The following is a 122,320-nucleotide window of genomic DNA, read 5'->3' as shown; positions in this document are numbered from 1 at the left end:
AAATGTTTGGGCCCCTGCTACCCATGTGGGAGAACTAAAAGAAGCTCCTGGCTTCAGCCTTGTCCGGCCTTGGCTGTTGCAGCCATTTGGGGCATGACCCAGCAGATGGAAGATCTTTGTTTCCCCTCTCTCTGTGTGTAACTCTGGTTTTCAAATAAATAAATCTTTAAAAAAATTTTAAGAACATTAAGTATAGGTGAGCAAGATATATTATAACATTATTTAATATAGTACCCCATAACATAACCAGTCTAGTACATTTTCTCCGCAGTAACTGGCGTTTCACTAGGGAAATGAATTTATTATACTTAAATTTGCTTGTTAGTTCAGGTTACTGTATTCTCAATAAACATAGCATATTAAGGCCCACATAATTTCATAAGAATGATTTTATTATAATCTTTAAATGGGAAGTGGTTAACATCAGGAGAACAGTTTATGAAAAGGTGAGTTTGAACCCTAGCTCTAATGTGAATAAAGTTACTTGGTGTTATAGATTAACCAGTACTTGGCTCCCCAGACGCATGCAAATAGTAAAGCTCTGAAGTCCCACATTAAGGGTTGATGGATTAAGGCTGGAGACTTGATCTCGTTATGGCATCCGAGAGGTGGGCCAGGTGGGAGGTCTTTAGGTCACCGCAGGCTTGCCCTTGGCTATATGCCAAGTGAGTGTGCTCACTGCAGGTCTTTTCCTCCGCTTCCAGACTCACCATGCGCTTGTTCCTGTGCACACGTTCTGCCATGGCCGGCCTGCACCGAAGTTCAGGCTAACGGGACTGCCCGATCCTGAACTGTGACCCTCCAAACTGTAAGCCAAAGGAAATCTTTTCCTTGCTAAGTAGATCCTCTTGGGCATTTTAGTTAAAGTTACAAAAATCTGACTAATTAATATGGAATTTTGGACTAATCTCTCCTTGCTTCATTTGTGATATAGGAATTATATTTCTTTTTACAGCTATGAAAATTAAATGGGTTAATACATGAATATGTTAAGAACTTAAGTCTACTTTCCCATGTTTATAGCCCTTGTCTATACTCCTGAGGAATAGTGTTTTTTCTACTGACTACATGTTGAAATCTTTATTTAATGGAAGGTTAAACTTGTGATTATAAACTAAACAAAGTACGTCATTGTAAAAATTAAAAGAAAGGGAGGGAGGGAAGATAGTATAGGCTGGGAAGTATCATTATGCTGTTAAATCAGAAATCGTAAAATCATGAAATGTGTTCACCTTAAATAAAATTTTAAATAAAATTTTTAAAAAACTAATATCTAAAAAAGCTGAATAAATGCTATCTGTAATCATAATTGTTATATCCACATGGATGTCTCACAGGAAATTGACTGCCAGCTGCTATGATTTGAGCATAGTTTGTCCCTTCTGAAACTCATGTGAAATTTAACATATTGGGAGAGATTAGGAGAGTAACACTTAATCCAACTAGAGAATTTAGAGGCAGGGCCTTTTAGAACTGATGAGGATTAGATAAAAATCATCATAGTGGAGCTCCCATGGTTACATTTTGGTAGCTTTCTACTATGAGAGACTAGAGGACAGAGAGTCCCTTTCTCCTGACATGAGATGCTCTGTGCCATTTCAGTACTCTGCCAGCAACAAGGCCATCACCAGATGTGACCTCCACAACCTGGGACCAGAACTGTGAAACACAATAAAACTCTTCTCTTTATAACTTCTCCAGTCTCTGGTAGAATGTCATTAGAAACACGAAATGGACTGGCGCCGCGGCTCAATAGGCTAATCATCCACCTAGCGGCACTGGCACACCAGGTTCTAGTCTCAGTTGGGGCACCGGATTCTGTCCCGGTTGCCCCTCTTCCAGGCCAGCTCTCTGCTGTGGCCAGGGAGTGAAGAGGAGGATGGCTGAAGTCCTTGGGCCCTGCACCCCATGGGAGACCAGGAGAAGCGCCTGGCTCCTGCCTTCAGATCAGTGCAGTGAGCCGGCCACAGCACGCCAGCCGTGGTGGCCATTGGAGGGTGAACCAACGGCAAAGGAAAACCTTTCTCTCTGTCTCTCTCTCTCACTATCCACTCTGCCTGTCAAAAAAAAAAAAAAAAAAAAGAAAAGAAAAGAAAAGAAAAAAGAAACACAAAATGGACTGAGACACCAATTTAGGGGAAAATAAGCATCACCGTTTCCCTCTGAAGCTTGCTTCTCCTGTAGCATTGTTTCTTGCCCCACTCTCAATTACTTAAACCAAAAACATGGGAATCACCTAGGGTTCTTTCTGTGCCTGGACCTTCCACATGCAATCAGGCATTGTGTCTGTGAATTCTACTTTCTAAATTACGCCCCTTCTCTTCATCCCCACTTGGAGTTATGATTATAACTGAGCCGTCATTATTTCTTGATTTTCACAATTACTTTGCCACTGATTATCTTGAGACATGGATCGCTCCTCTTGTAGTTAGCAGCTGAGATTGCCCCAAATGATTAATATCTCCTTGGTGCGTGTTCTTGTCAAGAATTCTCCTACACTGCATCAGAGTGGTTATTTGTTATTGTTTGGACTGATGAATATGCTGAAAGTGACAGTGTGTGACTTCTAAGGTGAGGATATAAAAGATATTACAGCTTTCTCTTCAGTACTTTGGCTAATAGTCATGCTGCCGTGAGGCCTCACATAATACCATGGAAAGGCCTACCTAAATAGAAACTGAGGGCGCACTGGCCAACAGCTGAAAGAACTTGCCAGTCATGGGAGTCAGTTTGGAAGTGTATCTTCTAGTCCCAATCAAACCTTAAGGTGGATTCACCCCCAGTCAACATTCTGACTGCAAGCACATGAGGACCGCTAAGTCAGGCCATTGAGTCCAGCTCCTCTAGAATTCCTGGCTTACTGTGAGAGAAAATAAGCCATTATTGGTTTGTCAAGCTGCTGTGTTTTGTAGAGATTTACTATACAATATCTCTCTGGGGCAACTCAACCAACAGACTAATATGAGGACAAATATTAAGTCATGTCGCATTTGGGTTAAAACTTTCAAGGAGCTCTATTTGCTTACCAAATTAAAGTCAAAACTCTGAGTCATCATGAGATCTTAAATGGCCCCTTCCTGCACATTTGTTGTCTCTGATCTCCGTAGAATTTACATGGCACACACCCTTGCAGGCATACACACCCATACACATATCACTGCATCTTCATGCTTTTGAATATGATCATTTTTTTCCTTTTGAAATCTCCATGTGAACTTACTCCAACAGAGTACTTCTCAGCAATTTCTCCTCCACAGCCTTTCTGGATTTATCTTGGCAGATGTCTTTTAAGCTATTGTTATACCCTATGTATATTTCCTAGTAGAGGAATTATCATATTTTTGGATAATTTGTGTCTGTCCATCCATTATACCCTTCCTCCATTAAATTGTGAAATCATTTAGACCAATACCTAATACTCTATAAGCATGAATAGTTACTTTATGGTTGGATTTTTAAATAAGTTCCTTCTAGTAAAAAAGTTTCACTGAAGGAATTCATCTATCTCCCCAATTTCTTCCTGGGGTGTCGCTCCCCCATTCGCGGAGGAACGACACCAGAACCTGCACTGTTCTTTTGTCTGCTCGGCCCTTCCTGGGTTTGCTGCCGGTCCCTCACTCGTGGAGGAACGACGCCGTCCCGGGTTAGCTGCCGGCCCCTCCACCTCCGTGGAGGGGGCGGCACCCCCCACCGCTTTCCCCACTTCCACAGAGGAGCGGCACACCGCCGGCCAGCTCTCTCGGGTGCTGCTCAGATGTTCCTCAGGTGTTCCCTCAGATGTTCCTGGTGCATGTTGTTTCTCTCCTCCTTTATAGTCTTCTTCCACCAATCCCAACTCTGCTACCCACACGCCGAGCACGCTGCTCTCCTCCAATCAGGAGCAGGATCAGCTCCTGCAGCTTATCAGTCAAGTTGGCGAGAGGCAGCTGCATAGAAGTTTACTCCTCCCCAGCGCCATATTGTGGGAGAGCAGATGCATAGAATTAGTCCTAATTCCAGTAACTTTGTCTAGCCTCAGTTGCTCCCCACAGTTCCCCCTTTCTTTTTATTTTTTGGCGTTGATATGCGCCTGTCTTTGGAGCCCCGCAGCACACACTCTGCTCTGCTTGCTGGAGTTGCCTGCAGGTGCTTACAGCCCTACCAATCAGGCAAACCGAATCCGGGTCCTCTCTTCGCCATGTTGTGGGGAGGCTTTTAGGCACTAATGCGTGCCTGTGTTCGGTGCCCTGCAGTGCATGGTCTGCTCTGCTCTGCTAGAGCTGCCCGCAGGTGCTTACCGCCTTACTAATCAGGCAGACTAACTCTGAGCCCTCTCATTGCCGTGTTGTGGGGAGACTTATTAGTGTTGATAACGTGCCTGTCTTCGGTGACCTGCGGCGGGTACTCTGCTAGCCGCCCGCAGGTGCTTACCACCTTACTAATCAGGCAGACCAAGTCCGAGCCTTCTCATCGCCGTGTTGTGGGGAGGCCTTATTTTTCTCTATTTCTCTATCTCTGGGCATTCCTATTTCTCTTATTTTACTTCTATCTGCCAGCATTCCTATTTCTCTCATTTTACTTCTATACTTCTGTTTCTCTTATCCCCACGGCTTCCTGGCGCCCATCCCGAGGTGGCTTCTCGATGCCTCGCCCCGCGGCGGCTTCCCGGCTCTGCGCAGCTTCAGCCCGCGCTTCTCTCCTCTGTGCAGCTTCCGGGCTTCGCGCACGCTCCATGGTCTCCACGCCAGCCCCGCGCTCTCCTATCTACTCGCGCCCCGTGCGCTCTCTCCGCTTGTGCCCCGCGAGCTCTCTCTGCGCTCGGCGGCTTCCGTGAATCACAGCCTAGCTCACGTTTCCGCTACTGGTTTAGTTTTCAGTCTAAGTTCCCCAGGCTAACCTGACGAATTCCAACCTAGCTTACGTCTCCGCTTCCGGTTTGGCTTCCCGTCTTTTGCTCCCCGGGCTGACTTGACGAATCCCAACCTAGCTTACGTCTCCACTTCGGCCTACCCCCGCAGCTTCATTTTCCCTAGCTTATATTTTTCTCTACCCAGTACTTTTCCCAACTTTCTTCCAACAATATTTCTCTCTCATTTCTCCTAGCTTCTCCCCACAGCCCGTATCCAAGTCTAAGTTTTTTCTAGCTTTCACTTTCACTTTCAACCTTAGATTTCTCCTAGCTTCTCCCCGCAGTCCGTATCCGAGTCTATGCCTAGGCTTTCGATAGCTTCTTCTGGCACCTTTTCCGTCTGGCTTTCCCTAGGCTCTTCCCTAGTCTCTCCAGTATTTTCCCGCTTTTTCCCTCCTAGGTTTCATATCCGAGTCACAGCACCATTATGTCGCTCCCCCATTCGCGGAGGAACGACACCAGAACCTGCACTGTTCTTTTGTCTGCTCGGCCCTTCCTGGGTTTGCTGCCGGTCCCTCACTCGTGGAGGAACGATGCTGTCCCGGGTTAGCTGCCGGCCCCTCCACCTCCGTGGAGGGGGCGGCACCCCCCACCACTTTCCCCACTTCCACGGAGGAGCGGCACACCGCCGGCCGGCTCTCTCGGGGGCTGCTCAGATGTTCCTCAGGTGTTCCCTCAGATGTTCCTGGTGCATGTTGTTTCTCTCCTCCTTTATAGTCTTCTTCCACCAATCCCAACTCTGCTACCCACACGCTGAGCACGCTGCTCTCCTCCAATCAGGAGCAGGATCAGCTCCTGCAGCTTATCAGTCAAGTTGGCGAGAGGCAGCTGCATAGAAGTTTACTCCTCCCCAGCGCCATATTGTGGGAGAGCAGATGCATAGAATTAGTCCTAATTCCAGTAACTTTGTCTAGTCTCGGTTGCTCCCCACACTGGGGCATGTTACCTGCTTCCTTGAATTACTCTTCACTTTAAAGAATATACCAGAGTACTTCAAAAAGTTCACAGAAAATGGAATAAAAGTTTTATTTTGATGCAAAAAAAATTGAATTCTGTGTATCACTTCCTATAATACAAATTTTTTATGAACATTTGGAAGGTCACTTGAATGTCTTCACAGGAGTCAACAATTATCTATGTGTTTTCAATTATGCTGAACAAAGACCTTGACAAAGACTTCATTAATTCAAGTTCTAGCAAATTTTCATTGACCACAATTATATACAAAGTTATGATAATATTACAGCTTCATTTGCTTCCTTTATAATATTGCCATGGTTTGAAATTCTCCAAAGTTCTATATTTGATTGTACCTATGGAACTTATTTTGATTTTGGCAGCATATTTATAAGTTTGAAAAAGGGAATATTAGCCAGAATTTGAATCTCCTTAGTTTTATTGCATATTGCCATCTTAAATCTTATGTATATGTGTCACAAAAATTATGAACATTATAAAAACTTAAGGAAAGTTAACATGAGAAGAAAATATAAGAAAATGGACAATTATACTAATGTAAAAAAGCTTATTAGAAAACGTTGTTTTTAAATTTCATTAACATGATAATAAGTGAATTGTCAGTGTATATATTCTATATTAGCTGAAAAATGACAGTTTGTATCAGGATATTAAAACATTCACAAATCTCATTTAAAGACCTTGAACTACATAAAAATTAACTTTTTAACTTTTTGCTTAAAAATATGTGAATTAAACTATTGTTTGAGTCAAAATGGTTTTCAGTTGGGCAAATAATATTATACTGTTTTTCAGCAGATATGAGCAATATGTTTATCCAGTCAGAAAAATAGAAATATCTAGGGGCAAAATGGTTCTTTATCTGTTATAGTACAAATAGTTTTCTTCAGAACACTCAGCTATTGGAAGAAATGTTTTATGAGCTCTAAGAACACTCAAATCTAGTCAATAACCACTATATATATATATATATATATATGCACACACACAAAAACATCACACAGTACCACATAAATATGTACAATTTTATGTGAGTTAAGATTTTTTGAAATTATTAAAATCTATTCAATAAAGTATTGACAGAAAATATCTACAAATGCCATTTAAAATTTTTCCTTCAGATTTTTTTTCAAAGATTTATTTGATTTATTTGAAGGAGCTATGGAGAAAGGTAGAGTCTGAGAAATCTTCTATCTGTTCATTCACTCCCCAAATGGCCACAATGGCCAGAGCTGAGCCGATCCAAAGCCTGGAGCCAAAAACTTCCTCCAGATCTCCTATGTGGGTGCAGAGGCCCAAGGATTTGGGCCATCCTATGCTGCCTTCCCAGGTGCACCAGCAGGGAGCTGGATCGGAAGTGGAGCAGCTGGTCTCAAAGGAGCACCCACATGGGGTGCTGGGGCTTTAGCCTACTGTGCCACAGCACGGACCCCCTGAGATGTTCTCTTATGACTGTTTGCTTTTTTTTAAATTAATTGTTATTTATTTATTTAATTTGGGAGACATACCAAGAAAAAGGAAAATCTCTCATTGGCTGGTTCATTACTCAAATGGCCACAACAGCCAGAGCTGGTCCAGGCTGAAGCCAGGAGCTAGGAACACAAGCAGGGTCTCCCATTTGGGTGGCAGGGACCCAAGTACCTTAGCCATGAAGCCATCACCTGCTGCCTCCCAGGGTGTACATTAGCAGGAAGCTAGAATTTGGAGCAGAGCCAGGACTCAAAACCAGGCACTCCTATATGAGATACCTGGGTTCCAAGCAGTGTCATAACTGCTACACCAAACACATGCCCCATTTGCTTATTTTTATTTGTGAAACACAGCCAGACTAATCAGTTCAGTACTCAGTATTTCAAAATGTGTGGGTGAAAGTCCAGGATTCATGAAAACCATTGATGTGAAGCTTACATATATATGAGCATGGTCATGTTTCTAACATGTAAAGAAAATTATGGAAATAATTAAATAGTTCTAAATTAGCCATTTCCAGGGTTCTGGAAAAGTGATAGGGCAGGACTTAGAGTACCACAAAACAAAATTATTTTCACAATTCTTTCACATTTTAATACATTTAACAATTTAGTTCCCTTATCAAGTCAGATAGAATAATAAACATTGAGCCAAGTACATCTGTTACTAAAACATTTTATTAATCTGTATTCAGAGCACTTATCAAATAGAAAGTTGAAATAACATCAGTGTTAACAAACGTGCTTCATTTAATTGTTTTTTTTTTTTTTTTCCTGTACTTGCGGCTATTGTAGATGCTTATAGCTTGCCAGAAGTCAACCTCTGGCTATAAACTTTAGAATCACATACTAAATACAAATGTATTATGCGATTATCTATTGTTCTACCTTGATTATTCATATAGAGATACTCAAGGATAATTGTCTTTGTCCATTTTTACTGCTGTAGCAGAATACTTGAGACTAGGTAATTATAATGAACAGAAATGTATTGGCTTAGAAGTCTGGTGAAGGCCTTCTTGCTGTGTCATTCCAAGGCACAAAGCAAAAGAGCAAGAGAAAGCCAACATGCAGAAGGCAGTTTTTACTGGCATTAAATCTACCCTTAAGGGTGGGGCCCTCCTGACCTAACCACCTCTTAAAGGCCCCACCTCTTAATCCTGTTAGAACAGCAGTTAAATTTCAACATGAGTTTGGGAGATGACAGGCATTCAAACCATAGTGGCTATAATGAGGAACAGAAGTTTAGCCAGCTAATGTGTGATTAAAAACAGGATTAGTTGTAAAAATGTGAAGTGAAGCCATTTGCTGATAATTCATTTACTTTCAGACTATTGGAAAAATATGTAGAATACCATGAGAGAAATAGCTCTCCTGTGTTCACTTATATACTGCAAAGGCCCACAATGGTACCTGGTACACGTTTGGTGCCTGATAACTATTTGTTGAATTACTTGAATGAGAAAATGCACAGGTAATTAGTGAGACCTAACTTGGTTTCTTTATAGTCACTGAAGGATTATGTCGTAATTGGTTAAATGACAATCTTGACCATGAGGCGCATGTTAAAAGGGCAAATACATATTCTAATGTTAGGCAAGAACATTTTCAATTAAATTGATTTAGACAACAATAATGATTGTATGTTTACCGTGTCCCAGGCAAACCACTAAAGTACAATTTTTAGAAAATATGGTCCATGTTTATATCATGTTAATATCTTAGAGAACATCTACAACTGAAGACATGATAGTCTTTATTGGTTGGGCATATTCAAAATTATAATTAATTAGGAGTTAGCTCTTCTTTATTCAAATGTACCTACATCTTCATTGCAGCATATTTTCCTAAGAATCATGAATTAGCTGTTTTGCAAATCTGGTAGCTGTATGTACTTTGTACTCTGTGAGGATACACATTATACAAATGGATGAGATAGCTAAATTCAGACACTGTTGAGAGCAAATGCCAAAATCTAACTGCAAAATGTTCTGAATGCTTTTAGGAAAGTCACCTTGGGAAGTTCATCCTAAGCCAAATAATAGCCTAAAAACCTGTTCTCTTCCTCAATTAATAGCAAAAAATGAACAAAGCCATGCAGAGTTATGGTGGCTTAATAGTTCATAGAATTCTTCTAACCATTGGACACTTTCTATGTTGCACCTGGTCAGTTCAGTCTGGCCATATCTTCCAACTAAAAGGTCTTGAGAAAGTGTCACTCAAAGTTATATGCAAAAGATAGAAACAAATAAATAAAGATACCTACAAAGGTTGACTTGAGTCCCTTTAATGTACCAGGAGCATGGAAGAGACCCCTATTTACAAAATATCACTTAATCCCACCTTTCAAGTTTCTTGGATCATATCCAAAGGACTTAACCTGGCCAATCATCTGTCTTCTTGGGAATTACTTCAATGGAGATGATCATATCAAGCATTTTTGTTGGCTTTTTTTTTTCATCAAAAGGGCTGACTGACTTTCCTGCAACAACCCTAGGTACGAATAATAATTATTGTGTAAAATAGATAATGTTGGGGTCCATCAAATCTTAGAGTAAAACCCTTAAACTCCTAACTCAGTTTAATGTTCTAAAAGACACAGTGGCATCATACTGGTCTATACTGATGAATCACACAATTCTTACCACCTTCTAATTATCAGCTCCAGATAGATGCATAGACAGTCTCAACTCCAAAACTGCTCTTTCCTTCTGGCTTTACTTGACAATAGTTGGTGGCACTTCATTCTTGACATTCGCTTAAGCTAGATATTGTGGCCAAAACCTTAATCTTCAACCTAGACTGTCTTCACTACAAGTCTATTCTATCATCATCCTCATCAGTATTTATTCTCTTGACTGGCCTTGCTCTTTTCTAAGAAACTAGCATTACTCCATACATTGTTCTCAGTGAAGACAGCATTTGTTGAATATTTCAAATTAACATAATATTCATAGAGGAGCGTGAACCAGCTAAAATATTTCCACTGTTTATTTACAAACAAAATTCTATGATTGTGTACTTTAGACAGAAATTTAAGAAAAAGGAGATGTTGGAGTGAACTGTTACCTGAAATGTGTGTAAACAAATGTTTGTGTTTATACTCACAAGGATAGTTATGTATTTGGGGAAGTTTTAAAATCTACTGTATAACAGGGGCCGGCGCCGTGGCACAGTAGGTTAATCCTCCGCCTGTGGCACTGGCATCCCACATGGGTGCCAGTTCTAGTCCCAGCTGCTCCTCTTCCAATCCAGCTCTCTGCTGTGGCCTGGGAATGCAGTAGAAGATGGCCCAAGTCCTTGGGCCCCTGCACACACATGGGAGACTAGGAAGAAGCACCCAGCTCCTGGCTTCAGATCGGCATAGCTCTGGCCATTGCGACCATTTGGGGAGTGAAGCAACAGAAGGAAGACCTTTCTCTCTCTCTCTCTCCCTCTCATTATCTGTAACTCTATCTCTCAAATAAATAAACAAAATATTTTTTAAAATCTATAGTATAACAAATTATACTAATGATCTTTCGGGTGATTACTTCATATTTATAGATGGATATCTTCTTGATCTGATTTTTTAAAATAAAGGCATTAAAAGATTTGTGAAAATAGACTTTAAAATCTTATCAATTATCAGAGTTCATCAAAGTGTTGTTCCAAACTCAAATTATCAAGGAATCATAAATATTTATATTTCTACTAACCTTAGTAGAAAAGTACCCAGGACTTTACCTATATGTGCAAAGATTTTGGAATATTGCTGCATTCAAAACATGAATGGGCTCCTCCATTGAAGATAATATGTTTTAGCATTTGTTTTAGGAATGGGAAATCTCACTTGATGATATTTAGTGTGCACATAATTAGCAGGCTGAAATGTGCACATAGTATTTCTGTAAAGGAAAGTCAAACCCAGACCTTCATATCTTCTTTAATAATAATTTTATGCAAGATTCTCCACCCTCCTCCTTTCTCACTTGAACCAATAATGGACCCTCGAAGAGTCTGTTAGCTAGGCTCATTCTTTGGCATCTTGACCATACATATTCTTTGTTGGCCAGTTTCATTTAACTCACTTCAGCAGTTTGGTAGCTGATTTATTTCTAAAAAAATTTTTAAAAGCTCTTCCTTTATGAATAATTCAAACCTTCACTGGTTATAAAAATTGCATCTTTGGCTCTCTCCACAGCCAACTGCTTCTTTCAAGTAGCAGTTTCCAATCCATGAGTTTCTATCACAGGCCTGACATCTGGGGGAAAAATAAAACCCAAGATTTGTTTTAAACAAACTTTCATTTTCTCTACACAGGTGCCAGGATTAGTTTATTTTTATTGTTGTTCACCAGAAAACAAAGTAGTTAATATCATCTCCAGATTCTGTGTTCTGGGATTCTTTTTGTGTGCTGACGTTTAAAGAGGAACAAAACAGGAACATAGAGCTGTAAATAAATTACTTAAGATTGAGCACATCTGCAAAATTTGGATGTTAAGAATATATTTTTGTCCTCTGTAGAGAAAGAGCTTCTAATTTTCACAAATAGATTTCTACCATATTTTTGCCATGTATTTGGAAAATTAATTTTGCCTAGATAAAATACATTTATTTTCAAGGCTCAACTTATTTTTAAACATTATTAAAGATACTATTCTGATTAATTCAGCATCAAATTAGGGAAATTTTTCAAAATTCATATTTAAGTGGCCTGAAATTCATTTTACATGTCTAATTAGAATGTACACAGTTGAGTTTTGAAATTACTTTATATGTATAGATTGTTTAGTATTTTTTTTCCTTAAATGGACAAATGAAAAGTCATTCTGTTTAACAAAATATATTATAGTTAAACTTTCATAGGTTTGTTTTAATGTTGATCTGTTGTCTAATCCAGTTGTACTTAATATATTAAAAATTTCTACTTGTATACTTAATACATTCTACTCCTTTACCCCCTTAATACCTATTCATCACATAGACCAAGAGTTATCTCAACCCATGAGGGAGATTAATATTGACTCAGACTTCAATGGAAGTATGAGACAGCATGCTGCGTAATGGTACTGTCATTGTTAAACCTGCTAGGAGTCACTCTGTGTAGAAAAGTATGCATTATCTTAATTTAGCCTCAAAAGTCCCTACATCTGTGTACCACTGAGAATAGGATATAGTCAGTAATGAGGTCTGAGCTAAGCTATGTTTTATGCTGGAATCGATGGTTTCTGATTTATTGTAGCATTTATCTTGTTCCATTCTACCTTTAAAATATAACATATTCCAACTGTGGATGGTGAAAGTAGATTCCAAGTAGCTTTGGTAATTGTGTAAGATTATTAGGGCCAAAAAGATACTTAAATGTTGTTTTCAGTCCCATTTTGGGCAAGGGAGAATAGTTTTGTTTAAAATTTTAGCATTTTGGTAACTATTTAGTCCCCTTTTTCAGGGCTATATGTAGGACAGAACAGATTTACTTCCTCTGGACATAACCCAGATACTCTTCTTTCTGGTATATTGTTCTTGATGAAAGCAAAGTTTTGGTGACATGTGTATAATGGTGCCAAGGAAACCATTCGTGATATAAAAAACTAATCTTATTACTGTCCTTCTTGTGAGCCCCTCTGGATTAGTTTCTAACAAGATTCTACACTGTACTCCTTTGTGGCATACATTGTGTTAAAATGGTACATGGGGCCTCCAAATTATAGATTGGGTTCCCATGTCACATAGTACAAGATCTATTTTCTCCTGTGGAAAATAAAATAAACCAGTGGCAAAGGCCACAGCAAAACAAACACTCACATTTTGGTATGGGAGGTAGAGGCAGGTTTAGGCTAAAATCTGTGTGGTGCTAATTGACATAATGTACTGACAACTCAAGACCATTACTTAGGGAAATAATGACATTTTCATAATAGTAAATCAGCCAATGAGGCAGCATGTTGGGTGAGAAGGTCAGACAGGGATGTGGGTGTCATTTCTATCAGGTAATGAGGGAAGTGGGGTACATTAATTTCTTTCATGTCGGAATTTTTAAAAAGTAGTAAAAATAAGTTTACTTCTGATTTCAAATAAGTGGTACAGTGTTTTGGTTTCTCTTACCATCTCTTCTTTGGACAGTGTTTCCCAATTCTCCCAGTGTCTGTATGGTGAGATCAATGGTGAAAAATAAGGGTTCTGGAGTTAGATTGCTTAGGACTTGTTTGGAAGCAGATGTTGTATGGCATTGGTCAAGGTTCATAAACTCACAAAGCCTCAATTCAAATTACTATTATTTCTAAGAAGGAAAATAGTGGCATTTCTCTTAGGCTTTGTTTTTGTACCGCCAAGAATTAAGTAAAATACGCACAACGTTCCAAACAGTGTTTGGCATAAAGTAAGTGTGCAAGCTGTCAGCTATTATTAGCGACACCTCTTTATAACTTTACATCAATGTTGCAAGACTAAAAGACTTCTTCTCCACTTATACATGTGAACTATTTGTTGCTGGAGGCAAAAAACACTAAAACTGTCACCTGCTGCTAGCAGAGCTTGTTTTTTCTTAAATGTAAACTTCAGTAAATGATAGGAGAGCTTGCACTATTCTGTTTCCTTTGGACATTTGGATATAGTTGAAATTCTCAGTACGCTTTCTTGTTTGATTTGGACTATTAAAGTACTAGTTTGCATTGGAATACAATTTTTCTTAAAATTTATTAATTTGAAAGGCAGAATTGGAGAGCGTGGGAGAGAGGGGAGGGAGAACTTCTATCTACTGGTTCACCCTCTAGATGACTACAACAGCCAGGGCTGAGCCAGGCCAAAGCCAGGAGCATGGAACTCCCTCCAGGTTTCCCATGTGGGTGTCAGGGGCTCAAACTCTTGGGCCATCAGCAGCTGTTTTTTCCAGGCCATTATTAGCAAGGAGCTAGATGGGGTGGAGCAGCTGGTACTGGAAGCAGCACCCATATGGGATGCTGGTGCCACACACGGCAGCTTTATACATCACACCACAACTCTGGCCCCAGAACACAGAACTTGTCTGGAACGATCGAGTTAGGAAAACCTTTTTCTTTTTTCCTAATTGCAGGGCTTACTTTGCATCTAGGGAGACATTGTTAGGGGGAGGTTCTTAATCTCTCTCCTGCCAATAATTAGATGATTGTAAACAAGATAATTAGCATTTGCTTTCTTTTCTACAGCATTGGAAGCAAAATGAATGTGAAAATAGAAAGATGTTTCTGCTTTTGTGCCCTTCACATATTGTTACATTTGTGAGAAATTGGAACAATAATGAATTCAAAAACCAATTCCAAAGAAAATGTAACTTTAGAGTTTGTTGTAAAATTTAAGTCCAGGTCTCTGGACAATTTCAGTCTGAATCCATTGTTTGATAAATACATGTCAACTCTACTCTAATTGTCTAAAATCTAACCAACCTTTACTTGGCCAAATCCCCTCTTTTACATTTATGTCTGATTAAAGAGAAAAGTCAGAAAAGTATTTTTTAAGTTTTCTTTCCAATAATGTAATAATGAGCAAAGTGATCCCTCTTAAAGACCTTCAGCAGTGAGCAGAGATTGTATGGAAAAAATAGACATTTACATTCCATTTTGTTACATGACAAATACATTTACATTCACTCCCTTGTTTCCATTTATAAACACAAATCAACAAATACTTGAATTTTCTGTCTTTATATCTGAAAATTTAATATATATCTTGTTCATTCTCAATTCATTTACTCCAAGTCCAACTAAAGGTGGAGATGCGGAGGGAGAGAAATGATATGATACAAATAGGTAATGGGATTCAAACAGGCAAAACTTCCCATCCTCCTGGACCTTGCCCATCTCTACTAGAAATCAGATTTTGAATGATTGTTTCACAAGAGCACCAGCAAAGATAGAGAGGCAAGCCACAAATGATGAGGCAGAAAGAAATCTAGACTGTTTCATTCAGGTAGGAAGAGTAAGGAGGAAAAATTAATATAGGTAAAATAATTACAACATGATTTATTTTATTTTATTTATTTATTTTTTTGGCAGGCAGAGTGGATAGTGAGAGACAGAAAGGTCTTCCTTTTGCCGTTGGTTCACCCTCCAGTGGCCGCCACGGCTGGCGCACTGCGGCCGGAGCACCACGCTGATCCGATGGCAGGAGCCAGGTGCTTCTCCTGGTCTCCCATGGGGTGCAGGGCCCAAGGACTTGGGCCATCCTCCACTGCACTCCCTGGCCACAGCAGAGAGCTGGCCTGGAAGAGGGGCAACCGGGACAGAATCCGGCGCCCCGACCGGAACTAGAACCCGGTCTGCCGGTGCCGTTAGGTGGAGGATTAGCCTATTGAGCCGTGGCACCGGCCTACAACATGATTATAAAGTGTATACACTATAAAGAAAACAGCTAGGTAAATTGATTAAAATGTAGATTGCTGGGAGATTATGATGCCAAGATAATATGTTGGGGCTGAAGTCCTATTCCTTTGTAATTTTTTTTTTAACTTTTATTTAATGAATGTAAATTTCCAAAGTACAACTGATGGATTACAATGGCTTCCCCCCCATACCGTCCCTCCCACCCACAACCCTCCCCTTTCCCACTCCCTCTCCCCTTCCATTCACATCAAGATTCATTTTCAATTCTCTTAATATACAGAAGATCAGCTTAGTATACATTAAGTAAGGATTTCAACAGTTTGCTCACACACAGAAACATAAAGTGAAAAATAATAGATGATTTTTTTTAAATGATGATGAAATCAGATCAGACCTATTGTCATGTTTAATCCCAGTAAGAGTCAAGTTGGGAATTGATAATTTCTTTCTTTCTTTTTTTTTTTTTTACAGAAGATCGGTTTAGTATGCATTAAGTAAAAATTTCAACAGTTTGCACCCCCATAGAAACACAAAGTGAAATATATTGTTTGAGTACTCGTTATAGCATTAAATCTCAATGTACAGCACATTAAGGACAGAGATCCTACATGAGGAGTAAGTGCACAGTGACTCCTGTTGTTGACTTTACCAATTGACACTCCTGTCTATGGCATCAGTGATCTCCCTATGCTCCAGTCATGAGTTTCCAAGGCTATGGAAGCCCTCTGAGTTCTCTGACTCTTATCTTGTTTAGACAAGGTCATAGTCAAAGTGGAGGTTCTCTCCTCCCTTCAGAGAAAGGTACCTCCTTCTTTGAAGACCTGTTCTTTCCACTCTATTCCTTTGTAATTAATAGCAGCATTAATTTTATTTCAATGTATATTTATTTAATGGCTATTATATATAAGATACTGGGCCAAGCATTGGGAAATATGGGAGCAATAGGATAGCTAGGGCTCTGGCACCTGTGAAGCCTAGAGTATTATTTCTAAATTTTTTTAAGTTGTAATAACTATCACTTAATGAGATATTGCAACATCATTGTGCAGCATATGATTAATTTAATCACAAGAACAGATTGGAGGCTATTTAAGTTTTACTGCATGCACACAGAAACTGCGTGACACAGAATGGCCAATGCCATGCCTGAGACCACATTGCTAACAATTAGCAGTTCTGAGTGTCCTGCTATTCCCGTTAGACATTACCTGCAGCAATTTTCTAATAAAGCTCAATAATTAAACTGAAATTTATGAGTTAGAAATTTTGTGGCATTCATCACTTTAGTGTTATAATAGATTTTAGAGCTGAAGGGAACTTTTAAAAATATCTAAGTCTCTAATTTTCTTCTCATATCTAATGTCCAAGGGTGATAGGAGATTGCTGCTGGTTTGAGCAATAGGGTGTTTTGACTCCACAGGAAAGAACCTTTCCCCCACACTTAACAACTCACACAAACTCAGGCCAGCTCCCATCTCTGAAGATGCACTAACAAGTAAAACACATAGACTTTGTCCTCACAAAGCTTAGTGTCTAGTTGAAGTGAGTGAGATGATTTTTAGGGTCAGCCAATAGTGTTGTGTTTTATCATGAAACCCATTAACCATCATCTTAAATTGTAATTGGGAAAGGTAAGGCAATCCTTAAGATATTGCTATGAATATTGTCCCCTTTAATTGCAAGTCTGCTTTGAGATCACCTTTGTAATGACCTATTCTTTTTGTTCTAGTCCCATTTCTTCTCCTTCCTCTCATCAAAAAACTTTTTTTTTAAATATTTATTTATTTATCTGAGTTACACAGAGAGAAGGAGAGGGGGAGGGGGAGGGAGAGAGAGAGAGGTCCTCTATCTGCTGGTTCACTCTCCAATTCACCACAAAGGCTGGAGCTGTGCTAATCTGAAACCTGGAGCCAGGAACTTCCTCCAAGTTTCCCATGTGGGTACAGGGGCCCAAAAGATTTGAGCCATCTTCCACGGCTTTCCCAGGCCAAAGTAGAGAGCTGGATCAGAAGTGGAGCAGCCAGGTCTTGAACCGGCACCCATATGGGATGTCAGCACTGCAAGCGGTGGGCATTACACACTATGCCAAAGTGCCAGCCCCAAGGTTTTAATTTCAAATGCCATGAAAAACTACCTGGTTCAGTTGCCTAAATGGTACTGCATTATTTTTTGGAAAATGCTGGCTCTCTAGAAATGAAATAGAGAACATACATTAATTTTAAATTGTTCTCATGCTATTACATATAATATTTGTCAAGTGTAGACATTAGATTGAGAAACATTGATATAAAAATTAAGCCTTTTTACCATTACTGTATTTTTATTAAAGATGAGTAAAAGCCTGATAAGTGATTTAAGTATTAAATTTAGCAAAAATCATTTTTTCAGTTTAAATTACTTAAATGTCAAAAGATGGGCATTCTGCAGAGGAAAAAGAGCTAATTGGTGGTTTTCTCTCTACTTTCTCTTACAAGTATTCTTGAGGAAGTAATTTTAGGTCTCAAGAGCAATAGAGAACCAAAGTATCTTGCAGATTTTCTCCAGTCATTGCTGTACCCAGGTATAAGAGGTTCAAGAATTGAAAGATTACCAGTGACATACTGATGACCTCAGTACTCTATAGATAGCACATGTTGAGAGTCAGAATTTGCTATAGAAAGTATGACATGTCACCAAGGAATTATTAAAAGTATATAGTCAAGAATTTCCATCTCAAGGTATCAGATGTCATTTAAACACCTAAATGTAAATAATTCGTATGAAGGTAGCAAAGGGGTAGCTGCCAATGGACAGGCATGCCAAGAGAATAGCAAGTAAGATGCAGAAATTTACAACTTGTTGCAGCAAAACTAAATAGATGAAAAATCTCTAAATCTATTACAATTTAAATTATTTACCAAACAAAACTGTCCAGAGTGAGGTTTTCTGTTGTGTAAGTTTATAAGTGACCAAGTAGCTAACTGTGATGATATTTAACATTTACAGTTAGATATTTAAAAAATTTTTTTCTCTTGTATTATGTGGACCTTTTCCCATTTAAAAAGAAAGTCATCATTGATCATGATTGAATTTTGGAGTAAATATTCTTTTCTTAAAAAATCAGTTGAAAGGCAGAGTTAGAGACAGACAGACAGAAATCAATTGGTCTGCCATCCTTTGGTTTATTCCCCAAATGGCTGCAGTAGCCAGAGCAGCCTGTGCTAGACCAGGCCGAAGCCAGGAGCTTCTTCTAGGTCTCCAACATGGATGCAAGGGCCCAAACACTTAGGTCTGCTGCTGCTTTCCCAGGCTATTAGTATGGGAACTGGATCAGAAGTGGAACAGCGAGAACTCAAACTGGCACCCACATGAGATTACCTGCTACACTGCAGTGCCATCTGCAAACACTCTTTTTTTTTCTTTCTTTATTTTTTTGACAGAGTGGACAGTGAGAGAGAGAGACAGAGAGAAAGGTCTTCCTTTGCCGTTGGTTCACCCTCCAATGGCCGCCGCAACTGGCGCGCTGCGGCTGGCGCACCGCGCCGATCCAATGGCAGGAGCCAGGTGCTTCTCCTGGTCTCCCATGGGGTGCAGGGCCCAAGCACTTGGGCCATCCTCCACTGCACTCCCTGGCCACAGCAGAGAGCTGGCCTGGAAGAGGGGCAACCGGGACAGAATCCAGCGCCCCTACCAGGACTAAAACCCGCAAGGCGGAGGATTAGCCTAGTGAGCCGCGGCGCAGGCCGAACATTCTTTTAATATGGCAAAACACATGCTTAGCTATCAAATTCTACCCCACCATACATATAGACTCACTTATAAGTAAGAATAATGCTTACAGTATTTATAGCATATGGATTATAATAATACACATTATTTTTTCCAATATTGTGTTATTTCCATGATGTTCCCAGCATAGTGCTTTACAAATTGTAACTTGACATTATAAGTTTAGATTGCTTTAAGTCTCTCAGACCTTTTATAAGATATAAATTAGTTATATTTGTGCTGATTTTTTTCTCTGGAGAAGCGTCCTCAGAAACTAGAAAGCAAAGTTCATGTTTTTCAGATTGGTCAATCTGGTCATAAATATTGTTGTGTGTACCTAGAACAGCATAATTCTGAAACATCGGGATTATGAGAAAATGTCACTGTCAAGTTGACAGTCTATCTCCTTTTGCTATGGTGTTAAAGCTATAGAACTTAGCTCAGTGAATACAAACAGAAGACACTAAATACTAATTAAGTCAGTGGATGCACTGCCAATGTCTTTAATCAATTCCATATAATTTCATAGATGTACATGTAATATTTTTATTAAAAAAAAGAAAACATTCACAGAACTCAAGTATTCAGAGATACCACTATCCATATAGAATTCTTAGCCTCTCAGTTTCCTAGTCTATTCTATAGAAATTTCCACCACATGTATCACCCACTCCCTCCCATGGTTCTGCTCTAACACTGTTGCCAGTAACAGGGATCTCTCCATAATCTGAATTGTAAGCATTTTATTCTTCAAAGACCTCTAGCCAGAGTGGCATGGAGGGGGGCTCCCAAGAGAGGAAAAAATCCCTAAGGGCCAGTGGTACTGGGGTTTTTAAGCACAATTTTGGAGAAGAAAAAAACTTGACATTTAGTTAAAAGCTGGAACAAAACCTAAAAGACCTAATAAAACAAAAAGAGCCATCAGAAGGGTGGGATACTTAATTTACTTTACAATAAACTAGGATCTCAGAAAGAATTGCTACTTTTTTGCTATTCTCATAAGATGGGAAGCTTTCAATGAGTGGGCAGGCAGCCTCAATTTCCACTGGGACCACCCTGACTGCCTCTTAACCCATCTGAGTCCTCACAATGGTGACTGCTCAGGTGAGCCCTTAATGCTTCCTTTAATCATACAAATTTCCCCTAGCCTATTCTCACTGTCATCGCAATTGTTTCATCCCTTCCCTATATCCATCACCTCATCCTTTCCTTCCATTACCTCTCTCAATTTATGGTCATTTTATTTTTTTAGAGATTTATTTATTTGAAAGAGCTACAGAGAGAGGACACACGCGCACACACACATGCACACACATACACACACACATGCACCGATCGATCTTGCCTCTGCTGGTTCATTACCCAGATGGCCACAACAGCTAGGGCTGGGCCAGACCAAAGCCAGGAGCTTCTTCTGGGTCTCCTCTGTGGGTGCCAGGGGCCCAGGCACTTGGGTCATTCTCTACTGCTTTCCCAAGCACGTGAGCAGGTAGCTGGATTGGAAGTGGAGTAGCTGGGACTGGAACCCAAGCCCATTTAGGATGCTGACCCTGCAGGCAGTGGCTTTGGCCTGCTATGCCAGAGCACTGGTCCATCGTGTTGGCTCTTAAACTCAATCCAGTCAGTTTTTAACTACTACTCTTCAAAAATCAATTTCATCAGGTCATAAGTATTCTATACACTGTGGAATCTGGTGGTCAGTTTCCCACACTCAGGCTTATAGTTCTTAACATACCAACAGTATTGCAGAATGCTTATTCTCTCCTCCTTGAAGCACTTAAAAAAATTGACGACAGGGAACCACATCTATACTTAATCGCTGTGTCACCTGTCATTGTTGACAGTTCGTTCTCACATCCTCAATCTTTAATATAAGGCTATCCTAAAGCAAAGTCATGAGACCTCTTCTCTTTTCTTTCTAACTGTTTAACCCTGGTGTCATAAACCTCTAAAAAGTCACTTCTGAGTCATCAGTTTCACAATTTATAACTCCATGCCGGACACCTTCTCTGAACTATAGGCTTTCATATCCAGCTGCTTGCTCAGCATCTCCACTTGGATGGTTAAGAGACATTGTGCACTTAATATGAATAAAACTCTTCTGCCTCCTTAAACCTATTCCTCAGTCTTCTTCATGGCACATATTAACAACTCCAGTCTTCCTGTTACTTAAGCTAAAAACTTGGAGCCAATTTTTTTTACTTTTCTGCATATTTTGCCTTTGATTTTTCTTTTTTAATGTAGTAGGAATTATTCAAAGTGTGCAAAGATGATTTAGCATTCAAAAAAAATCGCAAAGAAATGACAAATGAGGCAATGGACATGCCAATTACCCTGATTTTATTATTACACACTGTGTACATGTATAAAAACATCACATTTTACCCCATAAATATGTGCCACATCATCTAGCTATCCCACTTCTCAAAATATATCTGAAGAAAATGAAATCAGCCTATGAAAGAGATAATCACACTCCCATGTTTATTGGAGCCAATTTGGACTCCTTTCTTTTCCCTATGTCCTTCACACAATCTGTTAAGCAACTTTATGGAATTTGACTGAAAATGCATGAAAGATTCACTTTGATTTTCTTCACTTTCATTGTTATGTCCAAGGCATCAGCATTTCTTTTCTTATTTAAAAAGATTTATGTATTTGAAAGGCAGAATTAGAGAGAGGGAGAGACACAGAGATCCTCAGTCACTGGTTCATTCCCCAAATGGCGGCAAAGCCCAAGGTCAGGCCAGCCTGAAGCCAGGAACCTGAGACTCCTCTGCTTCCCAGGCACATTAGCAAGATGCTGGATCAGAAGCAAAGCAGCTGGGACATGAACCGGAGCTCATATTGAATGCCAGTATTGCAAGCAGAGGCTTAACCAGCTGCCCCACAATGCAGGCCTCAACATCAGCATTTCTCACCTTGATCGTTGCAATAGTCTCCTAATTATCCTATTATAGTCTATTCTCAACACAGCATCCAGAGTGACCTTGAAACAGACAATGTCACTTCTCAAGACATCACAGCATCTCTACTAGAGTACAAACTAAAGCCTTTATAAAGGCCAACAAGTTTGGCAAAATTTCCCTTCAAGTCTGGGTCCTCAACCTCTATTGTCTTCACCAAGATCACTCTTTGCTAGGCGCCTCCTTTCCTGCTTATTCCTTGAACTGACTAAACACTGTCTTATCTCTAAGAGACCTTGGCACTTGTGTTTTCCTCTTCCTATATTGTTTTTCTCTACACAGGCACATGCCTCACTACTTCCCTTAACTTTCATTTTCAGACGTAATCACACACTAAATGATGCCTTTATTCCCTACACTTTTCAAAATCATCAAAGCTTTTTTCCTGCCCATTTCTCTTTGGTTTATGTTCCTGCAAAATACTACCACCTGGCAACAGATAATGTTATACCTATTTATTTGGCTTATTGTCCATTTTATCAGACTAAAAATGAAGTTCCATGAGAATACAAAATTAATAATTATTAAAGATTTTGTATCCTTTCATTATTACTATTGTTGTAATATCTGTAACAAGGTGTCACAAAATATGTCCTCAATAACCATTCTTTAAATGAATGGAGTTCATTCCCATAATTTGGAATGCTAGTTTACTTAGGCTTTTTCTTTTGTAACAGTCCCTTTAGATGGATTTGTTTCTCATTGAAACTTGATACGGAAATATAATGAAAAGAATTTAATTCATTGTGGTTTTTTTATGTTAATATAATAAATTATATAGTACTGTTAAAGTAAAAAGTGCCATTAGTTTACAGTAAAAAGCAACAACTTTTTAACACTCAAATATGAACAGCAATTTTCTACCTTTTATTTAACCAAATTAATTTAAAAATAAGATTATAAACTGCAAGTGTGATTCATCACAGAGTAAATCACTGTGTACAATTTTATAAACTTAGAGAAAACTGAATTCAAACTATACTGAAAACACCATCTTACCTTAAGCAGCACAGATTGAACCACTGTGATAATCACATTTACAATTGGCAAATAGAGCACAAGCAAGAATAGTGCACTTTATTTGAAGCATTTCAATAGAGAAAAATTAAACTATGCTTTCAAAGGTAAGCATAAAACATATCAAATGTAAATAAACATAACATTCTCAATCATTAACATTCAGATCTTTAATTCACATAAAATTACAACAGAATATTTTTTCATTAGTTTAATAGAATAATATGTGAGTAAAATGGTATGGTCTTATCTGTGGTACCAACTTGGGCTCTAGCCCTGTCACCATTTTGTACGATAAGCTTCATTCTAAATCCAGCCTGGCTCAGTAGAAGTCAGGTGACCAAATAGCCAAATCACAAACATCAGCTCCACTCTCACCCTGAAGGGATTTGCTGCTCCCACTTCCTTACCTCTGCAAAGCTGTATAAAACCTGTTCTCCCAGTACTGCCTGCTGTGCTCTCCTGCACAGGGAGGCAGCCTGTTGGGTTTCCCCCACCCAACAATAAACTTTCTCCCTTAATCTGATGTTTGGTGTGCTTTGTGGTGATCTTTCATAACAAATATGAAAGAGTAGTCATATATACTTTACATATATATGTGAAAATTCTACTTTCAGAAATGTTTAGAATTGTCAGAATAATTTAGGACTATTCTAAGAAGCAGAGTCAATATTGAGATAGAAATCAATGTCTAGATTATACATTTCTGGCACTGTTTGAAATTAATCTGTGACAACAGGAACACATGGTGAAATAGATCCTCAGTGTTGCTATTTTTTATGGTTGGATATGGGAGAGCTTTTTATTTTAAAAGATTTATTTACTTGAAAGAGAGAGAGAGGTCTTCCATCCACTGGCTCACTCCCCAAATGGCTGCGATGCTGTAAGTGTGCCAGACCTATCTCAGGAGCTTCTTTCCTGGTCTCCCATGTGGGTGCAGGGGCCCAATCACGTGGGCCATCCTCCTTTGCCTTCCCAGCTGCATTAACAGGGAGCTGGATTGGAAACAGAGCAACTGGAACTTAAACCGGTGCCCACATGGGATGCCTGTACCACAAGAGGAGCCTCAACCATCCTTGTCATAGTGCTACACTGGTCCTCAGTCTTCTGGTCTATAAATGTTAAACCAAGGGGTCTCTGAAATCTCATCTAACTATGTGTTAGTGTTATGGGTGAAACAGCAGCAGAGAGAATATTACCTCGGTTCTTTGTCTTACATGTAAGAAAAATTTCCAAGCAAGGCAGAGAGAAAGCATTTAAAAGTATTTAAAAGCAAGATTTATTGGACTTGGAGACCTCTAGCAGAGTGGCCTGGAGGGAGGCTCCAAGAGAGGCAAAACCTGATGGGGATGGTGGTAATGGTGTTTTTTTTTTTTTTTTTTTTTTTTTTTTTTTTGACAGGCAGAGTGGACAGTGAGAGAGAAAGACAGAGAGAAAGGTCTTCCTTTGCCATTGGTTCACCCCCCCATTGGCCGCCGCGGCTGGCGCGCTGCAGCCGGCACACCGCGCTGATCTGAAGCCAGGAGCCAGGTGCTTCTCCTGGTCTCCCATGGGGTGCAGGGCCCAAGCACTTGGGCCATCCTCCACTGCACTCCCGGGCCATAACAGAGAGCTGAACTGGAAGAGGGGCAACCGGGACAGAATCCGGCACCCCGACCGGGACTAGAACCTGGTGTGCCGGCGCCGCAAGGCAGAGGATTAGCCTATTGAGCCATGATGCCAGCCAATGGTGTTTTTGAAGTACAATTTTGGAGGAAAAAATACCTTGATAATCAGGACAAAACCCATCAAAAGATCTGACTTGGGGCTGGTGCTGTGACACATTAATTTAATCTTCCACTGTTAGGGTCGAAACGCATCGGCCACCCGAGAAACGACTCCAAGAGACACTCTCATGCAATCAGGAAGGGGTTTATTTTTCCAGCATGCTGGGGCTCTCTGAACATGCAAGAACAGAGCAGCCCTGAGGAGAAAAGGGTCAGGGTTTTTATACCATTTGAGGAGGGGGCTGGGGTCAGGCACAGGTTATACATTGACAAGAAGATTTACAATTGTTTAATTGACTACAGATTCAGTCTAAGCTGATATTTACCAGGGTTACAAAAGGAGGGTACATTGAGTAAGGTTACATTTGGGTCACTGTGTCACCAAAGATTTACGAGTACTTTAATCATCACAGGTCAGGATAGGGTCGCATGTATACAACCATAGTTTATAGGAACATCAAAATAACATATTACCTGAGTTAACACAGAAGTTCTTTGACTATTGTTAGGTGTACCTGGAAAACATTAAGTTCCCACTATGCAGGAGGGGAGGGCAAGTAAGCAATCATTTTTCTTTCATTCGTAACTATTAACTATTAACAAAGGGGGGTGAACTAAAGGTTACCAGCATACTTCTAGGAAATAGTCTCTGAGTAAGAGAGTCTAATGGGGGGGGGGGGGCTATGGGTCTTTACAATCCTCACGCTATTATTTCACCACCTGTGGTGCTGGGATCCCACATGGGTGCCGGTTCTAGTCCCAGCTATTCCACTTCCAATCCAGATCTCTGCTGTGGCCTGGGAAAGCAGTAGAAGATGGCCCAAGTCCTTGGGCCCCTGCACCTGCGTAGGAGACCTGGAAGAGGCTTCTGGCTTTAGATAGGCCCAGCTCCCGCCATTGTGGCCATTTGGGGAGTGAAGCAGCAGATGGAAGACCTTTCTCTCTGTCTCTCCCTCTCATTATCTATAACTCTACCTGTCAAATAAATAAAATATTTTTTAAAAATACAAGATCTGATTTATAATCATTTTACCCTGTCTGGCTTGCTCATGAAACAACAAGAGCAATCACAAGAGTGGAATATCTGATTTGTTTTACAGTAAACTGGGACCTCAGAAGGGTGGAGTCCCTAGTGCCTTGGTATTCACATGATAAGACTGGAGATTCCTAAGGAAGTAGGGCAGGCACTTTTGATCTTGCTAAAGATAACTTTTGGGGAAGAAAGAATTTTGTACCCTCAATTTCCACTGGGACCATTCTGACAGCCTATTAACCTGTCTGACTCCTCTTATTAGTTTACAAATTTTTCTTCTCTATAAAAAAAATTGTACAGTTTGCAGGTAATCATGTTTTAGAGTCTTAATGACAATCCAAGAGACTAAAATTCCTAATGTTTAATGAGAAACTACTTTCCATTTTTCCCAAAATTCCTATTCATCTAGTTGATTTTTGCTTACCTTTTAGTTATTAGTTTCACTTTTTTTTAGATTTTATTTGAGAGGTGGAGTCACAGACAGAGACAGAGAGAAAGGCCTTCTGTTCACTGATACACTTCCCCAAATGGGCTGATCTGAAGCCAGGAGCCAGTAGCTTCTTCCAGGTCTCCCATGGAGGTTCAGGGGCCCAAGCACTTGGGCCACATTTTACTGCTTTCCCAGGCTATAGCAGAAAGCTGGATTAGAAGAGCAGCCAGGATGTGAACTGGTACCCATAGGGGATGCCAGCACTGCAGGCAGAGGCTTAGCCCCCTATGCCACAGCACTGACCCATAGTTTCCACTTTGTAATGGAAGCTTTCTCTAATCCCACTTTATTGTAGTATTCTACACCAGCACTATGTGTTAGAATTTTTACAATGATGGAAACATTCTATATTGCACTATTCAATATAGTAATGGCCACATGTGTCTATTGAGGACTTGAAATGTAGCTAGTATGAATGAGGAACTGAGTTTTTAACTTTATTCAATTTTATTAAATTTAAATTTAGTCATTCTTATGACTAATGGATATTCTATTGGATAGGATAGTTCTCTCCTCTATTGCATTTGTCATCATTATGACAATGCATTGCTTTGTGTAATTTACTTGACTAAGACCTCACTTCATTAGATTTCATTCATCGCAGTTAAATGGAGCATGTGTATTTTTGTTCATCTTTGGAGCCCTTTACAGTGACTTAATTTGCCAAGCGATAAGCATCTTTTCTTTCCTCTTCTTAGGTTACTTGTAGCATATCTGTTGATTTCAACTTCCTTCTTTTTGACCTTTCTTTCTGACTCAGTCTTCCATCAGCTCCCCCCTCCCCCAGATCTGTCAAGAAAGAGAAAGTTAATAACCAGGTTCCAGGTCAAGAATGAGATTAGATTCACATTCAAGCGAGAGAAGGTGAGTTTTGAATTTTGAAAAGAAACCTTTTAAGGGTCATGTAACTACTCAGGTGTTATCAAAAAATTATTAATGCTGCATATTCCTAATTTTGGAGGCAAGTGCCACAGTGCCACAGGGCAGTGGAAAGTTAGAATGGTGACTTGCAAATGAGTCAGAAAAGCACATACACTGGTGTTCTCCTGCCCCATTTGCTAATGGAAAACGCAACATCAGGAAGCATGCCTTTCATAGAGAATGACATATCTAGGACATTGGCTGGGATTTATAGTCAACCATCTTTCAGCTGCTTCATTGGCTTTTACTATTCATTTCAATTTCCACATAGAGAGAAAAAAGCATGGTGCATAGATTAGCATATATCCCTGTCATGCTTCTTTGGGCTGCTGCTTTTACTTGTGATTAATGTTTAAAAATTAACTAATTTATTTATGTGATAGTTCCTGAGAATCATAACTTGGAAAATAATTTTGCCTCTGTCAAGATGTCTTTATAACAATACTTGTTATATTCTTGTCCTTAGCAATTACTCTGTTCTTCACATTCTACCTTGACTTAAACGCTCACTCTTTTTATTAAAGAGTTCAATTTCAGATTTTTTTTTTATTGCTTAAAGAAAGGGAAAAAAGAGTAAATAAAAAATGACATGCTTCAGGACTAATATGTAAAAAGTCTGAAAATAGCAAATCATTGTAGTGCTTCCTTTACAAGAACATGAATATCTAGGGAAAAGAAAGTTGTATTCAGATTTAATCAGCACCTAAGAGACGTCATCTGAATCTTCTGAGATTTTTGCAACCCTTATACTGACCCAGTTTCTAAATTTTTAAAGTGTTACTGAAGTACATCTTTCAGCCTGTAAATAGGAAATCAGAATCACTAGGGAAAGGTTATCACACATTTTCTACTTGACTGCTAGATTTGAGGATTTTATTTTACTTTCACCTGAAGTGATAATGATGCTGCCAATTATATACCCTGAGACCAAGTAATTATAATGTGAATAGGCTAATTTCACCTACAAAGGGTTTTTACAAAGTTCTATGAACATGTGCTATATAATATCAAATAAACTGTTGAGTTGATTATTATATTTTTAAGTGTAGTGTCATAATACAATTTAAATAACTTTTAAAATGTAATTTGTTAAGTATGATGCCAAATTTCATTCATCATTATGCTGTGTAAGCCACTCACAGAATTTTGTATTTTGGTACTTTTAATGAAAATAATTCTGAAATATTGCCTATTTTTACCTTAGTGTTAGGTTTTAGGATCTTTAGGGTTCAAAGAAGGAGAGGAGGCAGCTAATTACAGTGGAGAAGACTTTATTTTAAGAAGGACAGAGTGGGCCTGCTCTGCACAGAGCAGGGGGCTTGCAACTAGGCTTCATTCTGTTTGAGCAGCAGGCTCTTGAGCTGCTTGCTGGGGAAGGTGCAGAGCGCCACAGGGACCCTGATGAGGTGGGTGGAGGGCGTGCAGAAAGGCTCTTACAGTGCATTGTCTTAGCAGTCTGGGATGTCCCCAAGTGTGGGGCTTTCCAGAGCAATTAACATTCCACTAACCTTTATGCTGTCTACCTATGCCCAGTTTCATCAGGCCTGGGGCTTCAGGCCCACTGTCCTCACATTTAGAAACACAGTTTATGCTCTTTCCAGTTTTTAAATCCACTAAACATCATTTTATCTATTGTAAGGCCACCGCAAAACACACCAAACACCAGAGTAAGGGAAAGGGTTTATTGGTGGAAACCCAACAAACTGGAGGGAAGGGGCAAAGAAGGAGAAAGAGAGTGTGTGTCCGTGAAACAGGTCCTAATCTCTCTTTTCCAGGGGGCAGGTAGGGAGGTAGGAGTAGCGAATCCCATTAGGGTGGGGGTGGAGCTTTACACCGGTGGTTGGACCATGAGGTTTAGACCCAAAGTCTATCATGCAACTGGTGACAGGGGCCAGGGTCTAACATAGCGTCTGGGGTTAGATGGTGCCGTAGGTAAGACAGCACCATTTTATTAACATCTCTAGCATGCTGAATAAACGTTATAAAACCCCTTATTAAACACACTTCTCTTCTAGGGCCCATTCTAAACCTGGAGCCCATTTTGGTTTGCAACAGAAGAGGTTGGGAGTCTTTGAGTATGTGTACATTATCACTCCATAGAAGAACAGAAGTGTTTTTGTCTCCATAGAGTGTGTTCGGCTTTTATCTCAAAATTGTGGTGTTCTTTGCAGGCAGTGGTCGTCAAAGTGCTGAATTTGTTTAAGCAGATTGCTGCCCTACCTCAGAGTTTCTCAGTTGGTAGAATTGGGTGGAAGGCCCTGAGAATCTGCATTGCTAGCAAGTTCCCAGGTGATGAAGATGTCTCTGGACCACAGTGTGAAAGAGATTGATGGAAATAAAATGGTCAAACATGAAGGTAACCTTATCGTGAAGGGATAATGCAAATAGAACAAAGAGGATTTTAGAGAGCCCTGTTTCTGGCTGAAGTTTCTCCCTAAATGATCAAGAAATATTAAAATTACATAACATGAATGTCTTACTTATATGAAACAGCTAGAAATAATGAAAAGGAAAACTTACTCTCAAGAGCGCAGAAAGGAGTAACTGGCAACATATGCTCTTCTGTCTTGCCTGCTCTTATTTCACTTGCTGGGGATGAGTGTGTGTTGCCGGTCAGTGTTTTTCTGTTTTGGTGGGTGTGAATTTCCTGTAATTATTTTCCCCAAGAAAGTTTTCCCTTTCCATGTATTTTAAAGAGAAGTATTCATTAAAAGAAACTAGACTATTTAGCAGTTTTATTTACAATGGCACAGGAAACTGAGTTGGCTTAGTGAATTACTTTGTCAAAGAGGATGTTACAAAAAATGGTATCTTAATAGTTCTGAGCCTAGACTTTAGGTGGCCCTGGACTTTGCTCAGCAACTCTGTGATTAAACCCAGGCTAAATTCTTGGGTGAGAGAATCCAATCACCCCTTTCAAAGAAGAGGTCAGTCAATGCTTAAGTAGCAAAGCATTTTGGTTGTGGGGTGTGGGGTATGTGTGTGTGTGTGTCTCCTCCAGTTGATTTCAGCCTCCCAACTAAGCTCAGATAAATACAGAATTGCCTGGATGGGCAAATAAAGGGTTACTATTTTAAATTTCTAAGTTTTGGAGTTCCTTATTATGCTGCAAAGTAAAGTGACATAATGACCTCTAAAGAGCCAAATATAAGATGCTGAGAATTGTGCATTTGAGACAGAGTTACAAAGTCTTATTTTTTAGTCCACTTACTGCTAATTCCTACAGAATCTACAAATTATTTTTTCCAATTCAAGAAAGGTTTAAGATAATTTAGAATACACAAAGTGAAGTTACTTTCTAACTACTCTTAAAATATTTTTTTACTTCCACTAAAAGAAGAAACATGTTAAAAGAGAATAAAATCAACCTGTGTGAACCTTTAATCTTCAATCATATACCTAAGCTAAGAAAGAATATTAAACCCATATTTGAAATCATAGGCAGAATATATTGTTTTTTGGGTGCTAGTTTCCAGGCTGATATTTTGCTATTACAATAGCTCTGGGTTTGAAATATTTTCTAAGTTATAGATTATGAAACTAGCATTTAGTTTAGTTTAAATAATACTTTCAAGATCTGTATCTAGTTAAGTAGTAGAAGTGGAAGCCATACTGATGTCTGGCCTGCTCCAGTATAGTAGGATTCGTATTCAGAGAGGAGACACCAAGGCACAAATGTTACAGGTGAAGTGGCCATAAAGATGACCTCTGTTCTTTGTCTCAGGTGAAAGAAGAATTTCCAGTGGACAAGGCAGAGAGAAAAGCAATATTTATTTAATAAAATTTAAGTCAGAAGGTTCTTGCTGTAGTGGCCTGGAGGGGAGCTCCAAGAGAGGCACACCCCAGAAGCTGCTGGAACTGGGGTTTTTAAGTACAATTCTGGGGGAAAAACTAATAATCAGCTAGAAGGTGGACACAGAACCCATCAGAAGGCTTGACTTGTTTGCCCTGTCTAGCTTGCTCATGTTAAAGAACCATCAGAAGGTTGAGATAGGTAACTTCTTTCTATTCTCAGGATAAAACTAGAAACTCTGAAGAGTGGGATGGGCACTTTTGTCTTGCTAAAGATAGCTCCTGGGGAGAAGCAAGCGTTTTGTACCCTTTCAAAGAGACTCCCCCTTTTCTCATTCCAACAGGGACCTGACCTAACTGTCTATTAGCCCTAGCCCATCTAACTCGTAGTCCACAGTTCATATATAGAATCATGCTGAATTCTTAATCCAAAGGGAAAATGGAGTAGACTGGCTAGGAGTGTGGGTTTTTGTTGTAGAGGCCTTTGTCCTTGAATTATGCTTGTTTCTAACTGACATGATTAAAGTTGTGGTAGAGGCCTTCCCAAGGTCACAAGAAGAAAATGGAGGAGGAAAACTGTCCTGTGAATGAAATGTGGTTGTTATCTGCTTCCCTGTGAAGTTACTATCTGCTTGGGTTCCTGCTTATTAGCACAGAGGGATGGTGTTACCCCGTACTAGAAAATGTGCAGCTCAGTATATGGGGAAAAAAATCACCAGTAACTATGTAAACATGTGTAGTATTGCATCAATTCCTGTGGCTACCATGTAACATTAGAATACCCAAACATATGCATGTACCCATATAAGGAAGACAAAGAAGCTAAAATCACGGGACTAAAAAGAACAAATTTACCTATCCTACCCTCTAATGGCTTTTTTGTTTTATCAAGAGCAGGCTAAAGAGGATTACAATTCCAGACCCCTGATGGGTTTTGTCCCACCCTCTGATTAATTGTTAGCTGTTAATCTGTTCCTCCCGCAAATTCTGCTTGCCACCTAGATAAGTTTCCTGGCAACTCCTCCCTTGGATCCTACTTCCTGATGCTGTAGCAGGAGACTTCTGACTTAAATAATCTTGCTTTGCTTACTGTCCTGTTGGCGTGGAAATTCTTCTACATGAGACACTAGCAGCTCTATTATAACATTTTTTTTGTATTACTGAAACTAAATTGTCACAGTAGAACTAAAAATAGATAGCTTATCTTATGACTTGCTAACAGTGATCTCCTTTATAGATGTTAGAACAGTGGTAAACTTTTACAAAGAGAAATATTTCAAGAAAAATCAGGGTCTTTCCAAAATATAAGAAATGGAACATGACTTGAGATCAGTGATCAAGGCAGATATGAGGCCATTCCCAACCTTCTAGGAGGGAACCTTCATAAGTTTGGTCCAATAAATATCTGGCTCTATTTCTGTAGGGTTTGTACAAGACAGCCCATCAGTGATTTTCCTTCTCTAGTGCCTTTAGTTATTCCCCAAACACAGATACTTTTCCATAGCTGCACTAGGCTCAAATATCCATAGGCCTGGAAAATTTGCTTGAGCCAATACCAACTTACATAATTTTGCATTAATATAGCGTGTTCTTGAAAATACTTATCTACTCTTGCCATCATTCCTGAGTCTACTGCAGTGAAGGGCCAAAACCTAACACTTTGAATATGCTCCAAAGTCTATTCTGGATAAATCTAACAATATTTTTCAACCTCTACCTTATCATCTCATTTATATCCATGAGGAATTGCATATCTTTGAGCATTGGATTATAAAAGTATTGAATGATGGCACACCGTCTCAGGGCTGATCCGCGGTAGACGTTTGCAGGGCGGCTGACCGGCAGTCTGTGGGCACGCACCGCCTCCTGGGGAAGCCTGTGTCGGCTGTGCAGCTGATTCCTTCGGTCTCGTCGCCATGTCCACCAATGAGAATGCCAACTCACCGGCCGCCCGGCTCCACAGATTCAAGAACAAGGGGAAGGACAGCACCGAAATGAGACGGCGCCGAATAGAAGTGAACGTGGAGCTGAGGAAGGCCAAGAAGGATGACCAGATGCTGAAGAGGAGGAATGTGAGCTCCTTTCCCGACGATGCGACTTCACCGCTGCAGGAAAACCGCAACAACCAGGGCACTGTACATTGGTCTGTTGATGACATTGTCAAAGGCATAACCAGCAACAATTTGGAAAGCCAGCTCCAAGCTACCCAAGCTGCTAGGAAACTGCTTTCCAGGGAAAAACAGCCCCCTATAGACAACATAATCCGGGCTGGTTTGATTCCAAAATTTGTGTCCTTCTTGGGCAGAACTGATTGTAGCCCCATTCAGTTTGAATCTGCCTGGGCGCTCACTAACATTGCTTCTGGGACCTCAGAACAAACTAAGGCGGTGGTGGATGGAGGTGCCATCCCAGCATTCATTTCCCTGTTGGCATCTCCCCATGCTCACATCAGCGAACAAGCTGTATGGGCTCTAGGGAACATTGCAGGTGATGGTTCAGTTTTCCGAGATTTGGTTATCAAGTATGGTGCAATTGACCCACTGTTGGCTCTTCTGGCTGTTCCTGATATGTCCTCTTTGGCATGCGGTTACTTACGTAATCTGACATGGACACTTTCAAACCTTTGTCGCAACAAGAATCCTGCACCCCCATTAGATGCCGTTGAGCAGATTCTTCCTACTTTAGTTCGTCTCCTGCATCACGATGATCCGGAAGTGTTAGCAGATACCTGCTGGGCGATTTCCTATCTCACTGATGGTCCAAATGAGCGGATTGAAATGGTTGTGAAGACAGGAGTTGTGCCGCAACTCGTGAAGCTTCTAGGAGCTAATGATTTGCCAATTGTGACTCCTGCGCTAAGAGCCATAGGGAATATTGTCACAGGGACAGATGAACAGACACAGGTTGTGATAGATGCGGGAGCACTTGCTGTCTTTCCCAGCCTGCTGACTAACCCCAAAACTAACATCCAGAAGGAGGCCACGTGGACAATGTCAAACATCACAGCTGGGCGTCAGGACCAGATACAGCAAGTTGTGAATCACGGATTGGTCCCTTTCCTTGTTGGTGTTCTCTCTAAGGCAGACTTTAAGACACAAAAAGAAGCAGTATGGGCTGTAACCAACTATACAAGTGGTGGAACAGTTGAACAGATTGTGTACCTTGTTCACTGTGGTATAATAGAACCGTTGATTAACCTCTTGACCGCAAAGGATACCAAAATTATTCTGGTTATTCTGGATGCCATTTCAAATATCTTCCAGGCTGCTGAGAAATTAGGTGAAACTGAGAAACTTAGTATAATGATTGAAGAATGTGGAGGCTTGGATAAAATTGAAGCTCTTCAAGACCATGAGAATGAATCCGTGTATAGGGCTTCATTAAACTTGATTGAGAAGTACTTCTCTATAGAGGAAGAGGAAGATCAGAATGTTGCGCCAGAGACCACCTCTGAAGGCTACACCTTCCAAGTGCAGGATGGGGCGCCGGGCACCTTTCACTTCCGATCGCACTGCTGAGGCACCAGTCGTTTTGTTGTTTGTCTTACTGTTTCTCTACTAAGACCTTTTTTTAAATGTGGTTTGTTATTGTAGCACTTTTACAACAAAACTATACTTGAACAGTTCCAAACTGTACATACTGTATGAAGCTTGTCCTCTGAATGGGTTTCTTACTTCTGTGGAATTTCGTATCTTACAGTGTCCTGTAAATAAAGATAAAATTCCACCCCTAAAAAAAAAAAGTATTGAATGATAAAAATGAAATAATTCTAACAAAGTTTTAGGAATATCAAGTGAAAGTTATTTTTTCTATAAGAAGTTGAATTTAGCTTTCTTTAATTGTATGAGTATAGTGACAAAATCTAAGCATCTTTCTTATTCAGAAGTTGTTTATTAAAATCTAACAAAAGAAATAAAAAACAAAAAAGGCAGACTAATTTAGTTTAGATCCAGAATTCAAAATCATGGAACACTGGTATGATCTAGCTTTTTATCAAGATGTCATCTATCTTCCTATGACTTTAATTCTTTCTTGCATAACTTAATAATTCTGGCCATTCAGTGTATTGAAAAGGCAACATCTCTAGAAATTATTTTCAGATTGCTTATCTACTTTTTCCTAAGCCATAATTTAGACTCTGATGTCAATTCAGGGTCTGAAAACACAGTTGATTTTTTTCAAGATTTAATGTTTGATTAATTTGTTTTATTTTTCCCAGCTCCTACTGTGACAACACCCATGCAAGAAAAATTCTTATATAACACCTATATAATCTATTATAATTTATCAACTTTTTTTTTTTTTTGACAGGCAGAGTGGAGAGTGAGAGACAGAGACAGAGAGAAAGGTCTTCCTTTGCCGTTGGTTCACCCTCCAATGGCTGCCGCGGCTGGTGTGCTACAGCCAGTGCATCGCGCTGATCCAAAGCCAGGAGCCAGGTGCTTCTCCTGGTCTCCCATGGGGTGCAGGGCCCAAGCACTTGGGCCATCCTCCACTGCACTCCCTGACCACAGCAGAGAACTGGCCTGGAAGAGGGGCAACTGGGACAGAATCCGGCGCCCCAACTGGGGCTAGAACCCGGTGTGCCGCAAGGCGGAGGATTAGCCTAGTGAGCCGCGGCGCCGGCCTAACTTTTTCTATTTGTCATTTTCCTCTCTTGCTTTGCCCAGCATTACTCTGTTGCGGGTGAAATGGAGGTGGAGAAAATATTACCTCGGTTCTTTGTCGCACATGGAAGAAGAATTTCCAAGCAGACAAGGCAGAGAGAAAGCATTTAAAAACATTTAAGTATTGAAAAGCAAGATTTATTAGTGTCAGAGACTTCTAGCCAGAGAGGCCTGGAGGAGGGCTCTAAGAGGCAAAACCCAAATTGGCTGATGATTATTGGATTTTTAAGCACAATTTTGGAGAAAAAAACCTTGACATCAAGTTGACATTTAGTTACAAGGCAAGGACAAAACTCATCAAAAGATCTGATTTGCAATCTTTTTACCCTTTCTGACCTGCTCTTGATAAGACAAAAGAGCATCACAAGGATGGGATACCTAATTTGTTTACAGTAAACTGGGAGCTCAGAAAGGTGGATTCCCCGCTGCCTTGCTATTCTCCTAAAATTGCAGGTTCCCAAGGAAGTAGGGCAGGCACTTAGATCTTGCTGAAGAAAGCATTTTGTACCTCAATTTCTACTGGGACCACTCTGACTACCTATTAACCTGTCTGACTCCTCACAACTCTGTACTGATTACTCTCTTAAATATGAGACTCCTCTTCAGCAACCTCCTTAAATGCCCCAGTTTCCTATGATATTGCTTAAATAATTCTCAAATTTATTTTCTTTGTCTTCTTAGGCAAGCTTTCTGTGATCAAAATGGAGTATGTAGTAAAATAATTTGAACATGTAATGTGTGTGCACCAATGAATAGCTTCCTTAAACTAGTTAGACTTCTCAATATCAATTTCTTAATCAAAAAAAATTTGAGATGCTATTGGCTTATTTCTTGGGATTGCTGTGAATCCCATGGAAGATACTGAATATCAGAATACTTTGCAAATAATGAAGGTTGATGCAAGTGCTATTCTTACACTGAACTTAAAATCTCCTTGGGTAACCTAGTGTTTTACCACTTTACCTCCAGATTGGCTATCTACCTTTCATATGAAATAGCCTAAGTCATCTTTACCGTAGACACTCCAAGTGAGGAAAACCAAACCAAATCCCAAAACTAAAAAGTGTTACCATGGTGAAAGTGTTACGGATTTGCTTATTAATATATCTGAAATTAATAAGCTGTGCACGTTCTTGCCATGAATTCAGAGAAGAATTCTGAATACTGGCACAAATAAACCAGACAGCATGATAAGTTTTTAAGCTTTTTATTTAGTGAGAAATGCAAGGGAGAGCAAGGGCATTAATCTAATCTAAGGAGAAGGGAAAGTCTAGAAATTAAGTTGGAATCCATACCAAGCAGAAAGCAGGCCAAAAGGCACATGCAGCAAACATTTGGTTTTGAGCACTTATTAGCAATTTATCACAGGCAGTGAAGGCAGAGAGCAATTTTGGGGTGCTCCTTGCCTTGCCTTTTATGTATTTTTCAAAGGGGTGTGGGCTGGCGCCATGGCTCACTTGGCTAATCCTCTGCCTGCGGCGCTGGCACCCTGGGTTCTAATCCCGGTTAAGCCATCGGATTCTGTCCAGGTTGCTCCTCTTCCAGTCCAGCTCTCTGCTGTGACCTGGGAAGGCAGTGGAGGATGGCCCAGGTCCTTGGGCCCTGCACCCACATGGGAGACCAGGAGGAAGCACCTGGCTCCTGGCTTCGGATCAGCGCAGTATGCCGGCCATAGCGGCCATTTGGAGGGTGAACCAACAGCAAAGGAAGACCTTTCTCTCTGTCTCTCTCTCTCACTGTCTAACTTTGCCTGTCAAAAAAAAAAAAAAAAAAAACACACAAAGGGGTGTGGTTACATAGTCTGGTGGGTAGGTGGGTGCCCAGATGTGGTCAGGTGGGGCATAAGATCACACAGGGGACATGGTGAAGGTGTGGTCTTCCAGCTCACAAATCTAATCAATTTTATCCTATCTGCCTGCATACAATGAAAGGACATTGTATAAATCTGGGAACTTCAGTGGAAAGAAAAATATAATTGAAGCTAATAAAAGCTCTTGGAGATGGGGCATTTTGTTCAGTAGTTGAGACACCTGCATCCTACATCAAAGTGTCTGGGTTTGAGTCCAGGCATTGCATTAAACTCCAGTTCCCTGATAATGTGCACCCTGGGAGGCAGCAGGTGATAGCTCAAGTAGTTGGATCCCTACAACATGTGGGAGACCCACATTGAGCTTTTGGCTCCTGGCTTTGACCTGTTCGAGCCCTGTCTGTTATAGGCATTTGGAGAGTAAACCAGCAGCTGAATGTTCTTTGTCTCTTTTTCTCTTAGAAGCAAAATGTAATTAAAAAGAAAAAAGAAAAAGAAAAATTATTACAAAGTAAAAGCCCTTGAACAGAATTGTTACATGCTTAATTTAACTTTAAAAAGATTTAAAGAGAAAAATGCAAAGACAAAAACTGAGTGGAATTTGTCTCCAGGAGTGAAACACTGAAATTTAATCTGTATCAGTGATAGAATATATTGGAAGAAAAGTTGAAAGGAGAAACCTTGCACATTTCAAAGTCTAAGAAGGAGCTCTAAATGTAGAATGACTCAAGTTCTAGGACTGAGTGATGAGAGGATAGTGATTCTGTTAAGGTGGACCCTAATACCACACACAAAATCAACTCCACATAGATAAAAGACAGATATAAGATCCTAAACATGAAAGTCCTAGAAGAAAACACAGAGAAAAAATTCCTCAATGCCAATCTTAGCCATGACTTTCTAAATTACTTCAATAGCGCAGGCAACAAAAGCAACAATGAACAAGTGAGATTACATGGAACTAAAGTTTCTACACAGCAAAGGAAACAAGAAAATGAAAAGGCGACCTATGAAATGGGAGAATGTATGTGCAAACCATTTACCTGATAAGGAGTTACTATACAAAGCTTACTGTACATAATTGTCTCTCAAACTCATTGAGATGTATACATTAAATATGTACAGCTTTTTATATGTCAACCATATCTCAGTTAAGTTTTTTTTTTTTTTTTACTTATTCTTTTGCATAGCAAAAGAGGCAAAAGGAACTGGGCAGATGGGAGAGAGGGAGCACATTCTTAAATACTGCTAGACTGTAAACATTAATAGTTCATAGCAAGGGTCCAAGGGCACACAAGGATAGTAGAGCAGGAAACCTTTATATAGATGCTATGACCATGGCTACTTGGGAATGGGAGTATAGGTTGTTGTTTGATGGACAAGTGTGTGGCATAGAAAGATTTTATTATACCATGGGAAACTGGCGGGAGAGGGGGACGTGACAGTTTGCTTAACAATACCAGGGAGGGTAAAACCATTGCTAATGGCCATTGTGCCTATTTGTAGTTTCAGAGAAAGAAATAACCATTGGTAACTTGCCACTGTGACCACAAACAGTCTCAGAAGTTTTGGGTGGCCAACAAACCTTGAAGTGGTACACAGGTGATGTGAGGGTATCATATCCTAGTCTAGCAGAAAGGGGCAAGCATAATTGCAAATATTCACACTAATTGTCCAAGGGGTATAGTATGGCAGGGGTGCTGATCACCAAGGCCTATATTCTTGGCCTGTTACACAGACAATTATATTTCCCCGATTCCTATGCATTAGGCAAGGAAGCTTCCCATAGCCTGCACCTCTCACCTTTTCCCTTCCAGCAGAGATGCCTACTCTATAAAACTATTACATGTGGATAGTCAAGGAGAGCCATTGTGACTACAACCATGCACCTTGGACAGTAATGGGCAAAACTGCATGTAACTCATCGCATTTGAATAGGATCCTACTATCAGACCCCTATGCAGTACAGCAAGAGTGCTGATCACTAAGACCCTATTGGCCTTGTATATGACTGACTGTATCTGTTCAGTTTTCTTGTGCACTAGATAAGGAAGCCTCCCTGGCCCCACTCTCAGGTCCAATTTCTTTTCCACTCCAACAGGGATGCCCATTCCATAAGACCATTGAATTTGAACAGTCAACATGCACAGTTGTCAGTGACCACAACTGTGTACCTTGGACTGTAGAGTGCATAACTATACAGGGATCATCCCATTCCAATGAGATCCTATTTCCAGACCCCTTTTGTAGCACAGCCCATATTCTTGGCCTGTTCCATGGGTGATTATATTAGTCTGGGTTCCTATGCATGAGACCAGGAATCCTCTCACACTCGGCCCTCTGTGTGCTAGACAAGGTAGCCTTCCTTTCCCTTTCTGCAGAGATGCCCACTCCATAGGATGGTTGAATTTTGACAGTGAAAGTGTCATTTTTAATTTTAATTAAAATTAAAATTTAATTTTAATTTAATTTAAAATTAAAATTTAATTTTAATTTTAAAATGCACATTTAAAGTGCATTTTCACTACAATGCACCTTTGACATGTGTGGTGGAATGAGAAGGCCATACCAAGATGGCCGCTGGCAAGCGAACATCAATTACTCAGGAATGGCTTTGAAACCCACCTGACAATGGAGCCTGCCTAGCAACAGGCTGTGATTGGATGGCTTTGGAAACTGCCTGGCAACAGGCTGTGATTGGTTGGGGCATAGACCGCCCTTAGACTGGATTGGTTGGTTTTGGCTATATAAGCTGTTGTACCAACTGAAATAAACGAGTCTGCAGGCTGCTCGCCTCAAGCCTGCTTTCACCTGACTCCCGGGGTCTGTGTGGTGACTCCGCACCTCTTGCCCCCACCACACTCCTCCTCTCAGAAAGGAATCCACTGCAACATTGTTGAGAAATCAACTGCAACAGACATGGATGAGTGTTGCTGCAGGTGGCTCATCCCATTTGGATGAGATCTTACTCTGAGACCCCTTTACCAGTACAACAGGGGTGCTGATAAGCAAGGCTCATATTCTTGATCTGTTCTGTGAGTGATTATATTTGTCCAGTTTGCTGTGTACTAAACAAGGAGCCCTCCCTCAATAAAGAAGTTTGAAACAAACAAGTAATCCACATAACACTGAAGCAGGCTGTTTATATATCCTTAGTTCCTGCCCAGATCAGTACTAGACTCCTTCTTTCACTTTATCTTTGCCAAGTGGATTTAAAATTCTACAGACTCTAATTTATTAAAATTTACTACTCAAGTGAGAATGACAGTTATTTCTTTCCACTTCTCAGTATGGGACCACAGTTTTATTAGAATGCTTGCCCTCTGAGCTCAGCAAGAAGCATGTCATAATTAGATGAGTTTTACAATAGAGACTCAGTTAATGTGATTTTTGAGAAATAGTAAAAAAAGAAAACGTGTGAAAGTATCTCCATTAGACTCTATAAGTCACGGAAACTTGTCTTAGGGGACCACTAAAGAAATCATCATGAATTAGTTAACTGAAGGTCAAACAAAGTGACATTATACACCTTGGGGAATACAGTTAAAGTAATCATTGCAGATAAGAGACTGACTGTTAGAGGTGCCTATGCATATTTCTAACATGAAAATGAAGATGGGAATTAAAACAACAAAGATGGCTTCTTTAATATTGAATAATCTTGAACACTATCAGGAAACACTATTAAAACTTTTCTGTGCATTTAAAGTATGAAATCATGGAGCATTCTAATAAATATTTCCATATATAGTATTTACAATTATTCCCACTTGAGATCAAGTAGACTGCCTACATTTTTAAGTGCATATTTTTCTTTAACATATATAAAAATGTAATCATTATTTAAAAACTTAGAAAATAAAAAAAAATGTGAGAAGGCACATGTAATACCAGAAATCCGGAAAACTAAAAGCTAACTTTTAATTTTTTTTCCCAATTAGTATCACATGTATTACTATATCCATTATAATAATGTATGTCTTTATTCAGTAACTTTCATTGAATATTTAGGTTGCTTAGTCTTTTTTGTTTTTCCTTGACTTGTTTTTCATTATCTCAGAAAGATCATGTAAAGCAGCTTTAGAAATAATTACAGAAACTTTCATCTAATCAAGTCTGAATTTCCTCTAAAGGGGAGTTAAAGAAAACAAAGTCAATTATTTTTTACTTATTCAGCACAAAGCTTTCCTGTCCTTGTTAGGGTCGAGAAGATAATACTATTTCTTAAGAAAAGGACGTACAGATAAGATGAGGGAGAATGTGACACAGATTGAAGCCTTCATCCACAGTGGGCCAACCTTTCAGCACTGTGGTTCCCTATCACTCAAGGATTCCTTTAAGTATCCTGCAGTTAAATTTGGTCAGGATGTGCAAGATCGTGGAGTGCACAGGAACTTTATCATTTCTCTACTTTGTGGATTTCTGCCTCAGAAAGTAGACTTAACTGGAGTAAGTAAAATCCTCTGCTTATAAATGCTAACCTTTCCAAATATTCAACTCTTGTCCCTATGATATAAAGGGTTTCATATGGACTTGTTTTTCCTCCTAGCATCTGTTCTTGAGAAACCACAGGCAGTTAGTCCTGATATTCAGAAAGATGATAGAATTTCATTCTCTCCAATGTTATAATTTGTGGTACTTTAAAAAAAAAACCACTTTTGCTTCAACATAAATGCTATGCTTTTTGTTTGTTTGTATGACCTGGAAAGAAGCTAGCACCTCTAGGAGAAAGGAAAGCCAATGTCATGAAGGTGAAGAGATACTGTTCAGTTGTTTATACCAATAATAGGAAGACTGCAGGCTGTTAATAATGTTAGACTACAGCCTCTGTTCCACAGGACTCCTGCTCTACCTCATTTTAAACTGGATGTTAGATAGGGTATTGTTTGCCTAAGACTGGTACATAAAAGACTAACACCAACTGAAAACATTCAATATTCGTGATACCTTTATAGGTATAAGTGAAACATGTAAAAAAAAAAAAAAAAGCACTTAAATATTTCCAAATAAGTTGTCTTGGACCATACTCACATTTTCTTTCTTTCTTTCTTTCTTTCTTTCTTTCTTTCTTTCTTTCTTTCTTTCTTTCTTTCTTTCTTTCTTTCTTTCTTTCTTTTTTGACAGGCAGAGTGGACAGTGAGAGAAAGAGACAGAGAGAAAGGTCTTCCTTTGCCGTTGGTTCACCCTCCAATGGCTGCCGCGGCTGGCGCACTGCGGCCGGCACACCGCGCTGATCCGATGGCAGGAGCCAGGTGCTTCTCCTGGTCTCCCATGGGGTGCAGGGCCCAAGCACTTGGGCCATCCTCCACTGCACTCCCAGGCCACAGCAGAGAGCTGGCCTGGAAGAGGGGCAACCAGGACAGAATCTGGCGCCCTGACCAGGACTAGAACCTGATGTGCCAGCGCTGCAAGGCAGAGGATTAGCCTATTGAGCCGCGGCGCCGGCCCATACTCACATTTTCAGCATTCAGTTATTAGTATGACATCAGGAGACTTTACTGCCAGTTTAAAAGTAAAGATTTGTGCAATGGATTTAGAAATCCTGCTAACCTAATTTTGAGCAAATAAATTTATGTATATATGGAGGGGTAAACAATTACTCTTTGCCATTTGTGCCATGGTTGCATCAAACCAGGTGATAAAATTCTTATAAGATGCAAGTGATATTACACACTTGAATATAAATGTTTATAAAATGTAATTATTTACATATATGATGTCCATATTTGATTACTGGTATATAACTGGGCCAAAGAATTACATTGTAGCTGATCAGGGGCTTGAAATATGTTTGTTGTTAGGCCGATAATACTTCTGATAACAAATTATCTCTGATGGCTAATATTAGCATCTATTTTTCTTTTCTGATTACTTTTTTTTTCACTAAAGTGCTTTTGGTTTCATTTGGTGTCCTATTATATGTTTACTTTAATTAGCAAATGAGAGAGTTATTTGCTAGTCAAGTTGATTGCTTCCTCAAAGTATATAAGGAAGAAGAATCAAGAGTGTAGAGAAGAGGAAGGATGAGGAAGGCTCAAAGGGGAGACTAAAAACCAATTAACAACAAAAGAATCCCAATTAACAAAATCCACTTTTGACCCTTCTTTTTCCCCTCAGTCCTGAGATCTTCCACAACTACATGGTGCTATATGCCATTCTTCATGGCTTTTAAGGTTATACCTTATAGAATTGTCAAACTTTAAAAATAGCCTCTGAACTAACAACTACTACTTATTTTTTGGTATATCAGATGACAGAAAAAATCTAATTTAAGTGGATATAGAGAAAACTACATTTTAAAAATGAAATATCATAAGATTCAATAGAACAAGGGATCATGTGATGTTGCAGCTATGCAGGAATAGTACATATTGTACATTAAGTAGGTTGATTGAATTTGCCAAGTAGAAGGTATTTTCTGGTCCATTGGTCTCATAATGGAATTATACACTTGTAGGTATGAAGGAAAAATGAAATTGTTCTAATAGCTTTCTTACTGGTATTCTTGCTGATTAAATAATTTTCAAGCTTAATCACTTAAACATATGAGCTTCTTGTACCCCTATACCCACCAAAAGCAATTGTCTGCATGCACCTGTAAAATAAAGTGTCTCCAGAAGTTACTGTATAACAATTCCAAAAATGTATTTGCTCCTCTAAGCTGACCTTGTTCTAGTTGGCCCTTTCAAGTTTCCCTAGTTCTTAAGGAGGATTTTTGAATTATAAAATGGGATAGGATAGCTATTTCTCCCCTCATCCTTCTACATTATAACCCCAGAGGAACAAACACTTTCCAAGATTCTATATGACAATTAGTTTAGTGGTGATTATAGACAGATTATAAAATTAGACTGTCTTGTTCAAATTCTGAATCTCCTAGTTACAAACTCTCTGAGCATGCGCCTAACCTTCTCTGTGGTTACCACAGACCAGTACAACCTATGTCAATTGATGGAAATAATTTTTACCTACCTCATAGGGTTTTCATGAGTACAAAATAAGGTAAAACATACTCTTTACAATAATATTTAACATAAACACTCAATATGTACTAATTATCCTGAGATATCAAAGATAACCACCTGAGCATAGTTTATTTCCACACTCTAATCTCAGGGTGCTGCTTCTTATACTGTTAACACAGCTGGGCAATTAATCACATTCAATTCCATTTTCTACCCCATCTTCTCATTCAGTTAGTTATAAAATGCTGCCTAAATCTGCGCAAAATGCTGTTCTCTAAATCTAAAATCGCATTGGCCATTGTCTACAGTTTCACAGATGTGGTTATGGTTGTGTAGGACTGGATTAGATGTTAGTAGGGGGTGGAACCTAACATGCATTGAGTAACAGTGGCTGTTCTCAAATTATTTAATTCTTCAAGAAATCGTGTGAGGTAAGTAAAATTTTTCCCCACTGAATAGAAGAAGCACTGACAGGTCTGATAAGCCAACCACTTTGAGCCGGAGAATGTAGTTATTATGCACAATAAAAGCCAGAACCAGAATTTCTCTTCAATAAAAGATTATGTACACTTTGTTTCTTAAACACTCTAGTAATTAAAGTCTCTAAGGAAGGAAAAGAAAGAAAAAACAAAAACGCTTCCAAGGTATTTTCTGAGGAAGGCTGGAATTATAAATAAGCCACGAAAAGTCATAAGTATTGACATTTTACACATTTTATGATATCTCAAGGAGATTATGGCAAGCTGAGTTAAAAAATAACTTTGTAAACTTCGTTGAGTTAAAGTAGTTTTTAAACCTAAAAACAGCTTGCTACACACCAGCTTATATGTCTTACTAATTTTCTTACTAAATTTTAGCAATAAAATTCTCCAAAGTGAATAGACCATCTTATGCAGTAATAGACTCTAATGGTTGGCATGCCTAGGTATATTTAACCCAAACAGACAGTGTGATATTGGCATCTATCTGCTGTATTGCTTGAGCCATAAAGCAGACAGACAGGAAGCAATCTAATTATTTAATTGCCAAATAACTGAGTAAAATAAGACCAGATCACAAAATGTTGACCTCATCAGCACTAAGATGAATAACCCAATCTAGGAATTGACCACAATGCCCTATGACTTAGTTTTAACACAAATTGTGACCCTACTTCATAAATAGCATTTCATGCTATTACCTCATGAATAGACTACTGCTAGATTTTTTGCAAGTATTTTTTAAATCTTTAAAAAGAATTATTTTCAGGCTCTTCTCCATGTGAATCGGGAGAAATATAAAGACTCATTTTGATATGGTGCTTGGTATTAATTTAAATTGAATATTCACTATTTGCAATTGTTGCAGCAGATGTCCTCAGCTACCCAATTATTTTAGCACAATTTGGCACATGTATAATTTTAAAAGATCTTGTATCTAGGCAAAGCATTTAATTTCCTACCAAATTAATCCCTTTGGAACATTGCATTGGATGCCATAGTGATTTTAAAAAAAGATTCTTTCATAACTGTGAGATGCTCCAGTAAGTACCCATTGCTCTGCACAGATGAAAATTTTGTATTTATTTCTTCTGTTTATATATGATGCAGATTTTCATGTCCCTAATTATGTGCTCTTTCTCAACAAAGACATTTTTAATAATAATGTATGCTCTATTCATTCCTCCCTAATTTCTGGATTTTTCTGTGCTTTGTTTGAAGGAGAAGACCTGCTTTTCCTAACCACAAAAAGGCAATGGATGTGGATTAATCCATGATTCTTTTAGCAAGAGTCAGAAAGAGGAATGATCAAAGAACTTTCTCTCTCAAATTTTGCTTAAATGGCATCCATCACACTATGTGCCTTCATAATTATTTAATGAAAGTTAAAATGTGTCCCGGCTACCAATGCTGAGCAATAAACCACCCAGAAACTTTTGTAGAAAAGTAACCATTTTAGTATGTGCGTGACTTCCATAGGACAGGACTTCAGACTGGGACCTAGGAAGAAGGTTTGACTCTGCTGCATCATGTCTGAGGCATCAGCTGGAAAGGCTCAAATAATGGGGTGACGTAAGGGCAGAGGATTGTTTTTTTAAAGATTCAGTTGTTTATTTTGAAAGAGAGAGAGAGAGAGAGACAGTTTCCATCTGCTGGTTTGCTCTCCAGAAGGCCACAATGGCCAGCACTGAGCTAAGCTGAAGCCAGGAGCTTCCTCCAGGTGTCCCACCTAGGTGGCAGGGGCCCAAACACTTAGGCCATCTTCCGCTGCTTTCCCAGGCCATTAGCAGGGAGTTGGGTTGGAAATGGAACAGCCGGGACTCCAACTGGCATCCACATGGGTTGCCAGTGGTGCAGTCAGCAGTCTTACCTGCAATGCCAAAATGCTGGCCCCAAAGGCTGAGGATTTTTATCATCTGGAAGTTCTTTCTTACACATAGGCTGTAACACATATTCTCAGAGGGCTTTCCTAATGTTTTGGGTTTCTCAGAGCAGAGTGGTTACTGTTTGAGAAGTAGCATTCCTAAAGGGAGTGTATAGAGAACAAGCATACCAAGAGGAGCAGATGAAAGCTAGCTATTTTCTAACTTAACATCATAATTTATATGGTATAATTTATTTTGGCTGGTTACTAAATAATTAAGGTCAGCCTAGATTCAAGGAGAGAAGACAAAGACCTCACCACTTAGAGACATGTCTTTATGAATGCATTTTAAAACCACCACAGATTAGCTAATATATAGTTATTTTGTATATAATGAACATTGTCATAGTCTATATGTACCAATATGCATCTCTCAGCTGTTGAAAGATGCACTTACGTTTCAGCAGAGCAAACAAAAAAATCTACCATGTATGCTGGAGCTCGACTTTGAATTCTTCCCTGGAGTTCTTGATTACATGCCATCAGTCTTCTCCACAATAAATAAAGGTCTACTTTCCTTCGTGTTTAATGGTCAGTAAAAGAAATAGAGCTCTTTTAAGATTAAAGAAAATAATAACAACTAAAAAAATAAAAGGGAGGCATATGAGTAGGAATTATCGACAAACATCTCCTAAACAATTGTCTTAGTTTGGGTTCCTCCAAAATTAGCTATCAAGAAAAAAGAGTTGGCTGCAAGTAGTTTGTTTAGGAGGTGATCCCAAATCATAAAAGTGGAAAGTGAGAAAATCCAGCAGAGCTTGTTACTAAGTTGGTTATTACTGTGGGCAAGTGGGATTCAATCTCCTGGGGACCATCTAAGAAAGATTGAGAAATATGCCTCTGACTCATCTCTCCCTGGAGGAAGAATAGGCTAGCATACTGAGCCACCTACAACCGTATCTGTTCTTTGAGGGTTGGAATCAAACTACCAGGGAGTACACACAACCCTTTGTTCTTGTCGGCAGTAAACACCATCCTCTGTGTTAGGTATGGAATAGTTCACGGTTCTGGCCTTTTATACCTACAGGGATGAGACAGAAAAGAGACAGACGGACCTCGACAGAGACAGGTTACTTTATTAAAAGCAAAGAGGGGCGACAGTCTGGTCTTACCAAAGACTACACGCAGAGCGTGTTCAGAACTGAGTTTTTATCCAATTAAGGAGGGAATTTACCACTGGGGCGGAGGGGGGCGGGGGGAGTAGCAGGCAGCTGGCTGAGGAGTAGGGGGCTGTTTGAAGCCTGTGGGAACTTTCCTCTTACCTGTTTCCTAGCTGCCCTGTGCAGCTTATCTGCTTTGCCATTTGCTTTGCAAAAGTCTGGAAGGGTTTGGTTCCCAGCAAGGGTCTCAGTGAAAGGGAGGGAATGGGGCGGGCAGGGATGGGGAGGAAAGAGAGGAGGGGAAAAGTGTGACATGTGACATGTCCTTTACCCTGCTACCAGGAAGCCCTCAGGCACAGGAGAAAGACTCATTCAAATCCTTAAGGCCAGGCCCTTGGAGAGTTTATGGGAATAATCTAGCACAGCTTCTAGTGAATCACTGTAGGCCAATGGAATCTGGGGTGGGGCACTAGCAACAGCTGTTCCATCTCATTTTTTGATAATTATTTTATAAATATATTACATGCAGATAGTTGGAGACCAGTAAATAACCTAAAAGATTTACAGAAATAAAAAGAGGAGTTGCTTGTTGCATCTTTTCCTGCCCTGAGACCCCAGCCCTCTAATGGCAGTCCTTTCCAACTCTTAGCATTTTCTTCATCTATTTTACCTTTACAGTTCAAAATAATATGTATATTGTGATTTATCTTGGTGGATCAGTTTTGTCACATGTATTGCTTTCCTATTATGGCAATTGAGAATTTCACATGTAACCTCTATCCCTCCTCCCTCCATTTGTTTTTCCAATATAATAATATCACAATTTGGGGATCACTCAACATTCATATTATGTCGCTCCCCCTCTTCGCGGAGGAACGACACAGGACCCTGCGTTGTTCTTTTGTCTGCTCGAACCTCCCAGGATTTGCTGCTGGGTCTTCCCGGGTTGGCTACTGACCCTTCCACCTCCGTGGAAGGGCGGTTCCCCCTGCCACTTTCCCCACTTCCGCGGAGGAGCGGCACACCGCCGGCCGGCTCTCTCGGGGGCTGCTCAGGTGTTCCTTCAGATAGATGTTCCTGGTGCATGTTGTCTCTCTCCTCCTTTATAGTCCTCTTCCACCAATCCCAACTCTGCTACCCACACGCCGAGTATGCTGCTCTCCTGCAATCAGGAGCAGGATCAGCTCCTGCAGGTCATCACTCAAGTTGGCGAGAGGCAGCTGCGTAGAAGTTGTTACTCCCTTCTCAGCGCCATATTGTGGGAAAGAAGATGCATAGAATAAGTCTTAATTCCAGTAACAGTCTAGTCCGAGTTGCTCCCCACAATATTATGTTGACATTATAAAGGTTTTCCATTACTATGACATGTATAATAGTCATAGATCATTACCTGTAAGACCTTTTTCCTGAAAAAATTAGTCATGTACCACATAATGAAATATCAGTCAATGACATACGGTCTAAACATTGGTGAATCCCATACACTTGTATTGGAGTTGAAAATTTCAGGGGCCAACGCCATGGCTCACCTGGCTAATCCTCCGCCTGCGGCACCGGCATCCTATATGAGCACTGGGTTCTAGTCCCGGCTGCTCCTCTTCCAGTCCAGCTCTCTTCTGTGGCCCAGGAGGGCAGTGGAGGATGGTCCAAGTGCTTGGGCCCTGCGCCTGCATGGGAGACCAGGAGGAGGCACCTGGCTCCTGGCTTTGGATCAGCACAGTGCTGGCCGTGGTGGCCATTTAGGGGGTGAACCAATGGAAGGAAGACCTTTCTCTCTGTCTCTCTCTCTCACTGTCTGTAACTCTACCTGTCAAATAAATAAATAAATCTTTAAAAGAAATTTCCTACCACCCAGTGACATCATAGCCATCATAATATAGTAGCATAATGCATTACTCACATGTTGGTAATGATGTTGGAGCAAAACTGTTGTGCTGTCAGGCAAATAAAGGTATAGCATGTGCACTTATGTACAGTACATAATACTTGGCTGCACCATCTAGAATTGTGTGAGTACATTCTACGGTATCTGTGCAAAGATGGAATTGCCTAATGCATTCCTCAAAACATCCTTATTGTTAAGCACCACATCACAGTAATTTATTTCTTATGTTTCATTTCCTATATACTTATTGCTAATTTTTCCCAAATGCTCAACAAACTCTACAAAATATATTTAGTAATGTTGTTTATACTGTTTGACACAACATTTTTATTTTCTGTATGCGCTTTTCTTATTGGTGAATGATACCCTGTTCCATCTTGATGAGCCTGTTACACACTGGTCAGCCTGAGATTTCCCTCTGCCTTCATCCCGAGGCGTCCATTTTGTGTTCATCTGTGTTAGGACATCCTGTTCTGGCTTCTGGAACTCAAGTGTTCCCCTCTGTTGGTTTGTTACTTTCCTGTAGAGGATTGCATCCTCCAGTAGTTTCCTGAGGATTCCCGTAAGTAGGAAATTGTTTAGAGGGTAAGTGGTTTCCATAAGTAGGAAAATGTTTTTGTTAGGTAGCAAGTCAGAAATTAGCCTGTGGGGAGGGGCGAGGTAGGGATGATGGTGTGGCTAATGCAAACAAGAGGAATGTAATAGCCTTAGAAGCAGCCCAGTATTTTACGCTACAAAGTCCTGCCCATACCCCAGTAACTTTATAGGTGGTCTTGGACTTCACCCCAAGGAAAGCTCCCCAGGGGAATGCTCTCTCCTCAGCACCAGATTGGTTGGCTTAGCCTGATAACATTGAGCAATGAAACCCTCAGTCTTCCCCAAGACACATGAAAACTCTGATTACCTAAGTCAGTTACAAGAGCGCAGAAAAAAAACGTTGATTATCAGCATATGAGCCCATTACTTAGGACAATGAAATACTTCATGAAACAAGGAGGCAGAGAATACTATGCTCCTGTGCTCAAGAGTTGAAGAAAGTAAACATAAACTGCAGACAAGGGAGGCAAGCACCCATCCAGTTGGAAGGAGTTAGTGGATTAAAGTCTCTGTCTTGCTGAGGTGAGGAATGCTGTCTGGCCAGCTGTACCCAGAGGCACTTCGCCTTCCTTTCAGGACCTTAGTGATGAAGGAAGGGCACAGAGATGAGACAGCATACTCCCATCTCTTGCTAGATATTCCTGACGGTGCCAGTGTGGGTGCAGCAAGAGAGACTCTTACTAAACGTGAGACAGAACAGGGAAAGGCCAAGATGGCTAGTTTCAAGGAAAGAGTGTGCCTGCCTCAGGCCCCATGTAATATTCCAAACAGGATTGGCTGTGGGACTGGACAGGTGTGTCCTTCCATGATGTGCCTCAAATGTGGATGTGTCTTGCAGCTAGCTGAGGCCCCTACTGATCTTTGCCTCTGTCCACACCAGCTCTCCCTATCATGGATGTTTTATAGCAGCAAGCACCCTAATGGTGTTTAACTGCTCAACTTGGACCTGCGTGGGTGCAGCAAGAAGACTTCTGGCTGCCATTAAGCAAAATAGACAAGGCAAGAAGAAAGGGAGAGGTAGGCTAGACATGGAACTTTCCTCAGGGCGAAGTAGCTCAGCACTGCCCACTGGTCTTCTTTCCTGGCTGGCTCTGCCAAAAATGTTAGTGGAGATGGGTGGGGTAGATTCTTGTCTTCACAAGAACAAATTGAGACAGAGAGCAGTGGTAAGCAAGGTAGCAAGGTTCAGTGGGGTGAGGCATCCGTGAGAATGGGTGCGCACCTCTCTAGACAGAATCTGAGAGGGAGTTCCCAGTCGCTCAGAGTGGGGACAGCAAGCTTGCAAGGTTGAATGGAGAGAATACACCTGGCAGGCCAGGCGGGAGGCTTGGGAGAGAGCTGTTTTTAGACTGGAGCTTATAAGGGAACCAGGTCCAATTCTTCCCAGGTTTCTCCTTCCCTTCCTCCTCCTCCTCTTCCACCTCCTCCTCTACCTCCTCCACTCCCCCTTCCTCTCCTCCACCTCTTCCTCCACCTCCCCCTCCCTCTCCCCCTCCCCATCCTGCTTTGCTGAGTGTGAATTAGGTAACTAACATTCCTCCCAAGGTTTCACTACTCAGGCTATCAGACTGGGAAGCCCACCTGGCACTGGGCAGAGGCGCTGCCCCTAGGGTGCCTTCCTCTGGAGAAGGCTGTGAGTTTTTATTGCTCAGTGTTATCAGGCTAGGCAACCAAGTTGGTGCTGAGGAGAGAGGATTCTCCTGGGGAGCTTTTCTTGTGGGGGAAGACTGAGACCACCTGTAAGTTATTGTTGTGTAAAATACCGGGCTGCTTCCAAGGTGTGCTTTCCAGGCTGTCACATTCCTCTCCATAGAAACTTTTGTTTTCCTGTGGCTGTCCCATACACATAGGCTAATTTCTAACTTCCTACCTAACATTTTCACTTTACCTGGACATTTGACTGCCAGTTTAAATAATTTTAACATTCTAGCTGAATGTCATTTTTTTCCCCAGAATTTTGAAAATATGCCAAAATTGTCTTCTAGTTTCCAAATGTTAGTATCTGAATTCATGTCTTATAATCCTCACCCCTGCTAAGTAACCTCTTCTATATGTGGCTGCTCCTCACTTGTTTTTATTTGTCCTTCTGAACACATATTAATATTTAAAGATGCTGGGACTTGGTGTGCTCTTCGGTATTCTCTCTTCTCAGTGATCCATTAGTATTTGTGCCTCTGATTCCTAGAATGTATTTGTCTCTGTCATCTGTTTGTTGTTTGTGAGAAGAGTGTCCTCTCCATGGCTTCCTCTTCTCCATTCTCTCTATAATTGCTACAAATTTGAAGTGAATTTTCTGCTTTTGCGCTGATATTCTTCCCTGCTTTCTCCTACTTTCTACTTTCTTGATTGTTTTTCTTTGTTTTGGGAGATTTTATTGAATTTATTTCATTGAGTTTCTATCTTGGTGCTGATTTTTTTCTTAGTTTTTTTTTATGTTTTAACGAGCTTTCTTTTTAAATTTAGCCAAATGTATTTAATAAATTAATCTAGTATTTTTATGTGAAGATGGAGCCAAAATGATTACAAAGTCCTCAATTTTTTATATTCCAATTTGTTTCCTAAAAAAAATTTAAAATACGTTTCTTTTATTTATTTATTTGAAAGTCAGAGTTACACAGAGAGAGGAGAGGCAGAGAGAGAGAGAGATGGTTCACTCCCCATTTAGCCTCAACAACTGGAGCTGCGCCAATCTGAAGCCAGGACCCAGGAGCTTCTTCTAGGGTCTCCAATGTGGGTGCAGGAGCCTAAGGACCTGGGCCATCTTCTACTGCTTTCCTAGGCCATAGCAGAGAGCTGCATTGGAAGTGGAGCAGCAGGGTGTCAAACTGGCGCCCATATGGGATGCCAGCACTTCAGGCCAGGGTGTTAACCCACTGTACCACAGCACCAGCCCCTAAAATGTATTTTTTTTTTAAATTTTTGTTTATTTTCATTTTATTTCAAAGACAGAGACAAAAAGATAAAGAGAGATCTCCCATCCATTGTTTCATTACCCAGATGGCTGAAATAGGCAGGATTGGACCAGGCCAAAGCCAGGAGCCCAGAACTCAGTCTGGATCTTGTGTGTGTGGCAGGGACTCAAGTACTTGGGCAATTTACCTTCTGCTTCCCTGGGTACATGTTATTAGGAAACTACAATTAGAAGTGGAGGCAGGACTCAAATCCAGGCATTCTGACATGGGGTGTAGGTGTTCTAAGCAGCATCTCGGCTACTGTACCAAATGCTACACCCCTTTTAAATTTTCACCTGACACATAACTCTACATAGTTACGGGATACCATGTGATATTTTGATACATAGTTTAATGTCTAGTTAGGTTAAACCTACCTTTCTTTTCTTTATAGTGAAAACATTGAAAATCCTTTCTTCTAGCTTTTTAAAGAAAATAATGCACTACATGATCATTATCAATTCTTTCCCTAGTCCTCCTTTGCCACTGTTTACTCCAGACTATCTTAACTTCATCTTAACTTCTGTAAGATCAATTGTTTTAGATAGGAGAAAAGGGAACCCTTGCATGCTGTTGATGAGAATGTTAGTTACTGCAGCCATTGTGGTGTTGATATTTTTAATTGCTAAGAAAACTTTTTCTTTGTATGCTTCTTCTTTTGCATTCTTGTCTAAATTCATTTATGCAGTATCTCTAATGAGTTATTGCATCAACATTTTCTCTTATGTTAACTATGTTTATTTGAAGTTTTTTTTTTTTCTTTTGCTTGCATGATCTTGCTCCTTCCATCCATTCTTTGCTGTGTTTCCAATTATTTGTCTCTTCCTCCCTTGTTGGAAGCTTTCTTCAAGTATTTTTTTAATGGTTAAACAGAATGTAGTTTTTACTTAATCAGTTACATGAATGAGACTGTTTTTGTTTCTTCATTGACAACCCCATTTTAAACATTGAATAAATTGTACTTAAATTAACGGTAGTAAAAATGTAAAAATTCAAATTTAAACATGAAAATATGGAACAATAACAACAAAAAACAGGAAATATTTGCATTACCAAACACGTTTACAATTTGCAAATACTCAGATACTTTCTGAGGCATATCAGAACACCTACATCAAAGGTTGCAGTCATTTGAGAGTTAACAATACCTGTTCAGTGCTGAGATCATCTGTAACACCATATATATAAAGAACCATTTGAGAAACACAGATTTAAGCTTTATGCTACAACTTGCCAATTTAACATTACAGCTAATGCAGTAACAATTACTCATTTCATATTTTTTTCTTCTGAAACTCAATTAGCAAGTTATAATTTAAGCACATGGGATAATGCTATGTCTTCTTCCTGATAATAGCAAATTTTAAAATTCAAATACTTTGTATCATGGAAACTTTACCTAGCTGTACAAAGGCTCCCAAATACAGTACAGGCATTGAATTATTTCTTTGTAGATTGCATTAAGTTATAGTTATTTTAGTATAGATAAATGAAGGACACTACTCCAGATTATTGGACAACAAGAATGTCAGTCTGTCACTACCTGTATTTAAGTACGAACACAGCACAACCACAGCCATGTCAAGTAAATGCCCTCACATTCCCTCCGCTGCTTCCCTTCCATGTCACAGGAGCTAGTTTAATGGATACCATCAGGTCTCAACCAATCTCTGAAAGATCCTTTATTAAAAATTTTGAAATTTAACTAATGTACCATCTACAGTCTCAGTAAGCTAATCTTTTTACTCTGCAGCAATTCAATACAACATGTGATGTTTTAAATTTTTATAGATGCCTTATTAAAATGATTAAAGGTATATAAAATACCATTAGTGGGTAAAATATTAACCAAAACAAGGCACTAAGAGTATTTTTGAGACTTTTTTTCCTAACTAGAAAAGCTATGGGATTCATAATGAGCACAGATACAATGACGCTTTATCCCTGCTGTTTTACAACATCAGCAGTAAGAGTAAATGCATGAAGCACAGAAAAGAGCAGGATTTCAGGGGAAAAATCTAGTAAATTTTGGATGCCTCAAATTTTGGATGCCTCAAACACAAAAGGGTTCACAGTGCTTATAAGCACTACCATTATTTTCATCCTTTAAGTAGTTCATATCTTCATTTCATTTCTAATTTTATCTAGAGATAACCTAATTCATTATATAATGTATCTTATCAATTTCAGTTCTCAAGTATTCAAGTAGTGCAAACCCAAGTATTTTCTTTCATGGCAACCACACATTTATGGACTGAGCTTCAAAGACAGGGAAAATTTGATTTAAAATAACTGATAGACTCTTCTGCCCAAAGGCATAAGAATTAAGACTTAACACTGTAATCACACAAATGATATGTAATAAGGAAAAAGATTGTCCAATATAATCAGTGTCTTCTTTTTAAGAAGATTCAAAAACAGATTGCTTTAATGTGTGGATAGATTCCCAGAAACAGGATATTCCAAAATCTAAAGAACTACAGAAGAAAAACCAGAGTAAGTTCAATTTCCCTGCCGTTTTTCCATAAAGGTTCCTATTGTTTACTTTAAATTTCCTTTGTAATTTTACTGGGAGCTTTTCTGCCTTCACCTTCTTTCACAGTGATGACCATGTTTCTCTGTGCAGCATCTCATTAAGCATCTTTTTAGGGATGGATGGGTGGTGACAAATTCTTTCAGTTTCTGTTTGTTATGGAAGGTCTTTATTTCTCCTTCATTCATAAATGAGGGCTTTGCAGGGTACAGTATTCTGGGTCGACAGTTTTCTTCTCTTAAGACTTGGAATATACCTTGCCATTCTTTCCTAGCCTATAAGGTTTCTGATGAGAAATACGCTGTGAGTCTGATTGGAGATCCTCTGAAAGTAATCTGGCATTTCTCTCATGCGAATTTTAGAATCTTTTCTTTATGTTTTACTATGGAGAGTTTGACCACAATGTGTCCTGGCGAGGATCTTTTCTGGTCATGTCTATTGGGAGTTCTGAGTGCTTCCTGTACTTGTATGTCCTTTTCTTTCTCCAAATTAGGGAAGTTTTCCTTAATTATTTCACTTCTAATCCTTTCTTTCCACACCTTTAGGAATTCCCAAGACATGAACTTTTAGTAGTATCTCATAAATCTCCAACAGTGTTTTTTAGTTTTCTAATTTCTTCTTTTTCTTTTTTTGGTCTGACTGTAAAATTTCCAGATATTTGTTTTCTAACTCAGATATTCTTTCTTCTACCTCACCAAGTCTGTTAAGTCTTTCCACTGCAGTTTTAATTGATCTATTGAATTCTTCATTTCCTATATTTCATTTTGAACAGTGAGAGAGAGACGGAGACAGAGAGAAAGGTCTTCCTTTTGCCGTTGGTTCACCCTCCAATGGCCACCACGGCTGGTGCGCTGCGGCCGGCGCACCACGCTGATCCGAAGCCAGGAGCCAGGTGTTTCTCCTGGTCTCCCATGGGGTGCAGGGTCCAAGCACTTGGACCATCCTCCACTGCACTCCTGGGCCACAGCAGAGAGCTGGCCTGGAAGAGGAGCAACCGGGACAGAATCTGGCGCCCTGACCGGGACTAGAACCCGGTGTGCCGGCATCGCTAGGTGGAGGATTAGCCTAGTGAGCCGTGGCGCTGGCTGATTTCTCTTTAAAATCTCAATTTCATGGGAAAAACATTCACTCATGTCATATGGATTTCTTTAGTTCGTGGATTTGCTTCTGATTACTTCTATAATTCTATGATCAGGTTTTTGAATTCCATTTCTGGTATTTATTCAATCTCTTCATTTTCACATTTTAGTAATAAAGTGCTATTGGTAATAAAGTGCTATTTAGTAATAAAGTGCTATCTTCCTTTGGAGATGTCATGATGTCTTCCTTATTCTAGTTACTTGAGTTGCTGCATTTATTTTTGGGCATTTATGGAGATACTTCTTGATTTTTTATTTTATTTCCTGTGATTGCTTTTATCTTTGAACTATGCCTCCAAGGATTAGTGGAGTATCTGCTGGTCCAGTAAATACCCTGAGGCATGTGGTTGATATGGCCAGAGGGCTCTGTTACTGTGCTCTAGGGTGAGGGGAATATGCAAGGTGACACCCAAACCTGGTGTGGGTAAATCTCTTTATTTTTATCAGAAGGGAAGAAGGCTTTTCCTCTGTTGGTATAGTCTTATGCTCATCTTCTCTCCTACAAGGAGACCAATAGCTGATCACTAGCCTCGGTGGGAATAATATTCTTTTCGCACTGCCACAAGAACCACACAAAGGATCTGTGTAGTCCTCAGCGCAAGCATGGATCCTGTAGCAATGACCTTCGCCAGGGAATCAGGGAGCTCCAAGCATGTGGAGTCACCCAGTCATTGCCCAAAAACCCAGCCACACCTTGAGCCCTACCACACAGCCACAGTGTTTCCACAGTCCAGCACATAAGTATCCCATAGTCACAAGCATCCAGCCATCTGTCAATTCTCTCAGCCAGACTCGGGCGTCTCTGCTTGGCTGGTTGCTGGGTATAGGAACATGAGCTGGAAATGTGTGTCCAAATTAGTGCTTCTCCTCACCCTCATTAGTTAGAGAATGCTGGTGCCAGGAGGTCAGGGAAAGAGAAACATGGATCCATTTCTTTTTCCTTCTAGGTAAGCAGGTACACTGTCCCCCACAGAGCTCCATGCCATACTCATGCCAGGCTCTTCCCTCAACTTTATCACTAGTGATTTGGGCTACTGCAGTCTAGTCTCATCTCACTCTCCAAAGCTGGTACTGAGGCTCTTGGTTGCTGGGGTCCTGAACTGTATACGTCTACACTCTGCACGTAGATCCACAGTGTCCCTCTAATTTGTGTGGAGTTTAATCTGGCACTTTCTCCCTAACTCTTCCCTGAGATTGGACTCTTCTCTACTTTTTTTTTTTTTATCTTCTCCTAGACCAGGATAGTAAGCTCCATCCCTATTTTGTCTCCTCATCCACTTCTTAAGTTGTTTTTTTTTTTTTTTTTTTTATCCCATTTATATATTTGAGAGACAGAAACAGAAAAATAGAGTGCTGCCATCTGCTGGTTTACTCCCGAAAGCCCACAATGGTTGTGGCTGTAGACTAGAGCTCAGATCTCAATCAAGGCCTCCCAGATGATTGGCTGGAACTCAATTGCTAGTGTTATTACTGCTGCCTTTCCAGATCCTACAATATCAGGAAGCTGGAGTCAGGAGCCAGACCCAGGACTTGAACCCAAGTACTCCAAGGTGGAACATGGGAATCTTAAAGCATCATCTTTACTGCTTGGTTAAACATTGACCTCTCCTGAATTATACTTTAACTTTGACTGTGTCTTCATATTAATAATAGGTGATTAATTATGCACCCCAATTGCATCAGCAAAAGAACATTTTCAGTGAGAGATGATCAGGGGGTAGGTGAGAGATTAGAGGAATAATACTGTGCTCTTCAACTGCCAAATGCCACAGAAGAACTTTTTAGCTTATTAAACTTGCTGAGATCTTTGAACTCTGGTATATAATATGAACTTCAGATTTTCAGAGATATTTTCCAATAGGAAAGTCCATAGTATTTTTTTTTATTTGACAGATACAGTTAGACAGTGAGAGAGAGAGACAGAGAGAAAGGTCTTCCTTCCGTTGGTTCACCCCCTAAATGGCCGCTACAGCCGGAACTACACCTATCCGAAACCAGGAGCCAGGTGCTTCCTCCATGTCTCCCACATGGGTGCAGGGCCCAAGCACTTGGGCCATCCTCCGCTGCCCTCCCAGGCCACAGCAGAGAGCTGGGGAAAGTCCGTAGTATTAATCAGTTCTTACAGTATAACATCATCTCAAAAATTAGCCAACCTTGAGTTGTAAGATGATAGATGTCAAGAGTTTAGTTTACTGATGAAATGGAAACAGTCTGTCTTTAAATAATATACTGGTATTGAATAGAGCAGAACTAAAAAATTGTATTCATTCTAAATTTTTGGTGATAAAAATGGTTTTACATTCTTCAAAATGTTTATTGGGGGCCAGTGCTGTGCTGTACTGGTATTAAATAGAGCAGAACTAAAAAATTGTATTCATTCTAAATTTTTGGTGAGAAAAATGGTTTTACATTCTTCAAAATGTTTACTGGGGGCCAGTGCTGTGCTGTAGTGGGCTAAGCCTCAGCCTGTGATGCCGGCATCCCATTTTGGTGCCAGTTTGTGTCCTGGCTGCTTCACTTCTATCCAACTCCCTGCTACTGTGCCTGGGAAAGCAGTAGAAGGTGACCCAAGTGCTTGGGCCCCTTCACTTGCGTGGCAGACCTGGAAGAAACTACTGGCTCCTGGCTTCAGATCAGCTTAGCTCTGGCCATTGTGGCCATTTTGGGAGTGAACAATTGGGTTAAAGACCTTTCTCTGTCTGTAACTCTACCTTCAATTAAATAAATAAATCTTTCAAAATAAATAAAATACTTATTAGGGTGGGCATTTTCCCTAGAAGTTAAGATGTTGGTTAGGACTCCCATATCCCACATCAGAGTGCCTGCGTTTGATCCCTGGTTCTGTTTCCTAACTCTAGCTTCCTGCTAATTCAGATCCTGGAAGACAGCAGTGATGACCCAGATTGAGTTTTGGGTTTCAGCCTAGCACAGCCCTAGATGTTAATGGAATTTGGGAGTGAACCATCAGGTGGAAGTGCTCACTCTCTCCTCTCCCCACACCCCATCTCTAAAAGTTAATTAAACATTTATTAGATACTCTAGGACCGATATATTAGGAATTGAATTTATTCTCTTATAAGGCAAAAACTTAGAAAAAAACCAAAAGAGATAATGGTTTTGATGACATTGGACATCAGGTTAAAAATTACACTGATCCCTGAGAAGTCTGAAAACAAATGAGATTATGTTCTGTGTTGTCTTTTGTTTTTATTGCCTTGAGTTTCCAAGCCACAGTAAAGGGAGAGGGAACCCAGGTAGAGTCAGCAAGACTCCCTGAATTTTGGAGAAGGAACCTATAGTACAAGAACAACATGATCTGAGTTTGTAGCAGAGTAATGGAGAGGGAGTTGCTATGATGGCCACAATCTAGGATATCTGCAGAGGGTCTCATCAAGTGTTCCTCAGAGTACTGACCAGTACTTGTATGTGAGTAAACCACCCAAGACAATGAAAAAAACCTCTAAGAGGATTAGAGGAAACAATGCTCACACATCATTCAGGTCCAGGAATAGTGAATTTTCCCACCAAGAAGGCTGCAAAAAGCTTATAATTCATATGGTCAAAGTGTGTTACTCAAGAAGATTTGCCTCAGAAGTGGGGAAAATTAGCCCTAGATTGAGGATCGCAAAGCCTACCTGTGGGGAGGAGGGAGAGTTAGTGATTGTGACAAAAGCATAAAAGGACTTCTGATATACTCAGTGACATTCTGTTTATTAACTTGAGATATAGTGCAAGTATTGTGATAGAACCAAGCTGAATATTTTAATTTTTAAGGTGAGGATAATTGAGATAAACATGCATCTTTGAGAAGTTAAATAAGAACAAGCAAAACCAATGAAACTATAGGAAGGAAATAAGAAAGATAAAGGCACACATAAAATAGAGGATTGACAAAGAGACAAAGAGGGCATGCACATTAATTGGTATGAGGAATGCAAAATATATGTTAACTACAGCCAGTGAAAACACAAAATAACAAAGGGACATTGGATCAAGTTGGTGACCATAAATTTGAAAATTGAAATGAAAAGGGCCAGCACCATGGCTCAATAGGCTAATCCTCCACCTGCAGCACCAGCACACCAGGTTCTAGTCCAGGTCGGGGTGCCGGATTCTGTCCCGGTTGCCCCTCTTCCAGGCCAGCTCTCTGCTGTGGCCCAGGAGTGCAGTGGAGGATGGCCCAAGTGCTTGGGCCCTGCACCCCATGGGAGACCAGGAGAAGTACCTGGCTCCTGGCTTTGGATCAGTGCGGTGCGCCGACCACAGTGGCCATTGGAGGGTGAACCAATGGCAAAGGAAGACCTTTCTCTGTCTCTGTCTCTCTCTCTCACTGTCCACTCTGCCTGTCAAAAAATAAAAAATAAATAAAAATAAAAAATAAAAGCCCTGAAAATTATAACAGGTTGAATGATTTCAGTTTTATATGTCCAAATAATTTCCTGCTTCTAATTAAATGTAAGATTTTAGGGTGAGATCAGATTAGATGCCTAAGGAAGAAAGATATTTTTAATTCTCTTTTACAATCTCCAGTGCTCTCCAAAAAAGTTCACAAAAACTAAGGAAATTCTGAGATTGTGGAAAAAATGACATGGAAGGTAATTTCTAAAATGGTCCTCAAAGATCTCTGTCCCATGATATTCACTCCCTGGGTAACTTCTGTTTTCGTGGGCTGCACCCAGTTAGTTGCTTTCCTCAAATAAAATATAGCAAAAGTGATGGGGCATCACTTCCGAGATTAGGTTGTAAAAAACTCTGACTTTGATGTCGCTTGTACTTTCTCGCCCTGATATAGCGAGTTTCTATCTTGTGAGCTGCCTCAGAGAGAGGCCCAAATGGCAAGGAACTAAGGGAGACCCACAGGCAACAGGCAGAGAAGAACCAATCCCTGAGGGCAACAATGTGAGTGGGCTTATAAACAGATCCTGCCCTAGTCAGGTCTTTAGATGAGTACAGCCTGAGCTGATGCATTGTAAATTTGTGAGATAAGACACCCAGCTAATCTCTGCTTGGATTCCTATTCAATAAATGCTATGAAATAATACATTTTTAAGGTTTATTTATCTATTTGAAAGGCAGAGTTACAGAGGCAGAGAGGTAGAGAGTGAGAGAGATCTTCCATCGCTGGTCTACTTCCCAAATGGCTGCAACTGTTACCGGTGAATGGCAAGGTTCTTGTCCTCGCACAAGAAAGAATTCAGGTGTGAGACAGAGTAGTGGAAAGTAAAATAGCAAAGTTTATTAGGGAAGGGACATCTGTAACAACAGATGGACACCTCTCCAGTCGGAACTTGAGAGAGAGTGCCCAGTCACTCAGACTGGGGGAGAGCGAGGTTACATGGTTGAGTGGAGAGAATACACCTGCCCAGGCGGGTGGCTCAGCAGAGAGGCAGAGAACTGAGCATGCAATCCAGTTGAGGGTGGGGGGGTGGGGGGTGGTCAAAGGGATAGGTCTTTGTTTTCTCACATCTCCTCCTGAAACAAAAGACTTTTTGGATGTAAATACTAAAAATTTCCTCATCTCGCGCCCCCCCCCCCATTAGAGGAAGGATGGGCAGGACCCCCTGACCCCCTGGAGGATCCTCCAGGAGCAGGATATTTGAAATGCAGATATCAGGCAGAAGGGCAGGGACCCCACCTGGCAGGTTATCGGGTAGGAGGTGCAGGGCAGGATGTAGATAAGGTTATTGGGTCGACTTTGAGCTCCATATGCTGGACATGGATGTCTTCTTAGACCTTTGTCATACACACATAAGCTCATATCTGACTTCCTACCTAACACAACCACCAGAGCTGGGCCCACCTGAAGCCAGGTGCCAGGACCTTCATCTTGGTCTCCCATGCAGGAGCAGGGGCCCAAGGATTTGGGCCGTCTTTTACTGTTCTCCCAGGCAATAGCATAGAGTTAGATCGGAAGTGGAGTAGCTGAGACTCAAACCAGCACCCATATGGGATGCCAGCACTGCAGGCAGTGGCTTTACCAGCTATGCCACAACATCAACCCCTAAATGTTGTTTTGGGGCACCAAGGTTTAGGGTAAAATTTTACACAGCAATAAATAACTAATGTAGAAGGAGACCTCAGAAATTTGCTAAAAATGTCATCTCTTAGCAGAGCAAGGCTTCTAAATACTGTAGATACAAGACATTAATAGAATTAGGAGGCAATATGGAGAAATCTTCAGTGAGCCTTCAGAGATTTCTGACAGTTCTCACTCATTCTACTTGTTGTTGGCATCTGCCATAAAGTATTGTCACTAACTTCCTGTGCATCATAAAATAACAATGTCAGAACCAATTTTCTCAAGTCTTGCTGTAAAACTATCCCATGGATATCAGTTACAGAAGCAGCAGCTGACATATCAACAGGGAATGTAGCAATCAAGAATTGCTTGTGTCATTTTTAGCAAATTTCACATTTAACACGAGAGACAACAGGTAGGGTCCTATCAAAAAATGCCCATGTGTGCTAATGAAGACAAAAATCATCCTTGTCTTCTTACTGAAAGAACAGAAATTTCAAATTTATACAAATTGAAAAAAATCATCTAACATACACAAACACATTTGTGTATGAATGTGGGTGTGTGCAAGTATATACATTGCTTTGCATATATATGAAGAAATAAGTTCAGGACATTTACCGAGCCACTAATATTTATTCATTAGGAAAGAGAGAAGGAAAATGAGTATCAAATAATTCCATTTATATCTCTTCATATATGAAGTATTAATGTCATATTGTGTTTATAAATATATAAGTGTTACAGATGAAATGGTAGCAAAGAAATGTGACCTCAGTTCCACATGGACAAGGCAGAGAGCAAAGCAAGATTCATTTAACTCAGAAATTTCCTGCTGCAGCAGCCAGGAGGGGGCTTCCAAGAGAGACTCCCCAAAACTGTGACATGTTGAGTATTTTGAACACAATTTTCAGGGGGTGGGGGAACCAGAACAGCAGCTAACAATTAGAATGCAGGAACAAAACCCAACCCATCCAAAGGGGGAATTTGTAAGCTTGTCTGTCCTTGTAGCTTGCTTAGAATGAGACAAAAAGCCATCAGAAGGGGAGGATCCCTGCTTCCTTGCTATTCTCATGATAAAAATGGAAAGGCAGGAGTGGCATCTGCACTTTTGTCTTGCTAAAGGAAGCTTTTGGGGAGAAGCATGCATATGGATTGGCACTTTTTTAAAAAAAAAAAGATTTTTATTTATTTATTTATTTGACAGGTGGAGTTATAGACAGTGGGAGAGAGAGACAGAGAGAAAGGTCTTCCTTCCCTGGATTCACTCCCCAAATGGCCACAATGGCCGGAGCTATGCCGATCAGCGCTGTGCTGATCCGAAGCCAGGAGCCAGGTGCTTCTCCCTGGTCTCCCATGAGGGTGCAGGAGCCCAAGAACCTGGGCCATCCTCCTCTGCTTTCCCAGGCCGCAGCAGAGAGCTGGATTGGAAGAGGAGCAACTGGGACTAGAACGGGCGTCCATATGGAATGGGGTGCTGCAGGCAGAAGATTAAGCTAGTGCACCAAGGTGCCGACCCCAGGATTGGCACTTTGATCTTGTTAAAGGTAGCTTTTGGGTGAAGCAAGCATTTTGTACCCTCTTAGATTTCCCCTAGGGCCAACCTAAATGCCTATTAGCTGGTCTGCCTCCTCATATTAAGTGCTAAAGGCATATTTCATTATGAATAAGCTAAATTAAATACTACATAAATATTAATAGATTAATCATGTATTTTAAATGTGAATAAATACAAAATTACTGTGCATTATTTTTGAGACTTGTACACACTTATTTTTGGCATGGATTTTACATATCCTAACTCTTTAGACATACTTAGCAACATAGACAGGTAGCAGAAAAAGACTATAGTAGGCTTAGGGAGCACCTGAGTCAGGGTAATTCTCCAAAGGAAAGCAGTTCCCTTCTATAGAATAACTGGCTTCATTTTATTTGGAATATCTCAACCCTTTCATCCACAAAATTTACTCAAGGAGTTAATTAACAGCATGATAATGAATCTATTATGATATATTCTCATTTTATTTAAAATTTTTCACTGATAGAAAAGGTTAGTTCAACTGTTTTTCTGCTTTTTAAAAAATTAGGACTCTGTCCTGTGGCATTAAATAAAAAACCATGCAACTGAAGAATTAGAAGCAATTGCACTGGGTATTGGGTTCTAATATAGCATAAGATAGCCTGAAAGAAAACAGGTAGTGACGACCAGAGTACTAATGATGCCATTTATTCTATCTTAAGTAATTGCAGTAGAATATAGTAAAACCCAAGCAAAAGCTGTAAAATCTTGCATTTTAAATTGCATTTTTATTCTAAAGTTCTTTTCTCTTTGGTATTATTCTAAGTTTTCATTTTTATTTTTCCTTTTACTGAGCAATTTAAATAATTATTTTGAAACAAATTTTATCAAATAGTAATTATTTTCAAAAGATTATATGTTGTATTTACTAACAAAACATCTCTTATAGTATTAGATATGTCTATAGAGTGTTTAAGAATAATTTTCTTAATGGTCATAGAGAACAATGTCTTATGTCGTAATTCTGACAACTTATTTGATGTACAGCAATATGTTTTAAAAACTATAGAAAAATTTCTATGATCTCAGAAATAATTGGATTTTGCACCTAGACTTTGGTGTCAGTAACTATATTGGGGAGGTTTAATTATTATCTATTGTTACATAACAAATACCCCTAAATTAATGACTTAAAACAACAAACAATTATTATCTCATAGCTTCCGGAATTCAAGAATTTGGGATTGAGTTAGTTGTGGAGTTCCCCCTTCAGGATCTCTTATGAGCTTGTAAAGTAGATACTGGCTGGAGCTTTAGACCCCTGTCTTGACTGGGGCTGTAGGATCTTCTGGAAATTCACTCATGGGGTATTTGTCTTTTGGGGTCTGGCTTATTTCACTAAGTATGATGGTTTCCAGAGATTCTGAATTCTGCAACTATGGAAGCTGATCAAACAGTCAATAGGCAGCTTCTGCTTCTGTATCTGTTGTTGTGCCTGAAGTTGATGGGGCCAATAGTCAAGGAGGAAACAGGGACTTAAAGTAAGAGAGAACATACACAAACTGAAACTCACAAGAATTAGAATCCTCAAGGGCACACTGAAACCTCTGAGGACAAACTGGAAGAAATGAAGACAAGCTAGAATGTGTGCCTGATTCTTACCAGCTCCATCTTTTCAACAAAAATTTACTTGAAAGAAACTCTAAGTGACCTCCAACACACTGATTCACTCCTCAAATACCAGCAGTGTCTAGGACTGGGTCAAGGCTGGATCCAGGAGCTGGAAAAGCAATACAGATCTCTCACGAGAGTGACAGGCACCCAGTCACGTGAGCCCTCACTGGTACCTCCCAGGTTCTGCATTAGAAGGAAGCTGGACTCTCAGAATTGACTTGGGACACTCTGATGTGGTAAGCAGGTGTTTTAAAAGCTACGCTAAATGTCCACTCTAGCTGTATCTTTTTTTTTTTTTGTAAAGATTTATTTGTTTATTTGAAAAAGAAACAGAGAGGGAGTTGGAGAGAGACCTTCTAACTGCTGATTCCCTCCCTAAGTAGCCACAGCAGTCAGGAGCCAGGAGCCAGGAACTCCATCCAGGTCTTCAACATGGATGGCAGGGGGCCGAGAAGTTGAGCCATCCTCTGCTGCCTTCCCAGTCCCATTAGCAGGAAGCTGGATCAGTAGCAGGGCAGCTGAGACTTGAATGGGTACTCCCATATGGCATGCCCGGCATGGCAGGGCAGTGGCTTAACCTGCTGCACTGGCCTTCAGCTCTGCCTTTAATAATGTCAGTGGCTGTGGATCAGCTGGACTCCTTTGCCATGAAGCTGCTCCAAAACCTGGCAGGAGGATTTTGCTCCACATTTGTTCAATGATACGTGCCACAGGGCAGGGCCTTTAATATGTGCTTCCTCTTCTTGATAGTAGCAGTTCGGGGAAAGATTTAAGTGAACATTTACAGCAGTGGGTGGAACTATTGGGAAACAAGCATGAAAGAGAGAAAAGGGAGAACTGAATGTGTTCAAAGGAGCAGCTGAGCCCATCTGGTGGGGAAACACTGGTCCGGGGCAGCCATTCTCAGTCACGGTTAGTGTTCTCTAGATGTGTGAAGAGAACAGAAATGAATTTCACTTAGTATCAGGAACTGCATAGAATCTAAAACTAGGTTTTTTTCTTGCTGACTGGAAGCCAAAAGCAAGGGAACATGCAAACATGTGAATCAGAAACAGTGTGGCACAAAGATGCTGGCATGTGATTTTTTTCCAGACCATAAAACAAATATCTTTATGGCACTGCACAGCTCACAGGTGTATTATTATGTCCTCTGGTCATTGCCACAAATGTGCCTATGGCATGTTAGGCATTAGCTACCTCTGGTTTTCATGGATATTAGCTAAGTGTAGAAGAACTTAAGGTAAGTATTCAGGGTTATGAAGATTATTAAGCTAGAAATGGACAGAACCATACATTTAACATGGTTTTCTGGGGTTAACATACACTCCTTTTAGGGAAGTAGAGTCCATTGCATTAAGTAAGAGAAGATTCACTAGACTTTCATGCTATTTTCTCTCTTGTCACATATCAGAAAAAGAGCAAAGAACTTAGATTAATATTTTACTTAATTTAATTATTTAACCCGACTACCACAGAAAGTAACTAAACATGCTCTTGTTTTTAACTGTATAGATTTGTTTTGATTCTCAGTTAACATACATAATATAACAATAAAGGAAATACTTCCCTAAAACATCAATTTTTTCAGTCCATATGAATTCCTTATCCATATGAATTCATATGAAGATGTAACAGTACTGGCAGCATTTCATATCCCACATGTATTTGTTAACATTATCTCATGAAAAACATCTGTTTTCCATCATTTCTATCAGGTCCTTCTAATGGTTGCTGATATTCTATGATATACTCACACTTACTCATAAAGGTATTCCTCATTTTCTAATAGGCTGTCAAAACCAAAAGAAACAACTCTAGGTTCCAGTGTCCAGCATAGCAGTTAAGATGTTTGTGTCCTGGCCATTCCCCTTCCAATCCTGCTCCCTGCTAATGCTCCTGGACAAGGAGCGGAGGATGGCCCAAGTGTTTAGGCCCCTGCTTCCCACATGGAAGATCCCGAAGAAGTTCCTGCCTTCTGCCTGGCCCAACACTGGCCACTGTGGCCATTTGGGGAGTGAACCAATGGGTGGAAGATCTCTCTCTCTCTGTGTTAACTCTGCTTTCAAAATACATAAATCTTAAAAAAATGGCCATTAACTATAGCAGAATCTCAACCCAAGCCCTTTCATAGAGTGAAAGTTCTCTCTAAACCACAGCAGCACAAGTCCTAATATCAACAATGCTGTCATGTCCTGCTGACATACCCAGTCTTCCTTCTAGACAAGTGCACTAAAAGATGTGCCTTGTTTTCTCTTCTACGTTGTTAGGAAAAGTAGATGGAGACCATAAACCAAAGTCTACAGACGCTTCAATTCATAGCACAAAAGACCTGGAGTACAAGTCATTAAGTATGAGTTTGGCAAATAGGCCAAAGCCTTGTTACTTTAATTGGGAAAATAAACACATTTACTTTGTCTCTGTTTATAGCTTGTGGCACATTCTTTTTTTAATTTATTTGACAGATAGAGGTAGTGAGAGAGAGCTTGTGGCACATTTTACATGTTCACTTCCAGGGTTTTCAGAAATGACTTTTTGTAAGTACCCCTGAGGCTGATGAGGGCTGAGTGTCCAGAGAAAGATGGATGCCCTGGCTCCTTGAGTCACCTAGGGAAGGTGGAAACAGAAGCAAGTCTGGAATTTCTCCCTTGGACTGACAAAGATTATAGTGATAATTGCTAGTTGCTGTTATGGATACAGAGAGAGATTCCGCTTGTCAGCATAAACCAGCTTTTCCAAAACAAGAATTCTGTGTAAAGTTATCTGTTGGGTACTATTTTATAATAAAAAAGCACTGTCTGAAAGGCCCATTTATCTTGTGTTTTTGATGCATGTTTTCATCCAGTTCATTGCCTTGGAAACACATAGCATCAGGACTCTAACAAAATGTCTTCATTGTCAATGTATCAACTGCAGAAGCAGGAGGGTTCATTTTCCTGTTCACTGTTTTTACAGACTCTCAAAATTGCTGGTGACTCTTGCTCCACACTAAAACAATACACGTTAAAACATTTTTTTAATTGCCCCAAAGACTCTATATACTTCATGAGGTTAGGACCCTTGTTGACTGAAATCCCAGTACTCTAATTAAGACTGCAATCCCAGGACCTGAAATAGTGCCTGGCATGTTGTGGGCACTGCATTTGCGGGTTGTCTTGACTCATCTGGGCAGTTGATCAGCTCCAGGAGGTGTTCATTCCAATACTTGCTCAGCTAGGACTAGAATGTCCAAGATAGGGCTGCTGGAATGATTAGAACCTGGCTGGCCTCTCCCTCTCACTGTCTAGTTGGACTTCTCAGATGGTGCCTCATGCCAACAAGAATCCTTCTCTTTTAAAAAAACTAACCTATAGGATTATTTTATAGTCACTGAACATTTTCCAAATTTGTTGTTTTTGTATTATTGATTAAATTGACATAAAATTTACAGGTTTATAATTATATCCAAAGAAATGATAAAAACAAAAGCATCAATGTTTTATTTTTCCAGAAAACAAATCTGAGCTGCAACAGTGTATTGATTTAAAAAATGACAGCTTTTCTTTGAAGTATCTTGAAGTTGTGAATGTCATACACTTATTATATAATATGAGCTTGTTTTGACTTAATGGGGGGAGCAAATATGATTTTAAAAACATTTAACTGCAGTGTATTCTAAAGTTTATTTTCAAAGCACTATTTTTTTCAGATGTTATTAGCATATAAGTTGTAACAATCAAAGTACCTCTGAAAATCTTCCCAATAAAGTATTTTACTAAGTATATTTTCCCTTGGAACATCACAACTACAAAAGTGAAACAAATATTGATAATCTATAGCAATTTGAGAACAAACTACTTTCTATGGCTAACAGAATAATTGAAATGTAAGTCTTTTACAGAGGGATTGTAGAACAAGTATCAGTTGCTAGAGTGCTAATGAATTTGTTTGAGTCTTTAGAAAATGCAGAAAACTACAATTGCTATTTTTCTTTTTCATAATATCAAGTCAATCAACAAAATATAGCAAAATATTTCAACTCTTACTTTCATTTACTTTCTTCCACATTTTGATTTTTTAATTATCAGCCACGCCTTATTTTTTTTTTAATTTTAAATTATTTTTTAAAGATTTATTTATTTGAAAGAGTTACAGAGAGGCAGAGGCAGAGACAGAGAGAGGTCTTCCAACTGCTGGTTCACTCCCTGATTGCCCACAATGGCCAGAGCTGGGCTGATCTAGAGTCAGGAGCCAGGAGCTTCTTCTGGGTTTCCCATGCTGGTGCAGGGGCCCAAGGACTTGGGCCATCTTCTACTGCTCTCCCAGGCCATAGCAGAGAGCTGGATTGGAAATGGAGTAGCCAGGGCTCGAACCAGTGCCCATATGGGATGCTGGCACTGTAGGCAGCAGCTTTACTTGTTATGCCACAGTTCCGGCCCCCACATTTTGATTTTGATAAGTGTCTTTTCAATGTTTGATTTTTAATATTGGCCATCAATTTAGCTTGTTTTAGATTTGGCTAAGTGCTTGCTGCAGCAGCGTGTATACTAAAATTGGAACAATGCAGAGATTATCATGGCCCCTTCACAAGGATGACTTGCTAATTTGTGAAGTGTTCCATTAAAAAATAAACAGATTTTGCTATATTTATTCACCCTCATCACCACCAAACCCACAACCTAGCTATTAATATGTCTCCATTGACTTTAGAATATAGTTCTAAATATAATTCAGTGTTCTATAATCTAACATCAACACACTACATCTATTTGTAGAACAATCATGATCTTTGAGAAAATGTAAAATTTAAATATGTAGTTTTTATTGAAATTTTTCAAAGATGCAAAAGATTGGCTTTTTAAGCTATCAAAATGTTATAAAGCTTCATTTTAATAACTAAATCATACCAATATACATTATATATAAACTTCACAAGCAATTGAAAACTATGTTTCAGGAAATATTTCTTAGATTTCTGATTAAATATAGTATAGTTGTTGAGCTTTTTTATATTTAAAAGGATAAACTTTCTCATTTATTTAAAAAAGCTTAAATGTAACTTTACCATTTTAAAATGAGTGAAGTTGTTTTAAAGCAAAGTCTACTTTGGGTAGCAAAGATAGGTGTTTCATTTTGTAGGAACTCTAAAACGTAATTATTTTGAATCCACATTAAAGTTTCAAACAATCCAAATGCATCAGAAAAATTACTCAACATGCCATCAGTCCAAATACTAATTAAGAGAATAATCAGTCTCACTATTTGTTAAACATTTTAACATACATGTTAAGGGCTGGCACCATGGCTCAATAGGCTAATCCTCCACCTGTGGCTGTGGCACACCGGGTTCTAGTCCCGGTTGGGGTGCTGGATTCTGTCCCAGTTGCCCCTCGATCAGTCCAACTCTCTGCTATGGCCCGGGAGTGCAGTGGAGGATGGCCCAGGTCCTTGGGCCCTGCACCTGCATGGGAGACCAGGAGAAGCACCTGGCTCCTGGCTTCGGATCAGTGCGGTACGCGGGCTGCAGAGGCCATTGTGGGGTGAACCAATGGAAAAGGAAGACCTTTCTCTCTGTCTTTCTCTCTCACTGTCCACTCTGTCAAAAAAAAATGTTAAGATATTTTAGAAAATAAGTACTGCTCATACATGAATTGGACACATGCAAACACTCTCTGTGGGAATGTCAGTTGATGCAATTTGCTGGAAAGGAAGAGGGCAATTTAGCAGGGTCTAGGAAAAATGGAGCACTTCGAGAATTCCTGACACACAGATTTATGAGTAAAATAAAACAATGGTTTTATACATTACTACATTTTGAAGTAACTTATTACAGAGCAATAAATAACCAGAACATAAATTCATTTAAAAGTTGAACACTGGGTAGCGATTTCCTCTTTTGGGACCTGCCTCTTTAGGAGCAATAGAAATCCCAATTTTTTTTTTTTTTATTTCAGAGGTAGAGTTAGACAGTGAGAGAGATACACAGAGAGGTCTTTCTTTCATTGGTTCAGCCCCCAAATGGCCACTATGGCCAGCGCTGCACCGATCCGAAGCCAGGAGCCAGGTGCTTCCTCCTTCCCATGGGGTGCAGGGCCTAAGCACTTGGGCCATCCTCCACTGCCTTCCCCGGCAACAGCAGAGAGCTGGCCTGGAAGAGGAGCAACTGGGACTAGAACCCAGTGCCCATATGGGATGCCAGTGCCGCAGACGGAGGATTAACCAAGTGAGCCATGGTGCTGGCCCCCCCAGAAATCCCAATCTTTACCAGTCTACTCCATACTCCAACCAATTTTTATAAGGGACAGTCTACTTCAGGTGTTTCTTTTTTTTTTTTTTTTTTTTTTTTTTTGGCCAATATTCTATATGAGGTTACTTCAGGCAGAGTTATTCCAATAGTTATCTTGATTTTCTTTACCAAGACAAAAATTTATTACATGGGTAATATGTTCATTATTTTACCAATCTTTGCTTGGGCCTCCATTTTCTATGAAGGTTTGCTGCAGCAATTTAATATTTGCCCACAGCTATTTATGCTTATATCAAGTTATACAAAAGTCAAAAGGACTTAGAGGTATCCTTTTGTCAGGCCTGGTACTAATTTACAGTGAATTAGAGTGGATTCCCTCTCTTCCTTTTCATGTTTATGTTACTGACTGAAAGCCATTTTTGAATGTCATAGTTTTATTTCTGGTTCATTGACATAAATAGCAAAATGCATATTATCCTATAGAATAATTTATTGCTCTACTTGCTTTTTTTTTTTTTTTGGACAGGCAGAGTTAGACAACAGGGGGAGAGAGAGAGAGAGAGAGAGAAAGACAGAGACAGAGAGAAAGGTCTTCCTTCCATCGGTTCAAGGTTCACCCCCGAAATGGCTGCTATGGCTGTCACGCTGCACCAATCTGAAGCCAGGAGCCAGGTGCTTCTTCCAGGTCTTCCAAGTGGGTGCAGGTCCTAAGCACTTAGGCCATCCTCCACTGCACTCCTGGGCCCCAGCAGAGAGCTGGACTGGAAGTGGAGCAACCGGGACAGAATCTGGCGCCCCAAATGGGACTAGAACCCGAAGTGCCGGCACTGCAGGTGGAGGATTAGCCTAGTGAGCAGTGGCGCCAGCCGCTCTACCTGCTTATATAGCTATCATCTGAAATAGTGGCTAATACACAGATATTCTAAATCAAATCTCATTTTTGACACACATTCTCAAATATCGTTTCTACCAGCAACTTTCTTTAGTGGAACTGATCATTTTATTGAGGAGTGTAATTAGTAGGCAGATAACCTTGAGAGATTCACTAAAATTACAATACTTAAAATGGTTGGTGGGTATTTTCAAATTTCATAGCCATAGAAATTGAATGATTATATCTACATTAAATATTTTTCCAAGGTAAAGTTTTTGTGACTATGCTTTACGCCATACAATTTCAGAACACTACATATGTATTTGTCTCTGTGTGAAAAGAGATTCAGTGTTTTGTGTCAAAGAAAATGTTGATCCTGACTACCTACAGTTATTGTTGGGCTAACTTTAATTCTTAGGTAAAGTTGTCATATATGCAGGCAGGTGTTCAGTTTAGGCTAATCAATATTCGTGTACAATGTTGCATTTACATTTTACTTGTTTATGAAGCATATAGATTTGTTTTTATTCAGCTACAAAGAATGTCTCCATGCTATATTCTTGCGAAAACAATATCAGTACTATACCATACCAAGAAGTAAACCAACTCTCCTACACGAAAATCTCAGTAATAACATCCGTCTACGTTGTCCCACCCAACATGATGCAGTCCCAGAGGTTCAAGCTCCTATGTATGCAGAAGTAGGAGTGAACAATGGCAGAGAGCAGTATTAATGGTCATTACAAAGGCCTATAAAAGACATTTTCTCATGTACCAATATTATTAAAAAATCCTTCAAAGTTTTTAGTTGTTATCACTAGATATTTTACCTTATATAATTTATTACTAATCATTGTGCCCTATTTGTTTTGACTGATGTTTTTGAACTTACATAAAATGCTCAGAATTTTTGAACTTTTTCTATTCTGCCTTTAGCTTTCTTTCTCCCATATTTTCTCATTTATTTATTTTAATATCCTTGTTTAAATATGTCCATAAAATATTTAAAATCACACTTGGAATAAAATGATCATACGCACACTTAGCTGTAAATGAGAGATTCTAAGAAAATTATTAATAATTAACATCATGATTTGTAAACTTAAACTAAAATTCATGTCATCACAAGTCTAATATTTAAAGTTTCAACTTTTTAACAGATTTATTTGAAAGGCAGAGTTACAAAGAGAAAGACAGACAGAAAGGTCTTCCATCTGCTGGTTCACTCCCCAAATGGCTGCATTGGCTGGAGGTGGACCAGGCCAAAGCCAGGAGCCTGGAGCTTCTACCAGGTCTCCCACATGGGTATAGGGGTCCAAGGATATGGACTGAACTCTGCTTCCTTCTGAAGTTTCAATTTATAATGTTCAGTGGGGGCAGACATTTGGTTCAGTGATTAAGATGTCAGTTGGGGTGCCTACATCCCATATTGGAGTTTCTGGGTTCAAGTTCTGCTGATGCACACCCACGAGAGCAGCAGCTGTTGTCAGAAGTGGTTAAATCCGTGCTACCCATGTGGGTAACTGCAGTTGAGTTCTTGGCTACCAACTTCAACCTTGCCCAGCTGCTTGAATGTGTGCTAACTTGGATAATATGCATAGGAGTTCCCAGACAGTGTGTCCTGTCATGATTAAAAAGACAGACCCAGTTATCAAATGGAACTTTTGTTTTTACCATTACTTGATAGCACGTCATTCTTTATATAACACCAATCTGGTTTTAGTAGAAGTTATTTGTACAAGTCTACAGTTCAGTCAGCAATTTAGGGCTACAGAAACAAATTTTAAGTGACAAGTTGGTCCTCGTAGCAGTCAGTTTGTATTACGTCATGCTTCAGTCCCAAACAGCCCCAATATTTCAGTGGCTTACCACAACAAAATAGCTTATTTTCTGCATGTGTTAGTTGGAAAAAGAGACAACTTTGTTCAGCCCTGCTCCACATGTCTTCTTCATTATCAGAATCAAGCTGAAAGAACAGCAATTAAGGGGAAATTCTGTCCTCATAGTATAGAGAAAATAGAGAAGAAACTTGGTGGAAACACCCAGTCATTCTCTAAGGGTCTACTTCTAATTGGCATTCATCACTTCTATTCACATTTCCTTACTTGATGCATGTCATAGAGAATGGCAGTGTATACTCTGCTTGAAGGATAGCACTGCATGCCATATATCAATGGTGAGCAATAAATAAACTTCTTAGAGACAAAGGAGAAATGAACATTTAGGAACAATTATTCAGTCCACATAATATAACGGTGTGATAAAGTTGGAGAACAGAGAAGTGCAGAGCACTGACCCTGTTGCAGTGCAACATGAAGGTCAAGCATAAAAAAGGAGATAGCAAAAGACAGAATAACATATTAGAAAAATCCATGTAAGTCTGCTCTCATCAAAGCTAGATGGTTTTCTAAATAGGAGAGAGTGGTTAAATGCACTTGGTGACTCTGAATAGCCAATTAAAGAGGGTGATAGAGTTTTCCACAGTATTTGTCAAAAGTAACAAGACTGGGGCCATGAAAAGTACATTTTAAGTGTTACTTTCAAAGTAAGAGTACAGTCCATGTGGAAGTAAATGAGGATTTCTTTTTTTTAAAACCTAGAAATCTTGTATTTAAGGTATACAAACTTCATGCCATTCATATACACAAATTTAGGGCCCTATTGATTCTTTCTACCCTACTCTCCCTCCCACACACAACCCCAAATTTCTTCCTCCTCCCTCTCCTGTTCCCAGTCTTATTTTTTACAAAAAATATTTTCAATTAGTTTTATACACATAAGATTAACTCTATATTAAGAGAACAACAAATAGTTTTTTTAAAGAAATTATTCCTCCTCAGTTCCTCATCAATTTCATTTCTATAGATTACCTTTTAGGTACTCTGTTACCACAGATCAGGGAGAACATATGATATTTCTCTTTTGGGGACTGGCTTATTTCACTAAATATAATGGCTTCCAGTTGCATCCATTTTGTTGTAAATGACAGGATTTTATTCTTTCTATGGTTGAGTAATATTCCACAGTGTATATATATCACATTTTCTTTATCCAGTCATCAGTTGATGGATACCTCAGTTGATTCCGTATCTTAGATATTGTGATTTGAGGTGCAATAAACATGGGATACAGATAACTCTTTCACATGCTGATATCATTTTGTTTGGGTAAATTCCCTGGAGTGGGATAGCTCTGTCATATGGTAGATCTATTTTCAGATTTCTGAGGAGTCTCCATATTGTCTTCCACAATAGTGTACTAGTCTACATTCCCACCAACAGTGGATCAGGGTACATTTTTCCCCACATACTCATCAGTATTTTTTTGGACAGGCAGAGTGGACAGTGAGAGAGAGAGACAGAGAGAAAGGTCTTCTTTTTGCCGTTAGTTCACCCTCCAATGGCTGCCACGGCTGGCGCGCTGCAGCCGACACACCACACTGATCCGAAGGCAGGAGCCAGGTGCTTCTCCTGGTCTCCCATGGGGTGCAGGACCCAAGCACTTGGGCCATCCTCCACTGCACTCCTTGGCCACAGCAGAGAGCTGGCCTGGAAGAGGGGCAACCGCGAAAGAATCCGCTGCCCCGACCGGGACCAGAACCCGGTGTGCCAGCACCGCTTGGTGGAGGATTAGCCTATTAAGCTGCGGCGCCGGCCACTCATCAGTATTTATTGCTTGTGATTTCTGTATGAAAGCCATCCTAACTGGGGTGAGATAAAACCTCATTGTGGCTTTGATTTGCATTTCCCTGATGGCTAGTGATCCTGAGTATTTTTTATATGTTTGTAGGCCATTTTATTTTTATCCTTTGAAAAAGACCTGTTCGAGTCGTTTGCCCATTTCTTCTTCAGTTTTTTTGAACTCATCAAAGTGCCTTAATTTTTTTTTCCCCAAAGAAACCATTTGTTTAATGAGTATCCATTTTATAAGTACAATTAAGGAATGTAGTGATTCTTCCCATTATACCCACTCTCCCATCCCACTCCCACCCCACCTCGCCTGCTCCTCTCTCTCTCATTCCCAGTACCATTCTCCATGAAGGGAGGAAGGAAGGGAGGTAGGAAGGGAGGGAGGGATGGATGGAGGGAGGGAGGAAGAGAGGAAGAGGTCTTCCTGTTCCCCAACAGTAAAGATAAGGGCTGTTCAAGTCATGGCTTCTCAAAGTGTCAATTTCACTCCTGCAGGTTTCCTTTTAGGTGCTCTATTAGTTCTCACAGATCAGGGAGAACATATATTTTTCTCTTTGAGACTGGCTTATTTCACTAAGTATGGCGTTTTCTAGATTCGTTGATTTTGTTGAAAAAATGACTGGATTTCATTTTTTTAACATATCTCATAATTTTTTTTACGTATCATAATTTCTTTATCCAGGATTCAGTTGATGGGAATTTAGGCTGATTTCATGACTTAGCTGTTGTGAACTGACCTGCAATAAACATGGGGATGCGATAACACTTTTATTTGTTGATTTCATTTCCCTTGGGTAAATTCCCAGAAATGGGATGGCTGGGTCATGTGGTAGGTCTATATTCACATTTCTGAGATATCTCCAAACTGATTTGCATAGTGGTTCTACCAGTTTACATTCCCATCAACAATGGATTAGGGTACCTTTTTCAACACATCCTCACTAGCATTTGTTGTTTGTTGATTGTTGATTTCTGTTTGAGAGACATTCTAACAGGGTGATGTGAAACCTCATTTTGGTTTGGATTTGCATTTCCCTGATGGCTAGTGATCCTGAGCAGTTCTTCATGTGTCTGTTGGCCATTCAGATTTCCTCTTTTGAACAATATCTATTAAAGTCCTTAGCCCATTTCTTAACTGGGTTGTTTATTTTGTTGTTGTGGAGCTTCTTGATTTCTTTATATATTTTGGTAATTAATCCTTTATAAGTTGCATTGTTTGCAAATAAGTTCTCCCACTCTGTCACTTGCCTCTTCACTTTCCTGAGTGGTTATTTAGCTGTACAGAAGATTCTCAATTTGATGTAATCCCATTTGTTTAATTTGGATTTGATTGCCTGTGCCTCTGGGGCCTTTTCCAAGAATTTTTCCCTGGGCCAATGACTTTCAGTGTTTCCCAAATGTTCTCTAGTAATTTGATGGTATCAGGTCATAGATTTAGGTCTTTAAACCATTTTTAATGTATTTTTGTATAAGGTGTAAGGTATGGGTCCTGCTTCATACTCCTGCATATGGAAATGCAGTTATCCCAGCACCATTTGTTGAAGAGACTGTCCTTGCTCCAGGGATTGGTTTTGTCAAATATAAGTTGATTTTAGATGCTTGGATTGATTTCTGGCATTTCAATTCTGTTCCACTGGCCTATCCATCTATTTTTGTAACAGTACCAGGCTGTTTTGATTATAACTGCCTTGTAGTACGTCTTGAAATCTGGTATTGTGATGGTTCCTGATTCATTTTTGTTGTATAAGATTGCTTTTGCTGTTCAAGGTCTCCTGTGTCTCCATATGAATTTCAGCATCATTTTTTCTAGATCTGAGAATAATGTCTTTGATATTTTTATGGGTATCGCATTGAATCTGTAAATTGCTTTTGGGAGAATGGACATTTTGATGATAATGATTCTTCCAATCCATAAAAATGGAAGATTTTTCCATTTTTTTTTGTATCTTCTATTTCTTTCTTTAAAGTTTTATAATTCTCATTGTAGAGATTATTGACATCCTTGGTTAAATTTATTCCACTGTGTTTGATTTTTTTTTTGGTGCTATTGTGAATGCAATTGATCTTAGAAGTTCTATTTCAGTCTTTTGGATCCCCTATATATAGAATCATGTCATCTGCAAATAGGGATAGTTTGACTTCCTCATTCTCAATTTGAATCACTTTGATTTTTTTTGTTATCTAATAGTTATAGCTAAAACTTCCAGGACTGTATTGAATAGTAATGGCAAGACTGGGCATCCTTGCAGGTTCCACATCTCAGTGGGAATGCTTCAGACTTTTGTTCAGTAGGATGCTGGTCATGGGTTTGTCATGAATTGCCTTGATTGTGTTGAGGAATATTCCTTGTATACCCAGTTTGCATACAGTTTTCATCATGAAATGGTGTTGTATTTTAACAAATATCTTCTCTGCATCGATTGAGATAATCATATGGTTTTGTTCTTCACTTTGTTAATGTGATGTATCATGTTGATTGATTTGTGAATGTTGAACCATGTTTGCAAACCAGGGATAAAACCCACTTGTTCCAGGTGAATGATCTTTTTGATGTGTTGTTGGACTTGATTGGCCAAAATTTTGTTGAGGATCTTTGCGTCTATGTTCATCAGAGATATTGGTCTGCAGTTCTCTTTCTCTGTTGTATCTTTTTCAGGTTCAGGAATTAAGGTAATGCTGGCTTCATAGTAAGAATTTGGGAGTATTCTCTGTCTTTAAATTGTGTTGAATAGCTTGAGAAGAATTGGAGTTAGTTCTTTAAATGTCTGGTGGAATTCAGCTGTGAAGCCATCTGGACCTGGGCTTTTCTTTTTTGGGAGGGTCTTTATTACTGATTCAATTTCTGCTTTGGTAATTGGTCTGTTTAGGTTTTCTATGTCTTCATGGCTCAGTTTAAGTAGGCTGTATGTATCCAGGAGTCTTTCCATTTCTTCTGGATTCCTCGATTTGTTGGCATACAGCTCTTTGTAGTAATTTCTGATGATTCTTTTTTATTTTTGTGGTGTCTGTTGTTACACTTCCTTTCCATCTCTAATTTTATTGCTTTGTGTATTCTCTCTCCTTTTTTGGTTAGTTGGGACAATGGTTTATCAATTTTGTTTATTTTTTCAAAATACCAACTCTTTGTTTTGCTGATCTTTTGTTTTGCTTTTTTGGTTTCAATTTTGTTGATTTCTTCCCTAATTTTAATTATTTCTTTTCTCCTAGTAGTTTTTGATTTGGTTTGCTGTTGTTTTTTAGATCCTTGAAATGAATTGATAGCTCATTTATTTGGTGCCTTTCCAATTTCTTGATGCAGGCACCAGTTGCTATAAACTATCCTCTTAACACTGCTTTTGCTACATCACATAAATTTTGATATGTTGTATTGTCATCTTCATTTTTTTCCAGAAATTTTTTGATTTCTCTTTTTTTAAAATTTTTTTAATTTTATTTTTTTTACAGGCAGAATGGACAGTGTGAGAGAGAGACACAGAGAGAAAGGTCTTCCTTTACCAGTGGTTCACCCTCTAATGGCCACCACGGCCAGTGTGCTGTGGCCAGCGCATCGTGCTGATCTGAAGCCAGGAGCTAGGTGCTTTTCCTGGACTCCCATGGGGTGCAGAGCCCAAGAACTTGGGCCATCCTCCACTGCACTCCCGGGCCATAGCAGAGAGCTGGCCTGGAAGAAGGGCAACTGGGACAGAATCCAGCGCCCTGACCAGGACTAGAACCTGGTGTGCCAGCACCGCAGGTGGAGGATTAGCCTATTGAGCTGTGGTGCTGGCCTTGATTTCCCTTTTGATGTCTTCTATGAGCCACTGTTCATTTAGGAACATGTTGTTCAGTCTCCATGTAATTTCCAGCTTCATTCCATTGTGGTCCAGGAAGATGCATGGTATGATTTCAATTTTGTTGAATTTGCTGAGACTTGCTTTATGGCCTAGCATGTGGTCAATCCTAGAGAATGATTCATGCATTATATAATAATATATAATAATATAATATATATTATAATAATATAATATATAATAATTAATATAATATAATATAATATTAATATAATATAATAATATATAATATAATGATATATTATATAATATATAATAATATAATAGTTGAATTAGTTCGTTAATCATTACATAGTGCCCTTCTTTGTTCCTTTCAACAGTTTTTGTGTTAAAGTCTATTTTGTCTGATATTAGGATGGCTACATCAGCTCTTTTTTGGTTTCTGCTAGCATGGAATATCTTTTTCCATCCTTTCACTTTCAGTCTGCATGCATCTTTTTGGTGAGATGTGTTTCTTGTAGGCAGCAAATAGATGGATTTTGGTTTTTAGTTCATTCAGCCAGTCTGTGTCTTTTAACTGGACAGTTGAGGCCATTTACATTCAAGGTGACTATTGGTAAGTAATGACTTTGCCCTGACATTTTTCCATTAATATTTCTATTTTTTACTTTGGATTTCCATTGTACTTTTACTGGGAACTTTTCTTCCTTTACCTTCCTCCATAGTGACGACCATGTTTTTGTGTTTCTGTTTTCAGCACATTGTTAAGCATCTTTTTAGGGCTGGACAGGTGGTTACAGATACTTTGAGTTCCTGTTTGTCATGGAAGGTCTTTATTTCGCCTTCATTCATAAATGAGAGCTTTGCAGAGTATAGTATTCTGGGTTGCCAGTTTTTTTTCTTAACACTTGGACTATATCTTTCCATTCTCTCCTAGTATATAAGGCTTTTGATGAGAAGTCCAACCTGAGTCTTACCGGAGATCCTCTGAAAGTAATTTGGCATTTCTCTCATGCACATTTTAGAATCTTTTCCTTATGTTTTACTGTGGAGAGTTTGATTTTCGTGGTGAAGACCTTTTCTGTTCACATCTATTAGGAGTTCTATCTGCTTCCTTTATTTGTATGTCCCTTTCTTTCTCCAAATTGGGGAAATTTTCTCTTATTATTTCACTAAAAAGGCCTTCTAATCCTTTCTCTCATTCCATGCCTTCAGGAACTCAGATAACCAGTAAGCTGGGTCATTTGATAGTACCCTGTAGATTCCCAATAGTGTTTTTTAGTTTTCTAAATTCTTCTTCTTGTGTTTGTTCTGAGCAAAATGATTTCCTGTGCTTTGCCTTCTAAGTTTAATATTCTTTCTTCTGCTTCACTGATTCTGTTGTTAAGTCTTTTCATGGTATGTTTTTTATTTTTTCTATTTAACTCTTCATTTCCAAGATTTCACTTTAAGCTCTCAATTTTGTGGGAGAAATTTTCTTTCATATCATATATAGATTTCACTAGTTCATGGATTTGCTTATGATTACTTCTAAGTTATCCTATGATCAACTTTTTGAATTCCATTTCTCACATTTCTTCAATCTCATCATCTTAACAATCTAGTATTGAAGTGTTGTGTTCTTTTGGGGTTGTCATGTTGTCTTCCTTCTTCTTGTTTCTTGGATTGTTGCATTTGTTATTTGGTATTTGTGGGCATACTCATTGGTTTCTTCTTTGATTTTTTTTTTGTGGCAGCTTTTATCTTTGGATTATGTTGGATTGGATTATTGGAGTGTCAGCTTTAGGGAATACCTAGAGGCATGTGATTGAAGTGGCTAGGGAGGTCTGTTCAGCACTCTAGGGTGAAGTGCATGTCTGAGGTGACACACCCAGGTTTGGCATGTTAAATCTCTCTCTCTCTCTTTTAATCAGAGGGGAAGTTTGTTCTTATCTGTTGTCATAGATTCAGCTGAGCTCCTCTCCTTTGCCTATTTCTTAACTGGATTGTTTGTTTTGATGTTGTTTTTTGAGTTCTTTATAGATTCAGAATATTAATCCTTTATCATTTGCATAATGTGCAAAATGTTTTCTTCCATTCTGTCGGTAGTCTCTTCACTTAATTGAGTGTTTCCTTTTCAGTACAGAAGCTTCTCGGCGTGATGTAATCCCATTTGTCTGTTTTGGCTTTGATTGCCTGTGTTTATGTGGTCATTTCCAACATGTATTTGCATATGCAATATCTTGTTCTTCTCTAGTAATTTGATGGTATCGGATCATGGATTTAGGTCCCTGATCCATTTTGAGTTGATTTTTGTAAAAGGTGTAAGGTAGGGGTCTCATTTCATACTTCTGCATGTGGAGATAGAATTTTCCTAGCCCCATTTGTTGAAGTGACTATCCTTTCTCCAAGGATTGATTCCATTCCATTTTCAAAGGTCAGTTGGTTGTAGATGTATGGATTGATCTCTGGGGTTTCTGTTCTGTTCCATTGGTCTGCATGTCTAATTTTGTGACTGTATCAGACTGTTTTGATTATTAGTGCCCTGTAGTATGTTTTGAAATCTGGTGCTCTTATTCTCCAGTTTTGTTTTTGTTGTTTTAAGATTTTGATTGGGATTACATTGAGTATGTAAATTGCTGTGGGTAATGTGGACATTTTGATATTAATTCTTCCAATCCATGAACATGAAGGACTTTTTTCATTTTTTGTGTCTTCTGTTTCTTTTTTTAATGTCTTGTAATTTTCAGTGTAGAGATCTTTGACCTCCTTGGTTAAATTTATTCCACTGTATTTAACTTGTTTTGTAGCTATTGTGAATGGTACTGATCTTACAGTTTTTTTCTCAGCCATCACATTGTCTGTGTTTACAAAGGTTTTTGATTTATGTGATTTTATATACTGCAATACTCCCAAATTCTCTTATGAGTTACAATAGTGTCTCAGTGGAGTCTTTTGCTTCCACTATATATAGAATCATGTCATCTGCAAACAGATGGATAAGTTGACTTCCTCCTTTCCAGTTTGTATTCCTTTTATTTCCTTTTCTTGCTTAATAGCTCTGGCTAAAACTTCAGGACTGCATTGAATAGCAATGGTAAAAGTTAGAATCCTTGTCTGGTTCTGGATCTTAGTTGAAGAGCTTCCAAATTTTCCCTATTCAATATGATACTGGTTATGTGTTTGCTGTATATTGCTTTCATTGTTTTGAGGAATATTCCTTTTATATTCAATTTGCTTAGGTTTTCATCATGAAAGATGTTACATTTTATCAAATGTGTTCTCTTCATTTATTGATATAATCCATGATGTACACCCTCTTAAAAGTTAGGTAAGGAATTTAAATGCTCAGTAAGAGGATTAGGAGCCCCAAATCCTTTCCCACTATTAGCAATCCACCTAAATTGGATTTTTAGTGGATAGGAGGAGAAGATTTAATAGTTAAATTAATTTCAGGTTTGTTTATTGCCAAGAATTGGGAATACTAAGATCTGTGTGTTGCTAATTAAAACAGTCTATACCTATTTTTGAAGAATATAAATGGGATTTCAAAGAAATGAAAGTAAAGATGCCAGAATAAATGAACACAAAGAAAAAGAAAATCTAGTTAGAGTGTGTGACATTTGGATTGATATTTTGCTGATGGTAATCATGGTTGATACCAAAGCTCAGAGTATGCACTTGATATTGAATTGCTAGATTGGTTGTAGGTAAAGATCACCAAGTGATAAAGTAAAAGAAATGAGAGTGTGGAAGCTTGGACTAGATATATACTATGTAAAGTCAGACCTTTTGTAGACACTGAGGTGGAGTTAGGAGCTCAAGAAAATTGTTGTGCAAGTCAATTTCCTTGAGTGATAAAGGAGGAGAAAAACAGGATTGGACAGGGAAAGCTTTCAGGTAATTAAGCATATCTGACACCCGGAAGAGGGGAAGAAGCATATGGCAGAGAGAAACTCAGATTGCATGCAGTTCTGAAACTCCTTTGACAAACCTGATAGATATCTCTGGTTCAAAGATTGCTCTGAAAGGGCAAGTACTCTTTATTGGCTGGGTCATTGTCTGGGGCTTTCCCTGGAAGAATATAGTATTGGTCCAAATATCACAGCAGATTCCCAAGGTATTGCAGCTGCAGAGTGTCAACTACAGGGACTCCTCACAGCTGAATGGCATGTTATTTCTTAAAGGGTATTCTGAATGACATATCTCTCCATCACATCTACTTGCATATTAAAATATTCCGGGATAACAATAGCAATGAAAGAAGAGTGAACTGGGATCTAAATCTTCTATGTACTGGAAACAGATGAGGAAATACTACCAGTGAAGTAGATGAAAGCCAGGAAGAGCAGTATAGCCCAATGCTGTGGAAGGTCTGTAGTTATAAATGAAGAAAGTAGAAAAAATAGCGTTAGTGGTAATTTGGAGCAAGATAGAACAGTTATTACACTTCCTAGAATTGAGATCCATGAGATTGGTGAGAAACAAATACATGAACTTAAAATAGTTCTATTAGTATGTACTAATGGAATAGGTAGTATTGGAAGTACAAATTTCATTTAAACTGAAAAGTTGAAGGTTGAGGGTATAAAGGAGTTATACACCACATATCTGGAAACCCAGAGAAATCATAATAAATTTGGGGTAGGAGAAAATATATGGGGACATGAATCAGATTAGAAGTTGTAGGTGCAAGAATCTGCGTGATGATAGTGGGAATTGAACCCCCAATGAAAGTAGAGAAAAATGAATAATCAGTCCAAGTTTAGCCTTTTGTTCTTAAATCAATGTGATGAGGGCTTTAGAATGTTTGTTCCTTTTTGCAACTTCCCATGAGGAGCATAAAACTAGGTGATGAACTCTACTTGAATGCCACATGAATTGTTGATCCACTGAAGGTTAGCCATTATAAGCACAGGTATGCTGCCATAAAATTAGAGTTGATAGATGATTAGAATAATAACAGAAACAAAATCAAAACCAGATAATAAGGTTGATAAGAGCAAGACTGATTCTACAAGGTTACACTTTGTTAACATTTTTAATTCAGACCAATGCTTATTTTTAAAACATCAAAATAGGATTGTATATTTATTATTATTTAATAAATCATAAAAGGAGATATCAATAAAATTATTCTCAACACATGTACCTTTTATAAGATTAATATATTTAAAAGGTGGAGTGACATAGAATGAGGGAGGAAGGAAGGGAGGGAGAGAGAGAGGCTGCAATAGCCAGGGCTGGGCCAGGCTGAAGCCAGGATCCAAGAACTCTTAAAAGGGTCTTCCACATGGGTGGAAATCAGCAGGAAGCTGGTCAGAAGCAGAGGAGGAGTGAGGACTTAAAAAAGCCACTCTGATACGGAATGCAGACATCCCAAGCAGTGGCTTAACCTGCTGTACCATAATGTCTGCCCCTCAATACAAGTACTTTCCAAAGGTGTAAATGTGTATTTATATCCAATAGAATATTGCTCAACCATGAAAAGAAATGAAATACTGATGCATAATGCAATGTGGATGAATAATGAAACATTATGCTAAGTGAAACAAGATGCAAAAGTCACATTCTATTATTTCATTTATAGAAAATACTCAGAATAGATAAATCCATAGAGATAGAACACTGGCAGTTGCCAGGAACTTGGAGGAATGGGAACTGGAGAGCTTTGGAGGTGATGAAATATTTCAGAACTAGAAAAATGTGATTGTTCAACATTGTGGAAGTAATAAATGCCACTGAATGGTTTGCTTCAAAGTGATGAAATTTATGTTACGTGACTTTTGTCTTAATTTCAAAAAAACATAGTAAGACTCACTTGAAATGGTTTGAAGTAATAACACTCTTGGAAAGCTATGAGGAAATGGGTAATCTCATAGTATGGAAATATGAACTAGTATGAAACTGTAAGAGCAAAATATATATTTCAAAAATAAATTAGTGGTGCTGGAAATATGAACTTTAAATATTAGCTTTAAAAGTATATCCTGTAGTTATAGTCTAGATAGTTAGTATTCTATATATAGCTTGCAAATTCCCTTCTCCACTTTCCAACTCATCATATACAGTGAGGAATTGGTTGAAAGAAACTAGCCAAAGGAGAGTCTTTCCATATCTATATATTTGGGGAAAATAAATTTTACATATAGATGTGGTACTTTCTTTATACTGCACAGTAATAGGAGGTACACATATGGTATAAATTTTAAAATCTCATAGTTTGAATAAATATCACCCATTATGAGTCCTACTCACAAGAGATCTTTTAGATCATTCTAGAAAAAAAAAATGACCCAGAACTCAGTACGTATTGAGATAGATCTGTATAAATTTAATTACAAGAATATTTTCCCTTTTCTGCTGTTACTTGTTTTCTTGTGGCCTTAAAACACATCCAAATTGTGTCCAAGTAGAGCACATCTACTCTTGGTTGAACCAAATATCATTGGAAGACAACTGTATTCCAAGATTGAGCATCTCTGGTTCTTTAAACCATGAATAATGAATGCATGCATAGTTTTTTTGACATAAAAGTTACACTTCACTTCTTCATCTGCAATTCATGGAAATACAAACACTATTACAATTTTAAAAGGCCAATCACATGACACTTTGTTAGTTACATATGCTAAAGAAAATGTATTCCATTGTGATAGCTACTAGGCTCAAAAATATCAAAAGTGATTTATTTTTGGTAAAAACATATTAAATTAAGGGAGCTACATTATGGAGCTTCCTTTAAAAAATCCAAATTTGCTTTATTTTAAGGTTAAAGTCCTTGCATACTACGATTTTATAAGCCAAGTTTTATATGGGGAATGATTATTATGTTGAATTATGAATCCCTGAAAATAAAGCTTTCCGAAAGAAATGCTGGCACAACCTTAATTGCTGTTCAAAATGTTGGCATTTTAATCTATATAAATACTCTAATAATACCCTCTTTTCTCTGTATGTAAGCCATGATAGCTATTTAAAGACATTGGTATTTATATATTGCAGGTTTGTGGGACCCTTGTGAGAGAAACCCTTGTCAGAATGAAATAACTCATTTGGGCTAACTAGATGAAAGTCAAGAACAAACAAGTACTTGGATCCAGATGGTTGTTCCCTCAGTATTATGATTATATGGGTTTTACAATGTCCGGTTCCAGAGGGACATAGAAAAGTATTATTTATTACTGCTGGTGCTTGAATATATTTACTAGTTCCCCTTCTGTGCCTAAAAACATCTTTATTTGCCTTTTCTGCTAAAACTTTTACTTCATCCCATACATATAAATGCCATACATGTTCTCACCAAAATCTTTTATGTCTGCTTTTAATTGAAGAAGTAGTGTTGTTTAATCTCATTCTTCAACATGAAATCCAAAGAGTAGTATAACTCAGTAAATTAGTTATCACTTTGAGTTTCTAAGAAAACATTGACAAATTTTACCACAACCTCACCCTGTCCAGGAATCAGGTATTTGGAAATGGAAAAAAAAGTTTCCAATTTCCCTTATGATTGAGTGTTACATAAACACAATTTCAGGGAACAACAAATTACATTTGAGAAGATTGTCCTGAAAACATACAACCTATAAATTTATAAATTTTAGCTAGAGTGGGGATTTCTGTTATTAGAAGATGATGCTGAATGGCATAATAATACTTGGTGCATTTCTTTGTTAAATAATAACCATAATAGTTTAGAAAAGGACACCACAATATGCACATACTAAACCTTTTTCATTATCTGGTGTTTTCTAGCCCTTGTGTCCAGTGATAATTCTAGCATATTGGGGGTTCAATTTTAATTTTTTATTTTTTCCCCAGAAACTTTTTATTTAAGGTATGCAAGCTTCATGCATTTATAAATACAACTTTTCCCCCAGAAACCTTTTATTTACAGAATATAAACTTCATATATTTCCTAAGTACAACTTCAGGAACATAGATATCCTTCCTACCCTACCTGCCCTTCCACCCACACTCCCACCTTCTTCCTCTTCCCTCTGATTCCCATTCTTATATTTTACTAAGATCTATTTTCAGTTAACTTTTTACACATAAGATTAACCATATACTAAGTAAAGAGTTCAACAAATAGTATGGGGGAAAAAAATCTGTTCTTCAACAGTCAAGACAAGGGCTGTTCAAAGTCATTGCATCTCAAAGTGTCAATTTCACTTCAATAGATTACTTTTTAGGTACTCTATTAGTTACCACAGATCAGAGATAACATATGGTCTATGTCCTGGCATATTTCACTAAGTATGATGTTTTCCAGTTTCATCTATTTTGCTGCAAATGACCAGATTTCATTTTTTTTTATGGCCTAGCACATGGTCTATTCTAGAGAAAGTTCCTGTACTGGTGAGAAGATTGTGTATTTTGCGGCTGTACAATGGAAAGTTCTGTAGGATCTGTTAGGTCCATTTGGTCTATGGTGTTGATTAAATATGTTGTTTCCTTGTAGATTTTCTGTCTGGTATTGAAGTCCCCCAGTACTATTGTATTGGAGTCTAAGTCTCCCTTTAAGTTCCTTAACATATCTTTTAAGTAGCCAAGTGGGGGTTCCAATTTTTAAAAAATACTAAGCTCAACCCATTTTTCTCTTACTAAAGTCATTTAATTTGAAACATTGTGTTTGTGCTTTGGTGCCTTTAACTAATTTTTTTGTATTAGTAAATCATTTATTCAGGTGATTGCAATAGGTATCAAGACTATCACAGAGGTGAGGCTCATTTCCCACTTTACTGAAAACAGCTGGACAATGAACAGGGTGAAGGCTCTAGCTGAAAAATAGCAATGAGATTACTTGCAAAATGACTTAACATGATTCTCTCTCTTTTTTAAAAATATTCATTTTATTTATTTAACAGAGTTAAAAAGAGAAGTAGAGAGAGAGAGAGGTAGAAAGAGAGATCTTCCATTGCTGGTTCACTCCCCAGATGACTGCCTGGCCGGAGTTGAGCTGATCCGAAGTCAGGAGCCAGGAGCTTCTTCCAGGTCTCCCACGTGGGTGCAGGGGCCCAAGGACTTGGGCCATCTTCCACTGCTTTTCCAGGCCATAGCAGAGAGCTGGATTGGAAGTGGAGCAGCCAGGACTTGAAACAGTGCCCACATAGGATGCCAGCACTTTAGACCAGAGTTTAACCCGGTAAGCCACAGTGACAGCCCCAACATGATTCTATTTAAACTGACTTAGATCTTGGCTAAAACTGCATAGGCAAACTTGTGGTCTCTTGATTTGAGCACTGGTTAGTCAACCACACAGACTGAAGATTATGTCCAAGGATGAGGTGTAGTAAGACTAAAGTTTCAGCAGAGGGTCTTTGTCATTAGGATGCATTTAATATTTTCTGTAACTATAGGGACTTTAAATCCCATGTGTCCTGTGGTAACCCCTCCCCATGCCTTGCCACTGTATTCCCTGAAGAACTTCTTTCTAAATTCAATGCATGTCTTGTGGGTGTTTTTGTTCTTAATCTATTGTTATTTTATTGAATCCTTGTCCCTTAGGTAGTAAGGAGTAGGGAAGAGGAAGCATTTTATAACCTAATTACTAATCTCATTTTTTAAAAAAGATTTATTTATTTGAAAGTCAGAGTTACAGAGAGAGAGAAGGAGAGGCAGAGAGAGCGAGTTGTTTTCCATCTGCTGGTTCGCTCCCCAGATGGCTGCAATGGCCAGAGTTGTGCAGATCTGGAGCCAGGAGCCAGGAGCTTCCTCCGCGTCTCCCACACAGGTGCAGGAGCCCAAGGACTTGGGCCATCTGCTGCTGCTTTCCCAGGCCATAGCAGAGAGCTAGATTGGAAGTGGAGTAGCCAGGTCTCAAACCAGCATCCATATGGGTTGCCAGCGCTTTAGGCCAGGGTGTCACAGGCCACTGTGCCAAAGCGCTGGCCCGAACTAATCTCATTTTTTAAAAGTAAGCTTCAGTTCTTTTGCGATGACCTTCAGAACTGTCTCAGTACTTCTTTGTCTTTCCTTACATGGGATTTGAGGGCTAGAGAGGACTGCTGCTGACTGAGTGCTCTCCCCCAGGTAAAGAAAGGTTGGCTACAATATTTTTCCTTGTCTGTCCTAGAGAATGCTGTTTCTATTTCAAAATCATTGCTTTTCCTCTGTGTTTCTAAATGGTTGCTTTTCCCTACCCTCTGCCCCAGACAGAAGAATTTTTTTCATTAATCACTACTGTGAGAAATTAGGAGGCCTTCTAGGAGTAGAATTCATAAAAGTGTGGGCCCCTTCCCCATCTGGGGGCTTCCAGGAATTTTTAACCTAAAAGTAGTCCACACTCAGCCTCCACAAGTATGTCAAGATCACACATTTTTGTATTCCAACCAGCTTCTGCTGCCATTATGTAATCTCACTGTGATTCTCTATATTCATCTGTCTCTCCAGATTTCAGGGTGACAGTTTTCCCTGTGTTTTCAAATCTCTAATGTGTCTTTAAAGATCAATGATTTTTTAGTTTGGTCAGCTTTTCTGCTATTGTTGTAAGGATAGGAGTGATGACTTCCAAGCTCTCTAACTTGGAATAAGCAGGCTCAATAACTTTTTTTTCTTTCTTTATCTTTTTAAAAAATTATTTATTTATGTTGAAAGAGTTACACAGAGAGAGGAGAGGCAGAGAGAGAGAGAGAAAGAGAGAGAGAGAGAGAGAGGTCTTCCATCTGATGGTTCACTCCCCCAGTTGGCCACAATGGCTGGAGCTGCCCCAATCTGAATCCAGGAGCCAGGAGCTTCTTCCGGGTCTCCCACATGGGTGCAGGAGAAAAGGACTAGGTCCATCTTCTACTGCATTCCTAGGCCATAGCAGAGAGCTGGATCAGAAGTGGAGCAGCCGGGACTTGAACCAGCACCCATGTGGGATGCCGGCATTGCAGGTGGCAGCTTACCTGCTACACCATAGCACTGGCCCCTCAATAACTTTTCATGTATATACATACCAACCATCCTCAAGATGTAGAACATTTCCATCACCACAAAATCTCCTGTCAGGTCTCTTAATATTTAATAACCCCTCATAGTGGTAACCGCTCTTCTAATATATACCACATCACCATAGCTTAATTAGCCTGTTCTCAAATTTTGTATAGATTAAATCATACAGATGTATCTTACTATATATGACTCCTTTGGTTCAATTTATTTTTTGGTATTCATACATGCTATTATTATGTGTATCAATTCTCTTTTTAATGCTAAGTATGTGGTTTATCCATTACCCTTTCGATTGACATTTTGGTTCGATTGTTCGTTCCCCCTCCTCTTCTCCTTCCCCTTCCCGCAGATTAAATGAAGTAATATACCTTTAGATTACAAAACCACAACGACTTGAAATCTCTCTGGTGTCCTAAGTTACATACTCTTGATCCATCTCTAACTTGAGCATCAGCTACAAAATAGCACACATTTGGCCGGAGCTGGCAATATCCCACCTGAAAGGCCAGCTTTGTCCTGTTGGCCCCAGGTTCTATTGCATGCCTCAGGTACTCATGCTGAAGCTCAGCTTATAACCCAGAGGATTTAAAGACATGATGGACAACATCCAACAACCATGGCTGAAAGCAAATGAACACATTACCCTGGTTCTCATCTTAAAACTAAAGGACAAGTTCACTATACTTTTTAGGGGATTTTTCTCCTCAAGTGTGGGTCTTGTTTTATTATCTGACTGAAAAATTAGATAATCCATAAGCCTAGGAAGGGCTGAGCTGGCTTACTTCTCCTCCTCATTGTCACTGGCCCCAGCCCCACCCTGACCCTTCTTGGCCATCTTCTGCTTTGCACGGCCACCTCCACAGGTAAAGTGCAAGGAGATACTGATGCACTTCGGGGAGTCCAGGCCGACATGAAGAACTGGATGTTTACCACTTGCTTGCGTACCCTGCTATGGCTCTGGCACATCAGCACATAGGCATGGTAGAAGGACTTGGCCAAACCCAACTGGAAGACCTGCATCTGCAGACACCTCCCAAGAAATCCTTGATCTTCAGGCCCAAGATGTAATCTGGCTGCTGCTGCTGCTGCTGCTTCTTCTTCTTCTTATTATTATTATTATTTATTTTTAAATATTTATTTGAAAGGTAGAGTTACAGATAGTGAAAGGGAGAGACATAGAGAAAGTTTTTCCATCTGCTGGTTCACTCTCCAAATGGTTACAATGGCCGGAGCTGTGCTGATCCAAAGCCAGGAGCCAGGACTTCTTCCGGGACTCCCAGGCGGGTGCAGGGGCCCGAGGACTTGGGCCATCTTCTGCTTTCCCAGGATAGCAGAGAACTGGATTGGCAGAGGAGTAGCCGAGACTGGAACTGGTGCCCATATGGGATGCTGGCAGTGGAGGCAGAGGATTAACCTACTGGGCCACAATGCTGGCCCCTGTAATCTAGGTTTGTCATCATGCCCTCAACTAGTACCCTGGACCAGTGGCTACAGCAGAATGTTGCCTGAAATCAGCCACAGAGGGCCCTTCTTGTCCAGTGTTGGCAGCCCTGCAGATCTTGGCCAGGGTAGATTTGACCCTCCAGAGCTCACGTTTGTTCTGGAGCCCATACTAGCCAACCAGTTTTAGTTCTTGTTCGAGGTGGGACTTCCAGAGGGTCTCCGCGGGGTCACATAAGTTTTGCAACAAACCCAGCTAAAGGCCACCAATATTCTGGCTCTGCATGGCTGGCCTAAAAGAAGGACATGATAGCTGTGAGAAAGGTCAGGTGATTTGGGCAGAAACAAGTCCCTAACCTCACAAGAGTGGGCATCATTACTCACTGTAACATTAGATTTGTCTGTTCCTTTGTTTTACCTTTCTCTACTCCCTCTCTTATTCTTGGTTCATATCCCCACATATGCTCCCTATACAAAGTCTTTACTTAACTCTGATTTGAAGGGGACCTAATTTGAGAAAGATGTTAATCCAATTATTTTATTTCTCTAAGAAAAATACTGAGTCACAGTAAGTGGCTTAAAGTCATTTAAGAGCCCTGAGTGTACCCAAGAATACTTCCTACTTAGGTACAAAGTTAAATGACTTGCTCATTTTTTAACATGAGAGAGCTATACAGGAAGAAATTCAAGACCAGAAATTAGGTCATCAGATTTTAAGTCTCACACACTGTTTCCTTTGTGCAATGTCTTTTGTGCATTGTTTTATTCATCTTCCAGTTCAAGCTTTCTATAATTAGACAATGTTATTTAGAAAAAGATGGCATGATAAAGAATTGATAAAGTTATGAATAATTTCTATGCTATCTTGAAATCAATTTTATATTAAAATTGTTAGAGTCCAAATACTTTGCATAGAAAAGTTATAAGTAAATCTATCTGAACCAAATCTTTCTGTATGAATATAGTAGTAAATGAGATGATGAGTTTTATTCAGTTCCAATATTACTTGCAGTTTTAAGACTTTTCTAATTGCTGTCTTATCAACTGCATAATCTTTGTTAACTTTACCATATGACTCATTTAGTAAGAATGGTGGCCTAATTAAACTGAAAATGTAAACTAGACCTTTAAATAGTGTATAATAGGGTTCTACCTTATTTTTTTCTTAATTTCTTCTAGTTAGCAAAGACTACACCAAAACCTATCCTGAAACTCAGGCCCCAAACCAACTCATTTTTTTTTTTATCTTGTGGTTCTGCAAATGAAGAATTGAAACAATAACAGCAGTGATGACTTGTGTCTGATCCAGGATGTCTGGAAACTCAGCTGGGATGACTTAAACAGCTGGGGGTTGAAAGAGGTCAGGATGAACCAAGTGTTTCTGACTTTTATGCCCCTTACAGCCTCTATGTTGCCTCGTGCGGGCGGGATTCTTGATTGTGTAGTGGCCTGAGCATCATCGGCCTTCTTACCTGACAGTTTAGGGGTCCAGGAGGGAGAAGCAGAAACTTGTCTTCTTGAAAGACTAACCTGAAAATGGCATAGCATCATGTTCACCATTCTCTGTAACTCTGGCCACAGCAGTTAGAGTCCAGCTCAGACTCATGAAGCCCATGTCTCAATGGGAAGCATATTGACAAGTTGGTTTGATTTCATATTTCTGCTACTGAGTTTGCATGTATCATCCTACACCGCCTTGCTTCAATTTCCTCATTTGAAAGACTGAAAAGTTCTATATTATTTTATACTTCGGTGAAGATGTTTTGTGCTGATAATATCTTTGTTAGGTTTGGAATAGCTCAGGGCTCTGGCCTTGCATACCCCTAGAAAAGAGAGATGGAAAAAGGAGACAGAGACTGACTTCTACATAGACAGGTTGCTTTATTGAAGCAAAGAGGTTGGCGGCAGTCTCCAAGGAGACTGCACACAAAGCACAGTTAGTGCTGGAGTTTTACCTGATGAAGGAGAGAAAACTTTGCAGCTGGTGGAAAGTAGGGAGTAGGGGGCCTTGTAAACCCCTGGGAACTTTTCCCCATATCTGTTTCCTGTGCAGCTCATCTGGTTTGCTAGTTGTTTTGCAAGGAGTTTGGGGGAGGTTGCACCAGGTTCTGCACCAAGGGTCTCAACTAGAAAGGAGGAAATGAGGCAAGGTGGGGGGGAGGGAACAGGGAAGAGGCAACATGCCCTTTATTCCAGCTCCTAGAAGCAAAAAGGAAAAGGGACATTGAGTTCTGGCTACTTTGTGCTGAGAAGGGGCTGTGCAGGTGCTGGGGTTTGCCTCTAGGCCCAGAGTCCTGTTCAGGTTTTGAGGGAAGGGCCTGGTATCCTTGATTGAGGTGGTGGGGTAGCATTACGGTCTTAACCTGGTCTTGAGAGATGGCTTTGATGTGGCTCTGTAAGAAATTTTGGAACAAATTAAATAGGCATATCCTGAATTGCAAGGCCATAAGGAGCTAATCATGCCTCCTGTCCCAGTGTAGCAGTCCACCCCATGGGAGACAGCAGAAAAGCATCCTGCTCAAAAGATGTAAAAGAGTGTTAAGAGGAATTTTTTACCATAGGTCCAGCTAGTGGGGGCAACAGTTGCTGAGCCTAGGGCAAAGATTAGAGCTAGGACTGTGACTGTGGAGAGTAGCAGAGGTGACAACACATTACAGTAAGGGCTATGAACAGAAAGTAAAAGGGATATCTGAGTGGGCGTGAGGTGACAGAGATCACCCCGGAGCCAGCAATCTGAGACGCAGTCAGGAAGGCAGACTGGAGGAATGGAGTACCGATGGCTCCCCTGCTTTGGATGAAGCATGAGATATAAAGTGGGAGTGAAGAAGTCGATCTGGGCTGGAGTGAAGCAGATGAAATGAAAGGTCCCTGGAGCCAGAGATCGATGAGCAGTTGTCGGAGGTCATCAAATGAGGAGGTTTGGGGTAAGTCATCCAGAGGGCTTCCTGGAGGGCTGTGAGGAAGGCATAGAGTTGGGGCAGAGTAAAGGCCATCAGGCCGGAAGATGACTGTGAGACAGAGGTGGGACCAGTGGGGGTGGCCGTATATTGGGAGTGGATTGGCACTGGAGGGGACGTTGTGGGAAGGGCCTTTTTTAGTCTGGATAGGTGGACCCAGATAGGGCCATTATCTGGTTTATCTGCAGTGGGAGTAAGGAGGACGACCTTGTGGAGCCCCTTCCACTCGAGTTAGCAGGGAGGGAGATGGATCTGAGAAGTGGACCATATCTCCTCTAGCTGAGGCGAGCAGAGGGGCCTCAGGAGGACACTGGTAGTACATTGCCATAGAAGTGATCTGAGAGCTAAAAGGAGGGGAACGAGTAAGTTGGAGGGAAGGAGAGATTAATCTCTTTGGTGACCCTGACAGTGGAATATGGCGGCTTGTTTGGGAAAGAGGGCTGTATCGAGAAGAGCTTTAATGTGAGAGGCACTGACTAGAGGAGTACCCTACAGAGTGAGAAGACCGTGTTCTCTCCAGATAAGGATTTAGAGTAGAGAATATTATAGACGTATTTAGAGTCAGTGTAGGGGTTTACTTGTTTATCTTTTGTTAGTGTGAGAGCCTGGGAAAGTGCAATAAGTTTTGGGTGGCAGAGGTTGTGCCTCTTATAGAGTGTGTTTAGAGGGATTAGAAGTGTTTCTTTGTATGATTGTGTGTCTTTTGGGAACTGCCATCAACGAACCAATGGGGGATGTGGGGGTCTTGGAGAGGCTCATCAGTGATTTGGGAAAAGGGCTTGATGATGAGATCTAAGCATCTTTTTTTTTTTAAGATTTATTTATTTATTTGAAAGGTAGAGTTACAGAGAGGTAGAAGCTAAGAGAGGTCTTCCATGTGCTGGTTCACTCCCCAGATGGCCGCAATGTCTGGAGCTGCACCGATCCAGAGCCAGGGGATTCTTCCAGGTCTCCCATGCGGGTGCAGGTGCCCAAGGACTTGGGCCATCTCCTACTGCTTTCCCAGACCATAGCAGAGAGCTGAATCAGAAGTGCAACAGCTGGGACTTGAACCAGCACCCGTATGGAATGCCAGCACTGCAGGTGACAGCTTTACCCACTACACCACAACGCCAGCCCCAGATCTAAACATCTTAATTATAAAAAATTTCATTTTCCAAAAGATAGACATCTAATGTTATAATTTTTCATATATGAAGCTGTTGTAATTATGATTAATGAGGTTATATGTTTGTATATCTTAAAAACTATTGTTATAAACAAGAAATATGACTATCTAGTTTCACTTTTGTTAATAGCTATTTTATATTCTTTTATGAGAAGGTGCTGTGGTTTGTCCTCAGAAGGTTCATGTGTAGGCTGCTTGGTCTCCAGTGTCATGTTGTTGAAAGGTGGAGGGATCTTTTATAGGTCAGTCTCAAGGGGTGGGAATTGGGTCATGTAGGCCTTTGGGAAGAGATTATTGCTGGTCTCAAGGAGTGAGTTCAGTTTTTCAGGAGCAGATTAGTTTCCATAGGACTAAGTTGCTATAAAAAGAGAGCCTGACCCCTCTCTGCACTCTTGCTCCTTATCTCTCTGCTTAACCTTTTTTTTTTTTTTTTTTTTTTTTTTTGCATGCATGCATGTACCTGCTGCTTCTTCTGGTTTTCTGCCATGTTGTAACACAGCCAACTGATGACAGTACCATGCTGTTTGAACTTTTCAGCCACTAGAGTCGCAAATCAAATAAACTCTTTACTTTATAAAGCACACAGGATCAGGTATTCAATTATAGCAACATACAATGAACTGAGAGAGTCAGTTGGAGGCACAAGGGAAGGCACAAGAGAGACTAAAACAACAGTTGAATGAACAAACAAGAAAAAATACCAAAGAATAAAATTCACTGTACTCACAGGTTCTGAAGCAGAGGCATGTGTGGCATGTGGGAAAGATATGACAGTGTTCAGGTGTCAGACAACAGGAGAGGAAAAAAGCACTAGCCCAGTGCATTGACTAGGGTTTCCATGGTGATCAGTTGTGGGTGATCAGGTTAGGGTTGGCTAGTTAGAATAATATTGGAGGACTGTAAGCTATAGAGGTGGCCCCTAGTTGTGGCACTTGGCCCTGGGATGATTAAGGCAGAGAAATGTTTTCTCCTGTCATGTATGAGCCAGATAGAGTAGATGGAGTTCTGGATTGGTTAGTTTGCATATCAAAGCCATTCTCTAACCTGGTCCTTTGCTATCTCTATTGTCTTGAAGAATTGGCTGGGAGCTAAAAGTGTCTTTCCCCAGCCAATGTCTTTCCCCAGTAAGATGTCAAGATATCATATACAGAGCCGGTGCCGCGGCTCACTAGGCTAATCCTCTGCCTTGCGGTGCCAGCACACCGGGTTCTAGTCCCAGTTGGGGCGCTGGATTCTGTCCCGGTTGCCCCTCTTCCAGGCCAGCTCTCTGCTGTGGCCAGGGAGTGCAGTGGAGGATGGCCCAAGTGCTTGGGCCCTGCACCCCATGGGAGACCAGGAGAAGCACCTGGCTCCTGCCATCGGATCAGCGTGGTGCGCCGGCTGCAGCGCAGCGGCCATTGGAGGGTGAACCAACGGCAAAGGAAGACCTTTCTCTCTGTCTTTCTCTTTCACTGTCCACTCTGCCTGTCAAAAAATTAAAAAAAAAAAAACATATACAGGAAATTAAAATTATATGCAAAAATTTTCATTTAAAAAGGGAATGGTATAATATTTAGCACAAGCTATATAAAAAGCAAGATACATTTTAAAATAATAAAAATTATTTGGAAGTAAGTGAATGTAAATGTAATTAGCTCTCTTGTAAACTGCAGCAAACTGTGTTCTGATATATGTCCAAATGTATTACACATAAACATATAAGTGGTATAAATATATGCTTTCATAAATAAGTATGATGCATGGTTCCATACTCCCAAGTCAGTGGTTCTCATTTATGTTCCCATGGGGGACATTTTTGATACCACATGAAGGTGCTATTGATACCTAGTGGGTAGAGGCCAGAGATACTGCTAAACATCTTACAGTAATCCACAGGAAAGAATTGTCTGATCCAAAATATAAATGGTATTGTGGTTGAGAAACCATGTGCTAAAACAAGATGCTAAGAGGCAAAAGGTCTGTATATTATCCTAGAGTGAGAGAAAGGGAAGGAGAGAACAATAACTAATAAAATGAAGTAAGACCATGTGAAGACACAGCTATGTACAAGCCAAGGAGAGAGGCTTCAGAAGAAACCTATTCTGGCAACACCTCGATCTCAGACTTCTAGCCCCAGAATTGTGGGGAACTAATTTTTGTTAAATTCATCCAGTTTGGCACTTTGTATGGCAACTCTAGTGAACTAATGCAAACAGGAAATTCATTTTTTTAAACTCTGGGTATATGTGTAGGTGCATTCATGCATGTTTGTGAATATCTGAAATATACCAATTTTATAAATATATTTCTGTATAATCATTACACTATTAGAAGTAAATATCCCAAAAATCATAACAGCAATTTTTTTGGTATTAACAGTAGGGTAATTTATATTTTCTTCTCTAAATGTTATGCATTTTCCCCAAAAATGTGGCTTCTAGATAATTTACTGCAAATATGTAAAATATAATTCAGTGTCATTGGTGAGACTTTCACAAATTCAAGATTTATAAGTATTTTTTGCTAAGAGGAAATTAAAACCCACTTTTCATCATATGAGAAAAATATTACACTAATACAATTTATTAAGCACAATTTTAAAATATATTTATCTAAAATAACAATATATTTAATTATTGTAGGCCTGTAGCTGATTTGGGATTAGCTCTTATTTGTTACTCTTAGTAACAAACTCATTTTTATGCATTAAATGTGTCAAATTTTTTCATGGCAACATTATTTTTATCCTTTAGAGTGCTACCATGTTAACCAAATTTAGAATGGAGATTTATTGCTGTGTAAACATGTTAATTGATTAATATTAAAGTTTTATTTATTTGTTGAAAAGGTAGAATGATGGTGTCAAGAAAGAAGAGACGGTATGAAGCCACAGCCACACAGGTTTATTCAGAGAATGAAGCATGGGAGGGGCTCACTCCAGGTGAATGTACTGCGGAGAGAGCAAGCCCCTCCCTTACAGATTAGTGGTTTATATAGTATAAAGTGACAGGAAGGGGCTTGGGGGTCCGAGCTAAAGCTGGGCTGCCCAGATAGAGGGAGAGCTTGGGCTCACTCTAAAGGTCCTGCGAGATCACAGTGTGAGCTGGGAGGGGTTTGGGCTGAGGCTGAGGCTGAGCTGCTGAGCTGCTGAGCTGGAGGGAGAGAGACTGGGAGGAGTGGGGAGAGCTCAGGCTGATGGCTAGACTCCGGATAGTGCTGTGTCCAGCAGTCAAGGCAGGGCGGGGCTGTATTAGCAAGGCAAAGAAATGGGGGTCTGCTTGCTGCTAGGTAGGTGAGAGGTCAACATGGATCAAAGGCTTTTTATCCTTGCTCCATCACGGAGAGGGAGAAGGATGAAGGGAGAGAGAGAGAGCCTCACACAACTGTGGAAGGGGCACACACACTTGGGCTATCATCTGCTGCTTTTCAGGCACATTAACAGGGAGCTGGATTAGAACTGAAGCAGCTAGAATTCTGACCGGAATTAGCATGTGGGATGCTGGCATTGCATGTAGTAGCTTAACTTACTGTGCCACAGTGGTCACCCCAACATATATTATCAGACCGGTTGTTTCCTCTGTCATCCAGAGGTCTGATATAGTATCCTAATCAACTAAAAAGATAAAGCAGTAATCTTCAATAATATTACCTTAATTTTAAAAGGATAGATAAATCTTTTTTTTTATTTTTATTTTTTTTTTAATTTTTTTGACAGGCAGAGTGGACAGTGAGAGAGAGAGACAGAGAGAAAGGTCTTCCTTTGCCGTTGGTTCACCCTCCAATGGCCGCCACGGCCAGCGCGCTGCGGCCGGCGCACCGCGCTGATCCGATGGCAGGAGCCAGGAGCCAGGTGCTTTTCCTGGTCTCCCATGGGGTGCAGGGCCCAAGCACCTGGGCCATCCTCCACTGCACTCCCTGGCCACAGCAGAGAGCTGGCCTGGAAGAGGGGCAACCAGGACAGAATCCGGCGCCCCGACCGGGACTAGAACCCGGTGTGCTGGCGCCGCTAGGTGGAGGATTAGCCTAGTGAGCCGCGGTGCTGGCCAAGGATAGATAAATCTTTTGAAAGGCAGTAAATTACTCAATACAAGTTCAAAGTAATTAATGATTCAGTTGAAGATACATATATCCCAAATAAAGTAAACTGTCAGTTCTTCCATTAAAGGTTTCAAATCATGTTTTACATGATTTAGGCTTGTGGATTTCAAATGAAAGTGACATTACTGAAAGGTTCTAGGATACTACTAATTTGCAGCTCTTTTCAACCTAAATAAAAGTCATCCCCTATGCCTTGTAGAGAATAAACTAAACTACCTGACATTTCTACTCAGTCCAAAGAATAGCCTGAAAACACTGAATTGTCAGCAAAGCTTTGATATAAATCAGTAGTCACAGGAGAATACAAAGAACATAATGTAACCATCAATTCATCAAAGGGAAGCTTTCTCTTTTTGAAGAAGAAAAAATTCTGACATGCTTCCTTTGAATTAAAGGATCAGTTGGCCTCATTATTTTAGTATATAATTTACTCTCCAATAAATATCAAGATAAACAACACTGAAAAGCAGTTATTTTCCAATGATTCAACACAATTGTAAAAATACAAATCAGAAACAAAATGTTATTTGGCTTGAGACTTTGTTTATAAAAAATCTTTAGCAATTTTTAAGCTCATGCTTATTGCCCATGGATTGATGCATGACAAATTTGAGAGAAAAAATAAACTTGAGCCTACTTTTGAAATCATTTTCTTGAAAAAACTAAAAGCTCATTTTTTTTTCTTTGAGAAACCATGTTCAACAGATTATACATCTATATTTTATTTTTTTTACATAAGACATGGTCTTCGCACTAAGCAGCACAGAATTCACTTTATCAGGCCTCGCTTCTAACTGAATAAGAATCTGCCTTTGCAGATGTTAACACCTGAGTCTTCATTTATTGGTATAATGACAGATATCAAAAATCTTTCTTAAAGTGTTAGTATGTGTGATGTGAATTTCAAAAGCTTAAACTTAACCTGTAAATGGCACTTGTGCATTGTGAAAATAAAAACTTTAAATTACTCCAGTACGTTCCCTAAAGCTGGACATCCTTGCTGGAAACCATATTGCTTACCTTTAAGTTAATGAATTGTTCTAATAGTTGCTTTAACATATAAACTACTTATAAATATGTTCCTGTTTTCTTCTCATAACAGATATTAAAATCACCACTTCCTCATGGGTCTCCTGATCATTACTGCAATAATGATACTATGCTTATAGTCATTAAAATTTTTGTGGAATTTGCAGGGCTATTTATTTTACAACAATATTTCCCTGCTGACGATCTGGGACTCATTGAATCCAGATGTGGAACTGTATCTTAAGGAAATCAAGTGCCATTTCTGAGAGAATTGATTTAGTTCCCTGTGGATATACATTACTCTAGATTCTTCTCACCTACCCACCCAGTGAGTGCTTGATGACCATTAAGTACTACACTAGAACAAAGGAAATTGCCTGAAGGGTTTTGATAATTAACATAAGCTTTCATTTCACACAAGTGGCTACTGACTTATAAAGATGTTATAAGTAGCAAAAATAGCCTAGGCATTTAACAAAATGGGTAAAGATTTTTTATAGCCCTTACCACCAAGTTCTCCTGGGGTTCTTTAACTTAGGAGTAAATTTTCTTTCTTTAATCCTTGGCTCTACCCTGTCTCCCATAAGTTATGCAATGTGCCTTCATATCCCTTGCTAACTAAAATTCCCTTTTAAAAAAATATTTACTAATTTATTTAAAAGAGTTACAGAGAGAGAAGGAGCGATCTCCCAACTGCTGGTTCACTCCCCAAATGGCTCTGTGCCACAACACTAGCCCCTAAACTTCCTTTAGAAATGATGATGTTGTGGCACAGTGGGTTAAGCTGCCCTTTCTGGGACACCAGCATCCCATGTGAGCACCAGTTTGAGACTGGGCCACTCCACTTCCTATCCAGCTCCCTACTAATGCACCTGGGAAGGCAACAGAAAACAGCACAAGTATTTGGGCCCCTGCCACCCACCTGGGAGACCAGGATGGAGTTCTAGGTTCCTGGCTTCTGCCTGTCCCAGCCATTGTGTTACAAGAAAACTGGTGAGATGAGTCTGGGTTCTTGTCCTGATGTTGATTAAAATTTATGAGACTGGGCACAATGGTGAGAGTAGAGGTGAAATTTTATTTAAGTAAGAAGAGGAAAGTCTCCAAACAATATGACTGGAGGAGCTGGTAGAAAGAGAACAAAGCCACTGAGGTCTGGCAGTCTGGCGATATTTGTATGTCTAGCGTATTATCTTCCAAGAGCTACTGCAGTGGTTATACATTAGCTACTCTGAAGGCAGGGGTAATGTTAATGGAGCATTTTCTAACTTGTTTCTGCTGAAACCTAAATCCTGTTTTCTGTTGGCCAATTATTTGTTACAATGGGCTTCCATTCTGGTTTGTTTAGTGTGTTCATGCTGGCAAAGAACTGCAGGGTGTAGCAATTCAATTTCAGTCATTTGCAAAGTGAACCAGCAGTTGGATGATCTCTCTCTATATCTCTGCCATCTGCTGCTGCCTTCCTAGGCACATTAGCAGGGAGCTGGATTGGAAGTAGAGCAGCTGAGACTGGAACTGGTGCTCTGTTGATAGGATACTGGCATTGTAGGTGGCAGCTTAGCTCAGTGTACCACAGTGCTGGACCCTATATCCGCAACTTTTTTATCTAAAACTTTGTACAATTTGTTTGTTAGTTCTAAAAAATATTTGGTGGGTTCTTTGGGTTTTTTCCATCTGTAAGATCATGACATCTGCAAGATATGACAATTTGACCTCCTCCTTTTCAATTTGAATGCACTTTCTTTCTCTTGCTTAATTGCTTTGTACAGAACTTCCAGGAATATGCTGAGTAAATATGGTAAAACTGGATAACCTTTATTATTCTAGATCTTAGAGAAAGCCTTTCAGTTTTCCCCCACTCAGGATGATATCAGCTGTCAGCTTATTGTATATGACCTTTATTATGTTGAGGTGTCTTCCTTCTAGAAACATTTTAATTAAGACAATTTTACTTCTTCAACTAAGTTATTTTAATTTCTTTTTTTTAAATTTATTTACTTGAAAGTCAGAGTTACAGAGAAGGAGAGGAAGAGAGGGAGAGACAGAGAGATCTTCCATTCCGTGGTTCACTCCCCAAATGACAACAACAGCCAGGCCGGGGCTGGGCCAGGCTGAAGGCAGGATCCAGGAGCTTCTTCCAGGTCTCCCACATGGGTGCAGGGGCCTAAACACTTCGGCCATCTTCTGCTGCTTTCCCAGGCCATTAACGGGGAGCTAGATCAAAATTGGAGCAGCCTGGACTAGAACCCGCACCCACAGAGGACACCGACATTGCAGCTTTACCTGCGGCTCCACATTGTTGGCCCCCTTAATTTCTACTTCCTGACACATATCCTGGCTAGGACCTCTCATACAATGTTGAATACCAGTGTTGAGAGATGCCCTTGCCATACTCTCGATCTTAAAGAAAAGGCATTACATGTATCACATCACTGGCCCCATTTGTTGGCTGGTTGTGTAGTGCACTGCTCAATTTTCTTTTTTTTTTTTTCTTTTCTTTTCTTATTTTTTGACAGGCAGAGTTAGACAGTGAGAGAGAGAGAGAGACAGAGAGAAAGGTCTTCCTTCCTCTGGTTCACCCCCCAAGTGGCCACTACAGCCGGCACACTGCGCCGATCCGAAGCCAGGAGCCAGGTGCTTCTCCTGGTCTCCCATGCGGGCGCAGGGCCCAAGCACTTGGGCCATCCTTCACTGCCCTCCCAGGCCACAGCAGAGAGCTGGCCTGGAAGAGGAGCAACCGGGACAGAACCGGCGCCCTGACCGAGACTAGAACCTGGGGTGCCGGCGCCATGAAAGGAACGGCCGAGAGCCAAGAGCCGCCATAAGAATGGCCTTAATAAAACAGTCCTGGGAAATGGGGAGTAAACTAAGTTCACAGAGAAGGCAGATAGCTACTACCCAGAGATAAGGGCTACTACCCAGAGATAAGGGCGACAGAACATCCTGGTACGCACCTAAGCCCCCTCCCCTGTGCTTGTTCAAGCTTAACAAAGAAACCGCGAGGCACGTAGGGCACATAGCCACCCCTTTCTGCTCTTCAAGGACCCCCTCCCCATATCCAAGCTTAGACACGTAGGGCACGTAGCCCCCTGTTTCTCCTCCTCCTCGACGACCTCCTCCCCTTGTAGTTGCCCAATAAACTTACGCCACCCTATAGTATGTTAATTTTGTGGTTTTGCCCTTTAAAAACTGTGTAAAATGATTGTTCGGGGCTCCTCTCTCTTGCTTGCTGCTTGCGGCAGCAAGAAGAGGGCCCATTTGCGCAAATGAAATAAAACTGCCTCCTGCCTTTTGCATTGTCTGGTCTGGAGTCTGTATTTCTGGGGTCATCACAAAAGGACACCGCTTTTGGGGTCCTACAGCCACAGGCGGAGATTAGCCTAGTGAGCCGCAGAAATGGCCATACTGCTCCATTTTCATAATCTGTTTTATAAATAGTCAATTTTTAAAATTCTTGTAATATGGAGCCCTTTCTTTTAAATTATTGTTACCTAAAGCTAGTAAATGCAAACAAATTATGACCCTCAAAAAATCACCATTAAGTAAGATGGTAGCTATGATTTTTTTAAAAAAAGATTTATTTATTTGAAAGGCAGAAATACAGAGAGAGAAGGAGAAATGAGACAGAGGAGAGAGAGAGAGAGAGGGAGAGAGAGAATGAGAATGAGAATGAATATCTTCCATCCGCTGGTGCACTCCCCAAATGACCACAATGGCTGCGACTGAGCCAGGCTGAAGCCAGGAGCAAGGAGCTTCATCTGGGTCTCCCACATGGATTCAGGGGCCCAATCATTTGGGCCATCTTTCACTGCTTTCCCAGGTGCATTAGCAGAGAGCTGGATCAGAAGTGGAGCAGCCAGGACTCAAACTGGTACCCATATGGGATGCCTCTATTGGAACTATCTAGAATTGCAGTTTTAAAATATGGATATGGTTGTAATAATGAATACAACTTTGACAGAGATTCAATAGTGTTCTTCAGATATTCTAATCTTCTTTCATGTGTCTTGTCAATTTTGTTTTTTAAATAATCCATTTTATTTGAGTTATTGGACATATTGGCATAAAATTGTCAAAATATCTCATTTTCTGTTGATTTTATTTACATGATTTTATGATTTATAAAATTAGATCTGTCTGTATAACTTATTTTCTCCACTTTGATCTGTGAATGCTCTGTTGCCTTTTCTACCCATCAGTTATTACTTTCTGACTACGTTAATATCTATTTTACTAAATAATAACATGCTAATTCTCTTGCTTAACGACTGCTTTTATCTATGTCTGAGGAATCTATACTGATGGAAACTGTAAAGATATAACCCCTCTTATCAAACCTAGTAGTGAACTATTCAAGATTTAGTTTTTAAATAACAGGATGACTAAATTGACTTTACTTCACAATGATAAAGTAGTTGATAGTGTGCTTCCTTTCTTGATAGGTACAAATTTGTCACATAAAACAAATGAGTGCCTACTGAGAATTAACAAATATTATTATGCTGAATGACTTCCATATACTGTTCCAGATTTTCTACCCTCCTTGAGGCCTCTCTGTGCTTGAGAGGCTGATGGCATCAAGTCCTTTGTCTTCTGCCTTTCCATTGCATGCATTCCAGTCCCCCATGGCAATTTTTGTTGCCAACTGGTAGTCCTTATAATGGTGCCCAGATACAAATACTCACAGGGACAGCATTGTCTCATCCTTCCACAGCTTACCCATATCTCTGGACATAGCTCCTTCATTAAACTCTCCTTGAATTAATGGATTGTAAGTGTCATCTCTTTTGTGCAGACACATCCATAGATACAATGTGAAAAAAAGCTACAAAAATGAATTTAAGAGGGCCAGAAAAGTTCTAAAAATAGTGAGGCCCTTGAAGCCACATGATATTGAAATTACTTCCAAGCTAAATAACTGAAAGCAATGTAGCATTATTTCATAATTAGAAAAACTCAAATCACTGCACATGTGTATAAAAACAAATTTATATACATAATGGTCAGGTAATATGAAGTTGACAATTTAAAGCAGTAAGAAAAATTATCTTTTAAAAATTTGAGGATCTAAATCATACTGTACAGCAGAACAAACTTCAAAAAATTAGAAGAATGTAAAGAATGTAAATGAATGTAAAGAACTGACCAATAAAATATACATTTTTAAAGCTTTTATTTATTTATTTGAGAGACAGTTACAGAGAAAGGGAGAGAGAGAAAGGTCTTCCATCCTCTGGTTCACTCCACAAATGGCCACAACGGCTGGAGCTGGGTCGATCCTTAGACAGGAGCCAGGAGCTTCCTCTGATTCCCCCACCTGGGTGCAGTGCCCAAACCCTTGGGCCACCCTCTGCTGCTTTCCCAGGCCATTAGCAGAGAGCTAGGTCGGAAAACAAGCAGCTGGGACATGAACTGGTACACATATGGGATTCTGGCACTGCGGATTGAGGCTTAGCCTAATTGGCCACAGTACCAGCCCCAATCATATTGCTTTATTCTTCAGATTGTTAATGTGCTGTGTTATGTGGAGGAATGTTCTGTCTATACTCAGTTTGCTCAAGGTTTTTAATATGAAAAGATATTGTATTTTATCAAATGCTTTCTCTGCATCTGTTGAAATAATCGTCTGGTTGTTTTTATAAGTATTTATTTATTCGAGAGGCAGAGTTAGAAACAGGGAGAGGGAGAGACAGAGGGAGGTCTTCCATCTGCTGGTTCACTCCCCAAATGGCCACAGTGGTTGGAGCTGGGCCAATCCAGAGCCAGGAGCTTCTTCCAGGTCTCCCACATGGGTGCAGGGGCCCAAGCCCTTGGACCATCTTCTACTGCTTTCCCAGGTCATAGCAGAGAGCTGGATCAGAATAGGGGTGTCCAGGACAGGAACTGGCACCCATATGGGATGCTTGTGTCACAAGAGGAAGCTTGGAGTACTGCACCACAGTGCCGGCCCCTAACCAGAACCCAAAAGTGGTTTATTTTCCTCATGCTGGGAAAAGCTTTTCTAAATAAAACACTAATAAAAAATAGATGCCATACATAACAGTTAATCTTTGTGTATATGAAAAGTAAAAGAAAATTAGTATTTTACAGCAATTATGGAAATAAAGCTCTAATCTAAGATGCTACAAAAAGGCATTATAAGATTATAAAATAAGAAGGATATAGTGATTAAAGATGTGAAGGCTAAAATAAATAATCAAGAAAATAAAAGATGAAGTTGAGAATATCTGCTAGAAAATATCTTAAAATTAAGCTTTACAAAATGTGAGAAATATACATAAAGTGTAGGGTATTTATTCAAGTTCTACAATATCCACTAATGATTATGTTAATGGAGATGGGTGGGATAGATTCTTGTCTTCACAAGAACAAATTCAGAAGTGAGACAGAGAGCAGTGGTAAGCAAGGTAGCAAGGTTCACTGGGGTGAGGCATCCGTGAGAATGGGTGCGCACCTCTCTAGACAGAATCTGAGAGGGAGTTCCCAGTCACTTAGAGTGGGGACAGCAAGCTTGCAAGGTTGAATGGAGAGAATATACCTAGCAGGCCAGGAGGGAGGCTTGGGAGAGAGCTGTTTTTAGACTGGGGCTTATAAGGGAACCGGGTCCAATTCTTCCCAGGTTTCTCCTTCCCTTCCTCCTCCTCCTCTTCCACCTCCTCCTCTACCTCCTCCCCTCCCCCTTCCTCTCCTCCACCTCTTCCTCCACCTCCCCCCTCCTTCCCATCCCCCTCCCCCTCCCCATCTCCATCCTGCTTTGCTGAGTGTGAATTAGGTAACTAACATTCCTCCCAAGGTTTCACTACTCAGGCTATCAGACTGGGAAGCCCACCTGGCACTGGGCAGAGGTGCTGCCCCTAGGGTGCCTTCCTTGGGAGAAGGCTGTGAGTTTTTATTGCTCAATGTTATCAGGCTAGGCAACCAAGTTGGTGCAGAGGAGACAGGATTCTCCTGGGGAGCTTTTCTTGTGGGGGAAGACTGAGACCACCTGTAAGTTATTGTTGTGTAAAATACTGGGCTGCTTCCAAGGTGTGCTTTCCAGGCTGTCACATTCCTCTCCATAGAAACTTTTGTTTTCCTGTGGCTGTCCCATACACATAGGCTAATTTCTAACTTCCACACTAAGAATCTCTCCAGAAAAAGAATAATATGGAAATATAGGGAATAATACTAGAAGAAAATTTCCTGTTTGTGTAAAAAGAAAATGTCTTCAGAATAAGAGAATTCATTGATTACTGAAATGAACAGAAATGAGGAAAGATCTACACATAAACATGATTTCATAATGCTGAGATAAAAAGTTACTATTTCAAGAGGTGAAAAAAGATGGCACCATGCTTCTTATAGGCAACAGTGTGCAATAGAATAAATACACTGATACAATGTTTTAAAATTTCTCAGATATTTAGAATCTAGGTTTCTGTAAGCAATTCAGACATGTAATGAGCCAAGTAGTTCATTTGCAAAATACCCTTTCATTTATTCTAGGTTGTACCTCAGAAAAATGGAAATACGACAAAGAGGAAGGCATGAAATTCAGGAAACAGCAGGTGAATAATCAGATAATAGGTTGGAAAATCCTCTTTAACAATAACCACCTGGCCTAAAACATGCATTTTTTTTTTCTTATTTTGAAGCAGGAGGGCAAAGGCCTCTAAGAGATATCCTTGTGGAGAAGAGGAAACACCATCCACTAGGTACTATAAACCTAAGGAAAGAATCACATAAGTACAAAATTCATTCCTGCAGTCAGTGTATATCTCTTGATCACCTACTTTATTCTATTATATATGCTTCTGTAGATATCAAAGTCACAGCAGTGTGTCTGTGTCAGTTTGGGGGCGCAGGGCTGCTTTCCAAGAATTTATATTCCAATGGAAGAAGACAGAATATATTCAGACAGATGTATATTAGTTTGGATGGTACTTTTAAAGCTATAAAAACAAAAGGAAAAAATTGCAAAAGAGAAACTGGTAGGGGCCGGCGTGGTTGCTCAGTGGGTTAAGGTCCTGACCTGCAGCACTGGCATTCCATATGGGCACTGGTTCGAGTCCTAGCTGTTCCACTTATGATCCAGCTCTCTGCTATGGCCTGGGAAAGCAGTAGAAAATGGCCCAAGTCCTTGGGCCCCTGCATTCATTCTGGAGACCTGAAAGAAGTTCCTGGCTCCTGGCTTCGGATGGGCTCAGCTCCTGCCATTGTGGCCATTTGGCAAGTGAACTGGCAGATAGAAGACCTATCTCTCTGTGTCTCTACTTTTCCATGTAACTGTGTCTTTCAAATAAATAAATTTTTTTAAAGAGAGAATTGTAGCAGCTGCTACGTTCAATAGACTGAACATAGAAGTTCTATATCCCAAGGGCTAGTGCTATGCTTTAGTAGGCTGTCTCCTCCCAGTGCTGGCCTTCCATATGGGTGCTGGAACAGCTGGTTCATGTCCTGGCTGCTCCTCTTCCCATCCAGCTCTCTGCTGTGGCCTAGGAAAGCAGTGGAAGATGGTCCTAGTGCTTGGGCCTCTGCACCCATGTGGGAGACCTGCAATAAGCTTCTGGCTTCTGGCTTTGGATCAGCCCAGCTCTGACCATTGCAGCCATTTGGGGAGTGAACCAGCAGATAGATGATTCTCTCTCTCTCTCTCTCTCTCTATCCCTTTCTCTGTTACTCTGCCTTTCAAATGAATAAATAGATCAAAAAACATTTTTAAAAAAAAAAAAAAGCTTTAAAAAATTCTATATCTGAAGTACTAACTGGTAGCTTTGGGATCCACATGGAAGGAAGGCCTATACTTCCGGATATGGAGAGTCCTTACCTGTACTTCCGGGATAGAAAAGTCCTTGTCAAGGTCCCCGCGGGTGCCTAAAGGTCAACCAATGAGGATCAGACCTGCCTTAACCTTTAACCCCCATGCCCTGAATCTATAAAAGGAGCCCTCCCAATCTCTGACATGCGAGTTCCCTAGCCCCTGCTCTGTTGGGACTGGGGAACCTCGCCCGGGAGTGGAACCTCAATAAAAGCTTGTGAATTAATTGCTTTGTCTGCCTGGGAAGATTTGTTATGTGCCAGACACCTTGCACTAACTTTGGCTGAAATCTAAGCTTTTAGCAATGTAAGAGATGACAGTACAGCTGGAGTAAGAGAATAAAAGGAAGTGGTGGACAAGAAGAAATAGAAACCTAAGAAGATGTCCTGGGGGATCTTGAGGCCATAATAAATACTGCATTTAATTTTGAGTGACATAGGAGACCTTTGGATGACTTTGATTAGATCAATCTTTTGTATTTAAGATAGAAAGGTAGAAAGAGTAAATGGAAAACCAGTGAAAGGATTGTTACAATAATTTATAGAAAAAACAATAGCTATTTGGAGCAGTGATTTTTTAAAAAAAAATAATTTATTTTCTTTTTTGTTTATTTTAGAGAGAGAAATCAATCTCCCATCCCCAGGTTCACTACCCAGTTGTTCACAAGATTCCTGCTGGTCCAGACCAAAGCCAGGATCCAGGAGCTCCATCAAGGTCTCCCATGTGAGTAGCAGGGGCACAACCTGTTGAGCCATCAGCTGCTGCTTCTGAGGGTGCACATCAATCAGAGGCTGGAATAAGAAGCAGAGCCAGGACTCAAACCCAGGCACTCCAATACAGGATGCAGTCATCCTAAGTGGCAGTTTAACCCACTGTGCCAGAACTCAGGAATAGGTTTTTTATTTATTTATTTTTATTTTTTGACAGGCAGAGTGGACAGTGAGAGAGACAGACAGAGAGAAAGGTCTTCCTTTTGCCATTGGTTCACCCTCCAATGGCCACTGCGGCCGGCGCATCGCGCTGATCCAAAGCCAGGAACCAGGTGCTTCTCCTGGTCTCCCATGGGGTGCAGGGCCCAAGCACTTGGGCCATCCTCCACTGCACTCCCGGGCCACAGCAGAGAGCTGGCCTGGAAGAGGGGCAACCGGGACAGAATCCGGCACCCCGACCGGGACTAGAACCCGGTGTGCTGACGCCACAGGCGGAGGATTAGCCTATTGAGCCGTGGCACCAGCCATGAATAGGGTTTTAACAATGGAAATGACAAGAGATAGATTTGAAGTGTGCTATAAAGGCATGACTGACAGAAGTTTCAAAAAGATTGGAAGTGTATGACGGGAAAATATAAGAGCCAGGATTGACAGCAAAGTATTTGGCATGAAGAACTTGAACTACAGAGTTTCCACTACTGGGATGGGAAGAATGAGGAAAAGAACAGGTTTGAAGAGCACGAGGCAGATAATCAGTTGGATATATAAATCTACATATGAAAGATGCTTGGGATCGAAGTACACTTCTGTTTTTTCACAAGAAGAAAAAGTGAAAACAAATACAAAATCCACTTTTTAAATGATTTTTAACTGAAATGTAAAAATGCACATATTTATGAGGTACCATGTGAAATTTTGATACAAGTATACATTGGGTAATGTCCAATCAAGGTAAATCTACCTATTTCCTCAAACATTTATCATTTCTTTATGGTAAAAACATTTAAAATCCTTTCTTATAGCATTTCCTTTTTTAAGACTTATTTATTTATTTGAAAGGCAGAATTACATAGAGACAGAGGCAGAGAAAGAGGGAGATATATATATATATATATGTATATATCTAGATATATACATACATAGATATCTATATCTATATATTTATATCTATATTTATATCTATATCTATATCTATATCTATAGAGAGAGAGGTCTTCCATCCTCTGATTCACTCCCCAAATGACCACAATTGCTGGAGCTGGGCCGATCAGAAGCTGGGAGACAGGAGCTTCTTCAGGGTCTCTCATGTGGGTGCAGAGGCCCAAAGACGTGGGCCATTTTCCACTGCTTTCCCAGGCCATAGCAGGGAGCTGGATCAGAAGTGGAACAGCTGGGTCTCAAATTCGTGCCCATGTGGGATGCCAGCACTGCAGGTGGCAGCTTTACCTGCTATGCCACAGTGCCGACCCCCTTTTGTTTCTTTTTAGAGAAATATACAGTATATTATAATTATTTGTAGTCATTGTACTTTATGATGTAGCAGCAGACAAAATTCAGAACAAAATTGTTAAAAGGCAGTTATAGTCAAAACATGTAGAAAATTAAAATTAAATATGTCTGAGAATTTTTGGAGTATAAGATTTTATATTTATAAATTATATAATCTTCATTACATATAATCATGAACACATATATTCAAATATATATGAATAAAATTGTGATTACTACAATATTTTACTTTAAATAACTTGGGATCAATACACTGAATCCAGAAGAAAAAATTATAATCCTGGTCAATAAAAATTATTTACACAGTCATGGTATTTGCATTGTATTTTATTTGCAGCGAACTTATTTTTGGATTGTGTAAATTTCGAGGCAAGGCAAGAAAGTTATGATTGTGGGTTGAAAAAGAAAATGTAAGATTTAACAACCTTGACAAGTGTGAAAGTAAATCTGTAGGTGACAGATGGTGGGAGTTGTGAGAGAAAAGAAATGTGGAGAATATATGAGGCACTGATGTGTTCATCGTATACTGAAGGGAGTCAAAACACATAAGTAAATTTTATATAAAAAAACCCTGAAGTATGAGGAGGATATTACTTAACATTATAAAGTCATGCTACAAAACAGAATTTTTTGCCATCAACTCTTTGGAGACAGTTGGCTACTGGCAATGGAAAGGGTTAAAATGCCCTATTGGGAATTTAGTAGTTTTTTTAAATGTCAATTAAGATATAAAATTATAGCATATATATATTTTTGTATAAAGATTTACGTATTTATTTGAAAGTCAGAGTTAGAGAGAGAGATCTTCCACTCACTTGTTCACTCACCAAACAGCCATAATGGCTGGGGCTGGGTCAACCCTAACCCTGGAACCCCATCCATGTCTCTCAGGTAGGTAGCAGAGACCCAAGTATTTGGGCCATCTTCTATTGCCTTCCCAAGGGCATTAGCAGTGAGGTAGATGGGAAGTAAAGCAACCGGGACTGGAACTGATGCTTACATGGAATGCTGGCATCACAGGCAGAGGCTAAAGCCTCTGTGCCAGAATGCCAGGCCCTATTTTTTAATTTTTAAAATTACTTGAACTTGGCCGGCACCGTGACTCAATAGGCTAATCCTCCGCCTTGCGGCGCCTGCACACCAGGTTCTAGTCCCGGTCGGAGCGCCGGATTCTGTCCCGGTTGCCCCTCTTCCAGGCCAGCTCTCTGCTGTGGCCAGGGAGTGCAGTGGAGGATGGCCCAAGTCCTTGGGCCCTGCACCCCATGGGAGACCAGGAAAAGCACCTGGCTCCTGCCATCAGATCAGCGTGGTGCGCCGGCTGCAGCGCGCCAGCCGTGGCAGCCTTTGGAGGGTGAACTAACGGCAAAGGAAGACCTTTCTCTCTGTCTCTCTCTCTCACTATCCACTCTGCCTGTCAAAAAAAAAAAAAAATTACTTGAACTTATATTAGAAGCTTAATATGAGTTAAGGAGAAATGATGAGGGGATTTTCTAAGTATTTTTCAGAATAAGCGCTGTTATATATTTGATTATTTATATTAATATAATTCTTTTAACTGGATTAGAGGTATTTTCTTTTTTAAAGATTTATTTTTTATTTATTTGAAAGGCAAAGTTACAGAGAGATGAAGAGAGACAGAGAAAAGATCTTCACTCTCCAAATGGCTATAGTGGCTGGTCCTCGGCCAGGCCAAAACCAGGAGCCTGGAGTTTCTTCCAGGTCTTTCACATGGGTGCAGGGGCCCAAGGACTTGGGCCATCTTCTACTGCTTTCCCAGGCCACAGCAGAGAGCTGGATCAGAAGTGGAGCAGCCAGGACTAGAACTGGCACCCATATGGGATGGCAGCACTGCAGGCAGTGGCTTTACCAGCTACACCACAACACCGGACCCCAGAAATATAAAAATAATAAAATTTAGTAAATGCTTTTGCATTTATTTTAAAAATTAGCAAAAGTCTTTACTAAATAGTAGGAAGAAAAAGTGAAACTTTAAAAGATACAAGGACATTTTAAAGTTTCAACTTGTAAAATACAGATTTCTAATCCTTTCCATATGTAAATGTTTCCTAGGACAGTCAGTATTTGTCCCATTGCACATCCATTTAGTAACCTAGCCAAGAAGCACTAGTGTACTGAGCCAGCAGAAATTACAAGTCATAAACTTTGACCAACAGTCATTATAAAATTGTAGGATAATAATGTATTTGATATAAAGCCTTGTAAAAATACAAATATTCTTATAGCCCTAAATACTTAAGAATATTAAATGCTACACTGTAATTCCTTCTCAGCATTATAAGGAAGATGAGGTTTAATAATGTTTACATTCCTGGGATCATATGCCCAGGGCACTCTTCATACTGTTTGTCTGAGCCAGCTCAAGCAAGAAAAATTTTATATACCCACTGTGTTCATTACTGTCATGCTTAAAATTGCTTTCCCTACATTCCATTTTATTAAATTAAAGCAAATATTTTCAGTAGAAGTAATCATTATCTTTTAACCATAAGTCTTACAATGTTTTAACCATTAATAAAGACATGGAGTAATCAGTTTCATGTAATTAGTTTCTCCATGCAAATACAGGATGACTTCTTTGTTGAACAAATAGCATTGCATTCTATTCAGTCTGAATTTCTTACTACTGCAAGGATCACATCTGTTAGAGATGCCTTTTATAGTTCTGATTCAAACTTAACATGAAGTTTAATTGCTTCTTTACTTTTATGGAGATGTTGTTCTGGATTTTTGCTTCCCTAATCCTAACATACTTCCATGTAGGTGATTTCTTCTTTGGATACCAGCAACATCAAAGCTGGTTATTTAGATTTTTCCTTTTATGTCCAACACATGAAGTGGGAAATTCGAACTCTTTCATTAGGGGGTCCCACCACTAATATTTTCAACTTTTTGTCCATTGATGATATCATGATGGTTAAGATAATGAATGATCTCACTCTTGAGGTGATATTTCTCTATTATGAAGAAAAATACTAGGGCCAGCACTGTGGTACAGTGGGTTAAAGCCAAGGCCTGCAGCGCTGGCATCCCATTTGGGCACCAGATCGAGTTCCGGCTGCCCCACTTCTAATTCAGCTCCCTGATACTGTGTCTGGGAAAGCAGCAGCAGATGACACAAATGCTTGGGTCCCTGCACCCACGTGGGAGAGCCAGAAGAAGCTCCTGGCTCCTGGCTTCGGTGTGGCCCAGCCCCAGTCCTTACGGCCATTTGGAGAGTAAACCAGCAGATGGAAGATCTCTGTCTGACCTTCTCTCTCTCTCTGTAATTCTTCAAAGAAAAACACTTAATTCAACAGTGTAGAAATATCTAAAACTCAAAATAACTATAATGCTCAATTCAAATAATGCAAATGTGTACATTAACCAAAGATTTCTTATTGGTGCACCATAAAAGTACTAGTCTGACATCATACCTTTGAGAAGAAACTTTCTTGCTTTCTTAAAATTTATTCATACATGGTTAAATTGGAGTATCTAATTCTTTTTTCTATTCCTCCACATTATTACTTTTAAAAATGAATTTTATTTTTAAATCTTTGATTAATATGTAACACATATATTTTGACAGGGCACATTGCAATATTTAAACAAATGTATAAAGTGTAAGTTAGGTCATTGACATTTCCAATTCCTAATATTTTCTTTGCTGGGAGCCTACAAGCTCCTCTCTTCTAGTTCTTCATATGGTTTATAATGTATTGTTGTGAACTATAGCCACCTCGCTGTGTTGTGAAACATGAGAACTCACTACCTCTAACTATGTTTTGGTACCAGCTATCTAACCTTCCTCTCTCCTCCCTCTCCCCACCCTTCTCAGCTTCAGGTAGTCATTATTACAAGTTCAGTTTGGCTTTTTTAAAAATCAATAAACAATTTAAAAATATGTTTGTTTATTTGAAAGTTAGAGTGACATAGAGAGACACACACACACACGAAGAGGGAGATCCTTCCTCTACACTGATCCATTTCCCAAATGGCCACAACAGCGAGGGTTGGACCAGAGTGAAGCCAGGAGCTTAGAACTCTGTTCTCATTTCCCACATGGATGACAAGGACTCAAGCACTTGGGCCATTCTCCAATGGCTTTCCAGGTACATTAAAAGGAAGCTGGACTGGAAGTGGAGTGACTGGAGCTGGAACCAGCCCTCTGACACAGAATGCCAGTGTGAATTTCTTTTTAACTTCCACATGTGAGAATACAAATTAGTACAGCTGTTATGGAGAACAATATGACAGTTCCTCAACCCCCCCCCCCCAAAAAAAAAAAAAAGATCTCCTATAAGACTCACTTTTGGGTATATATCTGAAAGAAATTAAATCATTGTGTCAAAGAGATACCTGCATGCCTATGTTCACTGAGGAGCTATTCAAAATAGCCAAGCTGTGGAATCAACCTAGGTATGTATAAATGGATGAATGGATAAACAAAATGTGGAATATATACACCATTCAGCCATAAAAGGGATGTAATTCTATCATCTGCAGCAAAATAGATGGAACTGAAGGTCATTAGGTTAAGTGGAATAAACCAGCCACAGAAAAGACAAATAGCTCTTTAAAGTTTTCCAAGTCTTTAGCTCTTATTTAAGTAAAGTCTGTCTAAGTGCAGTTTCTATCAATACCTCCGATTTTAGAAACATGTTTGTTTATTCATCCATTCATTTGAAAGGCAGAATGACAGAGGGCAAAATGAGGGGGAGGGTGTTAGGCCGTCACAAAACACACCGAACACCGGAGTAAGGGAAAGGGTTTATTGGGGAAAACCCAACAGACTGGAGGGAAGGGGCGAAGAGGGAAAAGGAGAGTAAGAGACAAAGAGGAGAGAGAAGAGACTAGAGAGAAGAGAGACGAGAGAAGAGAGAGCAAGCAGAAGAGAGAAGAGGGAGGAGGCTAGAGAGAACCATGTGTTCAGGAACAAGTCCTTTTAAAACTTTGCCAGGGGGCAGGCAGGGAAGCAGGAGCAGCAAATCCCATTAGGATGGGAGTGGAGCTGACACCAGTGGTTGGACCATGTGGCCACCTGGCTTCCAGCAATGGCGGTGGGGAGTAGGGCCTAGGATGTAAATCAGGGTGTAGATCGCACCATAGATAAGACTGTGCCATTTTCCTAACAAGGGGGAGTGTCAGAGAGTCTTCCTTCTACTGGTTTACTTAGCAAATGTCTGCAATAACCACAGTTGGGCCAGGCCATAGCCAGAAGCCCAGAACTCCATTAAGGTCTCCTACTTAAGTGGCAGGGACCCAGGCACTTGGGCCATATCTGCTGCCTTCCCCCACACATTAGCAGGAAGCTGGATTGGAAGTAGAGTATCTGGGATTTGAACCAGCACTCTAATCTGGGATGCCCCCTCCAACATCTTTATTTCTAAGGTGTAATTGCTTCTTCATCTGACTGCCAGGCTAATGAGAGATCATTTTTTCTTGTTCTCAATACTTGAAATGGTTGACCTAGTTTTTATCACCTGGTTTGCATCTCAAGCTTTTTTCTTTTACTGACTTGTGTGTTTTACGTTCTTTTTCTCTCTTGCCTTTTTTTTTTTTTTAATTTCTAGTCAGATTCATTTTAAATGTTCCTCTCTTGCACTTGATTCATCTGCCACATGAGAATCCAACCCATCTGGTAGGTAACTGTTGCACAACACAAATTTGCAAGCAGCTTCATTTATAAATGATTTTCTTTAGTTAGTACATCCTTATTCCCTTCAATGAAACTGAGCAAGAGATAATAAAGCATGATTCAAAATCTGAGCTTAGACACTTAATGTGCCCTCTGCTCTGTGTTAAAAGAATCACATATGAGCCTCTATTTCTCATTTTACTGTATTAACATAGTAAAAGCAGAATGTTAAAATACCACACTACCATTCCAAAACAGATTTTAACTTATATTCCATATCTTGCAATCACTGAGATAGGTCTTAGTGTCCTCAAAGGAGTTGAAATGCAAGTAAGCCACTATTTTCAAAAATGGTTAATACCCACTGTTGATTCAGACTAATTTCAAACACTTTTTCCCTACTAGAGCCCTGACTGGAAATTACGTATTCTCTTTGGAATTCCCTTAGTGTCCTATTTCTTTTTCTAGGACATATGCTGCCCTCCACGTTATTAGGGAATTATATCTTCTAATTATCACTTTTCTTGCTATAGGATTAGGAGTTATTTGAGAATAATAATTCTCTTACCTGGTATCTCAAGCACCTAAGACATCTATAGTGTTTGATGAATATTGAAATGAACTTAAACTTTTGCTTTCCTTCTCAACCTGATGAAAATATTTACACAATGTAACTTAACCAGTGTACCAGCTCAATGAATATTATCTTTTTAAGCATTATCTGTGAGTAGTATAATTCTTTGACTCAGCCAGTAAAATCATTGGACAACTAAGAATTTAATCTCACTTCAGACTATTATTTTTGATCTTCAATAAGTAACTTTTGAATTGGAATTCCTAACTAAAGTTTCATAACTATGTGTAAGAATGTCAAGGAAAAATGTAAATGTTGATTTTATGTAGAATTTCTTACTTTATCTCTAAAACTGGAATATAAATTGTTAAAAATTTATCTAAGGAAAATCAAAAATTTCTGTCTTCTTTATTTGGTATGTTGCAATTAAGTTTTATATTTAAATATATGACCAGAAAATAGCTATGAAAGTAACGATTCACCTAGTAAAGTCCCTGTGAAACTGCAAATATTTCAAAACAATCTGTTGTAATTTGTATTTTATTTCATTTTATTCAAAAGAGAGACAGATGGATGGAGTGCCCATCTGCTGATTTATTCCCCAAATGACTTCAATGGTTGGTACTGGGCTGGGCCAAAACCTGGACTTGGGAACTCAATCTAGTTCTTAAACTGGATGAGTGGGACTCAAATACTTTAGGCATCGCTGCTGCCTCCAAGGTGTGCATAAACAGGAAACCTAAATGAGGAGCCAGAGTCAGGAACTGAATCCAAGCACTCCAATATGAAAATCGAGGGTTTCAACCACTAGGCCAAATCTCCACCTCCATTTGAGTAGTATAAATGAACTATTTTTCAATCCATGATATAATTACATTTTTAGCAAAGTAATAAACCAATAAGCATCTCAAGCCACAGATCAGCTTTCTATTCACAACCTAAAGTTGGTATTGCATTTTCTCCAAAGATTTAAGTATGCAAAATCAGGTAGAAAAGCTACCTAAATGACATTTATACAAAATATAAAACTAAATTCAGGATTATTCAGAATGTTAAATACAATTTGGTATCAATATAGTTTATGGTTTTCTTATTAAAGCATTTATTCATTCAGGAAATACTTTGTAATCATTTTAGGCTAGAAACATAGTTCTTTGAATCATGGAGATCATTGCCCAAAGAGAAAATGGATATCAAACAAATAATAACAACTGAAATAAATGTTAATAAAGCAGATTTTTCCCATTAATTATGAATGGACACAAGATACTTTTTTCTGTTATATTAGAACATGTTTGAGCCAGCACTGTGGCTCAGTGGGTTAACGCCCTGGCCTGAAGCGCCAGCATCCCATATAGGTGCTGGTTCTAGTCCCGGCTGCTCCTCTTCTGATCCAGCTCTCTGCTATCGCCTGGGAAAGCAGTAGAAGATGGCCCAAGTCCTTGGGCCCCTGCACCTGCATGGGAGACCTGGAGGAAGCTCCTGGCTCCTGGCTTCAGATCAGTGCAGTTCCAGCCATTGTGGCCAATTGGGGAGTGAACCATAGGATGGAAGACCTCTCTCTCTCTCCCTCTCCTCTCTCTATGTAACTCTGACTTTCAAATATATAAACAAATCTTTTTTTTAAAAAAAGAACATGTTGAAGGCATTTGTGTATTTTTCTAAAGAATTAGCACAATGTCTTATGAATAGTAGATGATAAATATACACTAAAATGAACAAAGAAATCAACATATCAGCCTAACATCCAGGTTGAGTGCCTAAAGGAAATAATAGTACATAAGAAATATAATGCAAAAGGATTTTACATGAATATTAGAGTCCCTGTTACCATATTTTATTAGAAACAAAATAAGAACAAAATAAGATTTTCAAATAAAGAGTTCAGAACTTAGAATAGATCTAAGAAATCTTTCCAGAGTGATAGTTTTCAAATCCTTTTCACATGTCTTTGAAAATAAGATAGGAGCTTCATCTGTTAGGATGCTTTAATTGTCTCTCCATTATGCCAAAACATCTGGTAGTTTGGTTCAATAGTAAAAACACCACAGTATCAATTCACAGAATAAAATCAGGTCAATCATTTTTTCTAGCATCATGTAACACAAACCAGTTAATTGACCTTTTTCTTCAAATTTTTTTTAGCTTAAAGTGGCCATTTGGGAAATGAATCAGTGAATTAGATCTCCCTCTTTGTGTGTGTATCTCTTTCTCTGTCACTCTGCCTTTCAAATAAACAAACTGTTTCTTTAATGTTTTGTAATTTTCATTGTGGAGATCTTTTAC

General features: G+C 39.7%; 1 long non-coding RNA gene, 1 other non-coding gene and 1 pseudogene across 3 annotated transcripts; all 3 read left to right on the top strand.

The window, feature by feature from the left end:
• The first annotated feature begins 662 nt into the window (after positions 1–662).
• On the top strand, positions 663–110,500 carry LOC149119558 (uncharacterized). The gene is made up of 3 exons (XR_016228325.1): positions 663–808; positions 110,292–110,353; positions 110,444–110,500. It is a non-coding gene; the product is annotated as an uncharacterized LOC149119558 (long non-coding RNA).
• On the top strand, positions 33,190–35,148 carry LOC100355976 (importin subunit alpha-1 pseudogene; annotated as a pseudogene). The gene has a single exon (XR_016228517.1). The product of XR_016228517.1 is annotated as an importin subunit alpha-1 pseudogene (transcript).
• LOC127485024 (U6 spliceosomal RNA) lies at positions 71,165–71,268 on the top strand. Its single transcript, XR_007912228.3, has one exon. It is a non-coding gene; the product is annotated as a U6 spliceosomal RNA (small nuclear RNA).
• Positions 110,501–122,320: the final 11,820 nt, after the last annotated feature.

Source organism: Oryctolagus cuniculus, chromosome X (assembly GCF_051225735.1).
Source record: "Oryctolagus cuniculus isolate XC-2025 breed Fujian yellow rabbit chromosome X, ASM5122573v1, whole genome shotgun sequence".
Classification (NCBI taxonomy): domain Eukaryota; kingdom Metazoa; phylum Chordata; class Mammalia; order Lagomorpha; family Leporidae; genus Oryctolagus; species Oryctolagus cuniculus.
Note: the sequence above shows the minus strand (reverse complement) of the source record. Positions and strands in the feature narration are given on the sequence as shown.